Source organism: Netta rufina (assembly GCF_964035555.1).
Source record: "Netta rufina genome assembly, chromosome: 30".
NCBI lineage: Eukaryota > Metazoa > Chordata > Aves > Anseriformes > Anatidae > Netta > Netta rufina.
In genome coordinates, this window is record NC_140154.1 from 2737151 (window position 1) to 2880073 (window position 142923).

The following is a 142923-nucleotide window of genomic DNA, read 5'->3' on the forward strand; positions in this document are numbered from 1 at the left end:
CAGGGAGGCTTGAGACCGCAGGTCAGTGTCCATACTGCCCACAGGTGCCTGCAGTCCTGTATCCTGAGATCCATCTGGTCTCCTTCTGTACATAACATTTTTACTTTGTTTCTCACAGTTTGGGGGCTGCATTGGTGGACCTGGAACATGGCACTGAAAGGCTGTGTCTCCCACCGTGGTTTTTTTGGTGAGTTTTTCCCATTGCAGCAGCAGAGCAGCAGCTAATTGCTCCTGGAAGAAAACTGAAACAGCTTCTTCAGTGCATGTTTGAGCTCCTGGTTCCTCATGCTGTAGATGAGGGGGTTCACTGCTGGAGGTACCACCAAGTACAGAACTGCCACCGCAAAGTCCAAGTATAGGGAAGAGGTGGCGGGGGGCTTCACACCGGCAAACACAATAGTACTGACAAACAGGGAGACTACCACAAGGTGAGGGAGGCATGTGGAAAAGGCTTTGTGCAAGCCCTGCTCAGCAGGGATCCTAAGCACGGCCCTGAAGATCTGCACATAGGATAACACAATGAAAACAAAACAGCCAGCACCTAAACAAAAGCTAAATGCAATACACCCAACTTCCCTGAGGTAGGCATCTGAGCAGGAGAGCTTGAGGATCTGGGGGACTTCACAGAAGAACTGGTCCACAGCATTGCCTTGGCAGAGGGGCAGGGAAAATGTACTGGCTGTGTGCAGGACACCATGGAGAAAGCCACTGCCCCAGGCAGCTGCTGCCATCTGGGCACAAGCTCTGCTGCCCAAGAGGCTCCCATAGTGTAGGGGCTTGCTGATGGCAACATAGCGGTCATAGGCCATGGCGGTGAGAACATAAAATTCTGCTGTAATCAGGAAGACTAATAGAAAGACCTGGGCAGCACACCCTTGATAGGAGATGGTCCTGGTGTCCCACAGAGAATTGGTCATGGCTTTGGGCAGAGTGGTGGAGATGCAGCCCAGGTCAAGGAGGGCGAGGTTGAGGAGGAAGAAGTACATGGGGGTGTGCAGGTGGTGGTCACAGGCTATGGCGGTGAGGATGAGGCCGTTGCCCAGGAGTGCAGCCAGGTAGATGCCCAGGAAGAGCGCGAAGTGCAGGAGCTGCAGCTCCCGCGTGTCTGCGAATGCCAGCAGGAGGAACTCACTCACAGAGCTGATGTTGGGCATTTGCAGGTTCTGGACATGGACACTGCCAAATGAGAAAAATAAATAAATAAATAAATAAATAAATAAATAAATAAATAAGGAGTGTTAGGAGTAAAGTCTGTGAGAAAAATTCAGTTAATTCCCAGTTAAAGTTTTACATTTCCTGTTTCCAAGAGGACCTTTGTGTCTCTCCCTGTCTGGAGCCCTGCTGTGTGCTTCCTGAGTGTCCTGTACACTGCAGCCTCCTCTCCCCATCAGCTCCCAGTGAGCCTGCTCTGCTGCATTCGAGGTTCCAGGAAGGAAGGTTCCTGGGAAGTGGCTCCCTCTGTTGAGTGAGGGGCATTTGGCTGTGTGACTCTGTGTGCGTCTTCCCTGTTCAATACCCAGGAGACAAAATCAGCAGGTGGATCGTGCATGTCTGGCAGGGAGCATCTCCTCCTGCTTCACCCGTTGTGCACAGCACTCCTTGTCAGAATCAGACACCACCAGCTGCCACGCTGGGGAAGGGGGAGAAGCAGGCATGGGCAGGCAGGGCAGACCCAACCCAGTGCAGAAGCTGCAGTGTTGGTAAGGTAGAGCCTGTCCTCACAGACCTGTGCCATCTGGCTGGCACAGCCAGGAGAGAGACAAGAGCTCTGGAGTGGAAGAAACATTTGGAATATGCTCCTTGTCATATGGTAGGAATTTGGGGGTAGGACCTCTGGGGAGCCAGGAGTTGGACTCAATGATCCTTGTGGGTCCCTTTCAACTCGGGATATTCTATGATTCTGTGATTCTGTGCCTTCTTCCATGGAGGAAGGTGGAAGGGGCCTGCAGCAAATGTGTCTACTTACACAGAGATTTAGGGTTCAGACACCCCATATTTTCAGCCCATAGGTTATATATGCCATGATAGAAACTGTGAAGGAGTTTCTGGGGAAGAGATGAGACCAGGGGCTGCTGCAAGGAAGGTGCCTGCACTGCAGGGAATGGCAGGGAGGGAGCAGCTCCCTCTCACTGCCTGCCAATGTCCCTGCTGCCTGCAGCTGTCCTGTCAACAGCTCTTTGTCCCCATGTCTCCTCCTGTCCATGCTCACAGACCCCATCCCATCCTCTGTGTGCCCAACTCTGTCCTGCAGACACCTCCTGGGGATGGGGACAGCTCTGGGGACATCCCCCTCTCAGTAGGTCCTAAAGAACAGTTCTGAAAAGCCCTGGAGCAGTCTGTAAGGAGAGAGAAGGGAAGGGACACTCTCAGGTTTGTCACTAACTTGTTTATGTCTCATTCCAATGCAATAGGAAGCTCCGTTACCTGTGCAAACACAACCATTATCTTAACACAGAGCCTACCCCACAATCAGACTATGAAAGCGCAGGCAGAGAGTGCAGAAAGAGCCTTCTCTTTGCGGGCAACACCTCCCCTGCCCTTCCTCTGCTCAAGCCCCTGGGCAGCTCGTCAGGCAGGCTGAGTGCTGTGTCTGGCAGGCAGCAGAGGCCATGCCCTGGCACACAGCCCCTGGGGCACAGCAGGGACCCTGCTCTGCACCACAGCCCTGGGCACCCCTGCAGCTGCCCTGAAGCACCTTCTCCTCCACACCGCACAAGCCACATGAGACATCCTGGCAGCTCCTGGACAGGCATAGACATCCCGCATCCAGAAGCCTTTTCCAGGAACCTCCCCTGCACTGTCCTGCAACCAGATACTTACCGTGGGCAGAGATGTGAAGGTTTCTCCTGCACTGAGCTCTCCTCTGCGTGCACCCTCCAGGCTGCCTGGAATCCCTTTCTGCCTGGGTGCCTGTGGTCAGAGCCCCCAGCCCTGCTGCGCTGTGCAGAGGAGCTGCTCCTGGGCAGAGCTGTCTCTCTGCACCAGGGTCCTCTTGCCAGGAGCTCTCTCTGTCCCAGGAGACTGGCCCAGCTCAGCAGCACAGGCCCAGCCCAAGGCATTGGAATCACCCCTCTGGGGCTTTGGTGATGAGCCCACAAACCTCAGGCACTCAGAGACAATTGAAGACATCTCTCCAGAAGCCCAAGTCAGATGCAAGTTTCCTGCAGTGTCCCCCTGAGGGCCAGCACTGACACAGCCTCTCTTGGAGCTTGTTAGAGCAGAACACTGGAGGCAGTGAGGACAAGGAGACAAAGGCAATGTGAAGGTGACACTGAGGTGTAGACAAAGTGGATGCGTTTCACCAAGCACCAGGGCCAGGCCTTGACCTTCAGCCTCTGTGAAGGGAGATCCCTTCCCTTCACACACTGCTCAGGGCTCTTCCTGGGGCAGTAGGAGATGGGGATGTGCATTGTCAAATGCAGGAGAATGGTACGACCCCTTCCAGGTTCATGGGTGGGGACAAGGAGACAATGAGGCCCTGGTGCTTTAGCAATAAGCCGTCTCCTCATAGGCCTCAGTGACAGAGGCAACAGCCATAGCCATGTACACAAAGACTTTAGTTCTGTTCAGACTTTCAGCCTTCCATAGCCCTTGCTTCTCTCCAAACCAGGATATCACAGAATCACAGAATCACAGGATTTCTAGGTTGGAAGAGACCTCAAGATCATCGAGTCCAACCTCTGACCTAACACTAACAGTCCCCACTAAACCATATCCCTAAGCTCTACATCTAAACACCTTTTAAAGACTTCCAGGGATGGTGACTCCACCACTTCCCTGGGCAGCCTGTTCCAATGTCTAACAACCCTTTCGGTAAAGAAGTTCTTTCTAACATCCAACCTAAAACTCTCCTGGCGCAACTTAAGCCCGTTCCCCCTCATCCTGTCACCAGGCACGTGGGAGAACAGACCAACCCCCACCTCGCTACAGCATCCTTTGAGGTGTCTGTAGAGAGCAATAAGGTCGCCCCTGAGCCTCCTTTTCTCCAGGCTGAACAAGCCCAGCTCCCTCAGCAGCTCCTCGTAGGACTTGTTCTCCAGACCCCTCACCAGCTTCGTCGTCCTTCTCTGGACCCGCTCAAGCACCTCGATGTCCTTCTTGTAGCGAGAGACTGAACACAGTACTCGAGGTGCGGCCTCACCAGAGCCGAGTACAGGGGGATGATCACCTCCCTAGCTCTGCTGGCCACACTGTTTCTTATGTAAGCCAGGATGCTGTTGGCCTTCTTGGCCACCTGAGCACACTGCTGGCTCATATTCAGCCGACTATCAACCATCACTCCCAGGTTCTTCTCTGCCTGGCAGCTCTCCAACCACTCATCTCCCAGCCTGTAGCTCTGCTTGGGGTTTTTGTGCCCCAGGTGGAGGACCCGGCTCTTGGCCTTGTTAAACTTCATGCAGTTGGCCTCAGCCCATCGGTGCAGCCTGTTAGAAATGGCTCAGGATTCAAATTAAGATTAAATAAAAAAATAGGATTTATTAAAAGAATAGAGGTAAGCAAACAGCGCTGGGTGCACCAGGAGTCTCTGCTCTACCAGGACGCACACCAGTTACATCAAGTAGCTGATTTTTATTCTCCTAGACTAATACATATTCATTACTACTTCTAAAAAAAACAGGTTATTATAATTAGCTTCCGGGGTCCGGTCCCTCCTACTGGAGCATGCGCATCAGTCTCCGGTGGTCCCTCTGGGGGTCTCTAGGGGTCTTTCATGCTGAAGGCTCGTAGTCTTCCTCTCCAAGTTTTTTTCTCGTCCTTCCTCTTTGTACTCCCTTGGTACCGTATCAAGTTTATAGAACATCCCCTGCAGGTCTTGTCTCCTAGCCATCCTTCAGCTTCTTTTTTTTCTTCTTCTTAATCTCTTGGCCACCTAGCCAGATATCAGAGGCCTGCATAGTATCCCATAACAGTCACTAGTTGTTATCAGTTGTTCTGAAACCCCCAGACATCAAAGACTTCATACAAACACAAATAGCTTTCTTATTGACACTTCACGAGTAATTAAAACATTCTTCACCAGCCATTCACAGGGACAGTCACACCTATAGCCGTGTTAAATTAATCTCCAAGAAGACAAAAAAAAAGGCTGTAACTGTTAGAAATAGAAGTTCGGAATAACAAAAGCAAACAGGTTCATAAATTTGAGGAGTATTTTCTGAAGACTTGATAAATTGACTAGAATGAGGGGGAGACTGGGACACACTGCATCTGTGGTTCAAGAATTAAATTGCCAGTGCAGGGCCCAGAGGCAGACAAGACTGTTCTTTATGGACACGAATTGTTAAAACATTCCTAACAAGCCTATCCAGATCCTCCTGCAGAGCCTTCCTACCCTCAAGCAGATTGACACACGCACCTAGCTTGGTGTCATCTGCAAACTTACTGAGGGTGCACTCAATGCCCTCATCCAGATCATTGATGAAGATATTAAAGAGGACCGGCCCCAGCACCGAGCCCTGGGGAATGCCACTAGTGACTGGCCTCCAACTGGATTTGACTCCATTTACCACGACTCTTTGGGCCCGGCTATCCAGCCAGTTTCTAACCCAACGAAGTGTATGCCACGAGCAGCCAGTTTCTTGAGGAGAATGCTGTGGGAAACGGTGTCAAAAGCCTTGCTGAAGTCAAGGTAGACCACATCCACAGCCTTTCCCTCATCCACCAAGTGTGTCACTTTGTCATAGAAGGAGATCTGGTTCGTCAAGGAGGACCTGCCTTTCATAAACCCATGCTGACTGGGACTCCCAGTAGGGACTCCCAGACCTGTACCTCTTTACCGGATAGCTGTAAGCACTTTTCCATGTGGTGTCCGCTTGATTTGAGCTTAGTCTGATAACTCAAATCTTCTTGGTGGCCATGCTCTTTGTAAGGCAGCTCTGCAGGAAGTTGGCCTGGTACCTAGTGGGCAGGCACCACTGCTCCTATGGTATCCCTCGTGGTGCCCAAACCCTCCTCCTCCTGGACACTGCTCACTTAGCAAGGTCCCAGTCAGCCCTGATGTGTGGGGTTCCTCTTCCTCTGGTGCAGGACTGGGCTCTTCTTCTTCTTTAAATGTCAAGAGGTTTCCCTAGGCAAAATCCTGCAGTTTCTCAAGGTCCTCCCACACTGATGCTCCATTCTGTCAGCCATTCATGGCTGCAGGCAAACAGTTCAACCTTCGTGTGATTTAGCTATCCCTGACAAGACAGCAGCATCAGGAGTTACAGGAACATTTGGGTAATAGAGGAGTAACCAGTTGAATGGACTTGCAGCACAGATTCACAGATGGGCAGGGGATGGAAGGCTGCCAAGTTCCACTTCTTCTGTGTTTCCTTCTCATGCATGTTGTCAGTTTGTCTGGGGCTGTGTCCTGAATGTTATGGGGCTGTGCAGGTCAAAATTAAAAGGGCTAAAGCCCAGCTGGAATTCAATCTGTCTATTACTGTCGAAGACAATAAAACTGTTCATATAAACACTTTAAATAAGGGAGGATTAAGGAGAATCATCATCCTTTATTGGATGTGGTGGGAAACCTGGTGACAAGAGATGAGGTAAAGGCAGAGGTACTTAATGCCTTCTTTGTCTCAGGCTCTAGCCGCATGACCAGTTCTTCCCCCAAACATTTCTTCCTCCTCATGGCCTGTGCCAACCTTCTAGGGTGGTCTGTGTCATTTTTTTTTTTCTCTCTTGCTCCTTCCTACTATCAAATAAAGCTTCCTACTATCAAAGAAAGGGTGGAAACCACTCCTGAAGTAGGCATCCCAACCCACCAGGCTCCTTGCGGCCTGGCAGACAACCAGACACGTGTCACCTCAGCAGCATCTTCCAAGCCAAGGGCCTGCTGCTGGCCTTGCAGCTTCGTGGCTAGACACACCCAAGCCTTGTGGCTCCTGCTCTCCAGTCATGGACTCAAGCAGAATCACAGAATCACAGAATCACAGAATTTCTAGGTTGGAAGAGACCTCAAGATCATCGAGTCCAACCTCTGACCTAACGCTAAGGGACAGGACAACCCATCTTGGTGCCTTCTTTCTGTCTGGGTCCTCCTGGGTTTGTAGGCAGAGGGGATCCCACAGTCAGCATGCCAAGCAGGTGCCTTCTGTTGGCCTAGCAGGGCCACTGGCAGATGTCCGCACAAAAGTACAGATCCCAGGGAGAAGTCAAGCTACTTCAGACAGAAGTGACCTCACACTCCCTTTCTGTGACATGTTCCTGCTGCTGTCCTATCCACTGCAGAGACAGAAGTGACCTCACAGTCCCTGCCACAGTCACATTCCTCCTGCTGGAGCAGGAGATCCTGAGGCAGAGCTTACCTCCCTCTACTCTCCTAGGGACTAGATTTTACCTTTCTGTGTTTTATGGATTAAGCAAAATTTTAGATGGAGTAGATGCAGTGTTTGATGTTCTGCTTGTGGTGTCAGGTCTCTGATTAGGGTATGGGCAAGCATTATTGTTTAGGGTTATGTTTAGGTCTGGCAAGAAGTCTAGGCTTAAACAGAGCAATTTAATGTTAGTGTTAGGGTCAATGATTCAGGTGAGCAAGAGAGTAAATGTAAGGGAAAGGGGCTAAGGGGCTATGGGCTGAGTTTTTCTTCAGGTGATACTTTGATTTCTGCATTACAATAGTGGAGTCCTGTCAGGGTGTTTGTGTAATGTTTAGGTTGAGGGATTATTGTTACAGTTGAAAATAATGTAAGGACCATACAAGACTGTTTGAAGTCAGTTTTATAGCAGCATCAACATTACATGAACCCTCTTACCTCTCCAAAGGTAAGCTTCAAAGCTCCTCTTCCCTTCCTCTTCTCTCCCAAAAATCTCACATCTGTCCTGGCCAGGCTACTCCCGACCTCCCCATATCAGTCATCTAACTGGGATCAGCTTTCTGATGGCTTCACTGTATCAGAGTATCTGTCTTACCTTCGTTGGCTGCTCTATTCTGTAGTATTACAATACTCTATACACTATACTCTGTTGGCTATTCTAGTCTGTTACTATGAAAGTCTCCTTTTTTGTCTGCCCTTTTTTGTTTGGGCAGCTAATGGGAGGCCATGATTACAGACAGGTAAAGGCACTGTGCTGAGAAAAGTCTCGGTTTGTTTTGCTGAAGCAGAAGGCCAAGGCCTGACCACAGCCACTGGGAGGGGAGATCCTGCACCCCCAGCACCTCCATGTCTCACTCAGGGCTCTTCCTGGTGTCTGTGGGGTAGGGGACGATGCCCATAGTATCATGCAAAGGACAATGTTATGACATCTTCCGGTGTTTTCACAGGGTTGAAAGGAGAATACTTGGTCCCAATGCCGTGAGTATAACACGTTTCCTCATAAGCCATGGCCAAGGGGACAAAGGTGTCAGTGCTGCTGTGGCCTTCCATTCTTGTCAGAGCCCTCTGCCTACCCCTCTGCAGGCTTTCCTGTGCTGTCCCACACTTCTCTGAAGGTTGCAGACAGGCACTTCTCTTCCCCACCTTGCTCTCACTCCGGTATTCCCATGATTTCACGGATGCCTCTCCACTCTCACCAGCTGTTCCTTGTTCCACAAGGGTGTGGGCTGATCCAAACTCCCTCTGGGTGACCTCTAGACCACATGGCTGGCTCATGTTCAGCCGAGCATCCATCAACACTCCCAGGTCCTTTTCCTTTTCACAGTCTTCCAGCCACTCTGCCCCAAGCCTATAGCATTGCATGGAGTTATTGTGGCCAAAGTGCAGAACCCAGCACTTGGCCTTCTTAAACCTCACCCCATTCACCTCAACCCAGCAGTTCAGCCTATCCAGATCCCTCTGAAGGGCCACCTACAGATCCTCAGGCAGATCAACACTACCTCCCAACTTGGCGTCATCTGCAAAATTACTGAGGATACACTTAATCCCCTCATCTAGGTCATCAATAAAGGCATTAAAGAAGATAGGTCCCAGTACCAACCCCTGTGGGATGCCACTTGTAACAGGATGCCAGCTGGACTAACCAAAAATCTTGGTTAAAACCTTTGAGGAGAGCCTTTATGGGCTTTGTATGAACAATGATGGCAGTGTCACAGGTAATCATACAAACATGGGATCATAGGATCATAGAATCATAGAATGGTTTGGGTTGGAAGGAACCTTAAAGATCGTCTTATTCCAACCGCCCTGCCATGGGCAGGGACACCTCCTACTAGACCTGGTTGCTCAAAACTGTTAGGCCGCAGCAGAAGGAACAAATGCAGCCGACTCCATATCAGTGGTATAGCATAGTTCTCTTCTATTGTCCGGATAGCGCATATTTATACAGATTGTTATAATTATGCCTATTAGTCACTTACTGATTGGCTAAGCCTAAAAGGTTATTTTAGTTTATGTTCCCCCTACTTGCCGTTACATACGGACATAGCTTCCTCACATTTCTGGCAGTTGTTTTCCCCTTAGAAACCTCCTCTTCGAGATAAGGACATTCTTTCTTTGCCGCGTAGGCACCTTTGTCACTTCTCTCGGTACTTTTCCACTCCTCAGTTATGCTAACTGAGGCCTATTCTTAAAACAAACTCTGGTCAAACAATTGCTCTGTGGATACATGTCCATGTCCCACAGACCAATTCCCAACACAAAACTCGTTCCAACCTGTCCTTGAACACTTCCAAGGATGGGACATTCACAGCTTTTCCAGGCAACCTGTTCCAGTGCCTCACCATCCTCAGAGGAAAGAATTTCTTCCATATATCTAATTTAAACCTACCCTCTTCTAGTTTAAAGTCATTACTCCTTGTCCTATCACTACACTCCCAGACAAAGACTGTCTCCCCAGCTTTCCTGTAGGTCTTCTTTAAGTACTGCAAGGTTGCTCTAAGGTTTATCCGGTGCTAAGTAGTACCAGTTCTCTCAGCATGCCTTCATAGCAGACATGCTCCAGCCTCTTGATCATCTTTGTGGCCCTCCTCTGGACTCGTTCAAATAATTCCATGTATTCAAACTGCCACGTTAAACCACAGCAGTCTTTTTGGCACCCAGTGTGGGGCACGAAGGGTTGAGATAATGACAGATCTTACCAGAGAGTGCTAAAATCAAGTTGTTATAAGCATTAGACCAGTTTAATAGTTGCTGATCACAGTGTCGATGTTTTGGATCTCAGGTCTGTTGGGCTTGTTTTCAGAAATGTGTTGTATAGCACATTACTTGCTGCATGTGTTCCTGCTGTGCTGTTTATCATTTCTGGGGCTGGTTTAAAGGTAGTTTGCTATGTTGTGTAATGCTGGCTTATGAATCTGTAAAATCACTGGTCATGTGACAAATCTGTTATTTGTACTGAGCATTGCCATCACCTCCATACCTCAGGAACCATCACTCAGAAACTGTTAAGCATTACACTCTTGACTTTTTTGCTTTAGGCAGCCAGTCTAGGGGGAGAAAAGGGAGGGACACTTCTCTACTTATTCACTCTCCCTTTCTCCTTCACCTCCCCTTTCTCCTCCAGGCTAATTACACTAGCTCTGCAAGGCTTTGAATATCCTTGGGATGGTCCTCTTGTTAATTGTTTTTCAGCTTTTGTTTAAGGATAAACAACTCTTTAAGAATGCCCTCCAGAGACCTGCCCCAAGGCAGGAGAGTTAGGAGTGGCAGAGAGCATGGGAGGATATGGGCAGGCACCTAGAGCAGTGGGCACCTCCAATGCTTTGGAACTTCACCCCAGAGCAAGTGCAGAATCCTTAAAGCTGTAGAAATGCTTGAAAAGGAGGTGTTATCACCTTGGCAATTCCAAAGGAACACAAATCACTGGAATGTGCTGGGACTCAGTCTGTGCTCACTGAGCCTCAGTCAGTGCCACTCCAACCCCAGGGACAGGCCCCAGGTCTAGTCTGGAGACTAGACCAGACCCCCAGGTCTTATCTTGCTAGGTTAGAGCACCAACCTGTGCCAGGATCCGTTGCCTCTATATGCAGGAGAAAACAATGGATGTGAAAATCAGGCTCCTAAGAATGGAAAAGAACTACTACCCAGAAAAGAAAGGAGGGAGAAGAACGTTGATCTATGAAACCTTGACATAGACTTCCCCACGAGAGGGTACTTCAAAGATCCAAAAGGGTACAGGTGGGATTTTGGGATAGCTTCCTTGGGGACAGCGGATATTAAAGAGTTGTCTACCTTGCCTAGTCTCTGGGAGGAACCTTCCACCTGTGGAGTTGTTGAAGGTCAAAGAAGAGCAGGTGCAGATGCTTACCACAATGTTCTACCAGGGGACAGGCTGGACATCAGTCAGTACTGAGCAATTTCACTGTGCTTAACTTGCTTTGTACATAAACAAACAAACAACAAACAAACAAATAAAGAAACAAACAAACAAAACCAGAAATACTACTACTACTATTACTACTATTACTAAAACTGCCCTTACCTCAACACATCATCATTTGGGAGGGTTGGTGTGAGCTAACTGCTGTGTGGTGCTGAGCTGCCCACCAGGTTGAAGCACAGCATATTTGACAATCTCAGTCTAAAAGCACAAATCACCCTTGTAAAAGTCATCTCTCCTGTGTTCAGAGAAGGGCAGTTGGTGATGACTTCGGTCTGCTTCAAACACCACACCCCAGCAGAGACCCTGCTGCCCGCAGGAGATGTCAGCCCTGAGGCCTTGGGGACACCTCAAGGGAGCCCAAGGGCACAGAGCAAGCGATGCCATGGTCGGGTGCTGTGCTGCCGAGCTCGGCCGGGCTCCTGGGACAGAGAGAGCTCCTGGCAAGCGGGCAGCGCTGCAGAGAGACAGCTGTGCCCAGGAGCAGCTCCTCTGCACAGCGCAGAAGGGCTGGGGGCTCTGACTGCAGGTGGCACATGGAGAGGAGAGAAGGAGAGAGGGCTTGGAGGCAGTGAGGAGCGCAACAACAGAGGGCAGCGTGTGGCAGGACACAACTGCAGGCTCTTGACACCGTGAGTCTCTGGCAGCAGGGCCATGCAGGTGGGGTTGCCAGAGGAGTCTTCTACAGCTGGTACATCAGATGGCTGATAGCATCTGTCAGGATGGGTCTCTCTGTTTCTCCAGCGAGGAGTAGAAGATGCTTTAGAGAATGGCATTTCTGGTTGGATTGTTCAAGAGGAAGACCAAAGCAGGGTCTACCTGAAAGGCAAGACTTTGTCTGTAGCCTGTGCTTGAAGAATCCTGCAGTGGAGGGGAGGCAGGTTTCATGGTAATTTGTTGTCAGGATTGTACTGGAGACTGAGACTCCTAGAGCATGGTACTGAGATATCGGTATGGAAGCGATGAACTTCATAGAGTCCCTTCAGCTACCTCACCTTAAATACATCACCAAGATCATATTTGTGTTCCCCTCAGGTTTTAACTGATCTGACACTGACCTGGCTTCTGGAAGGAACATGGGCAGGCGGTGAGAGGGAGCTGCTGCCAGAAATGCTGTACAAGGGAGGGCTCAGGCACCTCCCTGCCATCTTCTGCAGGGCAGGCGCCTTCCCTGGGGCACCCCCTGCTCCTCTCTCCCACCAGCATGGCCTCTGCCCTCAAGCCCCCAGTGTCCCCAGCAGGAGCTGCCTCCTCTGCAGGCAGGGGTGCAGCACAGGAGGGTCTTCTGAGTGTCCGTCTGTCCCTCCCTGGCCTTGTCTCCCATGGCAGCAGCATGCTGACATTCCTGCTGACTTCTCCACCTAGCCATACTGCTGCTGATCTTGTTTCTAGACTGCTTGGTGATGGGGGTTTCACATACCCACAGAGTGAGCCCTTGGTGTGCTTGGGGGAAGAGGAGTATGGGGACAGGGTGGGGGGTGTGGAGATGTGCATTTTGTGTCTGGATTCTTCTGCTCTCAATAGTATGCCGGTTATTTTTAGGTTAAGTCTAATTGTCCTGTAGATCAAAGAGATAACAGCAGAAGAGACTAGCACTGACAGTCAGACTGGCTATCCCCTTTGAAGGAGTCTGCACTAAAAGAACTGTCCCTTTGTATATGAGAATCCACAAGGTTTCCTATGGAATGCAGCAAGAATATAAATATATTCAAAAAAGGAATCCTCACAGCCCTGCTCTGCAGTTGGGTGAATTGGGAGCAAAAATGTGAATAATCTTCTGATATCAGGAATGAATTGAATCTGGAATTACCGTATGTTCCCCTTTACCACTTGCTGTAGAGGAGGACTCCTGCATTGACTAGAGCAGAGCCTCCTGACCCCATGGACATCCTCAGACAGCATCAGTCAGAACTCATGAAAAGGACCTGCCAAATGTCTGCTTGACAGCCCAAAAAGGAATTAGATCTTGTCAGATAATTCTGTTTTATTTTCTTACTCCCTTCTTCCCCCCCATGCCCAGAACCAGACAAATGTCCAACAGCAGCACTGTGAGCGAGTTCCTCCTGCTGGCATTCACAGACATGCGGGAGCTGCAGCTCCTGCACTTCGCGCTCTTCCTGGGCATCTACCTGGCTGCCCTCCTGGGCAACGGCCTCATCCTCACTGCCATAGCCTGTGACCACCGCCTGCACACCCCCATGTACTTCTTCCTCCTCAACCTCGCCCTCCTTGACCTGGGATGCATCTCCACCACTCTGCCCAAAGCCATGGCCAATGCCCTCTGGGACAATAGGGCCATCTCCTATCAAGGGTGTGCTGCACAGGTCTTGTTTTTTGTTTTCTTGGTTGGAGCAGAGTATTTCCTCCTCACAGTCATAGCCTATGATTGCTACATTGCCATCTGCAAGCCCCTGCACTATGGGAGCCTCTTGGGCAGCAGAGCTTGTGCCCAGATGGCAGCAGCTGCCTGGGGCAGTGGCTTTCTCAATGCTGTCCTGCACACGGCCAACACATTTTCCCTGCCCCTCTGCCACGGCAATGCTGTGGACCAGTTCTTCTGTGAAATCCCCCAGATCCTCAAGCTCTCCTGCTCAGATGCCTACCTCAGGGAGGTTGCACTTCTTGTAGTTAGTCTCTGTTTAGCATTTGCATGCTTTGTTTTCATTGTGTTGTCCTATGCGCAGATCTTCAGGGCTGTACTGAGGATGCCCTCTGAGCAGGGCCAGCACAAAGCCTTTTCCACATGCCTCCCTCACCTAGCTGTGGTCTCTCTGACTCTCAGCACTGCCTTGGTTGCCTACCTGAAGCCCCCCTCCATCTCTTCCCCATCCCTGGACTTGGTGGTGTCATTTCTGTACTCGGTGGTGCCTCCAGCAGTGAACCCCCTCATCTACAGCATGAAGAACCAGGAGCTCAAGGACACCTTGAGGAAACTCATTGGATACATGCTTCTTTGGCATCAATAGTGTGCCTATAATATTAAATGGACACACAGGTTATCTGAACAATCTCTTAGTACATTAGCTTGCAATTCTTTTATTATTATTAATATTATCTCTTAAAATTGTGATTTTGATTGAATTCTATTCATGGCATCCTGTCTATTATTATTTTTTAAATGTATCACCCAATCGTTTTATATACCTACAGAACTAGGCTTTCAGTGTGGATAAAGAGAATAAAGAATCCATGAGAACTTCATTGGTCTCAGATGCTATCTCTTCCCATCTCCTCTGGAGCTGCTGACACGCAGAGGAGCAGCCCCAGTGGACCTTGAGACTGCCCTTCACTGCCCGCTGGGCTCTGCCTTTCTGCTGCCTTTGGGTCGGGGCTGCTGCTTCCCTGGAGCCATGGCCATGGCCAGCAGCAGGATGTTGCCTTTTCACTGCTGCTCTCTTTTGGCTTTCATGTTGTTCTCTTGAGCTCTTGTACTTGACTAAGCCCTTAGGTCTCATGTACCTTGGTGAAAGTCCTGTTGTCTCTGCAGTGGCATCTCTGCCACATCTCTGCTTCTTGCAAAGCTGGTGTCAGGAATATATGAATATACCCAAGAAGCTGCTTGCTTGTCCTGGTTTCAGCTAGGATAGAGTTCATTTTCCTCCTAGCAACTGGTAGGTGTACTGGGTCTGGCTGGAATGTTAACTTTCCCGGCAGCAGCCCATTCAGTGCCGTACTCTGTACTTGTAGCTGGAACAGCAGTGTTATCACACCAGTGTTGTGTCTACTGCTGAGCAGCAGTGGCACAGCATTGGGCCTTTCTCTAACCCTCCTAGGGGATGGGCAAAAAAGTGAGGAGAGAAACATCACTAGGGCAGCTGACCTAAACCAATCAAAGGGATATTCCATACCATGTGGTGTCACACTCAGCAATAAAAGGTGGAAACAGGAAGAAGAGGGGAGGGGTGGGCTCTCGTTGAGAAGACGTCGGTCCTCCTCTCGAACACCGGCTGCGTGCGTTGAGGCCTTGCTTCAAGGACGTGGTCAATCATCGCTCATTTGTGGGAAGTAGAGAGTAATTTCTTTCCTCTGCACTTCCATATCGCTTTCATTTATTTTGTTTGTTTGTTTTCCTCCCTTTTTCCCCTTTCCCTTTTATTTCCCCTTAGTTAAATTGTTTAGTTCATGGTAGTCTTTATTTAATTATTATAATTATTTCCCTTTAATTAAATTATCCTTATCTCAACCCGTGAGTTGTTCTTTGCTTTACTTCTCCCCCTCCTTATCTAAAGGAGGGGGAGTGAGAGAGCGGTTGTGGGGTTTAGCTGCCCAGCACGGTAAAACCACCACAGTAGGGTATTGTGTTTGGGATTTAAGATGAGAATAATGTTGATAACACACTGATGTTTTAATTGTTGCAGAGCAGTGCTTACACCAAGCCAAGAGCTTCTCGCTCTGTCCTGCCAGTGGGCAGGCTGGGGGTGCAGCAGGAGCTGGGAGGGGACAGACCCAGGACAGCTGACCCAAACTGCCCAAAGGGGTATTCCATACCTTCTGACATCATGCTAAACAATATATAGGGGTGTCTAGCCAGGGTCGGGGGGGTGGCCGCTCGGGGTTAGGCTGGGCATCGGTCAGCAGGTGGTGAGCAATTTCATTGCACATCACTTGTTTTGTACACATTATTATTAGTAGTACTATTATCATTTTTTTCTGTCCTGATAACTGTTTCTATCTCAACCCACAGGCTTCATTTTCCTGTTTCTCTCCCCCATCCCAGAGAGGGAGCAGGAGGGTGACTGAATGGCTGTGTGGTGTTTAGCTGCCAGCTGGATTAAACCACAACAGTGTGAGACACAGCCTTTCACTGCCAGGTACCAGGTCAACCAATGCTGGCCCCAAACTGCGAGGGAAAAAAAAAAGAAAAAAAAAAAAAAAAGTAAAAATGTTACATACAGAAGATGTATCTTGAGGATACAAAACTGCAGGCACTTGTGGGCAGTACAGACACTGACCTGTGGTCTCAAGGCTCCCTGGGTGGGGTGAGGGGAGAGCAGAGGATGTTGCCTACTTTGACTTCAGCAAGGCTTTCAACACTGTGTCCCATAACATCCTCACAGATAAGCTCAGGAAGTGTGGGATGGACAAGTATTCAGTGAGGTGGATTGTGAGTTGGCTAGATGGCAGAGTTCAGAGTGTTGTGCTTAGTGTAGTGGAGCTGAGTCTAGTTGGAGGCCTGTAGCCCGCAGTGTCCCCCAGGGACCTACACTGAGTCCAGTCCTGTTCAACTTATACACACAAAGCTGGGAGAAAGACCTGGACTGGCTGGAGAGATGGGCAGGAAGAAACCAAATGAGGTTTAACAAGAGCAAGTGTAGAGTCCTGCACCTGGGAAGGAACAACCCAAAGTAGCAGTACAGGCTGGGGGACGACCTGCTGGAGAGGAGCTCTGCGAGAAGGACCTGGGTGTCCCGGTTCATGACATGTTGACCATGAGCCAGCAGTGTGCCCTGGTGGCCAAGAGGACTAATGGGATACTGGCGTGCATTAAAAGGAGCATGGCCAGCAGGTCAAGGGAGGTGATCCTTCCCCTCTACCCTGACCTGGTCAGGCCTCACCTGGAGTACTGTGTCCAGTTCTGGGCTCCCCAGTACAAGAAAACCAGGGATCTCCTGGAAAGAGTCCAGCGGAGGGCCACAAAGGTGATACAGGACCTTCCCTGGGACACCCCCTGCTCTCCTCTCTCACCAGCACAGCCTCTGCCCTCAAGCCCCCAATGTCCCCAGCAGGAGCTGCCTCCTCTGCAGGCAGAGCTGCAGCACAGAAGGGTCTGCTGAGTGTCTGGCTGTCCCTCCCTGGCCTTGTCTCCCATGGCAGCAGCACGCTGACATTCCTGCTGACTTCTCCACCTGGCCATGCTGCTGTTGTTCTTGTTCCCAGGCTGGCTGGGGATGGGAGTTTCACATGCCCATGGAGTGAGCCCTCAGTGTGCTTGGGGGAAGGGGAGTATGGAGACAGGGTGGGGAGTGTGGAGATGGGCACTTTAAGCCTGGATTCCTTTGCTCCCAGCAGTGTCCAGGTTCTGTAGGCACTGGAACAAGCACCACAGGGAAGCGGTCACAGCACTGAGGCTGTCAGAATTCAAGAAACATTTGGACAACCCTCTCAAGTACATGGACCAATATTTGGGAGTTCATGTACAGATTTGGGGGTGGGATTTGAGGATCCTTGTGGAAACCTTCCAAGTCAGGATATTCTATGATTCTATGGCTCTATGAACCTGTTGGCTAACCTTCCAAGGTACACATTGTGGAAATTTTTTTATCTCCTGCTCTTTCCTAGTACTAAAGAAAGCTCCATCAGGGTGGAAACCACTGCTGAAGTAGGCATCCCAACCCATCAGCCTTCTTGTGGCCTATCAGCCAACCAGACACAAGTCACCTCAGCAGCATCTCCCAAGCCATGGGCCTGCTGCTGGCCTTGCAGCTTCTTGGCTAGACACACCCAAGCCTTGAGTCCATGACTGGCCTCCTGCTGTCCAGTCATGGACTCAAGCAGAAGGGACAGGACTACCCATATTGGGGCCTTCTTTCTGTCTGGGTCCTCCTGGGTCTGGAGGCAGAGGGGATCCCACAGTCAGCATGCCAAGCAGGTGCCTTCTGCTAGCCTAGCAGGGCCACTGGCACATGTCGGCCAAAATGTCCGACACCCATGTCGAAGCCAAGGGTGACCTGTCAGCTAGTCCAGATGGAAGTGACCTCATAGGCCCTTTCTGTGACATGTTGCTGCTGCTGCCCTATCAACTGCAGAGACAGAAGTGACCTCACAGTCACTGCCACGGTCACATTCCTCCTGCTGGGGCAGGAGATCCTGAGGCAGAGTTGAGGTCATCAGAGCATTTCCTCTCATCTCCTCCTTGTCGCCTACAAGCAGATCAAATCCACGGCCCCTCACATTCATCTTTGAATGCCATGTGACTGCATGGAGTGGGTTTACGTGGTAAGGTTTTGGTAGTGGGGGGCCATAGAGGTGGCTTTGGTGAGAAGGATCCAGAAGCTGCTCCATGTTAGATAAGGGCCCCACCGCTGGCCAGAACTGGGCCAATAAGCAACATTGTTTGCACCTCTGTGAGAGCATATTTAAAAAAAAAAAAAAAAACTGTTGCAGAACAGCAGCTGGGAGAGAGAGACGAGTGAGAAACAGCCTTGCAGGTGCTAAGGTCAGTGAAGAAGGAGGGGGAGACGTGCTCCATGTCCTGGAGCAGAAGTCCTCTGCAGCCTGTGATGAGGACCATGGTGAAGCAGGCTGACCCCTTCAACCTGTAGAGGAGACCATGGTGGACCTGCACCGACAGAGGTTGTAGTCTGTGGAGGACCCTTGCCAGAGCAGATTCCAGGCCGGACCTGTAGCCCATGGAGAGGAGCCCACGCAGGAGCAGGTGACCTGGCAGGAGCTGCTGCCCTGGCAGGAGCTGCTGCCCATGGGGGACCCAGGTTGAAGCAGTTTGCTCCTGAGAGATGGGCCACATGATATGGAGCAGTTCTTGATGTCTTGCCTCCTGACCTCCCCAAATGTGTCCTCATATTTGGGGCAGCTTTTCAAACATTTCTATGACCTGCAAGGACCTGTCTCCCTCCATGGGGATGGTCAGTTTCTGAGACAGAAGTGACATCTTAGTGGGATGGAAGGACACAGCATGCTGTAGGCAGGCCCTGCACAGCATGCTTAGCAGCCCTGCACAGACCCTGAGGGGCCTAGCCTCAGTTCATGCCTCCCAGCTTGTGCTCCAGAAGGGCTCCCCTAGGTCCTGTGTCACTTTTCCCACCTGGGTCCCTCGGCTACCCAAGGAAATCTTGGAGGCAGTGTCCACCTCTGACTGGAAAACTGAAACCAGACATTAAAATAGATTGAGGAAACAGTTCAAAGCTGTGCAGAAAAGGAATGCTTTCTTGAACAATAGTTTTATGCAAACATTTAGGAAAATACATTTTATATAAACACACATTTACCAAAACACATTTCCCAACAATGCTAATGCTTCTTTCTATTTTTCCTCTTTTTTTTTTTTTTTTCCCTCCATTTCTTCTGTCCTTGAAGAGCACTCTGAGGGAGAGTCATTGAATTAAAGAATAATGCATGTTTAAAAGACTGAGATTGAGAAATACAGAATCACAGAATCACAGAATTTCTAGGTTGGAAGAGACCTCAAGATCATCGAGTCCAACCTCTGACCTAACACTAACAGTCCCCACTAAACCATATCCCTAAGCTCTACATCTAAACACCTTTTAAAGACTTCCAGGGATGGTGACTCCACCACTTCCCTGGGCAGCCTGTTCCAATGTCTAACAACCCTTTCGGTAAAGAAATTCTTCCTAACATCCAACCTAAAACTCCCCTGGTGCAACTTAAGCCCATTCCCCCTCGTCCTGTCACCAGGCACGTGGGAGAATAGACCAACCCCCACCTCTCTACAGCCTCCTTTAAGGCATGTGTAAAGAGCAATAAGGTCGCCCCTGAGCCTCCTTTTCTCCAGGCTGAACAAGCCCAGCTCCTTCAGCCGCTCCTCATAGGACTTGTTCTCCAGACCCCTCACCAGCTTCGTCGCCCTTCTCTGGACCCGCTCAAGCACCTCCATGTCCTTCTTGTAGCGAGGGGCCCAAAACTGAACACAGTACTTGAGGTGCGGCCTCACCAGAGCCGAGTACAGGGGGATGATCACCTCCCTAGCCCTGCTGGTCACACTGTACGCTCCATGCCATCTTGAAGGGAGATAACAAAGAGTGTCAACAATGTTGGCCCATGTGCCCATCACTGAGGGATGCTGCTGGTAACTGGCTGGCAGGAGGACTTTGTACCACTGATGTCCAGACACCTTGTCCCCGAAAACATCATCCCCTTCTTCAGTCCAAATATCACCAGTGTGGCTAAAGGGAACCCCAGGAAACCATGGCAAAGGCCTTGCTAAAGTGCAGGTTCACCTCGTTCCCTTCTTTCCCCTCCCCTTCTGTTTCAGCAGTTCCTTTGGTTCCTCCAACTGCCTGAAGATGGCTGCGGCAGGACTTTCCCTATCACATTCCCAGGGTTAGAGGTGACAATTGCAGTTCTGCCAATCCTTTTTCTTGCCCTTCCTGAAGAAGCATTTGATGTCCACATTTTTCAAGTCCCCAGAAATTGCACTGGTCCAAATGCCTGACAGCCTGGTCCAGAAAGGCAGGGTAGTGTGACATAGCAGAGAAGGGCATCTGCAATGAACCTGGTCCAGCCCATCCAGGTCCTTCTGCAGAGCCTTCCTACCCTTGAGCAGGTCGACACACACACCTAACTTGTTGTCGCCTGCATACTTACTGAGGGTGCACTCTAACCCCTCATCCAGATCATTGGTAAAGATATTAAAGAGAACCGACCTTAGTTCTGAGCCCTGGGGGACTCCACTAGTGACTGGCCTCCAACTGGATTTAACTTCATTCACCACGACTCTTTGGGCCCAGCTATCCAGCCAATTTTTAACCCAATGAAGTGTACACCAGTTCAAGCTTTGAGCAGCCAGTTTCTTCAGAAGAATGTTGTGGGAAGAAGTGTCAGAAGTCTTACTGAAATCAAGGTAGACCACATCCACAGCCTTTCCTTAATTCACTTGGTCATAGAAGGAGATCAGGTTCGATCAGGTTCATCAAGCAGGACCTGCCTTTCATAAACCCATGCTGACTGGGCCTAATCACCTGGTTGCCCTGTAAGTGCTGCGTGATGACACCCAAGATAATCTGCTCCATGAGCTTCCCTGGCCCTGAGGTCAAACTAACAGGCCTATAGTTTCCCAGGTCTACCCTCTGGGCCTTCTTGTAGATGGGCATCACATTTGCTAGTCACTGGGACCTCCACTGACAGCCAGGAGTGCTGATAAATGATGGAAAGTGGCTTGGCCAGCTCTTCCTTTAGTTCTCTCAGTACCCTCAGGTGTATGAGTCCCCTCAGTACCCATCTGGCCCCATCAACTTGCATACATCTAAGTGCTGTAGTATGTTGCCAACCATTTCCTCATGGATTAGGAGGGCGATGTTCTGCTCCCCATCCCCTTCCACCAGCTCAGAGTATGGAGTATCCAGAGAACAACTGGTCTTGCCACTAAAGACTGAGGCAAAGAAGGCATTAAGCACCTCAACCTTTTCCTCATCTCTTGTCACTAAGTTTTCGCCTGCATCCAGTAAAGGATGGAGATTCTCCTTAGTCCTCCTTTTTGTTTTATGTATTTATAAAAATATTTTCTGTTACCTTTAACAGCAGTAGCCAGATTGAGCTCCAGATGAGCTTTGCCCTTTCTAATTTTGTCCCTGCACAGCCTTACAACATCCTTATTGTCCTCCTGAGTGGCCCGCCCTCTTTTCCAAATGTCATAGAGTCCCTGCCTTGCACACCCACAGGCAGTGCACTGCAGCACTTGCAGGGTCTCTCTGGCTCCTGTAGCCACTGCCAGAGGCTGGGAGGCACCTCAGTTGTGTGGTGCCTTTCCCTGCTCTGCCCTTCTCTGAGATGCCCCAGGACATGAGGAATGGGCATAGGGATGTTGGTTCAAGGAAGCACATCCCAGAGCTGCACTCAGGTGGCTTCCTAGGATATGTTACTTGGCCTCATGACACTATCTGCCTCACTGGCCTTCATGAGTCTTGTAGGAATAGCTGATGGCCTTTGTGCTCCTTCATGTTCATCTCTCCATGTGCATACGATATGGCGGCTGGCAGCAGCAACAAAGTGTTTCTCTTCCCATACCTCCCCTGCACACAGACAGGGAGTTGGCCTTCTCCTGAGACATACAGTCTCCCAGGCAGCAATTCACAGGTAAGTACCTCTGTGCTGGCCTGGACAGCCACAGCTGTACCCCTTCACCATGCAACTCCCATTTCTTACAGCCCCAAGATGGTGCTGCTCTGCAGAGTATTAAAAATGTCCAAAAAAAACCCCACCAGAATTCACCTTGTGCCTGAAATGCATTACATTATCAGTCATGTGCAGAGGACGAAGGGCAATTTCTTGATTCTGAAACACAACAATGCATCAGTTTCCTCAAGGCATCCTTGAGCTCCTGGTTCCTCATGCTGTAGATGACGGGGTTCACAGCTGGAGGCACCACCGAGTACAGAAATGACACCACCAAGTCCAGGGATGGGGAAGAGATGGAGGGGGGCTTCAAGTGGGCAAACATGACAGTGCTGAGAAACAGGGAGACCACAGCCAGGTGAGGGAGGCACATGGAAAAGGCTTTGTGCAAGCCCTGCTCAGAAGGCATCCTAAGCACTGCCTTGAAGATCTGCACATAGGACAGCACAATGAAAACAAAACATACAATGGTTAAAGAGGCACTAAACATGATAAGCTGACCTTCCCTGAGGTAGGCATCTGAGCAGGAGAGCTTGAGGATCTGGGGGATTTCACAGAAGAACTGGTCCACAACATTGCCTTGGCAGAGGGGCAGGGAAAATGTACTGGCTGTGTGCAGGACAGCATTGAAAAAGCCACTGCCACAGACAGCTGCTACCATGGTGGCACAAGCTCTGCTGCCCAGGAGGCTCCCATAGTACAGGGGCTGGCAGATGGCAACGTAGCGGTTGTAGGCCGTGGTGATGAGAAGAGAATACTCTGAACCAAAGAAGAAGACTAAAAAGAACACCTGTGCAACACAACCTTCGTAGGAGATAACTCTTGTGTCCCAGAGGGAATTAGCCATGGCTTTGGGCAGAGAGGTGGAGATGGATCCCAGGTCAAGGAGGGCGAGGTTGAGGAGGAAGAAGTACATGGTGGTGTGGAGGCGGTGGTCGCAGGCTACGGCGGTGAGGATGAGTCTGTTGCCCAGGAGGGCAGCCAGGTAGATGCCCAGGAAGAGCATGAAGTGCAGGAGCTGCAGCTCCCGCTTGTCTGTGAATGCCAGCAGGAGGAACTCACTCACAGAGCTGATGTTGGGCATTTGCTCTTTCTAGGCTTGGGGTCCTGCTCAAGGAACAGAAAGACGATGTTTATTAATAATAGAATTACATGAGAAATAGGTTTTTCATTTCTCATTTAAGACTCCAAACATGCTAACTCACTTCCAAGAAGACATTTGGCAGATCCCTTTCTTGCATTTGGATTGATGCTGCCTGAGGCTGTCCTTTGGAGCAGATGACTCTGCTCTGGGCAGTGCAGGCCAGACCCTTTCCTACACCAATAGGTAAAGAAGATAGGTGGACTTGTAACTTTTCTTCTAGCTTACCCACCACTTATGTGTAGAGTCTCTAAGGCAGAAATCCTGCACATTTCTCCTTCATTGCAAGTGAAATACTGTGGATCCTGTGGATCCTCTCCATGGTTTCAGTTGATCTGTTCTGCAGGCCAACTGCAAACGTAGACCCAAGAAGAACATGAACACTGCTGAGGGCAGAAGAAGCCAGGCTCAAAGCGCACATCTCCTGACCCCTCACCCTGTCCCTGTACTCACCTTCCCCCAAGCACACTGAGGGCTCATTCCACATGCATGTGAAACCCCCATCCCCAGCCAGCCTGCAAACAAGAATAGCAGCAGCACAGCCAAGTGGAGAAGCCAGGAGGAATGCCAGCGTGCTGCTGCAAGGGGAGGCAAGGCCAGACAGACGGACAGATGGACACTCAGCAGACCCTCCTGTGCTGCAGCTCTGCCTGCAGAGGAGGCAGCTCCTGCTCATTGCAATCGATCTGTGCTCACCTCAAGCTGGCAGACACCTCCCAAAGACAGTGCACTGGGCATTGGAGAGTTGCAGCTCCTAAAGATCGCCTAGGATAAAACCTGAGAGGACCGCTATGATGATGTTGGTGCAGTCCATGCGCTGAGGTGTGGGAAGGGACTTTATGAAGTTCGTTAATGACATATTGATCCATCACTGCAATGCTCTAGGAGTCTCAGTCTCCAGTACAATCCTGACAACCCATTACCATGAAACCTGCCTCCCCTCCACTGCAGGATTCTTCAAGCACAGGCTACAGACGAAGTCTTGCCTTTCAGGTAGACCCTGCCTTGGTCTTCCTTCCTGATCATCATTTATCAACAGTCCTGGCTATCAGGGGAGGTTCCAATCGACTGGCGGCTAGCAAACGTGACGCCCATCTACAAGAAGGGCCGGAGGACAGACCCGGGAAACTACAGGCCTGTCAGTTTGACCTCAGTGCCAGGAAAGCTCATGGAGCAGATCCTCCTGAGAGTCATCATGCAGCAATTGCAGGGGAAGCAGGCGATCAGGCCCAGTCAGCATGGCTTTATGAAAGGCAGGTCATGCCTGACGAACCTGATCTCCTTCTATGACAGAGTGACGCGCTGGGTAGATGAGGGAAAGGCTGTGGATGTGGTCTACCTTGACTTCAGCAAGGCTTTTGACACCGTCTCCCACAGCATTCTCCTCAAGAAACTGTCTGCTCTTGGCTTGGACTGGCGCACGCTTCGCTGGGTTAGAAACTGGCTGGATAGCCGGGCCCAAAGAGTCGTGGTGAATGGAGCCAAGTCCAGTTGGAGGCCAGTCACTAGTGGCGTCCCCCAGGGCTCGGTGCTGGGGCCAGTCCTCTTTAATATCTTCATTGATGATCTGGACGAGGGCATTGAGTGCACCCTCAGTAAGTTCGCAGATGACACCAAGTTAGGTGCGTGTGTCGATCTGCTCGAGGGTAGGAAAGCCCTGCAGGAGGATCTGGATAGGCTGCACCGATGGGCTGAGGTCAACTGCATGAAGTTCAACAAGGCCAAGTGCCGGGTCCTGCACCTGGGGCGCAATAACCCCAAGCAGAGCTACAGACTGGGAGAGGAATGGTTGGAGAGCTGCCAGGCAGAGAAGGACCTGGGAGTGATGGTGGATAGTCGGCTGAATATGAGCCAGCAGTGTGCTCAGGTGGCCAAGAAGGCCAACGGCATCCTGGCTTGTATCAGGAACAGCGTGACCAGCAGGGCGAGGGAGGTGATCGTCCCCCTGTACTCAGCTCTGGTGAGGCCGCACCTCGAGTACTGTGTTCAGTTTTGGGCCCCTCGCTACAAGAAGGACATGGAGGTGCTTGAGCGGGTCCAGAGAAGGGCGACGAAGCTGGTGAGGGGCCTGGAGAACAAGTCCTACGAGGAGCGGCTGAGGGAGCTGGGCTTGTTCAGCCTGGAGAAGAGGAGGCTCAGGGGTGACCTTATCGCTCTCTATAGGTACCTCAAGGGAGGCTGTAGCGAGGTGGGGGTTGGCCTGTTCTCCCACGTGCCTGGTGACAGGATGAGGGGGAATGGGCTTAAGTTGAGCCAGGGGAGTTTTAGGTTAGATGTTAGGAAGAATTTCTTCACTGAAAGGGTTGTTAGACATTGGAACAGGCTGCCCAGGGAAGTGGTGGAGTCACCATCCCTGGAAGTCTTCAAAAGACGTTTAGATGTAGAGCTTAGGGATATGGTTTAGTGGAGGGCTGTTAGCGTTAGGTTGGAGGTTGGACTCGATGACCTTGAGGTCTCTTCCAACCTAGAAATTCTGTGATTCTGTGATTCTGTGATTCCTCTTGAACAATCCAGGTGGAAGGGGATGGGGAGCAGGATGTGGCCCTCACTATCCATGAAGAACTGGTTGGTGACCTGCTACGGCACTTGGATGTGCACAAGTCGATGGGGCCGGATGGGATCCACCCAAGGGTACTGAGAGAACTGGCAGAGGAGCTGGCCAAGCCACTATCCATCATTTATCAGCAGTCCTGGCTATTGGGGGAGGTCCCAGTTGACTGGTGGCTAGCAAATGTGACGCTCATCTACAAGAAGGGCCGGAGGGCAGACCCGGGAAACTACAGGCCTGTCAGTTTGACCTCAGTGCCAGGGAAGCTCATGGAGAAGATTCTCTTGAGAGTCATCACGCAGCACTTGCAGGGCAAGCAGGCGATCAGGCCCAGTCAGCATGGGTTTATGAAAGGCAGGACCTGCTTGACGAACCAGATCTCCTTCTATGACAAAGTGACACGCTTGGTGGATGAGGGAAAGGCTGTGGATGTGGTCTACCTTGACTTCAGCAAGGCTTTTGACACCGTTTCCCACAGCATTCTCCTCAAGAAACTGGCTGCTCTTGACTTGGACTGGCACACGCTTCGTTGGGTTAGAAACTGGCTGGATAGCTGGGCCCAAAGAGTCGTGGTAAATGGAGTCAAATCCAGTTGGAGGCCAGTCACTAGTGGCATTCCCCAGGGCTCGGTGCTGGGGCCAGTCCTCTTTAATATCTTCATCGATGATCTGGACGAGGGCATTGAGTGCACCCTCAGTAAGTTTGCAGATGATACCAAGTTAGGTGCGTGTGTCGATCTGCTTGAGGGTAGGAAGGCTCTGCAGGAAGATCTGGATAAGTTGCACTGATGGGCTGAGGCCAACTGCATGAAGTTTAACAAGGCCAAGTGCCGGGTCCTCCACCTGGGATGTAATAACCCCAAGCAGAGCTACAGGCTGGGAGAGGAGTGGTTGGAGAGCTGCTAGGCAGAGAAGGACCTGGGAGTATTGGTGGATAGTTGGCTGAATATGAGCCAGCAGTGTGCTCAGGTGGCCAAGAAGGCCAACAGCATCCTGGCTTGTATCAGGAACAGTGTGACCAGCAGGGCTAGGGAGGTGATCGTCCCCCTGTACTCGGCTCTGGTGAGGCCGCACCTCGAGTACTGTGTTCAGTTTTGGGCCCCTCGCTACAAGAAGGACATGGAGGTGCTTGAGCAGGTCCAGAGAAGGGCGACGAAGCTGGTGAGGGGTCTGGAGAACAAGTCCTATGAGGAGCGGCTGAGGGAGCTGGGCTTGTTCAGCCTGGAGAAAAGGAGGCTCAGGGGCGACCTTATTGCTCTTTACACATGCCTTAAAGGAGGCTGTAGAGAGGTGGGGGTTGGTCTATTCTCCCACGTGCCTGGTGACAGGACGAGGGGGAATGGGCTTAAGTTGCACCAGGGGAGTTTTAGGTTGGATGTTAGGAAGAATTTCTTTACCGAAAGGGTTGTTAGACATTGGAACAGGCTGCCCAGGGAAGTGGTGGAGTCACCATCCCTGGAAGTCTTTAAAAGGTGTTTAGATGTAGAGCTTAGGGATATGGTTTAGTGGGGACTGTTAGTGTTAGGTCAGAGGTTGGACTCGATGATCTTGAGGTCTCTTCCAACCTAGAAATTCTGTGATTCTGTGATTCTGTGAAATGCCATTCTCTAAAGCATCTTCTACTCCTCGCTGGAGAAACAGAGAGACCCATCCTGACAGATGCTATCAGCCATCTGATGTGCCAGCTGTAGAAGACTCCTCTGGCAACCCCACCTGCATGGCCCTGCTGCCAGAGACTCACGGTGTCAAGAGCCTGCAGTTGTGTCCTGCCACACGCTGCCCTCTGTTGTTGCGCTCCTCACTGCCTCCAAGCCCTCTCTCCTTCTCTCCTCTCCCTGTGCCACCTGCGGTCAGAGCCCCCAGCCCTTCTGCACTGTGCAGAGGAGCTGCTCCTGGGCACAGCTGTCTCTCTGCAGCGCTGCCCGCTTACAAGGAGCTCCCCTTGGGCCCAGGAGCCCGGCCCAGCTCAGCGGCACAGTGTGCATGGTTTTCCCTATGGGCCTGCATAGGGAAGACCATAGCATCACTTGCTCTGTGCCATTGGGCTCCCTCCGCAAGGCCTCAGGGCTGACAGCTCCCAAAGGCAGCAGGGTCTCTCCTGGGGTGTGGTGTTTTAGGTAGACTGAAGTTATCACTGACTGCTCCTGTCTGAACAGGGGAGAGACTGATTTTAGAAATGTGATTTTTTCTACTAATGTTTGGTTGTCAAACTTGTTGTGCTTTAACCTGTCGGGCACCTAAGCAACACAGCGATGTTAGCTCACACCCACCACCACTTATTTGTTGAAATATAGACAATTTAGAAGGATAGAAAATGAAATATAAGATTAACTGAAACAATAACAATAAATAATAATACATTTTATTATGATGATTATGACATGCATAAAGCAAATGATGCACAATACAATTGCTCATCACCCACTGACCAATGCCCAGCCTGTCTCAATGCAGCAGTCCCCCAGAACCTGGCCAGCCTGGTCTAGGATCTCCTGTGCAGGTCCCTTGACCTTTCTTTGGTTTAGGGCAATACAAGCTTTCAGAATGCTCAGTCCCAAAATAGGATTATAATCAAAGTTTACAATTTATTAAAGGAATAGAGCTAAGCAAACAGCTCTGGGTGCGTCGGGAGTCTCCGCTCCACCTAGACGCACACCAGTTACATCAAGTAGCTGATTTTTATGCTCCTAGGCTAATACATATTCATTACTACTTCTAAAAAAATCCAGGTTATTATAATTAGCTTCCGGGTTCCAAACCCTCCTACTGGAGCATACGCATCAGTCTCCAGTGGTCCTCCTGGGGGTCTTTCATGCTGAAGGCTCATAGTCTTCCTCTCAGGTTTTTTTTCTTGTCCTTCCCCTTTGTACTCCTTGGCAGCATGTCAAAAGATTACACAGCGTCCCCTGCAAGTTTTGTCTTCTAGCCATCCTTCAGCTTCTTTCTTTCTTCTCCTTAATCTCCTGTTCACCTGGCCAGATATCAGGATCTTGCATAGTGTCCCATTCAGAAGTCATAACAGTTACTAGTTGTTAGCAGTTGTTCTGAAGCCCCCAGACATCAGAGACTTCAAAGAAAGAACATACAAATACAAATAGCTCTCTATTGACACTTCACGTGTTGTTAAAACATTCCTCACAGGCCATTCACAGGGACACTCCAGTCACATCTATAGCAATGCTAAATCAACCACAAAGAAGGCAAAAAGGCTGTAACTGTTAGGATTAAGAGTTCGGAATAATAAAAGCAAATAGGCTCATGGATTTGAGGAATATTTCTGAAGATTTGATAAAATGACTATAATGAGGGGGAGACTGGGACACTGGGAGGAAAAGGAAGAAACCACATCTGTGGAAGAATTAAATTGCCAGTGCAGGACCCAGAGACAGACAGAACTGCTCTCTATTGACACAAATTGTTAAAATATTCCTTTGCAAGGTACAAGAACTATATACATTAACCATTCTGTTTTTCTTAGACTTGTGGTTATACAAGGGTATGTAAGACAGAAGGTCACATTCATCATACCATACGGCCCTAGCACCATTCCATACTGACACAAATCAGACGAACATATATCACACAGAAGGATTTGGAACATTTGCTTCCCTTTCTCAAAAACTTCTGCTGTGTTGCCCCATGTGATGATGACATCAGTATGTTGGAGGTGTTCAGGAGCTTCCCCATGGTCCAGGGCAGTCTGGATCAGCCCATGGAAAAAGTAGGGCTGTGCTTCCAGCCCTGGGACACCAGATTCCAGGTGGACAGGACAACCCTCCATGTGAAAGCAAAGTGTTGCCTTCACACTGCTGCCAAAGGGATGGAGAAAAATGCATTAACAATATTAATTGTGGCATAGCACTTGGCTGCCTTTGACTGCAGTTCATACTGAATGAAGTTCTAGCATGCCTGGTACAGCAGCACTCAGTGGTGGTGGGACTTCATTCAGGCCACAGAAGTGCACCGTTATCTTCCACTCACCATTAGAATTTTGCAATGTCCATATTAGACTATCAAAATTTGAGTAAGTGTTGCTGATCACTCCTTGGCTCTCCAGTCAATGAACCAGCTCATAGATGGGAATCAGGGAGTCTCTGTTAATGCAATACTGCCTCAGGTGCACTGTTGTGGTAGCGATTGGCACCCGCTGTTCCTTGGCCACCAGCAACTCCACAGCAGAAGGGACCTGTGAGAGAGTGGGCAAGATAGACAACTGCTTGATGTCCTCTGTCTCCCAGGGAGTCATGCCCAAAGTCCATCCAGTAAACTTTTGGATGTTTGAAGTACACGCTCCTGAAGTAATCGATGCCAAGGATGCACAGAATCACAGAATCATCTAGGCTGGAAGAGACTTAACCAGAGCATCTGGACCAGTCTCAATGAGGTGCTTTTGCCACTCTTTTGGCACACAGTTTAACTCACTTCAGCCTCCAATACAGTTAACTGTTGGGAACCTCCTGTCATTCTGGAAATACAAATGGGTACTTCCCCTTTATAATTTGATTGCTTTAGGGTACACTGTGCGCCGCGGTCCACTACAGCCTGATTTTTCTGTGTGTTTGATGTGCCAGGCCAATAATCCTCAAAGTCCAATACACTCAATTGCCCCCTTCTTCCCTCTGGCTTGAGGCTGGACCCTTCTAGTCCTGCTCGTAGAAACTGGAGCAGCAGTTTTCTCAGAAGAACCCCTTTTTGCCAATATTCTTCCTTGCACTTCTTGTATCATTACCTCTAGGGCGGAGGCCGATTTTTGCATCCCATTTTCTCATGGCCTCTCCATGCTCACACTGTCAAAACCACAGAATCACAGAATCACAGAATTTCTAGGTTGGAAGAGACCTCAAGATCATCGAGTCCAACCTCTGACCTAACACTAACAGTCCCCACTAAACCATATCCCTAAGCTCTACATCTAAATGCCTTTTAAAGACTTCCAGGGATGGTGACTCCACCACTTCCCTGGGCAGCCTGTTCCAATGTCTAACAACCCTTTCGGTAAAGAAGTGATTTGTGTCTCTTTGGAATTGCTGAGGTGATGACACAAATTTCTAAGCATTTCACATTTTTTTTTAGGATTCTGCACTTACTCAGAGGTGAAGTTCCAAAGCACTAGATGTGCCCACTGCTCTAGGTGTCTGCCCAGATCCTCGAACTCTCCCTGCCACTCCTAACTTTCCTGCCTCTGGACAGATCTCTGGATGGCACGTTTAAGTAATTGTTTAAACTTAAACAAAAACTGAATTGCATTCAGGAGACCTAAAAATAGGAACATGCTGGTTTGACCATCCCAAGGATATTCAAAGCTTTGAAGAGCTATTGTAATTAGCCTGGAAGAGAAGCATGAGGTGAAGGAGAAAGGGAGAGTGAAGAAGTGGGGAAAAGCATCCCCCACCACCCTGCATAGATTTACTCCCTGAGGAGAAAAGGCAAAGACTGTAATTCTTAATAGTTTCCAAGAGATGAAGAGATGGTTCCTGAGGTATTGAGGGGGCAATAATTTGATCCTATCAGAAGTCAGTGTTATCCAGTACAGCAAAACAGTAACCTTAAACCAGCCCCCAGAACTGATAAACAGCATGACATGGAAGTTACTAATGTGCTATACAACACAGTTTTGAAAAGAAGCACAACAGACCCCAGATCAAAAAGATCAATATTGTGATCAGCAACTGTTAAACTGATCTAATGCTTATAACAATTTATTTTTAAAACGCTCTTGTAAGATCTGGCATCTCAACCTTTGTGCTCCACGCTAGGCACCAAGAAGACTTGCTGTGGTTTGACCCTGCAGGCAGCTCAGCACTACAAAGCTATTCATCCAATGGGACAGAGGAGAGAACTTAGAGGGAAAAAAAAAAAAAAAAAAAAAAGTAAAAGTTCATGCGTTGAGATAAAGGCAATTTAATAGAACGCAAAAGGAATTATTATTATTATTATTATTATTATTATTATTATTATTATTATTATTATTATTATTATTATTGTTATTATTATTATTATTATTATTGACACCAATCGACTAAGGTCATGATATTTTTGTGTGTGTATCAAAAGACAGGAAAGGTGGTGGTGATTAATCAGAAAGTGACAGAGCTGAGCATGACATAGATTGTATGGAATAAGTGCTGGATATTTTCTTAGTTTTGTCTGAGATGGAGTTAATTTTTCTTCCTAGTAGCTGGAATGGTGCTGTGTTTCATTACAGAATCACAGAATAGTTTGGGGATGAAAAGACCTTACAGATCACATAATTCCAACTCACCTCTCATGAGCAGGGAAACTTTCCACTAGATCAGGTTGCTGACAGCCCCATCCAAACTGGCCTTGAATGCATCAAGGGATGGGGCACAGATCTAATAGATCCTTGTCCTCCCTCCACCAATATCCCCAGGTCCTTTTCCCCTGGACAGCTGTCCAGCCACCCTTCCCACAGCATTGCATGGGGTTCTTGTGCCCCAAGTGCAGGACCCAGCACTTGGCCTTGTTGAACTTCATGCAGTTGGCCTCAGCCCATGGGTGCAGCAATCAACAAGACAGAAGTCACCTCACCAGCATTTTTAAAGCCATGGGCTGACTGCTGCTCTTGCAGCTTCTTGGCTACATGCAGTTGTGAGATATGTTCATCTGATTCGTGTCAGTATGGAACAATGCTAGGGCCGCATGGTATGATGAATGTGACCTTCTGTCTTACATACACTTGTATAACCACAAGTCTAAGAAAAACAGAGTGGTTAATGTATATAATTCTTGTATCTTGCAAAGGAATGTTTTAGCAATTCGTGTCAATAGAGAGTTTGAAGGGAAATGTATTTGTAGGCTTTTCCTTGGAGTCTCTGATGTCTGGGGGGTTCAGAATAACTGCTAACTATTATGACTATTGCATGGGACACTATGCAAGTCTCTGATATCTGGCCAGGAGATTAAGGAGACGGGGAGAGCTGAAGAACAACTAAAACACAAAGCTTGCAGGGGACGCTGCACAAGTCTCTGACATACAACCAAGTTGGACAAAGGAGAAGGACAAGAGGGAGGAAGACTATGAGCCTTCAGCATGAAAGACCCTCAGAGACCCCCAGAGGGACCACCAGAGACTGATACGCATGCTCCAGTAGGAGGGTTTGGATTCCGGAAACTAATTAAAATAACCCTGTTTTTTTTTAGAAGTAGTAATGAATTTGTATCAGCCTAGGAACATAAAAATCATCTGCTTGATGTAACTGGTGTGCATCTTGGTGGAGCAGAGACTCCCAGCGCACCCAGCGCTGTTTGCTTAGCTCTATTCCTTTAATAAATTGTAAACTTTGATTATAGTCCTATTTTGAAGACAGAGCCATTTCTTACACAGCCAAGCCTTGTGCCTCCTGCTGTCCAGTCGTGGACTCAAGCAGAAGGGCATATGTGGGCCTTCTTTCTGTCTGGGTCCTCCTGGGTATGGAGGCAGAGGGGATCCCACAGTCAGCATGCCAGCCAGGTGCCTTCTGCTGGCCTAGCAGGGCCACTGGCAGATGTCCGCACAAAAGTACAGATCCCAGGGAGAAGGCAAGGGTGACCTGCCAGCTACAGACAGAAGAGACCTCACAGTCCCTTTCTGTGACACGTTCCTGCTGCTGCCCTATCCACTGCAGAGACAGAAGTGACCTCACAGTCCCTGCCACAGTCACATTCCTCCTGCTGGGGCAGGAGATCCTGAGGCAGAGCTGACCTCTCTAGTCCCTTAGAGACTAGGGCTCACTTTTCTGGATTAGAAATTTAGCAAATGTGTCGTTCTGCTTGTGGTGTCAGGTCTGTGGTTAGGCTATGGGCAAGCTTTGTGGAATAGTTTTTTGTTTTACATCTGCCTAGAAGTTTGGGTTTAATAGAGCGTGTTAATGCTAGTATTGAAGGCAGGGATTAGGGTGAGCACAAGAGTAAAGGCAAGGGCGAAAGACTATGGGCTGAATTTTGCTTCATGGAACCCTTTGAGTTCAAACATTAGAATAGGGGATTCCTGTCAGGGTGTTGGAGTAGCATTTAGTTTTAGGGATTACTCTTTAAAACTCTTTAAAATTGGGTACTCTACAAATTGGTTACTCTTTAAAATTGGTTACTCTTTAAAATTGGCTAATGGCCTTACATCAATGTTTTAATTCAGTGTTAAAGCAGCATCAACATTACCTGCAGCCTCTTACCTCTACGAAATCATTGTAGAGGATCACTCACCCTCCTCCCTCCCTCTCTAGGGATGTCTGGATCAGGCCCTGGCTTTGTATTTCATGGATTACTGAGGGCAGATTGAGAGACATCAGTCAAGGCAGGGAGGTGCTCAGGTGAGAGCAATGTGGGGAAGCGAGGTGGATATCTATGTCCTGCAGGGAAACAGGTGCAGACATGTGACAGTATAGGACAGCCTATGGTGGTTATTGTCAAGGATCTTTTGCAAGATGAAAGCCCCCGACGGAGCCAACAGCTTTGTCTGATGGGCTCTGGCCCTTGTGTCTGTCAGTGGTGCCTATGATGAGACACCTCATCCTTACAGCAGTAGGACCTCAGTGCCTCCTCAACCCCCTCCAGGAGCCTAGGAGATGTCCTCCTGTAGCCTTGTACTTGGCACTGCCCTTACCCACCGTGCATTGACTGAGGAAGAGCCCTAAACCCCGCTGGAGGGACAGGATCTCCCTTCCCAGAGGCTGGGGTCAGGGCCCGACTGTTGGACTTCATGGGACACATCGAGGTTTCCTCAGCATCAGGGCCACCTTTCCTGGGCCTTGTGTAGTGGGTTTACGTGGCAAGGTTTTGGTAGCAGGGAGCCATAGGGGTGGTTTCTGTGAGAAAGATCTAGAAGCTGCCCCATGTTTGGGAAGGGCCCCATTGTTTTCCAGATCCGAGCCAATAAGCGATGTTGTTTTGCGCCTCTGTGAGAGCATATTTAAGACAGGGAAAAAACGCTGCGCCACACAGCAGCCGGGAGAGTCAGTGGAGCGAGAGAACAGCCTTGCACCAAGGTCAGTGTAGAAGGAGGGGGAGAGGTGCTCCAGGCGCCGGAGCAGAAGTCCCCTGTGGCCTGTGGTGAGGACCATGGTGAAGCAGGATGTCCCCCTGCAGCCCATGGAGTACCACGGTGGAGCAGGGTTCCATGCTGCAGCCCGTGGAGGAGACCACGGTGGAGCAGGTGGCCCTGCACCGACGGAGGCTGCCGCCTGTGGAAGACCCCTGCCGGAGCAGATTCTGGGCCGGACCTGTAGCCCGTGGAGAGGAGCCCACGCAGGAGCAGGTGATCTGGCAGGAGCTGCTGCCCGTAGGGGAGCCAGGTTGGAGCAGTTTTCTCCTGAGGGATGGACCCCGTGGTACGGACCCATATCTGGAGCAGTTCTTGAAGAGCTGCTGCCTGTGGGAAGCCCACGCCGGATCAGTTCATCAAGGACTGCATCCCGTGGGTGGGACCCCACAGCACAGGGGACGAGAGTGACCGAGAAGGAGCGGCAGAGAAGAAGTGCTGTAGACTGACCATAACCCCCATTCCCCGTTCCCCTGCGCCGCTTGGGGGGAGGAGGTGGAAGAGGGTGGATGGGGGGGGAAGGTGCTTTTGTTTTTTTTTTCCTTTGTTTTCTCACTTCTCTCGCTTGTTAGTTGTAGGCAATAAATCTTACTATCTCCTTATGCCGAGTCTGTTTTGCCCGTTACAATAATTATTGCGTGATTTTCTCGTCCTTATCTCAATCCTTGAGCCCTTTTCACATATTTTCTCCCCATTCCTCTTTGAGGAGGGGGAGTGAGAGAGCGGCTGTGGTGGAGCTCGGCTGCCCACTCGAGCGGGACCACGACACCTTGGTCTCCCCGTCATCACTGCCTGCCCTTTTCTGCTCTAACAAGTCCATGGGGAGGCCTTGACAGTAATGTCCCTCAGTGGGACCGTTAGCACTGTGAGAGGCTTTGGAGTTTGCATCAGACTTGGACTACTTGAGAAGCTGCTTCAGCCACCCAGATAAAACTCCTCTGCCAGGCACAGCATTGCTGGGGGCACTGCGTGCAGCTGGCATGGGGAGAGGAGAGAAGGGGGAAAGAGGTTCAGGGCAGCCTGGAATAGGAAGGCAGGGGAGAGCTGGCAGAGGGAGAAATCTTCCCAGCCACCTCCCCATGGTAAGTCTCTGGGTGCAGGGCAATGCTGCTGCACACCCTGCCAGGCTCTCCTGGAGCTGGCACAGCCCTCAGCTGATGGGAGGTGTCAGGAGGACGCTTGGTGTTGGAGCTGAAGGGCATGCAGGGCTTGTGTGCTGCAGGGTCAGCGTGCAGGGCCCGAGGGCTCCCTTCTCTTGAGGCCGTCTGCAGGCTGTGAAGCCGGGGATGCAGGCAGGGGTGGCCAGGGCTGTGGTGCAGAGCAGGGTCCCTGCTGTGCCCCAGAGGCTGTGTGCCGCGGCAGGGCCTCTGCTACCTTCCAGTCTCCACAATCAGCCTGCCTGGGGAGCTGCCCAGGGGCTGCGGGGAGAAGCTGCAGGTGGAAGGAGCCCCCCTGGTACCACAGGGCAGGGCAGGGTCCTGCTGCTGCCCAGAGCCTGCTGCCTGGGGCAGGCTGCTCACAGCCCCACACCTCCCTAGGGCACTGCACTGCAGAACTGCCCGGCAAGAGCTACCTGAAGGCAATGCACTTTTTAGAATCTGCTTCATTTTCCTGCCCATGTGCTGAGGCAGAAGGATGGTAATGGAGTAAGAACATCTTTAGTAGAGACAAAGGCTCCTTGAGCATTGCTGCTGCTCTGAGGCACCTCACTCACCTCAGCATACAGACACCACCTTTGTTGTTTCTTAAGGAGTTATTTGACCTTCTCCTGTCCTGCAGGCAGGGACATGTCCTTGCCCAGTGGACTTCTCAGATCACTCAGGGTTCCCTTTTACCTGTCTACACCAGGACTGACTGCTGCAGAGCCCACAGCACAGCCCCCTGCTTCTTTTGGCACCCTCAGAACACCAAGCAGAGGTAAGCCAAGCAGCTGCAGAAAGCTCTTCCTGTGAAAGGAGTGGGAAAGAATGTGTTCTGTGTGACTGCTCTATGAGATGTGCAAAGTATTTTGGTCAGAGAAGTCCTTAAATTTTACAATGTCACTTCTTCTTTTGGACAGACTACCTTGCTCAGGGGCAATAAATGTGTAACAACAGCTCCATCACCGAGTTCCTCCTGCTGGCATTCACAGAAACGCGGGAGCTGCAGCTCCTACACTTTGGGCTCTTCCTGGGCATCTACCTGGCTGCCCTCCTGGGCAACGGCCTCATCCTCACCGCCATAGCCTGCGACCACCGCCTGCACACCCCCATGTACTTCTTCCTCCTCAACCTCGCCCTCCTCGACCTGGGCTGCATCTCCATCACTCTGCCCAAAGCCATGGCCAATTTCCTCTGGGACACCAGGGCCATCTCATATCATGGATGTGCTGTACAGCTCTTTTTTTTATTCTTCTTGATGTCAGTAGAGTATTGCCTTCTCACCATCATGGCCTATGACCGCTACGTTGCCATATGCCAGCCCCTGCACTACGGGAGACTCCTGGGCAGCAGAGCCTGTGCCACCATGGCAGCAGCTGCCTGGGGCAGTGGCTTTCTTCACGCTGTGCTGCACATTGCCAATGCATTTTCATTGCCTCTCTGCTGTGGCAATTCCCTCAACCAGTTCTTCTGTGAAATGCCCAAGATCCTCAAGCTCTCCTGCTCAGACTCTTACCTAAGGGAAGTTCAACTTACTACAGTTACTGCTTTTCTATTGTTGGGGTGTTTTGTTTTCATTGCTCTGTCCTATGTGCAGATCTTCAGGGCTGTGCTGAGGATCCCCTCGCAGCAGGGACGGCAAAAAGCCTTTTCCACATGCCTCCCTCATCTGGCTGTGGTCTCCCTCTTTCTCAGCACAATTATTTTTGCGCACCTGAAGCCCCCATCTATTTCCTCCCCTTCCCTGGATTTTGTTCTGGCATTTCTGTACTTGGTGGTGCCTCCAGTAATGAACCCCTTCATCTACAGCATGAGGAACAAGGAGATCAAGGTTGCCATGTGGAAAGTGATGACTGGGTGTTTTTCTTGACCAATATATTGCCTGCCTTTTTCTGTAAACCACTTGTAATTTTATTCATGATAGGCGAAGCCAGTGGGTCTTATGTTCTTGTGTTGTCATGGTAGTTTTGTTTTATTCTCAATTTTATTTTATTGGATGTTTTCCACAGAGAAATATAATTCTTCATTTTGCTTGAGTATTTAAATGAATTAAAGTGCCTTTTTTGTCATATCCTTCCTCTGAGATGTTTCCTGTGGCTGCAGAGGCAGTGCCTGTGTGCAGAGGTGGAGGAGAAAAGAGTAATGGCCCAGCAGTCCAGTCCGAGAGCACTAGCACTGGGACAATGCAGAGCTGCTCTCCTGCCACTGCCACCCTCTCCTGCTGAGCCCTGTTGGCGGTTTAAGGCCTGGATGCTCCTGTAGCTTGGTGCCAGAGCTGCTGTGGGGCTGTGCTGGGACTGCAGGCAGGGACAGGCAGTGGGCACTAGAGTGACACAGCTGGCCTCCAGAACAGAATTTCCCTCCTAAAAGGGCCGTGCCTGAAGGCTCACGTCATCTTTCGGAGTTGCTGTCACATCAGAACGTTCTCAAAGAGAGTCCCAAAGGCTCCCTGGCACATAGGATGTGCTGGGAGAAGAGCAGGGCCTGTCCAGGTGCAGGAGAGACACAGGAACAGAAACCCTTTGCTCCTGCTGCTACCTGCAGGCACATCGTACGCACATGGAAGGAGGAACAAGAGCGAGCACAAAGGCCATCAGCTATCCCTAGGGGTGCCATGAAGGCCAGTGGGGCAGAGTGTCTTCAGGTCCCTTCTTCCTGAGAGTAACAACCATGGGGCATCTGCCTGAATAGCACAGAATAGTCCAAGGGGAAGGCACCTTCAGAGACCATCTAGTCCAAAGTGCAAGATGTGAATGCAGCTCTGCAATGTGTTTCCTTGAACTGCCAAGGTCCCTGTGCCCATTTCTCATGCTTTGGGGCATCTCAGAGGAGGACAGAGCCAGGTGATGCACCCACCACAGGGCTGAGGTGCCTCCCAGTCTCTGGCAGTGGCTGCAGGAGCCAGAGGGACCCTTCAAGTGCTGCAGTGCACTGCCTGTATTTGTGTAAGTGTACTGGGTCTGTCTGGAATGTTAACTTTCCCCTGGCATAGACTATCTCAAGAGAGGGTACTTCAAGGATCCAAAAGGATATCAGTGGGCTTTTGGCATAGCTGCTTTGAGCACAGAGAAGATTAGGCAGCTGTCTACCCTGCCTGGCCTTTCAGAAGACCCTTCTGTTGTAGGATTGCTGAAGGTTGAAGAACAACAGGTACCAATTGCTACTACAACGGTGCACCGACGGCAATATCGCACCAACCAAGACTCCCTGATTCCCATCCATGAGTTGGTTCACCGACTGGAGAGTCAGGGAGTAATCAGCAAGACTCACTCACCCTTTAATAGTCCTATATGGCCAGTACGAAAGTCTAATGGCGAGTGGAGGCTAACAGTGGACTATCGAGGCCTGAATGAAGTCACGCCACCACTGAGTGCTGCAGTGCCGGACATGCTAGAACTTCAGTACAAACTAGAGTCAAAGGCAGCCAAGTGGTACGCCACAATTGATATTGCTAATGCATTTTTCTCCATCCCTTTGGCAGCAGCATGCAGGCCACAGTTTGCTTTCACTTGGAGGGGAGTCCAATATACTCGGAATCGGCTGCTCCAGGGGTGGAAACACAGCCCTACCATTTGCCACGGACTGACCCAGTCTGCACTGGAGCAAGGGGGAGCTCCTGAGCACCTTCAGTACATTGACAACATCCTCGTGTGGGGCAACACAGCAGAAGTTTTTGAGAAAGGGAAGAAAGTAATCCAAATTCTCCTGAAAGCTGGTTTTGCCATTAAAAAGAGCAAGGTCAAGGGGCCTACACAGGAAATCCAGTTCTTGGGGGTAAAATGGCAGGATGGACATCGCCATATTCCAATGGATGTGATCAATAAAATAACAGCAATGTCTCTGCCAACTAGCAAAAAGGAAACACAAGCTTTCCTAGGCCTCGTGGGATTCTGGAGAATGCATGTGCCAGGCTATAGTAAGCTTGTCAGTCCTCTATATCGAGTGACTCGAAAGAGAGACTACTTTGAGTGGGGCCCTGAGCAACAACAGGCATTTGAACAAATCAAACAAGAAATAGCTCGTGCAGTAGCCCTTGGGCCTGTCCGTACTGGACCAGCTGTGCAAAATATACTGTACACTGCAGCTGGGGGGCATGGCCTCACCTGGAGCCTTTGGCAGAAAACCCCAGAAGAAACTCGAGGTCGACCTCTGGGCTTCTGGAGTTGGGGCTATTGAGGATCAGAAGCCAATTACACCCCAACTGAAAAAGAAATACTCACAGCATATGAGGGTGTTCGAGCTGCTTCAGAAGTTGTGGGTACAGAGGCACAGCTCCTCTTGGCACCGCGGCTACCTGTGTTACATTGGATGTTCAAAGAGAAAATTCCCACTACACACCATGCAACTGATGCTACATGGAGTAAGTGGATAGCGTTAATTACACAGCAGGCTCGAATGGGAAAACCCAATCGCCCAGGAATCCTGGAAGAGATTATGGACTGGCCGGAAGGCAGAGATTTCGGAGTGCCAACAGAAGAGGTAACCCGTGCTGAAGAGGCACCACCATACAATGAGTTGCCAGAAGACAGAAAGCAGTATGCATTGTTTACTGACGGATCCTGCCGTGTGATAGGGAGCCATCGGAAATGGAAAGCTGCTGTGTGGAATCCCATACGATGAGTTGTGGAAGCCATGGAAGGGGAAGGTGAGTCGAATCAGTATGCAGAAGTAAAAGCCATACAACTAGCCCTAGATATCGCCGAAAGAGAAAATTGGCCAGTATTGTATCTTTATACTGACTCATGGATGGTGGCAAATGCTCTGTGGGGGTGGCTGCAGCAATGGAAAGAGAGCAACTGGCAGCACAGAGGTAAACCTATCTGGGCTGCTAACCTGTTGCAAGATATTGCTGCCCGGGTAGAAAACCTGGATGTTAAAGTACGTCATGTAGATGCCCACATGCCCAAGAGTCGCGCTACTGAAGAACATCAGAACAACGAAGAAGTGGATAGAGCTTCAAAAATTGAAGTGGCTCAGGTGGACCTAGACTGGGAACGTAAGGGTGAGCTGTTTGTAGCTCGATGGGCCCATGAAACATCAGGACATCTGGGGAGGGATGCCACTTACAGATGGACTCGTGATCGAGGGGTGGACTTGACCATTGAGGCCATCACACAGGTTACCCATGAGTGTGAGACCTGTGCTGCAATCAAGAAAGCCATGAAGGTAAAATCTCCCTGGAACAGGGGGACATGGCTAGGGTTTCAATATGGTGAGGCCTGGCAAATTGACTATATTGGACCACTCCCAAAAACTTGCCAAGGCAAACGGTACATACTCACCATGGTAGAAGCAACTACTGGGTGGCTGGAAACATACCCTGTAAACCATGCCATGGCCCGAAACACTATCTTGGGCCTGGAAAGACAAGTATTGTGGCGTCATGGTACACCAGAGAGAATTGAGTCTGACAATGGGAGTCATTTCCAAAACAATCTTGTTACCTCCTGGGCAAAGAGGCATGGTATTGAGTGGGTGTACCACATCCCTTACCACCCACAAGCCTCTGGGAAGGTTGAGAGGTACAATGGACTGTTAAAGACTATGTTACGAGCATTAGGTGCTGGGACGTGGAAACAATGGGACACAAATCTACCAGAAGCCACTTGGCTAGTTAACAATAGGGGGTCTGACAGCCGTGCTGGTCCTGCCGAAACAAAACCCCTACACACTGTGAAAGGAGCTAAAGTTCCCGTAGTGCATATGGGAAGGTGGATGGGGAAGGCAGTGTGGGTTGTTCCTGCCTCGGGAAAAGGCAAACCCACTCGTGGGATTGTCTTCGCCCAAGGACCAGGGTATACCTGGTGGGTCATGCAAAAGAATGGGGATATCAAGTGTGTGCCTCAAGGAGATTTGACATTGAAAGAAAACTAATCTGTAATCTAAGTTATATGTTGTAGGAAGATGCTGTAGGATCAACGACAGGTCAACTTTGCAAGGAGCCGGGCAGTGCAACAAGGACTTGAGCTAAGCTGGTGCTGGTGTCCAGACATCCAACTCCACCTGCCTGGAGTGGCCACTTTGGCAGATGAAGACCTAATCATCAACAGTTCTTATGAACATTTTCCAAGAAAGACCTATGGAATGAAAAGATACATCTGCCTATTAATCCTGTCCTGTTAAATCCTTGTCCTGTTAAAGGACAAGGAATAATGATGAGAATGCTTGTATGCTAAAGTATGGGGATCTGAGTGTGACACAAATGTTATGGAATAAGGGGTGGAGGTTGTACTGGGTCTGGCTGGAATGTTAACTTTCCCAGCAGCAGCCCATACAGTGCCGTACTCTGCACTTGTAGCTGGAACAGCAGTGTTATCACACCAGTGTTGTGTCTACTGCTGAGCAGCAGTGGCACAGCATTGGGCCTTTCTCTAACCCTCCTAGGGGGTGGGCAAAAAGTGAGAAGAGAAACATCCCCAGGGCAGCTGACCTAAACCAATCAAAGGGATATTCCATACCATGTGATGTCACACTCAGCAATAAAAGGTGGAAACAGGAAGAGGAGGGGAGGGGTGGGCTCTCGTTGAGAAAATGTTGGTCCTCCTCTCGAACACCGGCTGCGTGCGTTGAGGCCTTGTTTCAAGGACGTGGTCAATCATCGCTCATTTGTGGGAAGTAGAGAGTAATTTCTTTCCTCTGCACTTCCATATAGCCTTCATTTATTTTCTTTGTTTTCCTCCCTTCTTTTTATTTTTCCTATTCCCCTCCCTTTTCCACTTTCCCTTTTTACTTCCCCTTAGTTAAATTGTTTAGTTCATGGTAGTCTTTATTTAATTATTATAATTATTTCCTTTTAATTAAATTATCCTTATCTCAACCCGTAAGTTGTTCTTTGCTTTACTTCTCCCCCTCCTCATCTAAAGGAGAGGGAGTGAGAGAGCGGTTGTGGGGTTTAGCTGCCCAGCACGGTAAAACCACCACAGTAAGGCAGGGACTGGTGTCTCTGAACAGCCCAGTGTGGATGAGCAGTGCACGAGGCCAGCTCAGATATGGGCACCTCACAGAGCCTTGACATTTCTCTGTGTAGAACTCCAGTAATTATCCCCAGTGTTCCCATGAGATTTTTGTCACCCTCCTTGCACAGGTTCATTGCAAATGCCTCTCTCTGACGTGTCATTCTACTCTGCCTTTTGGACTGGTGGTGATAGCAAACTGGTGGCTGTTGGTGAATGCCAACATGGCTTCACACAGGGCAGATTGTGCCTGACAAACCTGGTGGCCTTCTACGATGGGCTTACAGCATTGGTGGAGAGGGGAAGAGCACCTCACATCGTGAACTTTGACTTGTGCAAATTATTTGACTCTGTCCCACACAATAGCCTTTTCTCTCAATTGAAGAGACATGGGTGTGATGGATGGATCACCTGGTGGGTGAGGAATTATCTGGATGGTCACCCTCAAGGAGCTGGAGTCTACAGCTCAATGTCCAAGTGGAGGTCAGTAAAGAGTGGTGTTCCTCAGGAGTCAGTATTGGGGCCAGCACTGTTTAACACTTTGTCAGTGACATGGACAGTGTGACTGAGTGCAGTCTCAGTGAGTATGCTGATGACACCAATCTGGGTGGTGCAGTCGATACACTGAAGGGAAGGGATGATGTGCAGATGGACCTGGATAGGCTTGAGAGATTTTCCTGTGGGAACCTCATGAGGTTCACTAAGGCCAAGTGCAAGGTCCTGCAGCTGGATTGGGGCAATCCCAAGCACAAATACCGGCTGGGTGGAGAATGGATAGAGAGCAGCTCTGAGGAGAAGGACCTGGAGCGTTGGTGGATGAGAAGCTCAACCTGTGCCAGCAATGTGAGTTTGCAGCCCAGAAAGCCAACTGTATTCTGGGCTGCATCAAAGAAGTTTGGCCCAAAGGTTGAGAGAGGTCATTCTCTCACTCAACTCTGCTCTTGGGAGACCCCTCCTGGATTACTGCATTCAGCTCTGGGGCCCCAAACTCAAGAAGGACATGGAAGTATTAGAAGAAACCTAGAAGAGGCCAAAAGCAGGATAGAGAGGCTGGGGCACCTTTTCAATGAAGACTGGCCGAGAAAGGTGGTTCTCTTCAGCCTGGAGAGACCCTATTGCAGCCTTCCAGTACCTAAAGGGGGCCTTTAGGTAATGTTTTAAAACTAAAAGAGGGTGCTTTAAAATTAGGAATAAGGAAGACATTCTTTCCTTTGGGAGTGGTAGTCAATGGAACAGGTTGCCCAGAGAAGTTGTGTCAACCCATCCCTTGCCCCTTCAAGGGCAGAAGCCTCCCATGCCAAACCACGATGGGCACCCCCCCTGCAAAGTTGCTGTTTAACCTCATCTTTTCTGCATGGGGCCTCCTCTGCACCACAGAACCCAATCTCAGCTCCCACTTTGCCACAAGTGCTCTGCATGGGCGCTACAGGGCCTAACTCTACCATGTCCTGCCCTGGCTCTGCCATCCCGCTGGGCAGGGGAGAGGGTGACAACAGCAAAGGGATGTGTTTTGGTGTGGAACGTGGGGCCTGGCAGAGACAAGGAGTTGAGGGAGAGAACAGGGCGAGGCAGCAAAGGCAGCATGAGCAGTGGTGTTGGTGCAGGGCCACGTTTATACCAGGATCCTCAGTGGGCAGCAGCTGGCAGGAGGCGAAGGTGATACTGTAAAAGCCAGTCAAAGTAACTCTCTAAGACTCAGTTTGGAGTTTTAGAAAACAGGCGTTCTTTTACTGAGGTGCTGGACACACAGGGGATCACTCCAGTGCTTACAGAACTGTTTGAGCTATAGGGGTTATACACAAGCAAAACAAACATGTTAATCGGATTTCCCCAAAACATATTCATACTACTTCCTGTAACTCACAAAAATCAGTAAATGTCTCTGACACATGCACATTTGTTTCCCCTGTCTTTCAGGGGTCTCTGGTGGTCATCGGTAGTCTTCCTCACTATATTCGTCAGTTGAATCCAGTTCTTGTCCATGCTCAAGCCATCGAAATCTTTCTTCTCTTATTCTTTCATCTTAGGCATGCATACAAAGCTTAGGTGGTTACACATCCAAGGATATATGCATAGCATGAGTTTCTCACCTAATCTTCTGACACATGCTCTAGGCTTGGGTCACCTTGCCCTCATTCTGAGATACAAGTCTGTAGGCTCTTATAAATAAAGCTGACTAATTAGTGACTAAAGTAACATCAGGGATGAAAGTTTCTAAACTTCCTTCTCTAACAGAACCTAGAAAAAGTTTCACCTATCTGCTAATGAAGCTTTTCACATTTGATGCCACTGTTCTGTCAAGGAAGAGACCATTTTTCCTTTGATCTTGGTATCGAGGGAAGGCCAGGAAGTGCCTCCTAAGGCTGCTCCTGCCAGCAGAGACAAGGCCGGGGATGAGGGGAGGAGAGGGGAATGGAAGGGCTGTGGTGAGGTCCCAACCACTGTGCAGCCTGGTTGCCCCACAGGAGATGTGCTGGCCGGCAGGCCTTGTGAGGTCACCCAGCACCTCACAGAGCACCCCAAGGCAGCAGGGATGGCACTGGAGAGGTGGCTGGCAGAGCCCAGCCAGGGGCTGGCTGTGGGTCCCCTCTGCTGCAGCCGCCTGATGGAGCGTGGCAGGAGGAGGGCAGGCAGGGCTCGGGGCTACCATGCTCACAGTTCCCAGTTTCTTTACATGGTTCCTAACCTGAGACTTGTCCATTGACAGTAAGTGTTCCTTGCAGACGACCTTGTGAAACGCTGGGATTTGGTGGATAAATCTCATTCTGTTTTCCAAGGAGAAGAGAGCCTCTCTTTCCCATCTTGTGATGCTCTGCTCTGCATCAGGGGCAGCACAGCTCCATACATCACAGCAGGTTTAGACCGGACTTCAGGAAGAGCAACCAGGAGGAGAGAGCTTGGGCACAACCAGGGATGCCATATGAGCCGGCAGTGCTATATACGGATATGGTCACATCCACATTGGGATGATCTAGGAGGAGTGTGTCCACCCAGGCAAGGGACTTCTCATCTTCCATGACTCCACACTGGTGTGGCCATAACTGGAAGAGGCCTTCCCAGTGTGAGGCTCCTTTTCTGAAGGACTAGGGAGGAAAGGAAAGGGTTCAGAGGAGGTGTGCCAAGACAGGGCTAGGGGTCATGTGTGTGGAGGCTGAGAGCCCTGCACTTCGTAGGCCTGGTGAAGCACAGGCTCAGGGCACCCTTGTAGGAGCTCCTGACAGACAGAAATCTGCTTTCAGAGATGATGGCACATTTTGGGTAAGGGTAAAGAGGATGAGAAAGGAAATCCACCAAGAAGTGGCTGTTTTGGAGGTCCGGAGTGGTGATGAGGAGGAAGAAATGCCACTCCAAGGGCAGTGCTGTGGTGACTCAGAGGGAGTCTGCTTCAGCCCATGGCTTGTGTTTCAAGTCAGAGGCAATGAGCACAAGGAGTCCCTAGTATGGGTAGGGAGATGCTGTGGTGGGGAAGCAGGTTGGATGTCTCCAGGCTGCAGGGAAAATGGTTCATGCATGGGACAGGATAGGACAACCTGTGGGGAGATGTCCAAGGGCACTGACAGGGCTGGAAGGCCCTGACACAGCAGAAGTCTTTGTCCCCGTGGCTCTGGCTGTTGTCTCTGCCACTGGGGCCTATGAGACGACACATTGTGCTCCTGGCACTGGAACCATGTGGCCTCCTTGCAGCCCTGTGCACTGGAGTTGCACTGTTGTCCTTTAGTTGCCATCACACACCCCAGATCCCACTGCCCCTTGAAGAGCAGCATGAGGGACAGAAGCTCTCTTCCCAGAGCTGGGTGTCAGGCCTTGGTGCTTGCTTTGATAAAACACATCAAGGTTTCCTTGCCATCAGGGCCACCTTTACTTTGCCTTTGCCTGCCTATCATCACTGCCTCCCCTTTCCTTTGCTAACAAGTCCATGGGGGAGCTGTGGTGGTAATGGCCCCCAGTGGGACCAATTAACACTCCCAGAACCTTCAGCATTTCTTCTGGCCTTAACCTCTTGAACAGCCTGCGCTATCTCCTCTCAGCATCAGAGGTGCATGGACTCAGCGCCAAATACACCCTGGGGCTCGGCACAATGCAGAGAGCCCTCCTGTGTCCTCTTTCTGCCCAGCAGTTCCTTCAAGGCTTCAGAGCTTTTACGTCTAATTGGGGAGATTTCAGAAAGCTAGTGAATGAGGCACATTTCAATGAGCAGTTGATAATAAGGGAGTTTTCCCTTCAAGCTGGATTCTTTATTGATTTATTTCAATTCCCTGCCCTCTCCCTTTGCTATTGATCCAGAGGGTCTCCTAAGGAGGTCTGGTCAGCTTGGAAAGGCAGTCCCTTGAGGCCAGGCACTCCGTGGGCAACCTTGCTCCTCACCTTCCCAGCCCCACCATTTCTCTCAGGAGCCACCTGGGACTTGCAGCACTTCTCCTCCCATCAGACTTCTCCAGTCAAGGCTGCAGCTGCATGTTAGAGCTCCTTTGCACCAACTCCCAGCCCTTCTCTCCACAGAACTGCCTGTAGACAGGCACAGAAGGACTGCTCCCCATTGAAAACCAACCAAAGTTAAGTGTGGTGCAGTTCAGTAAACAGTAAAACACTCTCCTCAGCTGTGTGCCCAGTGCAAGCTGCAGCTAATGAGGTTCACCTTCCCCAAGGGATGGCCATACAAGGACTGTTCTAGGCAGAGTGTTTGAAGTGATGAACACGTGCTCTTTTATTTATATATTTATTTATTTATATTTTCTTTCCTATGTTGGAATAATTTGTTCACCTTTCCAGGCAGACCTTGCTAGGTTCAGGGGCCCCTCTGTACTGGAGGTGTTTGCCTGAGGCTGGCAGCTGTCAAGAGGAGCTGTGGGAGACCAGAGGCCCTCAGGAGCTCCAGGTGGAGGCTGGGCAGTGTGTCAAAACATCAATATTGGCCATTTTTAACTATGAAAAAAAAGGAAAGCAGAATCACCAAAGTTTGTAAAAGCTGTAAATGTGCATCCATAAATTATCAATGTTTTAGAAGTTTGACTTTATTTCTGTTTAGTTTTGTTTTCTTTTTTACTTTTATTGACATTTTCAAAGCATTTCTAGTATTGTTAGGCCAACACCATTAAGATCATTCTGCATCTTGTATAAAGCCCTGTGCCCAACCTCCCCCCCCCCCCCCCCCCGAAGAATCTTATCATATCCATGACCATTCACAGTCTTTGCAAAAAAGTACATAACACTGAGATGTGGACCTTGCTGCACAGATGGAAGAAAGCAGGGCCACGAACATGCATGCAATATTCAGTTTTCCAGGTGACAGATCCAGGAGATGTGGAAGTGTGGCAAAAGTAGGAAACATGCTCAGCTTTATGGCCAGGACAGAGTATGCATTTCCCTCCAGGTAGGAAAGAAAGTGAAAAATGAGACCGTCTCTGAGAGGAGCAGCGTGCAGAGGGAGAGAACTAACACCCCAGAAAAGCCTAGATCTCTTCCCACACCTCAGAGCACATCCAGGCAATGGACTTTCAGGTGCTTACAGCTGGAAGACAGGAGCTGGAGGTGTAACGCAGAGATGGCTGAGGCAGCGTCTCCCAGGCTACAGTTACAGCCAAGGGAGAAGAGGAGATGTTCACCTGCCTGGCTTTAGATGGTCCCCTACAGCACAGGAGGATTCAGGCCCCACAGCATCTCCTCTGGCACCACCAGAAACTGGGCCTGAGGTCAAAGGACCATAAGGCATGTTGGCAGGGTCCTCAGGAGGCCTACAGCCCAAGCTGTCATAAGCACGGTCAGAACAGGCTGTTCAGGGCTTGATCCTGCTGGATGGCTGTCTGTTGGCAGCTGGAGTGAGGCCTCGGCACCCCCGGCTAGGAGGGAAGAGCTGAGATTCTGATCAGGTATACCAGAAATGAGGTGAGGATTCTGTGCAGCCTCACTTTGACTGGGGCTTCTCTGCTCTCAGCTGTCTCCACTTTCATCTTGGGAAAACACAGAAGTGTGATCATCGTCCTAAGAATTATACGGCTAACTACTAGAAAATAAAGCAAAGAATTTACACCTTGCTCTACAGTGTTTTCGGATGAGTTGCTTGTAACAACACTGCAAAGCTCATTGATCTGATAAGTGGATTGCACTTGAGTTTCCCCCACGTTCCTGCTTTCCTTCTGCTGCACAGCAGGAAGGACTCCTCTGCAGCCCAAAGCAGCCCCTGCTCCCAGTGCCACTCTCAGTCAGCCCCAGCCACAGCTCAAGCAAGAGAGCTGCAGAAAGGTTTTCCTGCAAAGAGAGAGGCTCGAGCTGGAGGGTGCTCTTAGACTTGAAATAGGTTTTCCTCAGAGAGGTTTTCTAATTTTGCTCTACATACTCCTCCTTAACAGAAAACTGTGTTCAATGTCAGACAATGCCCAACATCAGCTCTGTGAGTGAGTTCCTTCTGCTGGCATTCGCAGACACATGGGAGCTGCAGCTCCTACACTTTGCGCTCTTCCTGGGCATCTACCAGGCTGCCCTCCTGGGCAACGGACTCATCCTCACCACCGTAGCCTGCGACCACCGCCTGCACACCCCCATGTACTTCTTCCTCCTCAACCTCGCCCTCCTTGACCTGGGCTGCATCTCCACCACTCTGCCCAAAGCCATGGCCAATTCCCTCTGAGACACCAGGACCATCTCCTATCAAGGGTGTGCTGCACAGGTCTTTATATTTGTCATCTTGATTACAGCAGAGTTTTGTATTCTCACCATCATGGCCTACGACCGCTACGTTGCCATCTGCAAGCCCCTGCACTATGGGAGCCTCCTGGGCAGCAGAGCTTGTGCCACCATGGTAGCAGCTGCCTATGGCAGTGGCTTTCTCCATGGTGTCCTGCACACAGCCAGTACATTTTCCCTGCCCCTCTGCCACGGCAATGCTGTGGACCAGTTCTTCTGTGAAATCCCCCAGATCCTCAAGCTTTCCTGCTCAAATGCCTACATAAGAGAATTTGAGCTACTTGTTTTCAGTTTTTCTTTACTCTTCAGTTCTTTTGTTTTCATTGTGTTATCCTATGTGCAGATTTTCAGGGCAGTGCTGAAGATGCCCTCTGAGCAGGGCAGGCACAAAGCCTTTTCCACGTGCCTCCCTCACCTGGCCGTGGTCTCCCTCTTTGTCAGCACTGTCCTGTTTGCCCACTTGAAGTCCCCCTCCATCTCTTTCCCATCCCTTGACCTTGTGGTGACAGTTCTGTACTCAGTGGTGTCTCCAGCAGTGAACCTCATCATCTACAGCATGAGGAACCAGGAACTCAAGGATGCCTTGAGGAAACTGATGACCTGATAAGACCTGATAATCTTTTAAAAAAAAAAAAGCCCATTGTCTTCTGCATATGACTCATAAAGCATTGCAGGAACAAGGTTATCTTTTGGTCATTTTTCATACTCTGGAGATTGCCATCACAAGCTCAGAGCTGTGGGGTGTACAGGCAGGGGGTTCAGCAATGACTGAGTAGGCCATTGCTCATTGCTCACTTGCTCTTCGGGGGATAGGATTTCCCAGAAGAGCAGGGCCTGATGTATGTGCATGGAAGACATGGAAAGAGAAACCCAATGCTGGTGACAGCAGGCACATCATATGTGTGTGGAGAGATGAACACGAAGGAGCACAAAGGCCATCAGCTATTCCTAGAAGTCTCATGAAGGCCAGCTGGACAGATAGTGTCACCAAACCAAGTAACGTCCCCTGGGAAGCCACCTGAAGGCAGCTCTGGGATGTGCTTCCTTGAACGTCTCTGTGCCCATTCCTCATGCCTTGGGGTATCTCGGAGGAGGGCAGAGCAGGGTGAGGCACCGCAGGGCTGAGGTGCCTCCCAGCCTCTGGCAGTGGCTGCAGGAGCCAAAGGGACACTGCAGGCACTGCAGTGCACTGCATGTGGATGTGCAAGGCAGGGACCTGTGTCTCCCAACAGCCCCATGTGTATGAGGAGCATGGGAGGCCAACTCAGACATAGGCACCTCACAGAGCCCTGACGCTGCCCTGTGTGACTCCAGAAACAACCCCTGTTGTCCCTGTGAGATTTCTGTCATGCCTCTTGCACAGATTCAATGCACATGCTCCTCTCCTCCATGTCACACTACCATGACTTTCTGGACTGGGCTGTCAGAGGTTTGGCTCAGAGATTTCTGGGGACTTGGAAAAGGCAGGCATCAAAAGCATCTTATGGAATGACAGTAAATAAATAATTAAATAAAAGGGCGAGGAGAATTGCAACTGTCACCTCTGCTCCTGCTGACATGATGGGGAAAGTCCTGCCACAGCCATCTTCAGGTATGTGGCATAAAAAATAAAGAAATTGCTGAAGCAGTAGGGAAGGAGAAAGAAGGCAATGTGGTGAACCTGGACTTTATCAAGGCCTTTGCCATGGTCTTCTGGAGTCTCCCTTTAGCCAGACTGGTGATATTTGGACTGAAGAAAGGGATGATGATGTGAGGGGGAGGGTGGCTGGACACTAGTGGTACAAAGTCCTCCTGCCACCCAGATACCAGCAGCACCCCTCAGTGATGGGCACTTGGGTCAACAACATTGACCCTCTTTTTTATCTCCCTTTATGATGACACGGAGTACATTTTCAGCTCAATTGTGGCTAATGCCAAGCTAGGAGGACTCCTTGAGCAACTTCACCTTGCACAGAGCACAATACTATGTGGGCTGCTGCAGGGCAAGATAACTCCATCCCTGTCAGACCCAGTACAAGCAGACACTCGATTGCCATGCCGACTGTGAGATCCCCTCTGCCTACATACCCAGTAGGACCCTTACAGGAAGAAGACCTGGCTATAGGTCGTCATGTTCCTTCTTGGTGGTAAGGAACTGGACAGGCTTGAGAGGTTGCTTGTGGGAATCTCATGAGGCTCCCACCTGCTCTCATGAGACACCACCTGGAGTACTGCGTTCAGCTCTGGGGCTCCCAGTACAAGAATGACTTGAAGCTATTAGAGTGAGTCCAGACAAGGACTAGAAGGATGATCAAGGGGCTGGAGCACCTCTCCTATTAAAACAGGCTGAGGGAGTTGGGGTTGTTCAGCCTGGAGAAGGCTCTGAGGAGACCTTATAGCATCCATCCAGTACTTAAAGTGGGCCAACAGAAAACCTGGGGAGAGACTTTTACTCAGGGTGTGCACTGATAGGACAAGGGGAATGGCTTTAAACTTAAAGAGGGTAGATTTAGAGTGGGTTGTCAGATGAAATTCTTGATTTGGAGGTGAGGCACTGGAACTGGTGCTGTGGGTCCAGAGGTCACCCAGAGGGAGTTTGGATCAGCCCACACCCTTGTGTTTGAAGGAACAGCTGGCAGGAGTGGAGAGGCGTCACGGAAATCATGGCAATACCGGAGTGAGAGCAAGGTGGGGAAGAGAAGTGCCTGTCTGCAGCCTTCAGAGAGGTGTGGGACAGCATAGGAAAGTCTGCAGAGGAGAAGGCAGAGGGCTTTGACAAGAATGGAAGGCTGTAGCAGCACTGACACCTTTGTCCCCTTGGCCATGGCTTATGAGGAGACATGTTATACTTGCAATAAATGACTGAGTCCCAAATAGGATTGCAATTAAAGTTTACAATTTATTAAAGGAATAGAGGCAAGGAAACAGCACTGGGTGTGCCAGGAGTCTCTGATCCACCAAGACACACACCTATTACATCAGGTGGCTGGTTTTTATGCTCCTAGGCTAATACATATTCTACACCACTTTTTGGAAAAGGCAGGGTTATTATAATTAGTTTCCTGGGATCCAAACCACCCCATGTGCGCATGCGTATCGGTCTCCAGTGGTTCCTCTGAGGGGTCGCTCGTATTGAATGCTCATAGTCTTCCTTCCAGGCTTTGTCCTTCGATTGTTCTTCATCTTCCCCCCTTCTTCTTATTTGGTCATATCTTAGCTGGATATCAGAGACCCGTGCTGCGCCACATGCAATAGTTAGCAGTTATTTTGAAACCCCTTTGTTCTCTTATCCCAGATATCAGAGACTTGTCCCATACAAAAGTCAGCAGTTTTTGGAAACTCCTTTGTTCTCTTATCCCCTAGACCCGAGTCTCACGATTTACCCTTCAAACCCTCTATTGACACAAACTTCTAGACTCTATTTCACTTAGACGTGTGGTTATCCAAGGGTATGTAAGACAGAAGGTCACATTCATCATACCATGCAGCCCTAGCATTGTTCCATATTGACACGAGTCAGATGAACATATTTCACATACTCGTGGCATTCGGACAATGTATTCTCCTTTCAACCATGTGAAAATGCTGGATGGTGTCATAATACTGTCCTTGACATGATATTATGGGCATCGTCCCCTACCCCACAGACGCCAGGAAGAGCCCTGAGTGAGACATGGAGGTGCTGGGGGTGCGGGATCTCCCCTCCCAGTGGCTGTGGTCAGGCCTTGGCCTTCTGCTTCAGCAAAACAAACCGAGACTTTTCTCAGCACAGTGTCTTTAACTATCTGTAATCAGGGCCTCTAGTTATCTGCTGTAACAGTTCCCATGCGAGGCTTTCATAGTAACAGACTAGAATGGCCAACAGAGTGTAGAGAATAGAGCAGTCTAATACTATGGAATAGAGTAGCCAGCAGAGGTGAGACAGGTACTTTGATATAATGAAAGCCATCAGAAAGCTGATCCCAGTTAGATGACTGATATGGGGAGGTCAAGAGTAACCTGGCCAGGACAGATGTGAGATTTGGGGGAAGGAAGAGAAAAGAGGAGGAGCTCAGAAGCTTACCTTTGCAGAGGTAAGAGGGTTCATGTAATATTGAGGCTGCTGTAACACTGACTTCAGTCTTGTAGGGCCTATAAACTATTTTCAACAGTAACAATAATCCCTCAACCTAAACATTACACAAACACCCTGACAGGATTCCACTATTGTAATGCAGAAATCAAAGTACCACCTGAAGAAAAACTCAGCCCATAGCCCCTTTCCCTTACATTTACTCTCTTGCTCACCCGAATCACTGCCCCTAACACTAACATTAAATTGCTCTATTTCATCCTAGACTTCTTGACAGATATAAACAAAACCCTTAAGCATAATGTGTGCCCATACCCTAATCACAGACCTGACACCACAAGCAGAACACAAAATGCTCTATCTAAAACTTTGCTTAATCTATAACCCAGAAAGGTCAAATCTAGTCCCTAGGAGACTAGAGAGAGGTCAGCTCTACCTCAGGATCTCCTACCCCAGCAGGAGGAATGTGACTGTGGCAGGGAATGTGAGGTCACTTCTGCCTCTGCAGTGGATAGGGCAGCAGCAGGAACGTGTCACAGAAAGGGAGTGTGAGGTCACTTCTGTCTGAAGCTGACAGGTCACCCTTGCCTTCTCCCTGGGATCTGTACTTTTGTGCGGACATCTGCCAGTGGCCCTGGAAGGCCAGCAGACGGCACCTGGTTGTCATACTGACTGTGGGATCCCCTCTTCCTCCATACCCAGGAGGATCCAGACAGAAAGAAGGCACTAAGATGGGTTGTCCTGTACCTTCTGCTTGAGTCCATGACTGGACAGCAGGAGGCACAAGGCTTGGCTGTGTGTAGCCAAGAAGCTGCAAGGCCAGCAGTAGGCCCATGGCTTGGAAGATGCTGCTGAGGTGACACGTGTCTGGTTGTCTGCCAGGCCGCAAGAGCCTGATGGGTTGGGATGCCTCTTCAGGAGTGGTTTCCACCCTGATGGAGCTTCCTTTGATATTAGCAAAGAAGAGGAGAGAATAAGCTGCCACAGAATGCAATGTGGAAGGTTGGCACTGGCCTCAACGAGGAAGAAATGCTGGGATGAGAGCAAGGTGGTAAACAGAGATGGGTTTCTGCAGACTTAAAGAAAATAGGGCAAAGTGTGGGACAGCATTGGAAAGCTTGCAGAGGAGAAGGCAGAGGGTGCTGGCAAGAATGGAAAGCCCCAACAGCCCTGAATTTTTTTCCCCTTGTCTAGAGCTTATGAGGTGATGAGATGTAGTCATTGCAGTGGGGCCTCCTTCCTTCCTTGCAATCCTTGCAGAGGCTGGAAGGTGTCATTCCAGTGTTCTTCTCATGGCATCACACTGCCCAGAACATCCCACAGATCGCCAGGAAGAGCCCTGAGCCAGACATGGGGTACAAGATCTCCCCTCCAGTAGCTGGTGGCAGGCCTTGAGTCTTCTGCTTCACTAAAAGAAGCCAAGACATTTCTCAGCATAGCGCTTTGTCTGTCTGTAATCATGGCCTCCAATTATCTGTCCTAGCAAGGCCCTGGGGAGGCTTCATTAGTAACAGCCCTCAGTGGAGCCCATTAATACTCCAAGTCACTTCAACTTTTGTGCCTCCTGACTTGACTTGCTCAAGCGGTTACATCACTCTCCTCTCAGTACCTGAGCTTCATAGACTGAGCACCAAAATACACCATGGACCTCATTAAAATGAAGAAACTCCTAACATTTCTACCACAATTTTCTTAAAGACTTCAGGATTTGTTCAGCTAATTGCAGAGCTTGCATGATGTAGTTAAAGAAGAAGATTTCAAAAAGCACCTAATAAAAACTTCTTGTTTCAAAGTCTGAATTTTGCTGCATTTCAGTTTTGAGCATTATTCTCCTATTGCTGTTCATCCAGGGTGACTTCTTTGGAGACCTCTATCAGGAGGAAAAGCAGAGTCTGGAGGTCTTACACCTCCACTGCCAGCAGTGGTCTTTGTCCCTGTAACTGCAGCCCAGCCCAGCACATGAAACCCTTTCTAAGACAAGTCAGTTGTACTTTGGGAACAAAATAAATAATAAAATAAAATAAAATAAAATAAAATAAAATAAAATAAAATAAAATAAAATAAAATAAAATAAAATAAAATAAAATAAAATAAAATAAAATAAATAAAATAATAATAAAATTGAAATAACCATTGGAATCTGAGAAATTCAGCTTGAATATTAGTAAACACCTGGACATCCATGGTCTCTCATGGGTCTTCTGTGGAAAACTCTGGAAGAAAAGTAAAGAAAATATTTCTTCAAGTGGCAGTAGTTGTACCTACAAGCTAGGCCTCTTTTGGGAAATTGTCCCCTTCCAGTCACAGAAACATAAACTGAGTAATGTGAAAAGACCTGCCCAGTCAACAGAGTAGGGCAAAGTCATGCTTCCTGTGCTATAGATGCAGAAGGCAAAAAGAATTGCATTGTGCCTCACACTACTCAAGGACGTGTAAACCAGGTCATGCATCTTTACCTTAGTACTGACAAGTCCATCACTAAACCACGCTACCAAGTTCTACAACTACACCTTGGCTCTCCAGTCAATGAACCAGCTAATGGATGGCAATCAGGGAGTCCCGGTTAGCATGATGCTGCCTCAGGTGCGCCACCATGGTAGCCATTGGCACCTGCTGTTCTTCAACCCTCAGCAAACCCACAACAGAAGGATTCTGTGGAAGGCCAAGCAAGGTAGACAACTGTTTAAGATCCTCCATCTCAAAGGCAGGTATGCCAAAGCCCCAGCGGTAGTGCCCTCTTGGAACTTTGAATTTCCCTCTCCTGAAACAGTCTATGCTGAGAATGCACAGGCCAGTCCCAATGGGGTGTTTTTGCCATTCCTTCCCAGTTAGACTCCCTTCAGCCTCCAGACAGTTAACTGCTGGGATCCCCTTGTCACTCCAGAAATACAGGTGGGTTCTACCTCTTTAAGTCTTGATGGCATTAGGGTACACTGTGCACCGGTGTCCAGTAGAGCCTGACACATTTGTGGGTGTGATGTGCCAGGCCATTAAACATACACAGTCCAGTAAACTCGATTGTTCAGAAACACCAGGAGAAGCATCCCAAGGGGTGGTGCTGCTGGTGAGGACACGTTTGTGCCAGCAGCATGAGTGGGCAGCAGCTGTGTGCAGGCAAGGGGAGGCCAGGAAGCGCATACCAAGAGCGCTCCTGCCAGCAGAGACAAGGCCAGGCCGAGGCCAAGGGGAGAGGCAGGCCCAGGGCAGGGGACTTCAAGGGCCATGCTGAGCTCCCTGCCCCAGCAGCAGCCACACTGGCCCTCAGCAGATGTGCTGGATGGCACGCACGGGGAGGTGCTGGCATGCATCAGAGAGCAGTAAGGAGGGCGCTGGAGAGGGCCGGGGCGAGGTGGGTGGCAGAGCCCCATGCAGGGGCTGGCTGGGGGTCCCCTCTGCTGCAGCCACCTCACGAAGTATGGCAGGAGGAGGGCAGGCAGGGCTCATGGCCACGGGGCAGATCCTGGCTCTGGACGCTCTGTGAGCACCTTGCAGCTCCTGACAGGCTGCAGTGAGGTGCCCCTCAGCCTTCCCTCCTGTGCTCCCAGGGCACATGGCTGCCTCCTGCCCAGCTCACTGCCCTCCAAGAACATCTGACAGTGCTGCTTCCCAAGCTGGGCCTTGCCCAGCGTTAGTCCCCTGCAGGGGCAGAAAATGGCCCTTGTCTTCATGGCTTTTCATGGTGTTCCTTTTGGTACATGCTCTTCTCATCCTTTATCTCTTTTACTGAATAAAGAGGCCTAGGAGAACTTTTTGGTACAGAGTACTACAGAAAAAAACATCGAGTCCCTCAGCCACATCTCTGCTTTTCCCCCACATTGCAGCTGGTTTCTTCATTCTACAACCTCTGCTGTACCTGAAGAGAAATTATGAGAAACAAGACTCACAGAAAATGACTACCTGCAGGTTATTTTATTTGGTTAATTACAAAGCTTACCAGCACCTGTAAATGAGGTCTTTGGGTTAAAAAACAAGAAAGACAACAACAACAAAAGGTTGAAGAAATGAGATGGAGAAAAATATTTTTATTGGACTAGTATTGCAAAGAATGAAAAGCAATTTTGAAATACATGAACAAAGCTGTTTCTGCCTTGTCCAGGTTTATGTGAGGAAGATGTGCAGGCACCTCACTGATGGGGAAATACTGTAGATTAGAATAACATCCTCAGTGCCTCCTTTAGCTCCTTGTTCCTCGTGCTGTAGGTGAGGGTTTCGCTGCTGGAGGCAACACCGAGTATAGAAGTGAAACCGCCAGGCCCAGGGATAGGGAGGTGGTGGAGGGAGGCTTCAGGTAGGCAACCGTGGCAGTGATGCTATGCAGGGAGACCACGGCCAGGTGAGGGAGGCATGTGGAAAAGGCTTTGTGCTGGCCCTGCTCAGAGGGCATCCTCAGCACAGCCCTGACAACCTGCACATAGGACAGAGCACAATGAAAACAAAACATCCAAATGCTAAAAAGACACTGAACGCAAGTACCCCAACTTCCCTGAGGTAGGGATCTGAGCTGGAGGGCTTGAGTTGAGCTTTGAGGAGAGCCTGAGGAGAGCTTTGACTCAAAACAGAGCACTTTGACATGAAACAGCACATCTTTACACTTGCTGAGCACTCTTCTCAGCACTCTTCTCATCCTAATCCAAAACATAGCACCCTTCCTGCACCTGGGGCGCAATAACCCCAAGCAGAGCTACAGGCTGGGAGAGGAATGGTTGGAGAGCTGCCAGGCAGAGAAGGACCTGGGAGTGATGGTGGATAGTCGGCTGAATATGAGCCAGAGGTGTGCTCAGGTGGCCAAGAAGGCCAACGGCATCCTGGCTTGTATCAGAAACAGTGTGACCAGCAGGGCTAGGGAGGTGATCGTCCCCCTGTACTCAGCTCTGGTGAGGCCGCACCTCGAGTACTGTGTTCAGTTTTGGGCCCCTCGCTACAAGAAGGACATCGAGGTGCTTGAGCGGGTGCAGAGAAGGGCGACGAAGCTGGTGAGGGGCCTGGAGAACAAGTCCTACGAGGAGCGGCTGAGGGAGCTGGGCTTGTTCAGCCTGGAGAAGAGGAGGCTCAGGGGCGACCTTATCGCTCTCTATAGGTACCTCAAAGGAGGCTGTAGCGAGGTGGGGGTTGGCCTGTTCTCCCACGTGCCTGGTGACAGGACGAGGAGGAATGGGCTTAAGTTGCGCCAGGGGAGTTTTAGGTTAGATGTTAGGAAGAACTTCTTTACCGAAAGGGTTGTTAGGCATTGGAACAGGCTGCCCAGGGAAGTGGTGGAGTCACCATCCCTGGAAGTCTTCAAAAGACGTTTAGATGTAGAGCTTAGGGATATGGTTTAGTGGGGACTGCTAGGGTTAGGTCAGAGGTTGGACTCGATGATCTTGAGGTCTCTACCAACCTAGAAATTCTGTGATTCTGTGATTCCACCTACTAGGAGGAAAATGAACTCTGTCTTAACTGAAACCAGGACAAGGGTGCACTCTATTCCATCATCCAGGCCACTGACAAATAACTTGAACAGGACTGGACTCAGTGTAGGTCCCTGGGAGACACTGCTGGCTACAGGCCTTCAACTAGACTCTGTTCCACTAAGCACGACCCTCTGAACTCTGCCATCCAGCCAGCTCACATCCCACCTCACCGACCACTCCTCCATCTCACACTTCCTGAGCTAGCCTGTGAGGATGTTATGGGAGACAGTGCTGAAAGCCTTGCTGAAGTCAAAGTAGACAACATCTGCTGCTCTCCCCTCACCCACTCAGCTAGTCATTCCATCATAGAAGCCTGTCAAGTTGGTGAAGCATGGTTTCCCTTGGTGAACCTATGCTGACTACTCCTGATCACCTTCTTCTCTTCCACATGCTGGAGATGACCTCCAGGATGAGCTGTTCCATTGCCTTTCCAGGGATGGAGGTGAGGCTGACCAGCCTGTAGTTGCCTGGGTACTCCTTCTTGCCCTTGTTGAAGACCAGTATGACATGAGCTTTCTTCCAGTCTTCAGGCAGCTCTCCTGTTTTCCATGACCTTTCAAAAATGATTGGCCAGCAGTAACATCTGCCAGCTCCCTCAGAACTCATGGATGTATCCCATCGGGGTCCATGGATCTGTGGCTGTCAGGTTTGCCTAAGAGATCTCTGACCTGATCCTCTTCAACCAAGGGAAAGTCCTCGTTTCTCCAGATTTCCTCCCTTGTCCTGAAGGTCAGAGATTCTGGAGGGCTGCTCTTAGCAGTGAAGACTGAAGCAAAGAAGGCATTCAGTAATTCTGCCTTCTCTGCATCCTTTGTCACCAGGTCACCCACCTCGTTAAGCAGTTGGCCCACATTTTCCTTCCTCTTCCTTCTGCTATTGATATATTTGAAAAAGACCTTTTCTCAGGCAATGTCCCTATATTCTTCCCAAGTGGCTCGTCCCTTTTTTCCACATTATGTATACATCCTTCTTCCATTTAAGTCACTCCAGGATCTCCTTGATCATTCAAGCAGGTCTCCTGCCCTCTTTGACATTTTGCTCACAGGAATACATAGTTTTTGAGCTTGCAGGACTTGGGGGTCAGTGCGCTATCACTGCTGGTGCACCATTGTGGCAGCCATCAGCACCTGCTCTTCAGCTCTTAGCAACCCCACAACAGAAGGGTCCTGTGTGAGACCAGGCAAGGTAGACAACTATTTGATGTTCTCTATATTCATGGCAGTTATGCCAACAGAACTATGGTACTCTTTTGTTTAGTTGTTTGCCCTTGGAAAAAGCCAGAAACGCAGTCTGGAGGCATATCATTAGGGTTACCCAATGATGTTCACATTACTCAAGAGCTATCATGACCAGCCCGAAAGAAAGAAGGGGAAGGTGCCATGCCTTGTTCCCTCCACCAAGTGGATTCATGAGCGTCGTACCAGTAACACCTCAAATAATATTTATTGGTGCAGATTTAGGGAAAGCATCACAAACCCATATTTGCTTTCCTAGTGGTAACTTAGTAGTTTCTTGCAATATGTAGTTGCTTTACAGGGAAGGGTTGTACTGGGTCTGGCTGGAATGTTAACTTTCCCGGCAGCAGCCCATACAGTGCTGTGCTCTGCACTTGTAGCTGGAACAGCAGTGTTATCACACCAGTGTTGTGTCTACTGCTGAGCAGTGCTGGCACAGCATCAGGCCTCTCTCTAACCCTCCTAGGGGATGGGCAAAAAAGTGAGGAGAGAAACATCACCAGGGCAGCCGACCTCAACCAACCAAAGGGATATTCCATACCATGTGATGTCAGACTCAGCAATAAAAGGTGGAAACAGGAAGAAGAGGGGAGGGGTGGGCTCTCATTGTGAAAATGTCAGTCCTCCTCCTGAACACCGGCTACATGCGTTGTGGCCCTGCTTCAAGGACGTGGTCAAGCACCGCTCATTTGTGGGAAGTAGAGAGTAATTTCTTTCCTCTGCACTTCCACATAGACTTCATCTGTTTTATTTGTTTGTCTTCCTCCCTTTTCCTTTCCCTTTTTATTTCCCTTTAGTTAAATTGTTTAGTTCATCATAATCTTTCTTTAATTATTATTTCCCTTTAATTAAATTATCCTTATCTCAACCCGTGAGTTGTTCTTTGCTTTACTTCTCCCCCTCCTCATCTAAAGAGGGGGAGAAGTAAAGCTTCCTCCTCAGCTCCCAGATCCCCTCCCTCTGCCCGATGGCTACAGGGCAGGGGGTCCACCCCCATTTGAGGAGTCTCACCTCGGTACCTCCCCTTGAGGCCCTGCAGGGAGTTACTCCACTAGTCTATCTCTCGCTCACACTCCCTGATGGCAGATTTAAAAAAAGAAACAAAAAACAAACAAACAAAAAAACATCACAGCTGCTGCTGTGCCTGCTCTCTTCCTACTTTCTTGTGCTTTGCCCCTCCCCTTTACCACTTGATTGGGTTTGGGTGCTGGGCGGGGCCAAAAGGTATATGAGCCCCAGGCATGGCATTAGAGAGCTCATTCTGCCTGGGCTGCTCCTTAGAGTAAGTGCTTTGTTTTTCCTTCAGTCAGTTGCAGGGTTGTTTAGGTAGGCTGGAGTCTATGGATTTCTGGATTTTAAGTGCTTGGAATTCACTTAATAGAGGAATATTAAGTAGAGGCTGCTGGCTCACTGTTTTTTTGGGGTGGGGGGATACTCTTCTGTTTTTGATCTATATGTTAATCTCTAGATGTATACACCCACATGTGTAACTCTCCAGAGGACTAAAACCAGCTTGATTGCATGGTACAAGAGGCTCAACCATGTAGGTGCAGTATTACCAAGAGACTGAGCAGGATCACCTTTTTCATCTGCAAAGGGTAATTCTGTGGCTACCTCTGTTGGAGCTGCTGTGCATTCATGGCCTTTTGGCATTTGTTGACTTTAGGGTGTTTATTTATTTATTTTTTCTTCTAGCTCTGGTCTCTGTGTTTGAGTTTTCTGTAAGGAGCTATACTGTTTGCATGTACATCGTGGATATGACCTTCTCTCTTTGTTCCTTGTAGCTCAGGGCATAGGCACGGAAACGTGAATGAGGCATGATGGTGAGTGGATGTCAGTGGGGGCTCTGAGTTTTTTGGTGGACTGTGTTAGTCTGCTTCTAGAAACACCCCAGTTCTCTTGTCTGCACTCTGCATTCTGTTGTGCTAAGTCATATAATTAAGTAAAGAAACCACAGCTACTACTCCCCCTCTTTCTGTTTTTTTTTTTTTTTTGTATTTTCCTAGGTGATTGGCTTCAGGTTCCAGGTGGGACCTAATGGTAACTGAGTTGCAGGTATGCCATCAGAGAGCTCCTTCTGCCTGGGCTGCTCTTTGGGGTAAGTGCTTTGTTTTTCCTTCAGTCAGTTGCAGGGTTCTTTAGGTGGGTCAGAGTCTATGGACTGATGCATTTTCAAGTAGAAAAGGGTACGCATGTCTTTTTTAGGTGGCAACTGGCAGGATCTGTCACAGTAAAGCAATCTAGTAGTAGGTGCTTCTATTGCATGCAGCTCTTCCTCAGGTGAGTAATTGTTATAGCAGTGTTACAGATAGTATGGTGATGTTACTTTGTGTGTTTGCTTTGTGGTTCTGGGTCCCTTATGATTTTGGCAGAATTACGGGGCTTTCTGTGAGTCTTTGCCTATATGTCAAATCTTACCAAAGCCACAACGTTGGTGGAAAAGTGATGGAGCATGGTTTAGGAGAAATGTATCATGGAGGCTCCCTGTGTGAGCATGTATATGAAAAAGGCAGCAGTGGGCATGTAAGGGGTAGTCTGTTTCAGGTCTAGGGACAGTTTGTTATATTTTTGGATCTTTTGCTTGTGGGTTTGCTTGTGGGTTGAGTCTTTAGATCTTGCAGCCTTTTAGGCTTTAAGTGCTTGGAATTCACATATTTGATGTTCTTTTATGAGGGGTTGTCAGGTACATTGTTTTTGGGAAACCGTGGGGTACAGTTTCTTGACCGCATAAGTGCAGTAGTGCCTAGAGAGTGAGCAGGGTCACCTTCTTAATCTCTAAAGAATAAGTCTGTTCGGGCATGTTGCGGCGTGGCGCCGCCCGGGCACGTTTCTCAGGTGGAGCTGTTGAGCAGGTGAGGTAAAGGAGCTGGGAACAGAGAGGTATTGCACAACTGTATGTTCCATCAGTAGTAGTCAGTGTTGTGGAGTAGGTGGGTATTAGGGCTGGCATGCTAGTGAATGCTGGTTCTCTGTGTTTACAGATGGGGATGAGCCTGTTGAAACTAATTCCAGTTGAGAAAGTTTCAGTTACTAGCTTGGTGATATTGTAAATCCATTATTAAAACCTGCAGAAAAAGCAAAGGGGATTTTTGCTTCTAGATTCACCAGAGATATCTTGTCTGCTCTCTGCATGCTTTTGAGATAAAGTTGATTTTAAAAATGAAAGAAAAAAACCCAGCTGCTTTTCTTGCTCTCTTCCTACTTTGTTGTGCTTTGCCCCTCCCCTTTCCCAGGTGATTTGGTTTGGGTGCTGGGCAGGGCCAAAAGGTATATGAGCCCCAGGCATGGCATCAGAGAGCTTCCTCTGCCTGGGCTGCTCTTTGGGGTCAGTGCTTTGTTTTTCCTTCAGTCAGTTGCAGGGTTCTTTAGGCAGGCTGGAGTCTATGAATTTCTGGATTTCTAAGTGGTTGGAATTCTAGATTTCTAAGTGCTTGAAATAGAGGGATATTTAGTAGAGGCTGCTGGCTCACTTTTTTTTTGGGATGGTGGCATATGCTCCTGTTTTTGAGCTATATTTTAATCTCTAGAGGTATAAAACCACTTGTTTTAGTCCTCTGGAGAGTTACACCCGCTTGATTACATGCTACATATGGCTTGACAGTGTAGATGCAGCATTACCAAGAGACTGAGCACGGTTGTATCAGTCACCTTTTTCATCCGCAAAGGGTAAGTCTGTGATTACCCCTGCCAGGGCTGCTGTGTGTGCATGTCTTTTTGGCATGTGTGTGTGCATGTCTTTTTGGTGTGTTGTGTGGCCCGGGCAGAGTTTGCAGTGGCGCTGTGAGCGAAGAATCTCAGTTAGAGCTGGTGAGCAGCTTAAGTAACAGAGCTGGGAAGAGAGGTATTGCAGCAGGTACGCTGTGGCTATGAGGTGTCTCAGAGTGTGCTTTTCTCTTGTCTTTGCAGGTGCTTTGTGCAGTCGTGGACAGGGAAGGGAAATCTTCATGTTACGAAGCTCTGAGGGAAGGTGAGTGTTGTCAGCCTGGTCATCCCTTATCCGAAGCAAAGGAAAGATTGTTTGCTGTTTGAGTGCTTTGGTGTATAATCTGTTCTGCACCTAGATGTTTCTTTCTACGTAAAAAAGTTTGAGCTATTTCCAGTTAAGCAAGTTCCATTTACTTGCTGGGGGCAGTATTGTCCTTTTAATATTCAAAGTTGCACCAAAAGCATGGGGATTGTTCCTTCTAGAAACACCCCAGTTCTCTTGTCTGCAGTCTGCATGCTGTTGAGCTAAAGCAGATTTCAAAAAAAAAAAAAAAGAAAAACACACAAACAACAACAAAAAAACACCATTGGGTGACTTCTTGTGAACGCAGCGATCATTTAATCCCTTTGTTTTCCCAGTTGGTGTGGATGATACTGGCTGCACTGTTGGAGTTTGGATTTGGAGAGGAACACATGAGCACAATCGTATGTAACATCAGAAGTAGTCAGCATTGTGGAGAAGGTGGGCATCATGGCTGGAGTGCTAGTGAATGCTGGTAGTCTGTTTTTGCAGCTGATGATGAGCCTGGCACTTGACTAAGATGACAATCGGTGCCTGTGCGTTTCTTGAGGCGGAGGAACTTTACCATCCAGCAACCTGAGAGCTAAGTTGGGGGGCACCTGGTATTTGCATATCTGGGGTGGCTAATGGGAGCTGGGAGTCAGAGCAGCATGGAGCCAGCTGGCTGAATAGACTTGGTGCCACTGTGAGGGTAGTTCAGGCTGGGTCATGTTCAGGCTGCTTGTGGCTGGGTCACCAGGCTAATAGAAGAAGCGGGATTATTTTGTAGCTTGAGTGCGTGTGCCAGGCATGACAGTTTCCTTCTGTTCGTCTGTCCTGTAGTGTTGCTTCTGCAATGTCTGTTCTGTGCTTCTTGGGTCTTGATATCCTCCTAGCTTTTTACACTGGACTGACTAGACATGCGACTTGATAGTGGTGCTGAAGGGCCTCAATGCTTGTTTTGTCATCATGACTCTGATCTGAGCACTTCTTGTCTTGCAGTCACTGCTTGAAGTACAGATCTGTTTCAGGTCTTGTGCATCGTATTCAGTTTGAGATCACATCTATTTCCATCCTCACTCTTGAAGAAGTCAACTGGGCTGCATCAGGAGCTCTTGCTTTGGAATTGATTTCCTAAGCGTCTTCTTCAGGGGTTTTCACTCCCCATCCTTCTGGTCTCTTGTCTTGAAGGCAGGCTTTTTAGGCCTCCATCATCCCAGTTCTGGCAGTTGCTTCCAGTCGCATGTTGTGACATTTGAGTCTCTGCTAGGGTCTGCTGCAGAGCACCTGTTCTGACTTGCTGTTGCCATAGGGCTTCCCTTGGGGGGGTTGCTTTTTCTTGTGCCTTGTGTTGTGTGTTTTGTTTGTAGTGTTTGTGGCGTGCCTGTGTGTATGTGTTTGGTCTGGAACTGTCCTGCCTGGCAGTTAGTGATGATAGCTAATGTCCATGGGTGTACTAATACATTGTCCGGACTGTTTTGGCAAAGACATCCGGTCTGCCTCTGGGCATGTACTGAAGGGCAGCTGGCACAGTCATCTCTGTGGTGTTTGGCAGATTTGGGGGGGAGGACAGTAGTGCTGCTTGCGAGCAGCTGCTTGCATAGCGCTTGAACGGTGTGCTTGAGGAGGTCTGTCAAATCTTGAAAGCTTACAGATACGGGGTTTTGAAATTCTTATTCTTATTTCTTTCCTGTCCCCAGTAGAGTGTAAAGCTTTGGAGGAACCTGTCACAGGAAAGAGCTCCTTCTGGAACTGTCCAGCACTTGGTAGGCAACTCAGTGACTGGCTTGATCCCCTTTCCAGGTGCTGAGGCAAGGGGGCTGCTGTTTTGAAATGATAATATTGTAAATGGGGTTCCTTTGTGTTGTTGAGGGATGGGTGCTAATGCTGGCAGCTGAATGATTATCTTGTGACTGTGTTTTCCTTTGTTCAGGCTGAAACTCAGTGTGTAGTCCAGGACGTCATGACCCGAGGTGCCTCTGGAGTGAGTGGTGTGTGATGAGCAGAGGTAGCTGTTATTTTTGGGGTGCGGTTGTCACTGCAGTTATTTTCTTACATCCAATCGAGTAAAATTCCAGTTTCTCTTTTAGAGGTGCTATAAGTGGGTAAAGAGAACAGATGGAAGCATGTGCCATGTAGGGCAGGCAAGCGGCAGAGGTACAGGAGGGGATGAGAGTAACTGTCTCGAGGGCGCTGTGGCTTTTGCTGCTGCGATTGCTTTCTCTCCTGTTTCTGAGGTGCCACAGACAAGGTGGGCTGAGATAGCCTTTAGAGTAGGAGGAAAGCAGGTCACTGGAATGCTGCGTGGTTCCTGAGAAAGGTGTTGTGTAGGAAAAAGGTTGTCTGGTGTGGCAGTTCCTGATGTCGGTCGTCTTTGGTAGGCAAAGAGGTGCCCGAAGCCCTGTCCTGTGTAGCCTGAGCACGCCTCGCTGAGGATGAAGCCTGCTTTCCAGCAGTTTGCAAAACTGTGTTGAGGCTGAAATGCTGCATCTGTGTTTGTGTTGGGGTTGCACCTTGGTGAGTGTAGGGATGGGTTTTAAGCTGGTGCAGTGGAGGGCCTGGCCCCAGTGTCCTGTAGCGTGTTTTGACCCATCAGCATAGCCTTTGGTTTTCAGATAGCCTACTGAAGTGATTTTTCCTGTGAATGGAATGGAATTGATTTTGTTGGTGTATAATCTGTTCTGCTCCTAGAGTTTTCTTTAAATGTAAATAAAAGTTTGAGCTAATTCCAGCTGAAAAAGCTTCAGTTACTTGCTTGGTGGTATTGTCCTTTTAATATTAAAAGCTGTAGCAAAAGCATGGGGATTGTTGCTTCTAGAAACACCCCAGTTGTCTTGTCTGCAGTCTGCATGCTGTTGAGCTAAGCCTTATAAATAAGTAAATAAACCACAGCTGCTGCTCATCCTCTTTCTACTTTCTTGTGCTTTGCCCCTCCCCTTTCCCAGGTGATTCCTTCAGTCAGTTGCAGGGTTCTTTAGGCAGGCTGGAGTCTATGGATTTCTGGATTTCTAAGTGCTTGGAATTCACTTAATAGAGGGATATTTAGTAGAGGCTGCTGGCTCACTGTTTTTTGGGATGGTGGCATATGCTCCTGTGTTTGAGCTATTTTTCAATCTCTAGATGAATCAACCCACTTGTGTAACTCTCCAAAAGACTAAAACCAGCTTGATTACATGCTACAAGGGGCTTGACCACATTGGTACAGTATTACCAAGAGACTGAGCAGGGTCACCTACTTCATCTGCAAAGTGTAAGTTTGTGATTACCCCTGTTGGAGCTGCTATGCATTCATGGCCATTTGGCATTTGTGGACTTCAGGGTGGTTTTTTTATTTGTCTCGCTCTGGTCTCTGTGTTTGAGTTCTTATCAAGGAGCTGTACTGTTTGTGTGTCCATCGTAGATGTGACCTTCTCTCTCTATTTTTTGTAGCCCAGGGCATAGGCATGGAAACTTGAACGAAGCATGAGAGTGAGTGGACAGCAGTGGGGTCCCCGAGTTGTTCGGAGGACTGTGTTAGTCTGCTTCACCTGTCGGGCCAGCTTTGCAAGCGCCTTGCGACAGCAGCGTACGTCTCCTGCCACATTTCTGAGACCTGCCAGACATTAGCAGTTCCAGTTCCTGAAATGCTGGAGCTGCTTGGGGTGCAAGAGGAGCAGGGAGCATGATGCATCTCCTTGAGATGTTAGGTGAGCGAAGCGGTCGTACTGGGTTGGGGTACGTGGCTCTGGGGCTTCTTGGCTGTTGCAGTAGGGGAGGAAGGAAGAGGAGTGGGTATAGACTGTTTTGTGGATTGTCACGTTTGTTCTTTCTCCTTGGTCTAAGCCCTATGACTTTGGCTCGGCACACTGAATGGAAGTGCTAAGCCTGGATCGGGAAGGTGAGTGGAGAAAAGGTGGAAAACAGGTATTGTTTTTGGTGTTGTAATCTATTGGTGCGCCTCTGGGTGACTCCTCTTTTGCAGGGACGAAGAAGGTACTGGGAACATCCTAGCTGGCCTTTGTGGTCCATGTTGATGGTGGATTCTGAGCCCTGAGAATTAAGTCCGGGGGCAAATATTGTATGTTGGGGAGTGGTTGGCAGAGGGAGGCGGGGAGTTTTCTAGAGGGTATCTGTCTGGTTTCAGAAGCGGAGCAGGTCAGTTGACTATGACTGTTTCTGAGGAGGTTGTTTTACTGGAAGAAATTTGGCTGGTGTGCTGGTGCCTGATGGCACTTTATTTCTGCAGGTGAAGAAGAGCCTGGTGCCTGAGGCAATGTCCTGGCTAGCGTTTGTGTTCCTTGGTGAAGATGGAACCTGCCTCCCAGCATTCCCAAGCTAAGTTGGGGGGCAAGTGCTATGTTTGAGTTGGGGTTGTGAATGCACCCATAGGGCGAGGGTCTGTGCTTCTAAGTCATTGCTTTGGATGGGGCCTTTCAGGATCGATCAGGTCAGGCAGAGAGATTATGTGTGGGGAGTTCTGTCACGTACAGCGTGAACACATGCCAGGCAGGGCAGTCCCAGTTTGTCATCTGTGTTCTGTGTTGTCTGTGCTGTACTGTGCTGTTGCTCTTGGTGCTTGGCAGGCCCTGGGGAAGCCATCCTGAGGGTACTGAACACTTGACATCATCAGAATAATGCTGATGTTCAATTGGGAGCTGAGCACCTCTCATCTTGCAGTGGGAGCTTAAAGGAATCACTTCTGTGTGTGTAATACTTTTTTGTATCAAACGTTTCTTGATATGATCAACATATGTTACATGCTCCTCAGGTCTTGATATCCGCATTTCCTTCTTCCACTGGACAGATTAGACGGGCAACTTGGTAGCCACACCAAAGTTCCTAAATGCTTGTTTCATCATCGTAGGGCTGATGCGAGCACTTGTCTTGCAGTTGCTGCTTGAAGTGCAGATCTGTTTCAGGTCTTGTGCATCGTATTCAGTTTGAGATCACATCTATTTCCATCCTCACTCTTGAAGAAGTCAACTGGGCTGCATCAGGAGCTCTTGCTTTGGAATTGATTTCCTAAGCGTCTTCTTCAGGGGTTTTCACTCCCCATCCTTCTGGTCTCTTGTCTTGAAGGCAGGCTTTTTAGGCCTCCATCATCCCAGTTCTGGTAGTTGCTTCCAGTCTCCTGTCATGATATTTGAGTCTCTGCTAGGGTCTGCTACAGAGCACCTGTTCTGACTTGCTGTTGCCGTAGGGCTTCCCTCTGGGGGTCACTTTTTCTTGTGCCTTGTGTTGTGTGTTTTGTTTGTAGTGTTTTTGGCGTGCCTGTGTGTATGTGTTTGGTCTGGAACTGTCCTGCCTGGCAGTTAGTGATTAACGTGGTAGTGCATGGGTGTACTAATACATTGTCCGGACTGTTCTGGCAAAGACATCCGGTCTGACTCTGGGCTACTGAAGGGCAGCTGACACAATATATCTGTTTGCGAGTAACTGCTCGCGTACCTCTCTTCGTTTAGTAAACTGTAAACTGTAATTGCAATCGAATTTGGGACCCAGTCGTGTATGACAACTGGGGGATCGTCCGGGAGGGCTTTGGTTCCTGAATTCTTATTTGATCTAGGAGAGGCGCCCCACCGTGTGGTGGCTGCTGTTCAAGTCGGGTCAGGACTAATGGCATCTTGAACCTGAATAAAGGTAAGCAAAGGTTTTGATTTTTCTTCAGCTCCCTTGCTGGTTGCAGCACTCTATTTTACCCGTAATTCTGCGTGTGAAGATCCAAATGAAGACAACACAGTCGTAAGTGTTTAAAGCATATACTGTTCTGTTGGGTGGGATTTGGTTGCCTGTGTAAGAGTGTGACTGAGATGGAATTTAGTTCCGAAGCGATTGTGGAGGTCTTCTAACCGCGGTTCCAATCTCCCGCGAGGGACTTGGCCGGTGAAGGACCGAAGCAATTCCTATAGGATTTGTGGGTGCGTGATAGATCTTAAACCCTCTGTAAGACACTCTTACTAATGTAACCAAGGGCTGTGGGAATTGCCACAGTAAAATTTCTAGATGGGTCAGACAAAATCGAAGACCAGGGACCAGAAGAAAGGGAGCAAATTACCAGACATACCACCAGAAAGTCCATTAGGAATAACGGTTAGAAATTGGAACGATAGAGGCCCCAGAAAAGGAAAAAGTAAATAAAAACCAGTCCAGTATTGTGTGATAGAATGGCCAAAGGAGCCTTTAAGATCACGTCTTTCGGTCTGTTTTTCGATCCTTTGAAGACTGGATTTGTCACGCCTGAAATACACATGTTAATTCGAAGGAACCTTTTTGCCTGGAAGAAAGTGATTATGCAGGATTATGGATCAGGAGGACTTCAGGTCCTTTTCCAGCCTCAATATTTACACTAAAAGCAGATAAGAAATTTGAAGAAGAAGAACAGGAAAAAGAAAAAGATAATAAACGGGAGCCGTTGGATAACCTACCATCTCCATATCCTAACAATCCACCTCCGGTGGCTGTGGTATCTCTAGCAGTACCACCTTTGCCCCTGCTTCCGCCACCATCAGCACCAGAATGAGACCGACCTCCGTCTGCATGCATGAGAAGTAGGACTGCCATATCTGAGAGAGCTTCTCTATATCCCTTAAGGGAGGTAACTGGTGTATAACTGGGTTGGAGTTTTAACAGTTAGGGTTTTAAGGGTTTCAGGGTTATCGTGTTAGGGTTTTAGAGTTTTTTGGGTTGTAGTGTTGATAGGCTTTTTAGTGTTAGTGTCCTAGGGTTTTATTTTTGGTCAGTTATTCAGGGTTTTAAGATCCTTTTTTTTTTTTTTTTTATTTTTTCAGGTTAGGTTCTCCAGGGTTAGGGTTTTGAGTGTCCTAATTTTTTGGGTTAGGGTTTTGAGCATCCTACTGATTTGGGTTGGCTTTGGGTTTTGAGCGTCTTAATTTTGGGGTTAGGGCTTCAAGCGTTCTAACTTTGTTGTTTAGGGCTTTGAGAATCCTAATGTTTTGGGTTTGGGTTTTGAGCGTCTTAAGTGTTTGCGTTAGGGCTTTTAGGTTAGGGCTTTTAGACATAGGACTTCAGGGGTTTAGTGTGGTAAATAGTTTGGGTTATGCCTGTAGGGGTTTCGAGGATTTTTAGTGTTAGGGCTTGAGGCTTTTTTGAAAGGCCGGTAAGTGCTTGGGTTACAGTGAGTGCTGGTAAAATGTATTTCTCGAACACTCGGCCTGTGATTGGTCAGGCCAGCTGCCTGGGGAATGCTGGTAGGCGTAGTTTTCCGGCACTGGGTATCCGGGAGGCCATGTTGGGTGCCCAGAGCATACTGGGAAATGTAGTTCTCGGGAACTGGGGTTAGGGTTGGGGTCAGATCCGGGTTGGGGTCAGGGGTGCAGGGCTCTGTGCAGCAGTTATTTTTCATTCTAAATCAGGGGAGTCGGTCAGGATGGCCTCATCCTTTAGCATCCTACTATCAGTTAACCATTTTTCAGCCTTCTGCTGGAGTACTCCCCTAACATTATGTGGAGTATATATCTTCAGAGGTGCCCTACAAGTGACTTTTCTAGCTTCCTCAATCAGTAAGGCAGTAGCTGCAATTGCCTGGAAGCACACTGGCCACCCCCTCCTCACAGGATCTAATAGTTTGGAACAATATCCCACAGGTTTCTTGATTCCTGCCCATTCTTGACTTAGCTGTAATTGACACTAACATATGCAGTTTGGTTAGAAACATTTACAAATAAATAAAAGGGTCTTTGTAAATCTGGGAGGCTCAGCACTGGAGCTTCTATTAACGTTTTCTTGATCAACCTCAACTTTTCCTCATCTTCCTCGTTCCGCTTAATTTTTTCTCCAGTCAATTTTTCATATAAAAACTTTGCCTTTTCACTAAACCCTTCAATCCAGGGTCTACAATATCCCAAGAGCCCGAGCAGTTGCCTCACTTCCTTCTTCGTTTTGGGTGGTGATAGGACTAAAATCCCAGATACCCTGTCAGCATCCGATTTTTTCTTTCCTTGGCTAAGCCCATGTCCTAAGTACCTTACTTCTTTTTCCACGAATTGTAATTTAGATTTTGAGACCTTCAACCCTTTTTCCCTAAGAAATTAAGTAATTCGATAGTGGTTCTCCGTGTCTCTTTTTCAGTCTCCCCAGCTATTAATAGGTCATCCACATATTGCAACAATTTCACTTCCCCCTTTACCTCAAAAAGTTGTAATAATTTTTCTAAGGTTTGGCCAAATAAATTTGGGGATTCAGTAAATCCCTGAGGAAGTACCGTCCATCTAAGCTGTTGTCGACTTTCCTGTTTTTTCCCATTCAAAGGCGAAGTAATTCCAAGACCCTTCACTTAATGGGCAGGCCCAGAAAGCATCCTTCAAATCTATTACACTATGCCATTTATGCAGAGGTGTTAGGTGGTTTAATAAAGTGTATGGGTTAGCTGCCACTGGAAATTTGGTTATGGTTCGCTGATTCACAGCCCTAAGATCCTGAACCAACCTGTATGATCCATCAGCCTTTTTTACTGGCAAAATGGGGGCATTATGTGGGGACATACATGGTTCCAGCATCCCCTTTTGGAGCAACCTGTCTATAACTGGTGTTATAAATGGCTAAATCCCAAAATAGGGTAATAATCAACGTTTACAATTTATTAAAGGAATAGAGGTAAGCAAACAGCGCTGGGTGTGCCAGGAGTCTCCGCTCCACCTAGACGCACACCCGTCACATCAAGATGATGATTTATTTTTGCTCCTAGACTAATACATATTCATTACTACTTCTAATTATAATAACCCTGCTTTTTTTAGTTCCAGAATCTGAACCCCCCTACTGGAGCATGCATATTAGTCTCTGGTGGTCCTTCTGGGGGTCTCTGGGGGTCTCCCATGCTGAAGGCTCATAGTCTTCCTCTCAGGCTTTTTTTCTTGTCCTTCTTCTTTGTACTTCTTGGGTGCATGTCAAAAGCTTGCACAGCGTTCCCTGCAAGCTTTGTCTTGTAGCTGTCCTTTAGCTTTTCCCTTCTCCTTCATCTCCTGGCCAGGTATCAGGGACTTGCATAGTGTCCCATGCAAAAGTCATAATGGTTAGCAGTTGTTCTGAAATCCCCGGATATCAGAGACTTCAAGGAAAAAACTTACGAATACATTTTCCTTCAAGCTCTCTATTGACAAGAATTGTTAAAACATTCCTCACAATCCCTTATCTTCTTTTTAATATCCTCAATTCGTGTCTCTTTTTCAACTTTTGCCATTAATAACTGGATTTCATCAGTCCGTTCTTGGAGGGTCCAGTTCTTAAGCATCATAACTGACATATCCCTTTCCTTTTTTAATGAAGTCATTACAAATGTACTATTTATTATCCGGCGTATCAATAATGTAAAGCAAGGTATCATACAAGGTGTGAATAATAACATCGTTACACCACATAAAAATAAAAATAACATCCTTTTAACCCATGGTCCACCAGGCAGCCATGAAAATAAATCCCAATCCATACCCTTCCAAGTTTGTGCTGGGACGTGGGCTCATTCCTAATTTCTTTTGTTATCTGTTTAACCACTTTCCCATTATCGTCAATTTGTAAGCAACAATTAGAATCATTTAGTTTCCCACGCACACCCCCCTCTTCTGCTAGTAAATAGTCTAAAACCATTCTATGTGGAAAGATAGCATTCCTCATCTGGGTGGACTGATCAGCTAAAAGATCCAAAGCCGTCGCTGTTTGATTGGTTATTATTTCGAGGACAGCTTGCAACCTAATTATTCGATTCAAATTATAAATAGGTTCTCGGGCTCCAGATATTATCTCATTTGGGTTCCAGGTAGCTGGTCCATAATACCGTATGATTCTTTCAGGGGGCCATTCATTTTCTCTCCGTTGTTGAGCACTACCTCCGGCTAAGGAAGCATCAATAGATCGTTTTTCTCTATTCAGATCATCATATAATTTTATTCCTAAATGATTTCCTTGTATTTGTGACAATAAAAAGAACAAGGGTCTTATGTAGCCCACGTAGCATATTCCTGACCAGTCCTTTGGTAGCCTTTTGTAGGCCTCTTTGCCACACACCCAATAATGTCCCTTTAGAGCCCACGTCCCATTTGGAAAAGGACCGTCCCATTCTCTTTTATTCCTTGGGGCGTGAAAATACAAAGGGTTTTCGTTACCAAGTGGTCCTGTTACAATGTTTGCCCCATTAGTACTCGTATATATACACCTCCAAGCTCCCGCACTAGATTCCCACTCACAATTACAACTAAGTTCTCCTTCACGACTTGTCATATCACGAGCTGACCAGAAATGTTTAAAGAACACTTGTGTCCCATTCTCATCTTGCCACCTCCAGCAGTAGACTCGTACCACATGCTGCTCCCTAGTGGTGTTATCACGCTGACAACTCGGGATTTGAACGTCAAATTGTCCCTTTGATTGTGCTCTTGCCATGGCTTCACATCCAGGTCCAAAAAATTTCTTATATGAGCATTTCAGCCAAGTCCCGTTTTTCAGCTGGACATGTGTAGCGTTCCATTTTCCTTTACTTGATGTACAGTTTATAGGTCCACATTCAGGATCAGTACAATCATATCCGGGAGATAGAGTCCATTTACAAAAGCTTTTTCCCACCTTTACTGTTCCTGTTCTGTTTAAACAGTATATACCCTGCTCTGACAAGTGCAATTGCCATGGGCCTTCTTCCTCTTTCCAGAATTGTGTACCATTATGAACTTCACTCAAATTACTAACCCACCACTTAGGTTCAACCGGGCCAGCTACCCAGGGCCAACTTTCAGTTCCCTGTGGTCCCCCACAAACCCAGCAATTGCTAAGGTTAAAAGCCTTGGCCACTTCTTCCCCCAGAATGAACAAGTTATTCCCATGGCTTAATTGCCCCTGTAAAAATAGTACCAGGAAGTATAACATCCTTCTGCGTCATCCAGGGGTTATCGTGGGGGTGTGAGAAATGCCTCCAATCAAGGGGTTGGGCCCACTTCAAAGATCTATTTGAGCTTGGGTTACTGTTCAGCCTTTGAGGGTGATCCAGCTCCTGGAAAACTAATTACAATAGGTTAAAAAAAAATAGTAATAATCGTATTTATTATATACATATATTTTTGTTTGCTTGTTTGTTTCTTTTTCCTGGGACAACCTGGCTTTAGTGTGGGCGAAGTCCGGTCGAGGCCCTCCCACTCGGCAGTCAATACCCGTAGGGGTTGCCTCCCTTGGTAGACTATACACACCGCAGTGGAGGGTCCTGCCCCGGTCTTGCCTTCTCCCTTTCTTCCCTTCAGGCTTGTCCCCTTCTTCTGGCATTCTTAATTTATGCAGAGCCTTATTGCCAGAACATTAGTTCTTTTTTAGCTTTAATTTCAGTTCCCCAGGAGCAGGCTCAACCCTCCAAGTTTGGGTATTTATTGGTCCTTTTACTCTAGATGCATGGGTCCAACCCCTTTCTGCTGTTCTCACAGCTGTTTCAGTGGTAAGTAAAACAAGGTATGGTCCCTTCCAACGGGCGTGTAATGATTCTTCCCTCCAAGTTTTTATTAAGACCTTGTCCCCTGGTTGTATTTGATGAATAGCAAACCCTAAAGGTGGTGTCTGAGCCATTCTTCCAATTTCTCTTAGCTCTTGCAATCTTTTCCCAATAGTAATTACATATTTCTGGATACTACGATCCTCAACTACATTGTTTCCCAGAGGCATTCCCTGTGAATAAGGCATACCATATAACATTTCATATGGTGATAATCCAGTCTCACTGTGTGGTTTAGTTCTTATGTTTAGAAGTGCCAATGGTAAGCATTTTGTCCAGGGCATTTGTGTCTCAATCATTAATTTAGCCAATTGTTGTTTCATTGTTTGATTCATTCTCTCTACTTTCCCTGAGCTTTGTGGGTGCCATGGAGTGTGATATTCCCACGGAATACCTAATGATTGACACAATAATCTTATTATTTTAGAAGTAAAGTGTGTGCCCTGATCAGAATCAATGTACTGGATTATCCCATATCTAGGTATCAGGTGTTCTAATACAATTTTTGCCACCATTTGTGCCGTAGCTCGTGCTACGGGATAAGCTTCTACCCATTGTATTAAATGATCTACTATTACCAATAAATACGTTGTCCTCCCTACCTTGGGCAATTCAGTGAAATCAACTTGTACTTTCTCGAAAGGCCTATAAGGTGTTTTTCTTCCTCCCGCGGCTGCTTGTCGAAACACTTTCTTATTTATCTTCTGACAAGTTAAACAACCTCGTGTGATTTGCTTTGCTACTTCAAAAACCCCTATGCAACCAAATTGTTGAAGTAAGTGATTACTTAATGCTTTTGTACCCCAATGTGTTTGTGTATGCAAACGTTCCAATCTTTGCCTTGCATAAGCTTGTGGTAATATCTCTCGCCCGTCTGGCAATGTCCATTTTCCTTGTTCTAATCTAGCACCTATTTTCTCCAGTTTTGTCTGTTCTTCAGGAGTAAACTTTTTTTCTTCTCCCTCTTGTCTTTCTTCCTCCTGTACTATATTAATTTTAGCAGCCTGAGTTCTCAAGGCTGCTTCCTGAGCTTCTTTATCTGCTAGATTGTTCCCTCTGGTGTGGTAATCTAATCCTTTTTGGTGTCCTTTTACATGTACCACTGCTATTTCTTTTGGTTCTCTTAATGCCCTTAAATTTTTTATTATTAATTCTTGATGTATAAGATTCCTCCCTTGAGTAGTAACGAAACCTCTTTCTTCACAAATTTTTCCGAAGGTATGAACCACCCCATATGCATATTTAGAATCTGTATATATAGTTCCACTTTTCCCCTTTAATAGTTCCACGGCCCTATATAGGACATACAGCTCACAAGCCTGAGCTGACCATGATAGACTCAAGGGTCCTGATTCCACAGGTTCCAGGTGCTTATTTATTATTGCATATCCTGATTTTCTTTTTCCCTCCACTACTCAGGAGGAGCCATCTATGAACAGTGCTTCTCCCTTCTCTAATTCAGTATCTCTTAAATCGGGTCTTCCTTTAGTCTGGGTCTCAATTACCTCTAAACAGTTATGTTGTAATTCCTCTGATGGTTTTCTAAACAAAAATTGTGCTGGACTCTGAGCAGAGCTTACCCTTAGTTCTAAGTTAGGGGATTCAATTAGTATAGCTTCATGCTTTAGGATCTGGCTGTCTGTTAACCATTTCTCTGCTTTCTGTTGTAAGACACTTCTGACATTGTGTGGAGTATACACTTTTAAGGGAGCATTACAAGTGATCTTTCTAACTTCCTCTATTAATAATGCCGTAGCGACCAAAGCTTGGAGACAAGCAGGCCACCCTCTACTTATTGGACCAAGTAACTTAGAACAATACCCCACGGGTTTCTTAATTCCTGCCCAGTCTTGAGTACGAACTCCATATGCCGTCTGGTTTGATGTGTTCACAAAGGGATAAAAAGGTTTTTCCAGATCCAGAAGGCTCAACATAGGTGCTTGTATTAATGCCTCTTTTATTTCTTCAAATTGTTGATTATCTTCTGCAGACCACTTAAGTTGGTTCTTAATTAATTTCTCATATCAGAATTTAACTTTTTCACTGTAGCTTTCAAGCCATGGTCTACAATATCCTAATAATCCCAATATTTGCCGGATTTCCTTTTTAGTTTGTGGGGGTCTTAAGGATAGGATCCCAGATACCCTGTCAGGATCTAACTTCTTTTTTCCCTTACTTAACCAATGTCCTAAGTATTTTACTTCCTGTTCCACAAATTGTAATTTTGATCGAGACACCTTGAATCCCTTTTCTCCCAGGAAACTGAACAATTTAATAGGAGCTTCTCGGGTTCCCTCTTCAGTTTCTCCTGCTACTAATAGATCATCCACATATTGCAATAATTTTACCTCCCTGGGTAATGCAAAATCTTGTAAAACTTTTTCTAAAGTTGGTCCAAATAGATTTGGTGACTCTGTAAACCTCTGTGGTAGCACGATCCACCTTAATTGTTGTTTCCGTCCCGTTTCAGGGTCCTCCCACTCAAAAGCAAAATAATCTCTCGATTTTTCATCCAGAGGGCAGGCCCAAAAGGCATCTTTCAGATCTATTACGCTATACCAAGTATGTTTGGGAGAGATATGACTTAGTGTGCTGGGTCTGGCTGGAATGTTAACTTTCCCGGCAGCAGCCCATACAGTGCCGTACTCTGTACTTGTAGCTGAAACAGCAGTGTTATCACACCAGTGTTGTGTCTACTGCTGAGCAGCAGTGGCACAGCATTGGGCCTTTCTCTAACCCTCCTAGGGGGTGGGCAAAAAAGTGAGGAGAGAAACATCACTAGGGCAGCTGACCTAAACCAATCAAAGGGATATTCCATACCATGTGGTGTCACACTCATCAATAAAAGGTGGAAACAGGAAGAAGAGGGGAGGGGTGGGCTCTCGTTGAGAAGACGTCGGTCCTCCTCTCGAACACCGGCTGCGTGCGTTGAGGCCTTGCTTCAAGGACGTGGTCAATCATCGCTCATTTGTGGGAAGTACAGAGTAATTTCTTTCCTCTGCACTTCCATATAGATTTCATTTATTTTGTTTGTTTGTTTTCCTCCCTTTTTCCCCTTTCCCTTTTATTTCCCCTTAGTTAAATTGTTTAGTTCATGGTAGTCTTTATTTAATTATTATAATTATTTCCCTTTAATTAAATTATCCTTATCTCAACCCGTGAGTTGTTCTTTGCTTTACTTCTCCCCCTCCTCATCTAAAGGAGGGGGAGTGAGAGAGCGGTTGTGGGGTTTAGCTGCCCAGCACGGTAAAACCACCACACTTAGTAAAGTATAAGGATTTGCCACCACAAGGAATTTAGTGACTGTTCGCTGATTTACAGCTCTCAGGTCCTGTATGACCCATCCGATTTCTTTACAGGGAGGATGGGTGTATTATGAGGTGACATACATGGTTCTAGAGTTCCTTTTTCCAGAAGTCTATGGGTTTTAATCCTTTTCGACCCTCCATTGGTATAGGGTATTGTTTAATTCTAATTGGACAATGTGGATCCATTATTTGAACATTTATGGGGTCCATTTCTATTTTTCCAATTTCCCCTTCCTTATAGCACACTGAAGGGTTAATGAATTCTTTGTCTTTTTGTGTCAAAGTGTAGAATTTAATCTGCAATTTATCCCCTTGGCTTTGAATGCTTAAGTTTAATTTTAAAATCAAATCCCTTCCTAGTAAATTGTACTCCGCTTCAGCGAGCAAAAGTAAATCATTAAGACGGATTTTTTTATCTGTTTCTGTCTCTACATCTTTCAAAACAGGTACCTTAAAGGGCTCTCCTTTTGCCCCTATTACAGACACGCAACTCTTCCCTTCTTCTATTCCTTTTGGAAGTTTTTGAATAGTGGATTTTTCAGCCCCTGTGTCTACTAAAAATAAGACTTCCTCTTTATGGGGACCAATTAATAGTTTTATCAACGGCTCTGTTGATGTTGAAGTCCCCAGAAGATATAGCCCCTGACACCCCTATTCTTCTTTGAATATTTTCTCATCTTGTTCCCGCTTATGATATTTCCTCTGAACGTGTCTCTTCTTGTTGCAATAGTAACAGACGGGAATTTTCGATTTCCCTCGACAAGGCTGACCCCTAGGGTTTTTTTCTATTATTTTTTTTCTCCTCTCCCCGGACAAGGTCTTGTGGAATGAGGTTAAGCCACGAAAGACCGTATGAACTTGGAAGTGATGGGAAAACTTACAGTTTTTAAGAAGAATGTTAGTTGTGATTAAGGCAGTAAATTAGATCATCCTCGTAGGAGCTTTCTAAACAGATCAGAAGAGGGCAAGACTGTACTTAAGGACCGAAAAGGGTGTTGCAGTAGATAGCTGATGAGTTAGATTATGTGATAGAGCTCAGCTGCACACCTGCAAAGGAGCTCGGAGAGACAGTGAGAGGAGGCTGAGCCCCAGAAAATACTTTGCTCCTCCCTTCAGAGGCCCAGAGGAGCAGAGAGATGCACGGTGGCAGGTGGGAACCCGAGGGAAGTTCTTCAGAGGAAGAATGGCTGGGCCATGGACTAGTAAGGGAGAAGCAGAGTTGACTCCTTTGGAGGTTTAGTTAGGAAAACATTAGCTCAAAGTCTTAATAAGAGTAGCTTGAATACAAGGCGGGGGCCAGTCTAGAGGGAGAAGCTTGGTTAAAGTGTGTGGGTTTCAGGGAGCTGTGCAGTAGAGACTTGTAGAGAGGAATTTTAAATAGCACGTTGAATGGGAAATGAGCCCGGGGCAATTAATTGATGATCAAAATGCAAACTACAATTTTAAATCAGGAAAGAGCTAGACTATACTTTTATAATGAAAAATATGCCAGAAAAGAGTGAGGAAAGTGTCAGTGTTGTTATAAAGGAAGTTATTGGAACAAAGGAAAGGGTTAGAGGAGCAATAAAGCAGAGAAATTCATGCTTTTGTGATAGAAGTGTTGGAACACCAGGGACTGGAGATGGTAGTGATCACAAACTCATTTACCGATCGCTCAGTTTTCCGTGTGCTGTCTGTATACCCCGTGGCACCTACCTCGCATTCAGAAAGCAATGCAACCTTTGGGGTTAAAAAATAAAAACCAGAGAGGGCAGTGCTTTCCAAGAAAAAAAGATAAGTCCTTGTGGCAAACAGGTAGGTGAACGGAGTATGTACGTTCCTTCCTTGGTGTCCTGCTGTTAACGTGAGAGGATATTCACCAGAGCCCAGTAGATAATTGCACTCTGGTTCTTGCGTTTTTTACCATCTTTCATGAAACAACTTCAGGTTACTTGACAGAAGCTAATGGCCTAAGCTTATGTGCATTTGGCATTGTTTTCTCATTGGTGAGCTTCAAGCCTGTGTCTGGCCCATTATTGCTCACAGAATTTGTGGCAGAGCTAGACTTGGACTTAGATTACTATGCTTAGTCTTAGCACTCTGGATTATTAAAACCCTTTCCATTAAATACTTTCTCAGACTAAGAAGTGACTTTCTGAAATAGCTGTTTTCAGAAGATCTGCATCTTAGCTAAGCAATATGACAGAATTTTGCCTGTTGTTAAACACTGAGGCTGACGACAAGTCCATCAGCAGTTTCAGAGAGCACAGAACAATGTCCAGATGCATGCTCATCTGCTAGGATTTGTGATTTCTGAAACGTGACTTGCATAAATTCATCTTAAGGTTTTGCAGGATCCACTGTGTCATTAAAATAATGCTAATAATAAAACTGACAGGCATCTGTGTAATGCATTTTGGATTTCATATAATTTGCAAAAGTACTTAACGATTCGGTGTCATTTTGTGGTACAGTACAAACATCAAGAGGAAGTGAGAACAAAGAAAATGGTGGTGAAGATGTCCCAAGGCGTTACAACCTTCGACAGAGTAAACCTGTTGACCGCTACCAAGCTCCTATGGAAAGTAGGTTGAACGCACAGTTTCTCTTAAAACCTGATTTCTTGCACATAAGTGAGATAAAATTTTTGAATGCAAAGATGTATTTGCGCACACAGTTCTATTTCAGTTCTGTACCTGCATTCTGCACATGAACTTCCCTGTTTTTATCAGACACGTGTGTCCTGTGCACATTGTATTTCTTTGCTGTTTGGCGTACTTAGTGCTATGTATCCTTGCTATAACAGTAATTAATCACACTTAATAGTCTTGCTCTTGTGATTTTCAGTTCACCTTTAAACAGGGCGTAGTTTTCCACTTGTACCATGCACTGATGAAAAGCAAAAACAGTTAAAAATTCTTCTGGAATTAGGGATGAGTGAAACACGTGGCATTTTCTTTATCTTTTGATATCCTCCTCTCTTAAATGTATCTGTATCATTATTCTAAATTCTTTCCTTTCAGTAAGACAAAGAGATCGAGAGAGGACTAACTCAGGCCAGCTGCGTTCTGTCAGACAGAAAGAGTCACTTGAAAATGCTGGGTCACAAAAATATAGAAGATGTGCCAGGTTGGTGTATGGCTAGTGATAGCTCTTACTTATCCATAGAGCTGTCAGTCTCCTTACTGCATAATGCTTCAAAGGGTTTTCAGTTTAGTGGTAATTACAGAGTAAGTTTATGATCGGTACTTTGGTAGTCTGAGGATAGAGAGGAAAGAACTATTTGGAGAGGAGGAGGTGGATACTTTTAAGTTGGTTTCTTCTTTAAATCCAGTATTTGTGGGTCGCTGATAAGATGATTATGGAGGTAGTGTCTGAGTTTCTGTAACTGAAATTCTTTGGTTCTGGAACTGAAGCCGGAATCCCCCCTTAAAAATCTTAGTCAGACTATTTAATCTTGAAGGATACAAAGGATTTTCTTAAAACCTAAAATAATTTTATTCGATTTAGAGGGAGAGGCTTTATGGAAGTTTTGTTAGATTTAAAAAAAAAAAAAGTTATCACTCAAATACTGACTCTAGTTTCTGTTTGGAATCAACTAATGTTTATATATGCAGTTAACCTTAAACAATAAAAGATCTAAATGAAATCATAAATTGCCTTAGTAATGATAAAGGCTTTTTGGATTCTGTAAGCAGTTAGTGCGTAGAGAATGCTGTTGATTGCCAATATTTTGTTGAGCATTCTTGAAAGCAGACAGTTGTCACGAGGAAAATCATGTCATGGCCTTTGAAATCAGATTCCTAAGGAGTACAGTGGACTGGAAAATAGATCTCAGAGGCAATTTGGAGATAGAATTCCCTTAATTTTTGGTGTTACTTAGTATCTGCTCTATTTTCTTTTTAACTTTCTGGTTTATATGCTTGCTCGCAGACGGAGACGTGCAGATGACATCAGTGATTCTACACCCTCTTGCTCATCTCCCTTGCTTAGCACGTGTGATACGGAGGAGGGTGGTGAGAGCAGTGAGGACGGCGAGAGCACATCTCCAAGAAGGTTGCTGTCGTTAGAGAATAGGGGAGGGATGAATCTCCTTCAAATGAATATTTAGCCATGTTTAAGTTTATCTAAATGTAACTGTGTAAGTTTATGTCAATTAATTAGGTCTTCTAATATATTAATTAATGTCTTCTACATTTGCTTGGCATTATTATGAAAAACAAAAATCTTCGAGCTGCATCTTAAAGAAAAAGAAGCCCTATAACTTCTCCTTAATTCAAATCAGGACTTTTTGAGTGAAACATCAGAAACGGGACCTAAAGAGAGTTCAGAGGGATCAAAAGAAAGTTGGAGGAAGTCAGGGAGATGCAATGCAAATAGATAGTGCGGTAAGTCGTAAAGTAATCATCGTGTCAGCGAGTGTTTCCAGTGATTATGAAAGATCTTCATTGGAACAGGCTGCCCAGGGAAGTGGTGGAGTCACCATCCCTGGAAGTCTTCAAAAGACGTTTAGATGTAGAGCTTAGGGATATGGTTTAGTGGAGGGCTGTTAGCGTTAGGTTGGAGGTTGGACTCGATGACCTTGAGGTCTCTTCCAACCTAGAAATTCTGTGTGATTCTGTGTGTGATCTCAGTGTGCCATCTACAACTACCTTTGTTGATGGTTTTCTCTAAAGCAACTTCAAAAATTGCCCAGAATGTTTGCGTTGTGCTGAGATAATTTCTGATGAAACCTTGATCTAGGTTGCTGCTTTCTTTAACATACAAACTCTGTGGTGTTGAATTTCTCTTTAGATTGGATTTGAGAACGTGGGTGGTCTTTCGGAACACATCGCAGCTTTGAAAGAGATAGTGATTTTTCCCGTCCTGTATCCAGAAGTTTTTCAGCGGTTCAATATTCAGCCCCCAAGGTAACTCATGACAGTGATAAATCGTAAGTCAGCTGTTTTCAGGAGAAAGTTCAATTAAGGTATCAATATGCTTCCATGCTTCAACATTTTTGGCAGCAGTGAACATTTGTTTTAGTAGTAGCAAAAAGTGGTTTCTTAAAAATGGATAGAATCCAGAATATTTGTAGGTTAAAAATATAAGCAATGTCTGAAACTTGTAAGTTTTACCATCTGGTGTTTTTAAAAAGTTGGGTTAGTTGGGTTGGAGTGGTTTTGTTCTCAGTTTTATGTACAAGTCAGCTTGATTAGTCAGCTTTTCCTTCCGGCTTTAGGCTTCCTCACTTGCCATCAGCAATAGATGGTCTGAGAGACCAAACCCAGTAACTTAATGCTTTTGAAAGGAGCATTAAATGCTTTACTACCAGATTCTGCATATTGTGAAAGCAAGAATATGCAGTTTATTGCTGCAGAATGAACTGGTGATTCACCATTCAGCCCATTCTCAGATTCTGTGCTGAAGTTTGCCCGTTTGGCTCCGGTTTGCTGTAATCACCCTGTTTGTCAGCAGTTTTGGAAGTGTCCTTCTGGGACAGTATGCTCTCTTTTGAAGTTTTTATACGTTTGAGTTACCTCCTTATTCATTTCTTTGGGTGAAAAAAATGAATTTTCTTGTGAAACGTTGTAAAAACACGGAACTTCTATCTGTTCTGCCTCTACCCACACTTCAGCTATTACTGCTGTCTTGTACATGATGTGTTTTGGTTAGGAAAGACAAGTTTGTTCTAGAGACGATGGTTGTAGGAGGTACTCATCATGATGTTTTTTTTCCTATCTGGATCTTTTTTATTGCAGAGGTGGTCTATTTTATGGCCCCCCAGGAACAGGGAAAACACTAGTTGCTCGTGCACTTGCCAGTGAATATAGTCAAAGTGACAGGAAAATATCATTTTTTCTGAGAAATGCTTCGGACGGCATGAGAAAATACGTGGGGGAATCAGAACACCAACTTCGTGTGTTATTTGAACAGGTAAGGTTGAAATGACAGTGTATTCTGTCAGAGTTGAAACCATTATTTTCTGTGGTCAACGTTTTTAAGTAGCACTTGCTCTTTTTTTGTATTTTGTTAGTTTTTTTTTCCCACTGAAATGGAAATGCCAGTGTTTCTGCTGTGAATGTCAGCTGTAAGAACTACTGGAACAATTTGCTTCCTGTCACCCGGATACAGTGGGTTGACACAGACTGCTGTCTTCTGTTAGTCATGCCAGATACTCCAGTAGCTCTATCAGTAGAGGTCCCAGAGGCTAAAGTGAAAAATCTAGTTTAGATGAAATTCCAACCATGATGTTTTTGTGCATTTTTCCTTTAAATAATGCTGTTTTACTCGGTGTTTTCCTGCTAGGCCTATCAGATGCGACCTTCAATTATTTTCTTTGATGAGATAGATGGTCTCGCTCCTGTGCGCTCCAGTAAACAAGACCACATTCATAGGTATTACAGTTTTGCACCTACATAAAATCTGCTTGACCTTTGGGAAAAAAAAAAAAAAAAAAAAAAAAAAAAAACAAGGACGACGACCTGTTTAATTTACTGTGAACATGTTAATTTATCCTGAAAACTTGTAACTCAATGCCAAAACAGGTGATTCTAAACGATAGTAGAAACCAATTTACTAAGCCTGATATCAACATGTGGTCTGTGTTAACTTACCTATTTTTTATGTCTTAAAATGACTCTTGTCCTTAAAAAGCTTGTCCTTTATGACTACTCATGGAAGAAAGTCATGTGGAATGTAACAAAATTTACTGAACCAGTAAGTAAAACTTATATTTTTCTATTTATTCCATTGTTTCAACTCTTCTGACCCTTATGGATGGCATAGATAACAGAGGGGAGATCGTGGTAATCGGAGCTGCCAACAGGCTGGATTCTATAGGTCCTGCTTTACAAAGACCAGGACGCTTTGACAGAGAGTTCCTCTTCAACTTGCCAGATAAAGAGGTGAGAACTTAAATTCAACGTTAGTGCTACCATGGCAAAGTCCAACTTTATAGGAAAAAAAAATAATTGACAACATGAACAAAAGAGTGATACGTGGAGACACTGCGTTGTTCCATGGAGGGCAAATCTGGTACTGGATATATATGGTCAGGATGATACCACCAAGTAGTTAGTTCTATAATCAAACCTTTCATTCCCAAAGTTGTACCTGTTTGCTTAATTATTTAGTCTACTTGGGTGTTTTCATCATGAAGTTGTGTTTTTGGTCTCAATCCTTCACTTATGAATGAATAGGGGACGTGTTTGCATTTGATTGTGCCCCTGCTCAGTGGTAGTAGTTTGAGTCATAATTCTTTTCTTCTTTATAGTAATTGTAGCAATTGGAAGCATTGTGCCAGAAGTGCTTTCTGTGAATTTACTGGCTGGAAAGCAAATGTGATGAAGTAATGAGACTGTCCCAATGAAAGCTTGCTAAGCTTTAGAGAAGTTTTTTGGACAGCAAAGAAATGTTTCTGGATAAATTTTTCATTACAGTATTTTCCTCTGGGTCCTTAGGTCTCGTAGTTTGGAACCTTGTTATTGAAGCTATAAATGCCTTTTCTTTCATTGTAGGTTCCTAGAAAAAGTTCAGTATAACAAATAAGAAATATTCAATTTCCTGGTTGACAATGCAGAGTGTATATTAAATAACTGTAAAATACTTGAAAGTTGAGCAAGTAAGAAAAGTGTATTAGTAGATGAGGGGTTTTGAGGGAGGACTGTTTTGTTTTTTTGTTGTTTGTTTGTTTGCCTTTTGGTTTGTTTGTTTCTTGCTGGTATTTTTAAGGAAAACTTGGGACAAGCTAAAATGCAATGATTTTGCCTCCAGGCTAGAAAAGAAATTTTCAGGATTCATACTCGTGACTGGACCCCTCAGCCACCGGACATGTTGCTTGATGAACTAGCTGAGAAATGCATTGGTAAGACTGAAACAGAAACGGATTCTTGCTTGTGACCAAGTTGTAAAGAACCTTAGCTTGTACCAGGCAGTACCCATGCTCTTGTGCCTTGTTGCACAACTAGTCAACGAGGCAGCTGGCACGCCTTCATAGCAATCTGAGTGAGATGCTTTCATCTATTTACTCTTTGTTGTCGTTCCTCTTGTTGTCTGAGAACATTAAATGGTTCTGGGGCATCTTCCTCAAGAGTATAGTTTTTGATGAGGAGTCTGCTTCAGCTGCATAAGTGCAGGATATCAGGCAGTGAGCAACATGAAACATCCTTGCAGAGCGGTAGCACTTTGAATTCCCTGTTAAGCTGTTTGGTTTTGGCATTACAAATTCCTTAAATGTTGCATGTTGTAAACCTGGGCCTTGACTGATGTAACGTTTGATTTTTGTTTGTTAGGATACTGTGGTGCAGATATCAAATCCCTCTGTACTGAAGCTGCGCTGTGCTCTCTACGTCGATGCTATCCTCAGATTTATGCAAGTAGGGAGAAGTTGCTACTAGACGTTAATTCTATTAAAATAAAAGCAAAGGACTTTTTCATGGCTATGAAGAAGGTTGTTCCAGCTTCAAACCGGATCAAGGCTTCACCCGTACAAGCACTATCACCCATTTTCAAGCCACTTTTTCAAAGATCAGTAGAGAATATTTTACAAGTTGTGCAGAAGATCTTCCCGCATGCACAGCTTGCACTAAAGGAGGACCGACAGCAAGGTATAACCACAGCATCCACTTCTTTATAATTCTGCTAAAGCAAAAACTTGTGGTTTGTGCAATCAACTTAAACCTTTCAGACGTAATGGTGGTAGAATTTTATTATTTGCATGTGCATGTCTTTTTTTTGGGCAAGTCTGGAATACAACACATAGGTTTTATTGTGGATTCGAAACTGAAATGCCAAATGGAAGCTCTGAATGACTCAATACACAGTAAAGGACGATGCGTTCTCTACTGAAGCATCCTGCTTCTGACGGCAGCTAAGATAATTAGCATTTGTAGAGGTTGACTTGAGGTTTGAAGTACAAGGCACCTATTTTTCTTTAAAAAATCAAAACTCAGATCTTTGGAGGGGAAGCATTTCTAGGTCAATGTTTCTAATTCCTTTCTGAAGAATGTCAGGACCAGGATACAAGTATACCTGGTCTAAGCTAAATATTGTTTTAGCTATCGTCATTTTTAACCAGTCTCCTAATTTAAATGTTTGTGGATCGTGCTATACACGTGCACGTGAGATTAATTAGCATTGATACTTACTAGATGAATGGAATTCTGTGGCCATCACATCCTTAATCCCCATGCTTTCATTGTGGGAACCTCCTCCAGAAAGAAATGGTCTTTTGTTTTTTTTTTTTATCTATTTAGCAACTGCAGAAATTGTTCGTAATCTCCTTTATTCTAAGGGGGAGAAAAAAATCACCAAGAGTAGCGTACCTTATACGTACACATCAGTGGGACTTAGTACAGCTTTGTAGGGCCTTGTGCCATCTCCTTAGATCTGTGGTGGGCTGAACTCTAGGAAATAGCTTTCAGTGTGTGCTCTCAAATGAAGAAAGGGTTTTGGCACTGATTTAGGAGCTGTATTAATGGAAGAGAAAGAGACAAAGGCTATTCAGGAAAGTTAACAAACCTCTTTTGCCTTTCAGAGCATTTCAATCCTATTTTGCAAGATGATATGTTTGACAGTGATGACGATGCATCCTTGGTTTCTGGAGATGAATTAAAAGATGGAATGCCTGATGGACCAGAGAAAAAACGCCTCTGTTTCAGCAGGTAAAGAAAGATAGATCCCTGTTACGTTTAAATTCTCAGGTCTGCTGAGTCTTTGTAAACAGTTCCAGCTGTTGAAAGTGCGAGGGGTGGTAGACGAAGGGGCAACATCAAGTTTGTGTGTTGAAGGGGTGCTTGGTATTCACAAGAAGAAAGGGTGGAGGGACTAAAGTTGTAATGAAGTTGCTCTGAATGACCAAATTGAAAAGCCCAGGCTTCTCTTCGTAAGCCAAAGTGATCCGTAGACTACCAGAACACGTTGACTTAATCCATGGCATTCTTTGAAAGACTCAAGACCACATAAATGTGCTGTCTGTCCTTTTAGCTAAAAATACCCCAACTTTATGGGTTTGTGTTGCCACCTTTTGCCCTTCTGTTTTCCACGATTGTTAAACCAGTAGTGAATTATGTAGCAGAAAGAAAACTGAGAAATGGCTTGTTAAAACACCTTGAGAAAAATGTGAATGGTGTCTTTATTTGTTAAGCCACCAAGTTGTGTTAATCTTGTGATATTTTAGTATGGAAGTCATGCAAGCCCACAGTTGGAAAGTTAGATCATGTTGCCACAGCTGGATCAGTTATTTTTCTCAGTTTCTATTGCTGTGCTGTCCAGAAGATTTTCTGTCCTCTAGAGCAAGGCTAAGTCTCTAGCATCTTTGATTTAAGCCAGCAGAGGTACAGCCTGATTGTAGTGGGGAAACAAATGCTCCTCACCAATTTATTTTTAAATAAAAATAAATTTAAAATAAAGTAAATAATAAATATATAATAAATAATAAATTTATAATAAAGTAAAGCAAGATTGCAGGGATATTTATTTGCAGTCTTGGTTTAGTAAAGAATAGGAAACACAAGGGAAGAAGATGAAACAATTGGAATGAGTGAATAACTTAACTGGAAATCTTACATGTATTTAATGTACCGCTGCCATTTGGATTATTTGGGGAGGGAAAAGAAAGTCTATAGGAAAATTACTTGGAACATCTGTGTGTCTATTCAGCACCTCATTTATAAACTTGTTTTCTTAACTCTTGTTCTAGGAGTGCTTTCTGCGAACCAACATCATGCCAGCCCCGTCTGCTAATAGCAGGAAAAGAAGGGTACGGCCAGGTTTCTTACGTGGCACCCGTGGTGTTGCACGCTTTGGAGAAGTTTCCTGTTCACACCCTGGACCTTTCTGTTCTGCTTACAAACGTTGCACCGCCAGAAGAAATCTGCGGACAGGTATTTTTTTTCTTTTTCTTCTCATCGGATTCACTGACTGTATGTAAAGGATCAATCGAGTTGCAAGTAAGGTGAGCAAAATTAATTGGTAATGGAGGTGGCCTTGTTTTAATGTGCCCGGATGTTTGCTTCTGTCTGAAAATCCCCTTTTCTTTTAGACAGCACCACAAACAATCTGGATGTTGTACATGTCGACATTTTCCATACCCAGTTTTACAGTGAGGCTGTTGCTAGCAGCTCAGGAAGCTGGGCGGTGTTGCTAATAAACATCTCTTTGTGGAAAGAAATGCTGCTCATGTCACTGGGATCCAGAAAGTAGTTCTCATTGCCTCCTAAGACTGTGTGCTCCCAGTAGATGGCTCTGTATCAGACTGCATGTCAGCTACTTTTTGTAGTTTTCTTTTAAACTATATTAGTAAGGCAACCAAGGTTTGGGGCTTCTGTTTGTTTTGTTTTCACACGGACATACACAACTTGTGCTGTTGCAGCATGTGCAATAAAAGCATTAACATTCAGAAAACACTTCATTTGCACGGTGATGTGGTTTTAACTAGAAAAAATGAACAGATTTGGTGTTTTTACTTTTAGGCAGGAAATCCATTTTCTTGTTTGGCATCACTACCTTAAAATATTTTTACCTTTAGTGGAAACGTTTGAGAGCCATACAAGTAAGGACAGACATGTTACACGACTGAATACTGATGTGTCCCTTAAGAGGGACATTTCCTTTCTTTGTTATGCGATGATTGTGGCTGTGGCCATATAGCTACGGTGTCTAGCCACTGCCTGAATATATCCTTCCCATCTTCTGACTAGAGTTCTCCGAATACTGATAATCTGAAAGGGTGCACAGAGAACTTCCTTATGTGAAAGGATGCTTGCCACTCTGTTCACGTAGTTTCATTTCATGGGGCAGTCAGATGGCTATGTAGCTATGTATTAAGAGGTTATTGTACGTGTTTTAGTTTTCTTACCCAAGCTTTCCTTTTCACTAGCTGATCCGAAATGCTCAGAAGACAGCACCAAGCACAATTTATGTCCCAGATATCCATTTGTGGTGGGACAACGCTGGACCTGCCTTGAAACTTACTTTTCTAACTCTACTACGTAACATTCCAGCATTTTTGCCAGTTTTGCTGCTTGCTCCATCTGATGTACGTCACTCAGATCTCCCAGAAGAGGTATTTGTCAATACTTTCCTTACTATTTCTTCAGTGTCTTGTAATTTATGAATGCTTTCAGCATCAAAATGCTGTGCTTTCTTAAATGCATGCTGTTATTACTCAGGCACCCTAACAAATCACTTAAAATTTGCTTAGAGAAAAAGAATACTGTGAAAGCATCTGCTTAAGGTTTTTTCTGAGTCAAGCAAGTGACTTTCACCCCCCTTCTCACACATGTAAATAATAAATTAATACAATAATTCTGGTGGCTACAAAGTGGTTCAGTCAAGAATATGCAGTGCTTGAAATGACAAGAGGATGTTTTTACTGAAGAGATTTCTTCTGACAGTCTGCCATTCCATGCTATGTTGGGTAAACTGCTAATAATGCAATTTAGTAGAGAATTGAAACACTTTGATTAAAAATAAATAAATAAATCAGTTTCTTTCTTCATATAGGCCAAAGCTTTCCAAGCTGGAAATCTGAGTTCCAATTTCTGCTAAAGTAACTTTGGAATCGGATTCTAGTTGTATTCCTAAATAAACTGTAGTAAAAGTAGGTGCAGAACTTCATTGACTCCTGAGAGTTTACATTAAGGGAAGGTGCCCAAAACAGGTCCACGCTGTTGTCATTCTGATGATTTGGTCTCAGTCATTGGGGGAAGAGAACGGGTCTTACCTAGACGTGTTTATTATCAACTGCTTTGAAAGTGCTTGAGTTCCCACAGAAGTTTTTGTACAGGCTGTAAATTCCTTCTAAAATAAGTAGTGAAATTCCTCACCTACCTTTTAATACTAGAACTTGAAAATGGAGGAAGACGTAGAGGTACTAGCTACTTCAGACACCTTTTGGTAGAGAAATAAAAACTCAGCAAAAAGCCCTCACTTGTATGCTGAAGCCTTTCTCTTCCCTCGATAGCCATAAAGGTTCTAAGTAAAGGCTGCAGCAAGGCAAGTAAATACAAAGGAGGCGCTGTTGGATGTGGTGAAAGCCATTACTTTATCAGTGTAGCGTACAATCCCTTCAGCGAGCTTTAATTCTACAGGTGATTCTTAAAGGTGATATTTGAATTTGCCGTGCCAGCCTGTGAAAATGTAGCCTTTTAAGGCCAGGAAGATAACTTTTTTCAGTTTGTGTTCTTCAGGTTATTCTTAATTTTAAAAGGTACTCGTCTTTTTGGAATAGAAGATGAGTTTTTTGTGGCCTTAAATCTGAAATGTCTCTCCTCCTTCTGCTTTAGATGCAAAAATTATTTAATACGGAATTTGGAGAAGTGTGCAATATTGAGTTGCCTGGTAGGGCAGAGAGAGCAGCCTTTTTTTGAGGACCTAATTCTAAATGAAGTGGCTAAGCCTCCTGTAAAGAAAAGAGGTGAGGAGGATATGAGAAGTACATCTAAAACTTTCCTATCGAAGTTACTAGCTCTTTGGGCTTTGCTTTGGTGGTCATTTTCTGTCAGTAATTTGTCGTATGCTTGTATTTGAGTACTGTAAATTGGCTAATTTTTCCTGATGAATTGAAGTTGATTGGACATTGGAAGTCGTGCCTGTAGCACCACCAGCTGAGCCTCAGAAGCCACAAGAGTGATCCCCACAAAAGTAGGGATGCTGGAGGAGGAAGAGGAGGATACCTTGCGTGACCTTAGAATTTTCTTGAGGGACGTTACTCACAGACTTGCCACTGACAGACGTTTCAGGGAATTTGCAAAGCCCGTTGACCCACAGAAGGTAAAGTAGTGCTGATCTGTGTGTGTCTGTAACTTCTCAGTGTTCGTATTTCTCAGCGTTTTGGGGAAGGTTCAACTTTGTTTTTAGGGCTGCACTGTAAGGATTTTGCAAGAAGCAGAGGCAGTGCTTTTACTTCTGCTGAATCTCAAATGTCTCTTATGGGATTATTCGCTGAAAGCCCTGGTTTCATTCTAAAAAGCCAGTCCAAATGCCAACACAGTTTGCTCGTGAAAAGGCTTTTATATGTAGGCGTGTCACAGCACTGAAAAGCACAGAGATCTTTCCTTATAATTACAAACAGTATTTACAGGACTACTTGAGTGAAGTCTGAAGCCCTTTCTTGGACTGTCAGTTCCTGTGGGAACAGGAATAGGAGCAGCAGTTTGTAAAAATAAGTTTTGAGATCCTGTTCTCTGTTTCATCTGGAACTCCTCAATAGGAATCAACCATAAGTGCAGTGTGTTTTCTTTTTCCTCCAATTGGCTGCTTAGATGCCTTTCTCTCCTTAATTTATGAGATAAGCCTAAACTAGGGGCGTATATTTCAAAGACAGATGTAACTTGAATATACCTGGGGATCAGCAAAGTCCTCTTCTTGTGGGCATCCACTGGCTTTTCTTCCCCTTTTCTCCTAGGTTCTTGAGCTGTGAAAAATCTAGACAGATACATATGTCCTCATCTGAACTGGTCATTAGTCTCCTCTTCTGGTCTGAGGGAAGAAATGAGCACCTCAGGGCCCAGTTATCTCATTCTAAAGTAGATGCCTGCAATAGGTACTTCACAGGTGCAATTCATGCACCTTTTCCTCAATGTCGACAACAAAGAGAATGCCGGATGGCTTGCTCAGCTTTCACTGTTGTGATTTTCTGAAGCAAAGTGAAATGAATCTCCCACCCTCGGTGTTTCTTCTCTACCATGCACGTGCTTCTGACCTCCCTACTTCTTGTTGTCCTCTCCTAGCCGCTCTAATGAAAAATGAAAGAGCCTTTCCATTTTTGAGAAGCAAACTGGTAAATTTCAGTATCTTCTGATGCATCGCAAATGTTCAGGGTTTTTAGGAAGTCGTTTATTTAAAGTTTTCAGAATAATTTTGGTAGACAGTGTGCAAGGTTAAGAAAACCTCTGAATGCTTGTATTTGATCTGCAGGTACCTGACTATGCCACAAGGATTAAAGAGCCGATGGATCTTTCAACAGTTCTGACTCAAATTGACTCGCGCCAGTACCTCGCTGCAGGAGACTAGCTGAAGGACATCGATCTAATCTGTAACAATGCCTTAGAGTACTACCCGGGTCAAAGATCTACAGGTGAGGATGTGCTTTTTAGCCCTAGTTTAAAAAATCCGTCAAACATATAGATGGATAAATGCTGTGTGCAGACAATAGACTATGGATGGATTAGATGATTTTGGACATCCACAGAGAACATCTCTTACCACATTGTAAATATTTTATCATTTTGCTACTTGGGCATGGAATTGTGATATAAGTGTTCCCCAGGAACTAATGCTTTTGTTTTAATTAACTTCGATGTTGTTATGCTGAAAATATTCACTGAGAGAACCTTTCGGAACCAAGCTATGAAGAAAGCAATTTTCTTCTGTGATCAAAACAGTTTCATTGGTTGGTAGACAACATTCAGTTAAAGTGTGTAAAATTTCAGATCGTCACAGCGCCTATGTTTTGCAAGACACTGCATATTCAATGGTGAGGAACGAAAGGGATACAGAGTTTGGACGACTTTGTGAACAAATTAAAGAATCTCGTGAGAAAAGAGGTACGTGCTTTAACGTTAAGGATTTGAAGACTTGTCTCTGCATTTGTAACTGAAAATGCACGACGAAGATCTTTGGTATCTATTCTTTCTTGCAAGGTTGCACCTCTGCAGCGTGTGCTCCATGCGACAACTCCAAGTCACCACAGCAGAACCCTGCTACTGAAGACGAGAAACCAGATGAAAAGAGTAATGAAAATGAGGAGATGCCAGCGGCACCTGTAGATGCCAGTACATCCATTTCTAATGGCAAGTTGCATTTTATTCAGCTGCTCTTGTCATTCATACCTTCTCCGTTCTTGAGGCGCAACAGGTGTCTCTGATGCCTGGCTCTTTATGGCAGAGGTATTTTGTTTTCAAATTGACTTCCAAATGGGAGAGAGAAATCCAGAGGTCATTCATTCAATATAGTGATGAATTAAAGTTCAAAGAAAGTTGGTTCATTTGATGTACTCTTACTGGAACTTCATTTTGTAAACAGAACGACCCCCCACTCAAGGATATCACAGCTTCCCTCCCGTACTAAAAATGATAGTACTCACCCTTGTAGGAGCAGCAATGTGAAGAAGGTCAAGGGCAGTAAGAAGGGTTCGAAGCTTTGATATAACAAGCCTTACACTTTTGTTGACAGAGCTCCTAATAAGCATCTTTAGCAAGGTCTGGAGATGGGAGAAAAACTCAAACTAGATTTTAATTCTAGGATGTATAATGTCAAGCTTGACTGTTCCTCTGAACAGTCAATTGAATTTAAATTTTTTTAATTTAAATTAATTAGTTTAGTTTTTTTAATTTAAATTCAGTTGAATTTAAAGTTTTTTTTGTTGTTGTTGTTTTTCACGAAACACTAGTTTTATGTGAAAGGTTTTGCTGCAATATCTTTTTGCCAAGGATATTAAGCTTAAGTTATCCACAAGAAAACGGTGGGGAGAGGGAAGCTTTAGTTTTGAAAGCTTTTTTTTTTTTTTTTTTTCTCTCCAGGTTTTTCTTGAGCACAGCAGCATTTCAGTGTCTGCCTGCCATTAGTTGCCCCACTACCAAGTCAGGAGGGTCAATTAAACTTGCGTGAGGCAGAATTTCTTTATCTGAATCTACGTGGTTCACATAAATATATTCTTGTTTCCTTCTTTCCCTAGGATTATTCTTCTCCCAGTATCGAATGTTTCAACGGACACTGTTTAAGATCAATGAGCAAAAGCATCCTGCGGTGTTCAGTCTCCAGCTTTGAAGAAAGTATGGCGATACTGAGGGGAAATGTCAAGAGAAGACGCTTTTCAAGGTACTGTATTTCTATATGTTCAATCTCTGTTCGATTTGTAGATTGAAAAGCAAGAGAGAAAGCATGTGCAGTGAGTTGTGGCCTGATAAACCTCCGGCTAAAATCAGCAGAGGCCTAAGAGCATGCTGATGGCGTACGAGTACCTTAAAACTAGAATCCCTCTTCTCAGTGAAAGTCTTCCGCTTTTCTAAAAAAAACTGTTTTTTTTCCCAACCCCTTTGAGGTGTTGTTGTGGTTTAACCCGGCCGGCAGCTAAACACCACACAGCCCTTCTCCAACCCTCCCACCTCCCTCTCTGGGATGGAGGAGAGAAACGGGACAGTGAAGCCCGCGAGTTGAGATAAAGACAGTTTATTAAGACAGGAAAATAATAATGATGATGATGATGATGATAGTACTGCTACTAGTAATGTGTACAAAACAAGTGATGTACAATGCAGTTGCTCACTACCCGCTGACCAGTGCCCAGCGTAACCCCTAGCAGCCCGGCTGCCCCGCCCTATCCATGGTGCAGCGTGTTGCCATAAGGCATAGAATTCTTTGGCCAGTTGGGGTCGGCCATCCTGAGTCTGTCCCCTCGCAGCTGTTGCTGTGCGCCGATTCTGATCACTAGTAGGACAGTGAGACACCGAAAGGTCCTTGGCTTGTTGTAAGTACTGCTCTGCAGCAATTGAAACATCGGGGTGGTATCAGCACTCTTCTAAACATCCTTTCACACATCCTCAGCCAAAACATAGCAACCTACCCGCTACTAGGAGGAGAACTAACTCTGTCCTAACTGAAACCAGGACATGTATCTTTTCCACTTGGGTGCTATTGCTCATAATTTTGAGAATTCAACATGAGCAAGCTAGGAAATGTGGGTACATACAGAACCGCGTGTATATGGTACGCAACAGACTTGGGATGTGGATTCTGCGTGAGGCCTACAGGCTTCTCTTTGTATACCATGGAGCACTGGCTTGTAAACATGGTGAAATTTCCCATCCTTGATGGGTCTAATACAACAAGTCTTTTCTCCCTTCTCTGCCCTGTCCTCTTTCTTAATGTAGGCAGTTGAGAAAGCCAAAATTGGAACGAAAAAAAGAATATAACACAGGTAAGTGGCTGTAAGTCCCCGGGATACCTATTTGCGCTGGTTACTGAAGAGGATGGCACTTGGTCACTCCATGGCTTTCATTTGGCCCCAAAGCCTTCTGTAGTCAGCTGAATTCACTCCTCAGTGACTTTTCTGTGAAGAGAGGTAGGTGCAAATAGGAGATTTTATGAATTCCTTGGGGAGGGAGCAGTGTGAATTGCAGCTTGGTAGGCACAAAGCAAACTGTTCTAATTGTGCAAAGGAAATCGATACTTGATAAGTTCAAACTTAGTTTTATAGCTGGCAAGCACAAAAGTAAACCTTAGCTGTGATCCTACCAGCACAGTGGTGTAGCTCTTCCCTTCCCCTTGTCCTCTTGGCTCTTTTAATGACAGTGCAAGCAACAAACCTGTGCCAAAGGGTGCTGTATGGCAAACAATGGGCAGGCTTTTTTCTAAAAAGCACGAGTTTGAGTTATCTGGTGTTTGGGTGTTTCTCTTGAAACGATTCTTCCCTCCTTGAGCTGTTAGATCCTAATGCAGGAAATGGAAGTGCTGCATGCATAAACAGAGTAATCAAACATACACCTCTTAGGAAGAGGCTTGCAATGTCATAGTGTTTGTTTTGAGCACTGTTAGATACAGTTTGACATGACTGGAGTGAAAACACCTTAGAGAAAGGTGTTGATTGTTCTCACTTTTCCAAGACAGAAATAACTGGAGTAGATTTCCCTCCTGCATGGAACAAAAGTTGCACGTTTGTTTTTGTCTGGCTAGCTTTCAGTCTCTTTAAAAATTTCCCTACAGGTCCCAGTTTTAAGTAGACAGTTTAAACGTGCAGAGCGATAAAGAAGTGGAATGCAGTGGTTGTGACACCAACTTCTGATCTGAAATGTAAAGAAAACTCAATCCACTTCAGGGTGCCTTTTTTGTTTGTCTTTTTCCATTTTACAAGAGCAACGGTGAAATAAGGAGAATCCCATCTTCACTGTTTCAAAATCCTTTGTTTCTGCGTTTCAGTCACCAGAACATTGAGGAGTAGAGCTGGTGCAAAAACTGTGAGACGAGTCCACGGAGAAAACAGGGACTTGGAGCTGCGCCGCAGCTGTAGAGTCGGACACAGTCGGTACTCGACTACTAACTCGTCCATTCTATTTGACAAACTTATGACAAAGTAAGTCATCTTTTCTTGCAGACCTCTTAGAATGATCTTTCTTAGCAAGCCTTTGCACTATGGCATGATGTTGGCCTCGACTTGCTCTTTATTTTGACAGCAAAGAGGTATGGCTGCTCCTGGCATTTCCTTCATGTTTACAGGGAGACACCGTTACCTGGCTAGATAAACAGATTTTCTTGAAGGTGCTATTTCAGCATATAAGAATTGATTTAAAAAACAACAACAAAAGTGCTTCATGGCTTGCTAGTTTTGTAATCTCACATTTCTTCAGGAATACTTGATTTGCTGCATTTCACCATTACACTCGTCAGCGCCGCTGATTCTGGTTTATCACTATTTGCATTGCAAATCTCCTTGTCCAAAGCTTAAACTGATGTATGCACTGCTTGAAAACAAAACCTGAAGTTGCAGAGCAGTAGACTCAAGTCATTATGCTAGCCGCTGTGTAACCATACTGCTTTCCAAACATAACATGTCCAGCTTATTTTGTTTCTATGAAGAGTTTAAACGGCTCCCGTTAAGCAAAGATGTCCCCACACTGATACTATTAAGCAAGGATTCCACCTCCTTTGGCTGAGGTCTGCTCCCTTACTCACATTCGAACATTCATCCAAGTAGCCTGCAATTCCACACTCTCGGGGGAAAGTCCATAGAATAGAAAAGGTTCCTCCAGTCTCTTCCTCAGCCTTTTTTTGAAGCATGCAATAAAGCAAAACATTCACAGGCTGCCCTTCCATGCAAAACAAGGCAAATTAGTAAGACAGGAGCCACAAAACTGATTGTCCTTTAAAGTTAAAATGAGATTTGAAATAGATCGAGTTAGCAAGTGTTGTAAGTCTGTAGCTAAGTCTGGTTTTGCCAATGCAGCACAATTCCCTATCACGTCGCCAGAGCTGCTTCTGTAGCTCCAAGAAGCAAAACTGCTTTGACAAAATACTGTGTCATCAAAGCATTCGTTGGCTCAGTAGGCACGGCTCAGGTTCAACAAGTTTGTGAAAAAATGAGTACTAACAGAAGCGGCAGGGTCCAAAGAAACACTTTATGTCCCCACTGCGAAATGAGGGGCTTTACCTTGAGTGTTATGCACCCTGTCAATAGAAAAGCACTGTAACAGAATCTGCCACGGCAGTTTGCATGTTACTGAAAGACCATCAGAGTGGGACTGCAGCAAGATCATTGCGAAGTTACAAAAAAAACATGTGGGGGTGGGAGTTTAGTTGCGTTAGATAACACAATCTTAGATAAAGATTTTGGTCTTAACGTAAAAGTAAGGATGTCTACTGATCTCTTCAACTCCAACAACTGAAGCCCAAGTCTGAAAAATCGCCTTTAAGAATGCAAAGAAAATATTTAACTCTTCTATATGTTCATACTTTGCTATCAAGCAAAGGAATGAATGCTGATGCCTTAACTATGTAGGGCTGTAGCTTACAGAGAGACTACACCTTCCTGTTTTTTTCCCTTTAAAAACGTTAAATGCACGTGAAATTATTTGGGGGTGTTTTCACATGCAAAGCCTAATGCAGTGCATGCAAGCCCTGTCATCTTCTTCCTCTAGTAGTGTCGCGTTAAGGGGTGTAGCCGATTGACCGTCATGGGTCCCGTCGGATTCAGGGTGCTGAACTATCACGGTCACGGATTCACCAACAACGCAGTACGGCCTCGCTCTAGTCGCATTCAAGGAGAACTCTCACAGCTAGGAAGAATGCAATTAAGTGCAATTTCTTACGGCGACAGGTACACAGGTTCTTTGGATTGTCAGTGATAAATTCACTGTCTGCAAAAGCAAGCTAGCATGCATGAAATGCACAGGTACACAGCCTAGGTATTAAGACATTAAAAAGCATCAAAACTCTAGAGATTTCTAAGATTCCACAGAGACGCCTGGTATAAGCAAGCGTTCAGATCTTACCCCACGGCGTCCCAATGGAGTGGGGGTGGGGGAGTGAGAGGCTCAGCCTGTCGAGTGATGTCAGAAGGAATCCTTCCTGATAGTATCTTCCCCAACATCCCCTTTCTCTTAAAGCAAGTGATATTATTTTCTATCTTTAAGGTGGAGCTTGAGTGACTCTAGTCATGCATATCTTGGTTGTGCTTGGTAGAAATGATCTCACTTGCGTTTAAAGGTACAGGCTCTGAGAAATTCCGAGGGCGTGCTCAGTGAGGGGTGGTTGCACCTTGGAGGCGGGTAGCTTTTGGGATGGAGGTGTGCTTATGATGCCTAGTCGCTTAAGGCAATTACTCCACAAGTAGTAACTTAGTGTTGATTTAACTACAGCATATCTAAAACACAAGAAGGATGTTAGTATGGAAGAAGCCGATGAAACCAGTCCTTAAATCTTACTACTTATTGTGCGTGAGCAGACTGGCGTGAGTTTTAGCTATACTGGCAAATATCAAACCACACCTGTGTCGTCCCAGAGCTGGGAAAAAAAAAAACAAACAAAAACAAGGAAATGTTGAAGCAAATAGGGAGGCCTGTAGCTTGTGCAGTCTTTTAGCTGAGAAAATAAAGAAGGAGAGAGACAGGTAGCCTTGAGCTAGCAGAAGCAAGGAAGAGAAGGGCTAAAAGGGAAAAAACAGGAAGGAGAACACCAGCTCCAGACTGACCTATAGTAACCTTTTTCTCATTAAGGGTCATTAGCACATTAAAAATCACACCTGTCAAAATGCTAATCTATGCTAATGTGGGATTCGGTGTGTGTCCCCCCTCTCCTGTTCCCCCTCCCCCCCGGTATTCCTCTGTAATGCACAAGCTCAGTGGAGATAAGTTAGGTGAGCTGTAATAACCAATCCAAAGGAGCCAAAGAGAGAGTTTTCACAAGTTTCCTGTGTATAAATGACGGTGATTCGAGTCAGAGGTGTGCTTGCTTTGCGAAAGATGGCCAAGTGCCTGACTCTGCAGCGTTCTATAAGTAATTATATAATTAAAAGACCTTCGTGTGCATTCCGACTCTGGGTGCTTATTGGCGCGGTGCACTCTGCACGAACCTGCGGACAACATCTGTACTCAGTGTCATGCCTACAGACAACCCTTTACTGTTGGGACCTGCATATTTTTCTGTGCATTCAACACAAACCCTTCGGCACAACTAGTTAACCACGTAGCTGCCAGTCCACCACTCAGTTGCACTTGTGAAGAGGAAAAGCTATTTCCATCTACTGTAGGAGCACATCCTCTAAATGCAGGCTTCACTCAGCTGGTCATTTACTGCAGGACAAGATTTGAAAACTGTTGTTGAGTTCTGGGTTTCCTGCTTACAGGAAAAATTAAGTGCTAGATCGCCCTCTACTCCGCTTTGTCTGCTGCATTTAATGGAGATTAAACTGATTTCATTTGCTCCTCCGTTTATGGACAATGAGCTGAAGGAACAGGTACAGCACATTAGCCTGGAATGCCTTCCCTCCCAACCAAAGTAAACTGGAGCTGTAACTAAAACAAGCAGAAGCAAGGCTTCCGTGTTTTCAGCTGAATAAAGTTCCAACAAAATCATCCTCTGGGATTTGAAGCTTACTTCACATGACATGCCAACGACTCTTTTCCCTCCATTGTAAAGCGGATCCCTGCTGTTAGTTGCTCTAGAAGCAAAGGAATCATCGGTTTGGTTAACAAATAGCCGCTTCTGCAAACGAGAAGTGTTGTGCTCTCTCTTCCCTTTGAATGACTCCACACTTCTCATCAGCTACTGGATTGCTGACCTAGAATCAGAGAACATCCCAAGGTGGAAAGGACTCCCAATAATCACCAAGTCCAACTCGTGGCTCCACACAGGACCACCCCAAAGTGAGACCCGATGTCTGAGAGCATTGTTCAACACTTGTTGACCTCCGTCAGGCTCGGTGCCATGAGCAGTGCCCTGGGCAGCTGTCTCAGTAGCCAGCCACCCCCTCAGCGCAGCACCTGAGGCGCACGGGGCTCGGCGGGGCGGCCCGGGAGGGGAGGACGGCGGGGCGAAGTGGCAGCTCCCTCAGAGCTGTCTCCCCGCCGCCTCGGCCGCATGTCGTGGCTTTTTCGTGTCGGGGCTTTTTCATGTCGTGCCCTCGGTCTCTCGCCGTGGGTGAGATGCTGCTCCCCAGCGCGGAGCCCTTGCGCGCGGGGCCTGCCCGCGGCAGCGGCGGGAGGGAAACCCCAACCCCAAAGCCCTCCCGGCAGGGAGAGCTCGGGGTGAGGGCCGATCCGGCACCGACAGTAAACACACGCCGGAGGAAACGCTCTGGTTTTAGCCATGAGCAGCGCGGCCAGGTTCAAAAGGCGTCACGCTGGAGCTCCGAGTTCGGCGGCGTTCCGAGGCCGTTGTGGCGGTTGTGGAGACGGCCCCGGCTGAGGTGGCTGCTGCTGTCGCTGCTGTCCCCTCTGTCCCTGCTGTTGCCGCTGTTCCCGGACCTTGGAGACCCCCGGCGGCTCCCTGTGCCAGGCCCTGTGGCCCCGGAGAGCTGCCCGCCGCCTCGTCGGCCAGCCCGGCAGCAATCCTGCCAGCACAGAATAGCCCACTGCGTTTCAGGGTAAAGTGACAATTAATTTCTATTTCCTGGCCTGGGTGCTGCTTTCTTCTTTAAGGAAGCTTCAAGGTTAAAGGTTCAACTCAGTTATGTCAGGGTTCAACTCCGTTTTGTGAAGGGGCTCTTGTACGAAAGCTTAAGCTGGGATTGACTCTCTGCTAAGCGGAGGCCAAACGTGGACCTACTGAGAAGCAGGTCCTAAGTGATAACATTTTCTAAAGAGACTGCTAAACACATCTGAACAGTGCTGCTGCAGAACTCTGAATGGGGGGGATAGCAACTGTCTTAACTGATCTGGAATCTTGAATTTACTTTTCAATGGACAAGAGGTGTGTCTCTCAAGGCAAACAAAGAGAGGAGTAACACCCTCTCTTGTCACTCATGTCAACATAAATTTATGCTCAGAGCGTAGGTGTAGGAACAGCATCGGTATGTATATGGAACATCGGGAGAGGAAGCTCTATCAGTATTTACAGTTTTTCTACTACCTTGCCAGAGAGACGTCATCTCCAAATGAGAAATGGATGTATTTTGAAACAGTGGTGGTGGATCAGATTTCTTCTTTCTAGTGTTAATATTTGCTCTTGAATCGTACTTAATACCTGGTAACACCTCAATCAGTTGTCAAAAATAAACTTAAAAATGTGTAAGGCTTATCTCATTGGTCAGTATAAAGACCAAGGTCTTCCCTTCCCTTCCCTTCCCTTCCCTTCCCTTCCCTTCCCTTCCCTTCCCTTCCCTTCCCTTCCCTTCCCTTCCCTTCCTTCCCTTCCCTTCCCTTCCCTTCCCTTCCCTTCCCTTCCCTTCCCTTTCCCTTCCCTTCCCTTCCCTTCCCTTCCCTTCCTTCCCTTCCCTTCCCTTCCCTTCCCTTCCCTTCCCTTCCCTTTTTTTCTTTTTTTTTCCTTTCCTTTCCTTTCCTTTCCTTTCCTTTCCTTTCCTTTCCTTTCCTTTCCTTTCCTTTCCTTTCCTTTCCTTTCCTTTCCTTTCCTTTCCTTTCCTTTCCTTTCCTTTCCTTTCCTTTCCTTTCCTTTCCTTTCCTTTCCTTTCCTTTCCTTTCCTTTCCTTTCCTTTCCTTTCCCCCCAGTATTGTTTTTCTGTTCTCCTTCTCACTGCAGTCTTGATTTTGTTTCTTGTCCCTTAAGTATGTTTCCAATGTGTTGCTGAAACATTTTCCCTTTCAATCCTAAAAAAGGAGCTGTCACTGGTGAAGATCGGAGCTTATCCCTGAGCCCAGGAGCTGTCACCTTAGTCTTCCAATCGGACAAGGACGACTTCATTTCTCATGTAAATGCATTTGTCAGGTTTGCGTATTGTTTTTTCAGGAATGGAAAGTGTGTATAGAATGGATTTAAAATCAATTTTAAATGTAAAATGTCAAGGCAAAAAAGTTCTAATTACAACCTCTGCACACAATTTGCCAGCTGTGGGACTAGGAGTTTTCTTATTTACTGTGTTTTGTTTAACGTGTCTGAAGTTTAATGGACAGCAATCAAGGCGTGCTAGAAATCTGAAAGCACTTTATGCTTTGTTCTCTCCGTCATTTTGGTATAACAAACTAGCTTATGTTTTAAACCCTCCATGAGGTTAGTGGTTTCCCTAAAGGTAACAAGTCCCTGTGTGCTACAGTAAGACAGTAACAAAACATGAAGTATAGAAGTTCATCCTGTCATTATTCAGCTTCTGCCTATGGACACACAACTACGCTTATTTAAAGCGGTATCACCTTGAAACCTAATCAGCATTTTAAAAAGGACTTTGTAGCAGTTATTGGCTTTGTCCTGGAGGGCTGAGGTTTGTTTTGTTTTGTTTTACATTCAGCATTTCCATTTCTAGCTTACATTCCCCTTACATTGTTGTTTTGCATGAGGAAAACGTGCAACTTTAGAAAGGAGAACGGAAAGAGCTGCTTTTTAGTCTAACTTTTCAGTTTTTCGTAGGAGTTTTAAATGTGGTAGGAGTAAAACACCAGAAGTACTGCTGCCAAAGTTATATTCAAACTCGTCTTTCTTGGAGAAGCAGAAGAAGCCCAGGGAGAAATAAATTTGCAAACATGCTCTTCATGCTCTCCTTTCCCAAGATTTCTCTGAGATATAGCCCATCCTCTGTGGGTTTTGAGGTATATGGTTCCCAGGAGTGAAAAGGAGGGCCAAACATCTCTCCTCTTGGATCTCAACATGCCAGGGCTTTAGTGTACTGCCACTTACGGCTCCGCTTTTTCACCTGGAAAAAGCAACCGCATGATGTAGACTGAGGAGCCCTCACAAATTAACTTGCCATCACCAAGTGACGCCCAGAAAAGGTGTATTTAAAAGCTAGGCTCATTATAGAATCACAACAAACCCCTCATGACTGGTGCAGTAGACAGTGAGGTAGAGGGCGAGCCCTGGAAAGACAGAAGAAAAGTAGCAGTGAGTTCTGGGTACCTTTGTGCAGACGAAACAGAAAAACGCAGGCAGTGAAGTAATAGTGTTCCGTTACTAATGCCAGCAATAGATAATTGCAACAATTATCTATTAGATCATAGGTACTAATTAACAGATAATTGCGCAACTCCGGAAATCAATAAATAACTGATTCCCCTCAGAGAATGTCTTCTACATTTTTATATTAAAAAGACTCCAGAGTTGTAGTGGATTAAAATCCTACGGAAGGGAAAGAAATGGCATCAGCCACTAGTTCTGCAGAAGCGAAAAGTAATACTGATAGAGTTTAGATGGAAATTTTCACTTTGTGTGTTTAGTTTGGGGATTCTTTTTAAATCATTCATACCAGCGATTTAGTTCTTAAGGCTGTTTCTTTGAGATTAAGTGACAGGACTTCTGTTACTCTTTTCTTCTTGGAATGCTTCTTGATATTCTTACGTCAACCAGAACTTCTGTCTCTGTTGCAGATGTGAACAATGACCGTAGCTAAGAAGCCCAAATCTTCAAAGCCTAAAAAGCCCTCTTCAAGGCGGTCTGGCAAATCCAAGAAACCAAGTACTAAAATAGTGATGTCACGCACCGCCAACTGGGGCCGGATAGTGCCTGCAGAAGATTCAAGCCAAGTCTCTGTGGCCCAAGGACGTGGAGGTGCTATTTACTGTAGATCATCTGAAAAATCTAAGGCTTTTGCCCCAAGAGATCTAAGTAAGTGTGCGTTTTATCCTGCCTCCATTGTCTTCAAAGCAAAAGTAGAAAATGCAGTTCTTACTTGTTGCACTGATAGAGAAGGGGACTACTGTGAACAAAGACTTCAAAAGTGAATCCCCTAAGGCAACTGAAGTGACTGATGTTACAGAAATTAATTTTGATATATTTACAGTCAACAGAGAAATATGGGGAGCTTTTTGTAATGCACAGATTCCTCCATGTCTTTTCTGTTTTGCAAAGAAAAGTGTTTGATTGTTGCTATTCACAGCTTCCATTTTTCACAGGTTTTTTGAATGATAACATTGCTCAGGAAAAGATCTGGTATCTGTAGGGGTACCGTCATTCCTAGTTCCTAGTTTTTACGTTTTTACCGTATAATTTCAAGTCTAAGTTTGTGGTTTAAGTTATAATAAGGAAAAAAACAGTAGTTGAGTTAATCAGGTTAAAGATTATAGATGGAGAGGAACTTGGCATTAGGTGCTACAAACAGAATGACAGTTAGCCTTGCCTTAGAAAAATTAAAATGGTTGACTAAAGTTGTTTGTTTTTTTTTTTTTTTTTTTCCCCAAAACATTGTGTTGACCAGCCAATTTGAATTTGGTGGTATTAAAGCTGTCTGCAATAAGTCTTTCTGGTTTGGATTGTAGCTAGCCCCTCTAGGTGCTCCTGCAGAATAGTATTTTTTTAAATACCTTTCTTAGAAACAAACAAACAAGATCTCTTTTTAAATTTAACTTTCTTGCAGTCGTTAATGATGGAATTGCTCCGCCACAGAGCCTTCTTTTTCCACCTGAGAAGATTTGTATGGATTGGCGAGAAACACAAAGTGTTGGAGTTGGCCTGTACAATCTTGGCAACACATGTTTTCTTAATGCTACTCTACAGTGTTTGACCTACACACCCCCACTTGCCAATTACATGCTTTCTCTTGAGCACAGCCAGTCATGTGAGTACTTTCTAACAGTATTTTGAATCTGTTGGATAGCTCTGAAGGTGAAAGAACAGCAGTGATTCTGTGAGATAAGCTTATTTGCCTGATTTTACCTGTAGAAGCTGGCTTTGAGCACTGTATTAGCAGTGGGCTCCGAATAGCATATGGAGTGCAATTAATGCACCATGGTTTATTTATTTAGTTATTTGTTTGTTTGTTTGTTTATTAAAGGATCATTTATTGCTTCATGGGAATAACGAAGTGCATTGGACAGTAATGCATTTAGTAGTAATTTTAGAGAGTAATACATTTTGCAGGCTGTGGAGTTCACATTCCTGTCAGCCTTTACAACTGCGACTTTGCAGTAGTCTTTTAGATTTCTCATCACAACATGCATTTGAATACAGGCTTAGTGGATATTTTTATTCTGTAAAGTTGTGTGAAATGAAATGTTACAAGACTGTTGGGACATTGGCATCTTGGGAGAATAGAATGTAGCAAGGAGAGTGGATATTGTATCTATAGTTTAAATTGTACTTAGATGTTTGTAGTTCTGGATATTTCGCTGGACTGGGATGCTTTGTTCTTTCACTCTTCAGGTCGTGAACAAGATTTTTGCATGATGTGCACGATGGAGACTCACATTAACCAGGCCCTGCGTTGCACTGTTGATGCCATCGAGCCCACGCATGTTATCAGTAATCTCAGTCGTAAGTGGCTTCAGATGTGTTTCTTTTCGATAGCTTGTAATCTTCAAATAATTATTTGATGTGTCTAAGTGGTTTTAACACTCAAATGAAGAGAGATTTTAGAAATACAAGAATGATTTCATTTTTAAATGAGGTCAATACTATCATCTTCTTATTTAGGAATAGGACAACATTTCCATTTTGGCAGTCAAGAAGACGCACACGAGTTCTTGCGCTATACTGTTGATGCTATGCAGGAAGCGTGCTTGAACGGAAGCACCGAGTAAGCATAAACAAGTTCACTTTCATACATTCTCTAGCACCTTCTAGTCCTTTATTTACTCTCAAAAATGATCTCTAGCACCTTTTAGTGCCTTATTTACTATCAGCAACGAAAGTCTACATCATCCTTGGTTTTCATCAAACTCTTTGAAGAGTTAACTCTGTGCCTTAAATCTTCTGAGGTCTGATTATAATTTATTTCCAGATTGGACAGATCTTCTCAAGCTACCACCATCATTCATCAAATATTTGGAGGATTTCTAAGATCGAGAGGTACTTGAAAAAATACTCCTGTCCTTAGAACTGATCTGTGTCTTTTGTCGGTAGTAAAGCAGTCTGTAGTTTGTCTAAAGTAGTATCTGTCAACAACTTGAATTTGGACAGTTAGTCTCCTTCACATAATGTTAAGCATTTATATTTTGCTTCCAGTGAAGTGCTTGAATTGCAAAGCCGTTTCAGATACGTATGAGGCATTTCTTGATATCACTTTGGATATAAAGGTAAGATGTTTTCTAAATATAATTCATGATATTTAAGTACATGCATAACTTTCTAAATTAAACTTGTTTAACTTAAAAAACCAAACCACATATAATGTTAAAACGTAAGAGCTTGGTGGTGCTAAGGAAGTGGATTGGACTCTGTCCTTCCGTGGAACCCATGTAAATAGTCTCCACATTTGCATTGGGTTTAAGGGGAAAGAATTCTCTTTCTGCAAAAATTATAATGCTGTCATACTTCTTTGTTGTTCTACCTCAATATACATCTAATTGTTAGACTGATGAATTTGTCCCCAGTATTGATGACAAAGCACACTATAGATGCTGTCTAGGCAACTGGAAAAGTATTTGTTCCAAAGTCAAATGCCTTCCAGGTGAGGTCAATGCTGAGCATGCTCTTTCTGCCTCCTTCTTCACAGTGCTCCTAGTAGATCGCTTGAGTATGTTAGTAAGATTCTCTTATAAACTACTAGTATGTCTGTGGAATTCTGAATTACGGTGACTTTACGCTCTTCTTTCTCACTGCTCTAGGCGGTTTCATCTGTTAGCAGAGCTCTGGAACTCTTTGTGAAACCTGAAGAGCTGGATGGAGAGAATTGCTATAAATGTAGCGAGTAAGATTTTGACGTCAGTTTTCTATGTTGCATGACTCTGTTGGACTACCTCTAAACTTTGGATCTACTTACAAGTTTTGTGGAAGTTTATAAAAGACTTGGATTTTTGTTTCTTTGGAGGGGGGAAGTCTTGTTCATAGGCATTCCCTATGGGTTTGCAATTCTCTGGCTTGTATTTTGCCATCAGAATTCAAAAAGAGCTACTTTTGTTCTTTCTATTTATTAGCTCTCGACAGTACTTTTCTTGATGTAAACTGCCCAGTTTCCGTTGTTCTCTGGGCTAGTGGCTGATTTTCACTGCTTACACCGTAGGTCCTACCTTGGAGCGGGCAATGTGTCAAACTGAACTATTTTGTTTCAAAGGATGGCAGATGGTTTCAGTGTCTTTCCAGACAAGCTCAGTACATGAAGACTTCCTACTGTTAAATGTCTCCCTCCTGTAGAATGACCATGTGCTTCTGTTGTATTTTTGATGTTGATAGTCGACCTATGTTGGAGATTATTTGCAATTTCTAGTCCTGGGGACCAAGGCTCTCTCGTTCCGCTTTCAGTATTTGTATTTCCCTTGAAAGCTGAAAGAATGTATCCAGGATTGGAGTTCAAATAGCCACTTTTGTAGACCAAGAAATGGTACCTTGCCATCCAACCTGGTAATACCCTTTCGTGAGAGATTCCTGTTCCCGCTATGCTCTGAGTTGTTGGGAAAATTTACCTTCTTCTCTGTATTAACAAACCTGACACGCAGTGCATGGGTTTATGAAAAGAAAAAAGACCAACCTATTATGCAAGTAAATATCATTCAAATAGCATAGGCATGCGTGAGACATTAAAACGAGTTTGTTTTGGGGGCGAAAAAAGAAGATGCCTTCAAACACTTATCTCTGCTTGTTTTTAAGGTGTAAAAAGATGGTTCCTGCGTCCAAGAGATTTACCATACACCGTTCTTCCAAGGTTCTCACAATATCACTGAAAAGATTTGCAGATTTCACAGGTGGAAAGATCAACAAGGTATATTTACCACTGTAATGCAACTATATCATTGTGTAATGGGACATCCCCCAAAGCTGAAAGTTGTTAATATTTTCAGACAATAATTGTAGACTAACGACTATGGCTTATTCTTTCTCTTAATATCAATAAAGTTCCCGCTTGACAAGAAGCATATGCTTTCCTCTGAGAAGGCTGATTCATCAGGAAACAGTTCTCTGCAACTTCTTGTCTTAACCATTGTTTATGGGAAGACTTATTTGTAGTGAATCAAGAAATATATTCTAGAAATATATTCTAGAAATAAATTCTAGTCTGTGTTTTTTGGAAGTGTTTTTCTCTGGCTAGTCCACGAAGTACTCTGGGATAATTTTTCTATCTTCTTGATGTCTCTTTAGGAGGTGAAATATCCGGAGTATTTGGACCTGAGAGCCTACATGTCGCAGTCAATGGGAGAACCACTGCTCTATGCCTTATATGCGGTGCTGGTACATCACGGTGTCAGCTGTCACTCAGGACACTATATATGCTATGTAAAGGTAGAAGTCAACAGCATTTCTAACAGGGTAAAGGTTGTGCTGGCAAACCAATTAAAGCATGACTAGCAGCTACTGTTTCTAGGGAAAAAGATTTCATTATATTTTTATTTGACATGTGTGTATTTTGTTCCTATCCGTGATTTCATTTGGAAAACGTGCAATTCACCTAAAGAAATCGTTGTCTTTATTTGCAGGCTGGTAATGGACTTTGGTATCAGATGAATGATGCTAAAGTAGTGCGTACTGACATTAAAAGAGTTCTTGGTCAGCAAGCTTACATACTTTTTTATATCAGGTAATAACAAATCTTAAAATGTGTTCAGAAGAGATTTACTTTCCTGTTATTGATATTTTTCTGTTTTGCAAGTGTTTTTCTTGCTATCCCAGGAGAAGATTATTATTTGTCTAATTCAGTTCTGTCTAACCTGAAATTCTCTGTGTCGTTTATTATCTTTTGTTGCTTGGCCTTAAACTGCAGCACTTGTGTAAATTGCTATCTATGTGTTATCTGTAGCTGGCTAATTTAGAGAAGGAGAGAAATGAAGGTCATCTGTGGTGTAAGAATGAATTCTTGCTCTGCAAGTGATAGTCTTAGTAGGAAGACTGTTCTCTACCTTTCAGTCTGTAGTCTTGGCGAAGCCTTCTGTAGAGAAGGCTTCCATATCGTATGAGCTGTTCCTCTAAAATGATAGGATGGGATTTAATCCAAGAGTAGGCTGAAAGAAAAACTAAACTACGATCACTGCTCTTTTCTGAAGGCGCTATGATTTGACACTTGGAGAACGTGCGTTTTACTTGCCAGCACCATCTTATCCCTGTTCATTCCCTCCTGGTCAGCAGGGGGCTAATAGTAAGCAGGCTGGATTTATGGGACCACGACTTCTTCCTCATATGATTAAGGTAATTCAGGGAAGCGGGAGGGCAGATAATGGCACCAAACTGCTAGTGGGTTTGGGGTTTGGTGTGGGGTTTTTTGTTTGGTTTTTGGCATCTTAGTTTTGTTTTCCTTCCCACGCTGCAGCTTTCTTCACAGCCCTCATGCTACAGCCAGAGTCATTCAAACAGTGGTTACTGCTAAATTGTGCAGCCATGCGACTCCATTACTTTATAGCTCCAAGACAGCTTTCTAAAGCACAGAGAGCTACGCTCTTTGACTATTTAAGCAGAGTGTACTAATCCTCAAATCATTTAAAAGAGGACTTGTTTTTCCTATCCTCGTCACTTTAGCTAAGACAGGGAAAACTAAATGTCTTATTCCTGAGCACCAGAACAATTACTTCAGGCTTTTCAGGGTATGTTTAAAGGGGAAAATAAATATATTTGGGAATAGCAGCAGGTAATGTTAAGTTGCTTGGCTGGTTTTCAAAGATGATGTTAATTTGATACCAATCTGCAGTAAACCAAAAGCAGGAATTGAATACGCTTATTGGACTTGCATTTATCCTTAAAGGGCAGTGTGTTTTTCTTTTTAGGTGTTAAGACCATTTGTAGAAACACTCAGTAGGAGAGTTTTGTGTTTGAAAATGTTACATGCAGTGTTTGCGTTAATCCATCTTGCAATTTCTTCTTTTTAAATACAGAATTCAAGCCGTTTAAATGGAAATGGATCCATAAAAGAGGACGCAAAGACCACTGGTGTCACCCTAAAAAGGCCATCTTCAGCACCACCAATGGCCTGTGTTCAAAACCAGGCAATTACCAGGCCTTCAATGACTGATACGTCAAGAAAACAGAAGATCACCATCAGTATTCACAATAAATTGCCTGCTCGTCAGACTGTGTCACAGCCTGACTTTCTTAGCAGTGCTGTGGAGGATGAAGATCTCTACCAGGCTATTCCTTCATCCACAATTACAAATTTGGTAATGCAAATGAAGCAAATGCAAACAAACAAAAAAGTTTCTGATGAAATTTTTGTGGAGCCAACAGGGAATGAAAATCCTAAACTCAGCTCTGATAACACAGTCCCTTATGGTGCAGAATCTTCAGGAAAATCTGAGGAGGAGTCAAAGGGCTTATTTCAAAGGAATTTGAAATGCAATGCGATGTCCTCTAATGGAATTTTGGTTGGAAAGGTAGTCCGTACATTGCAGCATTCCAATTCTTCCTGTCAGAATGCTGACAAAGGAAGATCCCAGCATGAGCTGCCAAAAAGAGATTCACTAAATGGTGCTATTAGGTTAGTTAATGAATCTAAAGAAAACGGACTGAAACTTGATGATTCCACTTGCCGAGTTGAACCTGTTAAACCTTCTGAGATGTTCTTTTCTAAAACAAATGGATTGCTTGAAACATAGATTTGCTCCATCGAGAATTTCTCACCTACAATGTATTCGGGAGTGTTTATTGTGTTCCTAATTCAGGTGAAATACTGAGAAAACACAGCACACATGTGATCATAAGACTTTGTGGTATTATCCCCTTAGAATTTGCAGACCTGAGCTTACATTAGAACTTGTCAACTTAAGCTCAGCTGAGATAAAAATTCCTAAGTTTCATAAAGTAGATTTTGGGGGGTGAGTCGGGGTTATCTTTGAAGTGTAGATAATGCATACAACTCACAGCGGTCTTGCTTACCATTTAATGGAGAAATTCTGACAAGACTAGTCCTCAGTACTACTACAAATAGTATTTTTTTGTCTGCTGACTTGTGCGTTTTAATTGCAGATGCCTGGAGCTATGCCTTCAGTCAATCGAGAAGTCATCACGGAGTCCTTCACAGCCAGCCAGCTGAACAGCTTGTCAGAGGAAATGAGGTAAAATGAGCACAGTCTGATTAAGACAAGACTTTATGGAAGTTCGTTACAGTTTTATCTGTCTACTAATAGTATTTAATGGAAGGATTTAAATTAGTACAATTCCATACTGTGTGTCCAGTGTCACGAACAGAACTAATGATCAGCACAGAGCATATCACTCTGATGCAGGTTGGTGCCTCAAGGAGAACTTGTGTTCCTTTATAGAATGTTTTTCCATTTTTCTCCACTGTCTGGAGAAACACTGGCTGTTCCCCGCTCGCCCCTATGCCTTTTTTCTCAGAGCATCAGGTGGAAGGAGACAGATGCGTTTGCTTTTTTAGTGCAATGGCTTCAGAAGCAAGAGGGGAAAAAGCACTTTCTCTGGGAGCTGAAGAAGGTGTCCTAATCACAGGAGAGGTTTCTAAATGGCATATCTTTGTGAGCGTTCCTGTAGTCCGGAGGTTTTTGTTTGTTTGTTTGCCTTTGGAAGGTTTTACTCTTAATATTCACGTCCTTCAGCAGAAGTGAGAAATGGGTTTTTATTTTATGCAGTGTTGCGGAACCTCCGAAATCTCCTGGGAATGATGAATACCTCACCCAGTACCAATGTGATGACCGTGGAGACAAGGAGAAAGCAAGAAGATCAAAAGAACGTGACCTCATTTCAAAAGAAAATGTTTTGTACGGCAAAGAGTCTTGTGAGCCTGGTGAGAAATTGCGGCAAACTTCCTCTCTCAAGTCTGACACTGAATGTAGCTCTAACAATCTTTCTTCCTTAGCTATTGCAGATAGACGCCAAGATACAAAGGACAAGACTAAAACCACTGACAAAGAGCATTACCGAAGAAAGAGGGAACATGCTCCTAGTGAAGAGAAGGAGAGTCAAAAAGCAGGTCCTTCCAGCAAGAGGAGGTGTTCTCAGAGTGTGGAATTTGTTGAGCAAAAGAGTCACAAGCAGGAGTACTGGGAGGGAAGCAGGTACAGATCTTTCCCTCGTGAAAGAAACAGCCCTGAGAATGGCAGAAGAGCAGTCAAATATTCAAAGTACGGATCTGGCAGCGGAGGAAGATCAGAACAAGGTAGCAATAGGTACTACCGATCCAAAGGGGAAAGAAGTTGGAGCAGAGAAAGATACTATCGAGACGAAGCACGGAGATGGGAAAGATGTAGCTATTACAAGGATTACTATTCACCTCATGCGACAGGAGACAGTAGAGAGAGAAAGTTCTCTCACGGCGATTCAGCCTTTGACAGATTGACTGCAACTTACTACAGCAGGTCACATAAGCATTATCATTACAAAAGCGGATGGCCTCACAGTTCCCTCTTGAGAGAGGAAGATGTACGTCGCTTTAGCACACCCCGAGCAGACTTGCATCGTTGCTCGGTACCTCAGCAACATTCCAGAAGACATTCTCGTGAAAGACATGCGCTTCCACCTGTGTCAGCTCATTTGGAGAACTGTCGCCAGAAAAATGAAACAGAAGGAAACAGAAAAAGAAAATATACCCGTGCAGAAGGTAGTGGAAGTGAAGTAGAAAGGAAAGACAGAAAGATAGAAAAGGAGCTTTTAGGTGGTGAAAAAAATGCAAAAATATCACAAGTTCTGGAAGAAAAAGAAGTCTAAGGATAAACATGGAGAGAAGGATTCCAAGTAAGCAAGGATTCCAGCATACTCCGCATTTTTTATCCTAAGTCTTTTCTGGGTGCTTCTCATGTCTTCCTTTTTTTTTTTTTTTTTTTTTTTTTTTTTTTTTTTCTGGTAGTTTCTAAGTTATTTAGATAGCATCAGCTGGCTGGGGATCACGTTGTTAGGTTGATCAGTGAAGACAGGAAAGCTCTTGCTGAATTGTGTCAGAGCACTAGCTTTGGACCACATAGTTTGAATCACATCCGTACACCATTCCAGATTAGGTTAAAAGATTTTTTCTGCTTGCACATATTCCAGAGCTAGCCGTTGTTAATGATCTGTGTACAAACCAGGACCTATGGTCCTTCAATCTGACGGCTTAAGTTTGCTGCATCTAAAGTAAGTTGCGTGTGCACAAAGCACCACAAAATAGCTGACATGCTGCAAATCATCACCTGTGGTAAAATAAATCAAGTTTCATATAGGCAACAAGTGCCACATCTTTTTTTCCCTTTTTAACTTGCATGTTTCTTTCAGGCTTCATGATTTGTGTTTCTGTGCGCTCCACTTCGACAATGCCAATCGCAAGCGTAAGAAAAAGAAGAAAAAGGAGAAGAAAAAGAAGAAAAAGGAGAAACACCAGGAAAGCGAAAGGCTCCTTGGAACACTTAGATCCCCGTTTCCAGAAGATAACGCGGGAGAAGAAGGAAGAATCCCATCCTCCAGATGGCTCTTCATGTCAGTAATGTAGAAGTGAGAGCAGTAAACAACCTTACAAGGAAGGGAAGACTTCCAGTGCAGGCGAAAGCAAGAAATACTGCTCCATCGCATCCAACGACTATACTAAAGGTAAGCGGCCGCAGCGTGTGTGAGGAATTCCTTTTATATTAATCTCGAGATTATTTCAAACAGTCTTGAAGTGCTTGATGACTTAACAGTCTGCAGATTTATTATCAAATCAAAAAAAAACCCCACTTGGTAGACTATTTTTTTCCCAGTTTTGAATGACCACTAGGAAAGAAGGCCTGAAATAAAGAGGTTAAAGGCAAATGGATTTCATTTGGTTTGATGATGAAGTGGCAAACAAGATGAAGAGTTGCAAGCTCCCTTCTTAAATTCAGTCCAGCCAAGTAGGAAAAGTAAATGTGGACAGCTGTATCTTGGCAAAGAAGATAGTAGGGAGCAAGGAGGTTTAGCAGTCAAGATGGAAGGTGATGCCATGAGGCTTAGAGGCTTGTAATGTTCTAATGAACATGGCCAAGTCTTGCGCTGGGCAGCCTGCTTGGGTCCAAAGCCTGCAGTCCTCCCCAAGATGTCGGCGAGGGGCTGGTGAGCCGTTGGGATGGAACCCCCGTTGCCCGGGTTCCCCAAGCAACCGCCCCACTCTCCAGCCACCATGGCAGGTCCAGGAGCCAGCTCCCGCTCCTCCCGGGGCTGCGGCCCTGCTGGCGAGCCCAGCGCCCCAGAGCTCAGCCCAGCGGCCTTTTTCCCACAGAGGGTTTCCCCAGACGGCTTCCGCAGCTTGCGCAGACGCAAAACTCCCCCTTCGTCGTCCCAGCCGTGCCGCCAACGGTGGCTGCCTGGCTGCTGCCCTCCCTCCCCGGAGCGACGGCACTGCCCTTGCAGCCCCCGCAGGTACCCACCCTCCCCTCCGCGCTGCCCCAGGCCACCGTCTGGCACGTGGTGCCAGGGGTCCAAGGGCAGGTGCTGCAGCTCCCCGCCGGGGTGCAGCTCCCTGCTGTGGGGCAGCTCCCCGCCGTGGGGCACCAGCTGCAGCTTGGGCAGCTCCCCGCTGTGGGGCAAAACCTGCAGCTGGTGCAGCTCCCCGCTGTGGGGCAAAACCTGCAGCTGGTGCAGCTCCCAACCATGGGGCACCAGCTGCAGCTGGTGCAGCTCCCCGCCAGGGGGCAGCTCCCCCACACCGCTCCTCCCTGTGCCCCCGTCCATCAGTGGGGACGGCCCATGGTGACGGGGACACTGGTACCCTACCATGCGCTGGGGCTGGGGCCCAGGGCCGTGCTCCATGGGGAGCTCCTGCACCCCGCAGGCACCTGCCTGTTGCAGGCCCCCGCCCAGCGCAACCCCCCGCCACCCCTCGTCCCGGGGCCTCCGCTGCGGGGGCAGGCGTTCCCCACGCCCCGCACCCTGAGCAGCAGCCGGGGGCAGCTGCCGGAGCCCTGCTTGCACGCCGTGGGGCTCAGCAAGGACCAGGGGACCCCGCTGCCCGGCCCCACTGCCCCCAAGCCTGCCCAGGCTCCAAGGACCGCCAGCACCCAGACGGCGACGCCTGACGGTGAGTTTGGGGCTGGCACAGCCGGCCACTGGGCGCCCCACACCCAGGGGCCATGGGAAAGCTGACATCGCCCGTCTTGGGGGATTTTCTTGCTTCGTCCTCAGCGGTGACAGCCCTGCAGGTGCCTGAGGAGCCCCCGCAGCTGCCCAAGCTGGGCCCTGATGCCTTTGCCGAGGCCTTTCCAGAGCTGGCAGGGGACAGCCAGCAGCTGCAGCACATGCAGGACGAGCTCCTGGCTGACCTGGACATCCCCATCCCCGGCATGGAGGAGCTGCTCAGCTGGCTCGATGCCGTGGAGCCCCAGGACGCCTTCCCCGATTTGCCCAGCAGTCCTGCCCTCAGCCGCTTCCTCTCGCAGCTGCCCGACCTCTGCGAGGACATCGAGGAGCCGAGCACGCAGGGACTGGAAGCCACAGGAGCCCTCGGTGAGGTCCCCTCAACCCCTGGGCTGTGCCCCGAGAAGCTTGAGGGTGGGCTGTCTCTGCAGTCCCCCGTCATGCCAGCAGTGAGCCCCCCGCTCAGCCCTGCAGCCAGTCCCCTGCCCAGTGCGCTTAGGAGCCCCCTACCCAGTCCACCCCTGAGTCCCCCCAGGAGCCTCCCTGACACCCAGCTCCTCAGTGCCCTTAGTAGACCCCTGCCCCAAACCCCCAGCGTTCCCTCAAGACCCGCTCCAACCCCAAGGTCCCCAGTGCCCTTAGTAGACCCCAGCCCCAACCCCCCCAGCGTTCCCTCAAGACCCGCCCCAACCCCAAGGTCCCCAGTGCCCTTAGTAGACCCCAGCCCAAATCCCCCCCGAGTTCTCCCAAGAAACGCCCCAACCCCAAGGGCCGCAGTGACCATGGGAGACCCCTGCCCAAACGCCCCCTGGGTCCCCTCAAGAGCCCCCCGCCTGCCCCTGCGTCCACCGGCACCAAGCGGGGGGCCAAGCGCCCTGCGCCCAGCAGCACCCCCGGGACAGCGCAGAGCTGCCAGCACAGGAGGCAGACAACAGAGAACCCCCCCGGCAAGGAGAGGAAGACGCTGCTGGGCCAGGCTGGCCAAGGCCGCAAGAGACCGTGCCAGGGGAAGACGGGTGGCAGCAGCACGGTGGCTGGCAGCAGCAGGGAAGCAGGCAGCAGCGGGCAGCAGCTGGCGATCAACAGCACCACGGCACCCAGCAAGAGAGCGCGAAGCCCGGGGGCTGCAGGGGGGCAAGGAGCAGCGGCACCACCTCCCCGCAGAGCGCGGCTGCTGCCGGAGACTCCGAGTGGGGAGCCCCGTGCCGTGCAGCCCCAGGACAGGCTCTGTCCCCAGGCCAGCGGGGCCAAGACGCTGCAGCGCCAGCACGCGGGGACAAAGACCCCCAGCGAGACTTTGCAGCCGCTGGGGGCCAGGGCCAAGGCGCTGGGGCCAGCGTGCCAGCTGGCCTGTGTGCAGCCGCAGCCCACCTCCAGCAGCCCCAGCAGCATGCCCAGCGCCCCGCCGACAGTGCCAGGCTCCAGCGCAGTGCCCGCTGCCCCCCGGCCCCCAGCTGGCGGCAAGGAAAAGGAGGTGCCAGCACCACCAGGCAGCACAGCATGAACAGGGGACGCTGCCATAGAGCCGGCGCCCAGAGAGCTGGGCCTGCCAGCCGCGGGGGGCCAAGCGCAGCGTCCAGCTCTGCCCATGCAGCCGCGCACGCTGCAGCGTCCGGCGCAGCCCCGCGTGGACTACGTGCCCTGCGTGGGGCCTTGGGCGGGCCGCGACGCAGCGCCCACGCCGCTGGAGGAGCAGGAGGAGTCGGTGCCCATCACGCCGCAGCAGCGTCCCGAGCGGGAGCGCCTGAAGAAGCTGGCCCAGGAGGAGCGGCAGCGGGCGGCCCACCAGACCAAGATCGGCCCCGTGCAATTCTTTGTGCAGCGGCAGAAGGACCACGCCATAGCCTACTATTACGGCTACCCGTGACCGACCTCGGGCTTCTCCTCGACGGCCCCCGCAGCACCCAGGCAGGCATAGAGACCTCTGCAGGCACCTGCTCCAGCTTCAGCCATGCTCCTCAGCCCTTGCCCCTCTCGCTTGCCCTCTCCCCTCTCTCGTGCTGGACCTACGCACTGCTTGCCACTCTCAGGGATGGGCAACAGCGCCAATGGCAAATGCACGCGCGCCTCACCCAGGAAGGTGGCAATGGCAAGCTGGGGAGATGCTGGCAGCAGCTGGGCTGGGAAAGCTTGGCCATGGCAACTGCTGCTTGGGACACCAAAGGGCTGAGAGACAAGACTTGGTTCTTCTTTCGGGGCATTGCTCTTCTTTCCTGCCTTCTGGATTAAATTCCTCTCCTTAGGTGGTCACTCAGCAAGGCCTCTGCCTGCAGCTCTTCTTGCACTGGCATGCCAAGGGGATAAGAACTGGGAGGTCTTTGGGACAGCAAATGATCAGTGGGATGGGAAGTGATGATGGGGATAGCAATTCACTGGAATGGGACAAATGGGTTTTATTTGTATTAAATTTAAATTTTTTAATTTTCATTTAATTTATTGGTTTTCTTATTTATTTAATTAAATCCACTTTATTGACTGTGTTGTACAGTATGGCATTGTTTTATTATTATAAAATTATAAGTATTTAATAGTATTAAATATTTTTATATATTAATATAAATTATAAATATCTTTATTTATTATTTTGTTGGTTTTTATTCCTTTTCTACCCTATTAAACTCTCTTTATCACAACGCACTGGTTTGGACTTTATTTTTCCTTCCGAGTCATTCTGGATTCACTCCGGATGGGGGGACACTAGCGAACGCCTGTGTGCTTCAGATCCAAGGTCACCTTTGCCCTCAACTCAAGATACATATTTGCATCTGTTGTTGTGAAACAAAATTAACAACAGGAACAATAAAGTTACCTACTTGCTAGCAGCAGCTCTACATTTGCTGGGGTCTGCTCTGTGCATTTTGAAGACCATTCCATGCTCTTCAGCCCCTCCAGGAGGAAATGTATGGTTCTAGGAAAATGCGTCTTGACCTAATGCAAAGCTGTGACGCAGCCTGCAGCCCCTGCAAGCCCTGGCATTTTACCTGCAGCCCCTCCAACAACTCTGATGTTCCCTGCATCGACTTCAACCACTGCGGCAGGACCTGAGGCCCCTCAAAGCATTGTCACTCACCCTGCAGCCCCTCGAGCCCCTGGCATGTTCCCTGCAGCCCCTCCAGCCCCTGGCATGTTCCCTGCAGCCACTCCAAGCCTGGCACAGGCCCTGAGAGCTGGCTCCGGGGACGACCCTGTTGCTGTCTCAGGCGCCAATACACACAAGGGGAAGGAATGCATGCAGAAGTCATCTCGTTTCGGCAGGGCAGAAAGTCCTCCCAAGAAGGGGAAGGAGCAAGAGGAAGGCGAGGCAGCCTACCCCAAGGTAGGGCCATCCCAGGGCACAGGAGGCTGTTGGAAAGGAGAGCAGAGAGAAAAGCAGCAGGAAGCAGGTGATCCTCATCCCTGGGCGACCTGCGAGCCATGGGACAAGATTGCAGCTGTCCTCCGGGCGAGCACATTGTCAGCTGGCTGCTGCGCTGCTGGGATAGCAGCTGCAGGAGCCTGGCAGCAGAGGGCAGGGAAGCCAAGCAGCTGGGATCCTTCTCTGGGGAAGGGGGCACTGAGAAAGCGCTTGAAAACGGGGCACAAGCCCTCAGCCTCTGGAGGCGGCGCCTGTCAGGCGTGAAGGAAAGGGATCCCTTCTGGGAAGATGCTGTGGGCTTGCTGAGGCTCGAAGAACAGACGGTGCTGGCTGCTACCAGCGTGCTGCAGCAGCGGCAAGACAGAGCCGTGGTGGTTTTCCTCAGCTGGGCAGCTGAGCTCCAGCACAAGCGCTCTCCCTGCCCCTCCTCCAACGCCAAGGGGAGAAAAGAGGCTGGCAAGGGCTCAAGGGCTGCCAGAAGGACAGGGAGATCACTCCACAAGGAGCGTCACGGGCAAAGCAGGCTCAGCACAGCCTGTTCCAGTCCAGCCCGGGGCCTGCTCCTGCGGGGGCTCTCCACAGGCCGTGGCCTCCTCCAGGCCACAGCCACCTGCTCCACCGGGGGCTCCTCCACCCACATGGGGGCTGCAGCGTGGAGATCTGCTCCACGGGGGATCCATGGGCTGCAGGGGGACAGCCTGCTCCACCAGGGGCACAGCCTGCTCCACCAGGGGCCTCTCCCTGCACAGGCCGCAGGGGAACTGCTGCTGTGAGCCTGGAGCACCTCCTGCCTCCTGCTGCACGGACCTTGGGGGCTGCACAGAGCTTTCTCACTCCTCCCTGAGCCAGACGCTGCTGGGCAGCAGCTTTTGTTCCCTTTCTTAGATGGGCTCTCCCCCAGGCGCAAACATCATCCTTTTGCTCTGCGTTCTGGGCAGCAGCGGGTGGGTCCCTCCTGGAAGGAGCCTCCTGGCAGCGGCCCTGAGCTCCCATGGGGCAGCTGCTGCATTCTCCTCACAGAGGACACCCCTGCAGCCCCCCGCTCCCACAGCCTGGCCATGCAAACCCAAGCCAAGACACCGAGCGAGCCTCCCTGATTGCCAGCCAGCAGCTGGCTCAGCCTGGGACCCCAGGCCAGTGCCCACAAGACTCTCCTGGGCCTTGAAAAGCAAGCCTTGTGGGGACGGAGCACCCGCAAAGAACAGACTCACACAACAGGACTCCTTGCCAAGACCGCCTCACAGACACCTGGGCCTTGAGCGGGTAGCTCACCTTGAGCGAGCTCATTTCCTTCCCAGTAGCTGAAATGTGCCCTTTCGGGGGCATTTGGGGGCTACAGCGTGCTGCTGAGAGGGATGTTGGAGCTCCTGCAGGGCAGTGCTTCCACTAAGGCAAGGCCTTTTCTGCATCTTCTACTGCCCTGCAAGCGAGGATGCTTGGGGCACACAAGAAGCTGGCAGGGGACACAGCTGCAGGGATTGCAGGGATTCCTAAAGTCATAGCCAAATACAAGAAAGACAGGAGGACGTGATGCTTTTGATAGAAAGGAGCTGGGTTTTGGGTCAAAATCCATCCCTTTTTCTATCCTGGAGACCCCCAAGGGCGTAGGACAGCAGCACTGCAGGGCAGCAAGAGATGCTGTGCATTTCTCTCATCCCCCTGAGACAGCCACTGGGTGACGATGGTGCCAAGTGTCTTGAAAGAGACCTTGCTTTCTCAGGCCCAGGTGTCCAGCTGCACACCAAGGCCGTCCCTGGCTTCCAGGCGCAGTTGCCAGGCCCAAGGCTGAGCTCCCCTGCGAACCCCCAGCCCAGCAGACCTTGCTCCTGGCATTGTGGAGCAGCCATTTCACGGCAGCCTTTTCTCCTGGCAGTCAGCTTAGCGCCGAAAGCTCTGTCACTGGGACAGCCGAGAGCCGTGGTAGCTCAGCAGACAGTCACTGTCAGCCTTGGAGCTCACAAAGGTGGGTGGCCACAAGTGCCCTGAGCGTCCAGCTCGCAATGAGGACTGCTGTGGCACTCAAATTGTCACCTGTTTGCTGCGATGCTGGGATACCTGCTCTGGTAGCCTGGCATCAGAGGCCAGGGAAGCCAAGCAGCTGGGATCCTTCTCTGAGGCAGGGGACACTGAGAGTGGAAATGGAAATGGGGCACAAGCCCTCCGCCTCTCAAAGGAACCCCTCAGATGTTTAGGTATAGTAAACTTATGTATATCTGTGTGACTCTAGACCACAACATGTTAGTGTTCTGGTTTGTCCACTGCTTTGTTGTGGGAGCTTTGAGTTGGCCTCTACTCTTTAGGTGAATGCTGACTTCATATCTATGGTGCACTTTATTCTTAAAATGGGAAGTTTCTACCAATTTCCTGTCCAAAGTTCCTCATAAGCCAACTGCAATCATCATTTCAGATGTATCTCCCAACTTACACATTTCCTAATTCTCCTTGATATTTACTCAAGAAATGCATTTTCACAGAGACATCATATTTTTCTCTCAGCTGGCATCTGGCTGAGCAGAATGATGTCCTTTAATTCCCTTCCACACAATAGACAACTTGTTCCTTCTGTCTTGTGAACACTTCCTCCTAAGTTCAATATGAATACAAGTGGCAGAATTTTGCCTCATGTCTTAAATGTGTGGCAGGGCTGCCCTGTCAGGTATATTTATACTGGAGAAAAAAAAAAAAAAAAAAAAAGAATAGCCATACATACCATATAACCACTTAACTTTTTCAGTTCTTCTGTTAACAGTGCATGAACATGGGGTTTTGTTGTTTTATTGTTTGTTTTAACCTCCTGACTTCCATATAGCAAACATGACAAAAAAAAACAAAAAGAAAAACAAACAAAAAAAAAAACCACCCTTTGTTGAGAATCTCTGAGCCTGGCTCTGCTTTGTATTATCAAATGTCACTTCACCTGAACCATTTCAATCACAAGGGATATCCTTCTGTCAGGCTCGGTAGTACTTCCCAACTTTATGTCACCTGGAAATCTCAAAGCTCATATGTAATTTTTAGTCTTCGGCCACCATGTCCATACTGAACATACCTAAATTTGAAGTCATCTCTGCTCTGAATAGGAGGTTGGGTTTTCAGAGGTCCCTTCCAGCCTACATTTCTCCATGAGTCTTTGCCTCCTTAGCAGCTGCAGTTTCAGAACTGTCTCTGAGAATCACTACAGGGAACCTCTCCTTTGCTGCTAATTCCCCCTTTGAACAGTGTGAACAATTGCAAACTCCCTTGATTCACTTGCAGCCCCAAAGCCCAAATCCATAGATAAGGTATCAGAAGCTCACAGAAAGTGAAATAGATGTAGTTCATCCCCTGTGTAGGGGAGCACTGGTCCTAGAAAGGCAAGCTACTAAATTCTCTGGAAACAAATTAGCTTTAATAAATTATCTTGTAAATTCCACATTACCCGCTACTTCCCTAGTCTTATCTCTTCTTGCTACAAAACTTTGCCCAGCGTTGATGTCAAACTAACAGGCCTGTACTTGTCTGGATCACTCTTTACATTCTCCTGGACAGAAGTATATTTGTTACTCTCCCATTCTGGGGACTAGCCCTGATTTGCACAATTGTGATGTATTTTTCCTACTTGAGTTGTTGTTCTGTGTGCCAATGCTGTTAATAGGCTAGGTAGATATCAGCTTGTCATTTTTCACTTGAATCACTGTAGATTTTTATTTCACCTCAGATGACGTTGTGCCTAGTGCCCTACCCTCATTTGCAATGGGAATCCTGTCACTGCCCTTAATATCACATTGTTGTTGCTGTTAGATGCAGGAAATAAGATTTGCAGCATTTGAGACATCATTAACTTTTGATCTATTTTTGCCTCGAGTATGCAACTGTCCTAATTTGTTCTCTTTGTTCCCCCTGGTTTCTGTGGCTTAAGTATCATTTACTATTATTGTTTAATTTCCTATGTGAAGGAGGTTTTGGGTCATTCGTACTTTATTTTTGCAGTTTTTAACCTCTGAAATGTACCTTTTCTCATTGCTTTTTTCCCATCTGAATTTTGAATTTTAACTCTGCCTTCTCTGCACTCCAGTCCCAGAGATGCTTAGTCAGACTCAATTATTCATTTCCTTAGATTTCAAAGCTTGCATTTGTAAGCCTCAAAAATTTCATTCTAAGCCTGGTTTTGTTTTATGTTTTGTTTTATCAGTTTTATGGTATGATAAGCTTTTGCTTCCACTGAAGGGTAGAAGTCATTATGAATAGTGCCAACAAAACAGAAACATAACAATGAAAATGATATTTGAATTCAGAATAGGTATTCAAAAAGTTCACCTTCTCCAGCACAAATGGGGAAAGTAAAATAAATAAATAAATAAATAGAGCAGTCCTAAATCATCAAAACTGGCCAAAGAATTAGAAGAAGCACTATTTTTCCAAGGCTGCAATGTTTTCCATTCATCTCACTGGGCCAGCAGAGCACTAGAGAGCTGGATGCACTGAACTCCTGGCTGATACCCTAAATGACCTGCAGGAAGATCTTCTTATCTCTGTCCCCCCGTTTCTCCTTTCAATCTCTGTTCTGTCTGTTTGTATCACTAGCTATCAAAGCGCTACTGAGATATGCACGTGCAGCACCCAGCACAACCTTGTTTCAGGCTCCAGTGGGACCTTTAGGCATTACCATCCTATAAACAAGTCACAGTGATAGTGAGTGTAATTACAGTCGTCAAACTATTCCAGCTCCACATCATTAGCCATGCCCTGAGCTAAATAACATTTTAATCAGTTTGATATGTCATCTGTGGCTTTCTTCACTGTCACTTGCAATCCAGCAAACTCCTTCCTTCATGTTTCTAGATTAGACAGAGGGGTCTTAACTGCAGACATCCACTTCCCTGTTCAGGAAGCAGTGAGACCTTTCATCTTCACCCAGAATTAAGATGATATCCAAGCATCATGAGACACAGCGCGTATGTCTCCCAGGCCCATCCCATAAGAGCAGGACATTTACCTCACATGAGAAGAAGACTTAATGCAGAGGCAAAGCAAGATACTCGGTGTCAAAGCCATGTCTGGATGATCATTAAAGACAGATCAAAATTACCCAGTACAGGAGGAAAATCCATCATTCGAAGAAGATTATGGTCTCTGATTATTAGTTTCAAAATTAGTTTTTTCTTTGGATTTCCTCTGAACTTAAACTTAGTTTGGAATGCCTTTGGTTTTGAATAGTTCTGAAATTGTATTACTTCTCCTAAGTAAGTTGATAGTCTGTTCTATTTACGTGAAATTCAAATAATATTGTGAAGGATCTGCCATCACTTTTACTGTGTGCCAGGCTGAGAGCTTTCCTGTACTTAAAGGCAACCTATAGGAAAGCTGGGGAGGGGGTCTTTATGAGGGCCTGGAGTGACAGGACATGGAGTAATAGCTTTACACTGAAAAGTTAGATTTCTGATATATGTTAGGAAGAAATTCTTTACTGATAGTACTTCACATCCAGGCACTCCAGCCCCTGGCATGTTCCCTGCAGCCACTCCAAGCCTGGCACAGGCCCTACAGCTGGCTCCGGTGACGACCCCGTTGCTGTCTCAGGCACCAATACACACAAGGGGAAGGAATGCATGCAGAAGTCATCTCGTTTCGGCAGGGCAGAAAGTCCTCCCAAGAAGGGGAAGGAGCAAGAGGAAGGCGAGGCAGCCAACCTCAAGGTAGGGCCATCCCAGGGCACAGGAGGCTGTTGGAAAGGAGAGCAGAGAGAAAAGCAGCTAGAAGCATGTGATCCCCATCCCTGGGCGACCTGCGAGCCATGGGACAAGATTGCAGCTGTCCTCCAGGCGAGCACATTGTCAGCTGGCTGCTGCGCTGCTGGGATAGCAGCTGCGGGAGCCTGGCAGCAGAGGGCAGGGAAGCCAAGCAGCTGGGATCCTTCTCTGGGGAAGGGGGCACTGAGAAAGCGCTTGCAAACGGGGCACAAGCCCTCAGCCTCTGGAGGCGGCGCCTGTCAGGCGTGAAGGAAAGGGATCCCTTCTGGGAAGATGCTGTGGGCTTGCTGAGGCTCGAAGAACAGACGGTGCTGGCTGCTACCAGCGTGCTGCAGCAGCGGCAAGACAGAGCCGTGGTGGTTTTCCTCAGCTGGGCAGCTGAGCTCCAGCACAAGCGCTCTCTCCCTGCCCCTCCTCCAACGCCAAGGGGAGAAAAGAGGCTGGCAAGGGCTCAAGGGCTGCCAGAAGGACAGGGAGATCACTCCACAAGGAGCGTCACGGGCAAAGCAGGCTCAGCACAGCCTGTTCCAGTCCAGCCCGGGGCCTGCTCCTGCGGGGGCTCTCCACAGGCCGTGGCCTCCTCCAGGCCACAGCCACCTGCTCCACCGGGGGCTCCTCCACCCACATGGGGGCTGCAGCGTGGAGATCTGCTCCACGGGGGATCCATGGGCTGCAGGGGGACAGCCTGCTCCACCAGGGGCACAGCCTGCTCCACCAGGGGCCTCTCCCTGCACAGGCCGCAGGGGAACTGCTGCTGTGAGCCTGGAGCACCTCCTGCCTCCTGCTGCACGGACCTTGGGGGCTGCACAGAGCTTTCTCACTCCTCCCTGAGCCAGACGCTGCTGGGCAGCAGCTTTTGTTCCCTTTCTTAGATGCAAGACACCTTCTTAAATTCAGTCCAGCCAAGTAGGAAAAGTAAATGTGGACAGCTGTATCTTGGCAAAGAAGATAGTAGGGAGCAAGGAGGTTCAGCAGTCAAGATGGAAGGTGATGCCATGAGGCTTACAGGCTAGTAATGTTCTAGTGAAACCCAGCCTGAAGAAGAAGAAACCTGCCTGCTACTTGATGTGAATAACAGACTCTGTTCAGCTCTTTCCTAACATAGAAATGGTGCTGACTGCTTCTTCAGAGTAACAGAAGTTCGTGATACTACTGAAATAGTTGTGGTTCAGATGTAGATCTGATTTCTCCTATGCACACTGAATTCACAACTGTTGATCCTCCAGAGGAGGCTTTGCAATTGAACACCTGGAGAATAGGTAAATTTTCCGCTGTTGTTCTCCTCTCCTCTTGTTTTGTTTTGTTTTGTTTTGTTCCTAGTAGCATAGGCTTAAGACTCTGAAGAAACAGGCTGCTTTTTTTCATTTCCAGCACTGGCTGTTCCTCCTGAGCCCCGCCTTCTATTTTTGCAGTCATAGGATATGTGAATGTAAATTCGTGGAGAGAGGTAGAAAACTCTTTCAACTGGTGTTTTTTCGGCTATGTGGGGAGAACAAATAGAGTGGCTTTGAATATTCTGGCTCTTATTCAGAGCAGCAGGTGGAGGGAGACAGATGCGTTTGCTTTTTTAGTGCAATGGCTTCAGAAGCAAGAGGGGAAAAAGCACTTTCTCTGGGAGCTGAAGAAGGTGTCCTAATCACAGGAGAGGTTTCTAAATGGCATATCTTTGCGAGGGTTCCTGTAGTCCGGAGGTTTTTGTTTGTTTGTTTGACATTGGAAGGTTTTACTCTTAATATTCATGTCCTTCAGCAGAAGTGAGAAATGTGATTTTATTTTGTGCAGTGTCGTGGACCCTCCGAAATCTCCTGGGAATGATGAATACCTCGCATAGTACCAATGTGATGACGGTGGAGACAAGGAGAAAGCAAGAAGATCAAAAGAACGTGACCTCATTTCAAAAGAAACCGTTTTGTACGGCAAAGAGTCTTGTGAGCCTGGTGAGAAATTGCAGCATACTTCCTCTCTCGAGTCTGACACTGAATGTAGCTCTAAAAACCTTTCCTCCTCAGCTGTTACAGAGAGATGCCAAGATACAAAGGACAAGACTAAAACCACTGAGAAAGAGCATTACCAAAGCAAGAGGGAACATGCTCCTAGTGAAGAGAAGGAGACTCAAAAAGCAGGTCCTTCCAGCAAGAGAAGGATAAAGTTGAATACAAAGAATACAAACTTGAGCTCCTGATTGGCTTCATGCTGAACTCTGTGCTGTTCTTGTCCTAATCTTGGTCTCTCCATAGATAATATGGTTTAAATCCAAATAGAATCGTGCGATGAGGAAGATCTCACTGCAACAAATTCAACATCTAAAATCAAAGTTGACGTTTTCCGTGATTTTCTTCCTGAGCAGAAGATTGCAGTACTCCTTTTATATTAACGTAGAGATTATTTCAAACTGTCTTGAAGTGCTTGATGACTTAACAGTCTGCAGATTTATTATCAAATCAAAAAAACCCCGACTTGGTAGACTATTTTTTTCCCAGTTTTGAATGACCACTAGGAAGAAGGTTATTCCGGCATCAAGAAAGTCATGTGGAATGTAACAAAATTTACTGACCCAGTAAGTAAAACTTATATTTTTCTATTAGTTCCATTGTTTCAACTCTTCAGACACTTATGGATGGCATAGATAACAGAGGGGAGATCGTGGTAATCGGAGCTACCAACAGACTGGATTCTATAGATCCTGCTTTACGAAGACCAGGACGCTTTGGCAGAGAGTTCCTCTTCAACTTGCCAAATAAAGAGGTGAGAACTTAAATTCAACGTTAGTGCTACCATGGCAAAGTCCAACTTTATAGGAAAAAAAAATAATTGACAACTTGAACAAAAGAGTGATACGTGGAGACACTGCGTTGTTCCATGGAGGGCAAATCTGGTACTGGATATATATGGTCAGGATGATACCACCAAGTAGTTAGTTCTATAATCAAACCTTTCATTCCCAAAGTTGTACCTGTTTGCTTAATTATTTAGTCCACTTGGGTGTTTTCATCATGAAGTTGTGTTTTTGGTCTCAATCCTTCACTTACGAATGAATAGGGGACGTGTTTGCATTTGATTGTGCCCCTGCTCAGTGGTAGTAGTTTGAGTCATAATTCTTTTCTTCTTTATAGTAATTGTAGCAATTGGAAGCATTGTGCCAGAAGTGCTTTCTGTGAATTTACTGACTGGAAAGCAAATGTGATGAAGTAATGAGACTGTCCCAATGAAAGCTTGCTAAGCTTTAGAGAAGTTTTTTGGACAGCAAAGAAATGTTTCTGGATAAATTTTTCATTACAGTATTTTCCTCTGGGTCCTTAGGTCTCGTAGTTTGGAACCTTGTTATTGAAGCTATAAATGCCTTTTCTTTCATTGTAGGTTCCTAGAAAAAGTTCAGTATAACAAATAAGAAATATTCAATTTCCTGGTTGACAATGCAGAGTGTATATTAAATAACTGTAAAATACTTGAAAGTTGAGCAAGTAAGAAAAGTGTATTAGTAGATGAGGGGTTTTGAGGGAGGACTGTTTTGTTTTTTTGTTGTTTGTTTGTTTGCCTTTTGGTTTGTTTGTTTCTTGCTGGTATTTTTAAGGAAAACTTGGGACAAGCTAAAATGCAATGATTTTGCCTCCAGGCTAGAAAAGAAATTGTCAGGATTCATACTCGTGACTGGACCCCTCAGCCACCGGACATGTTGCTTGATGAACTAGCTGAGAAATGCATTGGTAAGACTGAAACAGAAACGGATTCTTGCTTGTGACCAAGTTGTAAAGAACCTTAGCTTGTACCAGGCAGTACCCATGCTCTTGTGCCTTGTTGCACAACTAGTCAACGAGGCAGCTGGCACGCCTTCATAGCAATCTGAGTGAGATGCTTTCATCTATTTACTCTTTGTTGTCGTTCCTCTTGTTGTCTGAGAACATTAAATGGTTCTGGGGCATCTTCCTCAAGAGTATAGTTTTTGATGAGGAGTCTGCTTCAGCTGCATAAGTGCAGGATATCAGGCAGTGAGCAACATGAAACATCCTTGCAGAGCGGTAGCACTTTGAATTCCCTGTTAAGCTGTTTGGTTTTGGCATTACAAATTCCTTAAATGTTGCATGTTGTAAACCTGGGCCTTGACTGATGTAACGTTTGATTTTTGTTTGTTAGGATACTGTGGTGCAGATATCAAATCCCTCTGTACTGAAGCTGCGCTGTGCTCTCTACGTCGATGCTATCCTCAGATTTATGCAAGTAGGGAGAAGTTGCTACTAGACGTTAATTCTATTAAAATAAAAGCAAAGGACTTTTTCATGGCTATGAAGAAGGTTGTTCCAGCTTCAAACCGGATCAAGGCTTCACCCGTACAAGCACTATCACCCATTTTCAAGCCACTTTTTCAAAGATCAGTAGAGAATATTTTACAAGTTGTGCAGAAGATCTTCCCGCATGCACAGCTTGCACTAAAGGAGGACCGACAGCAAGGTATAACCACAGCATCCACTTCTTTATAATTCTGCTAAAGCAAAAACTTGTGGTTTGTGCAATCAACTTAAACCTTTCAGACGTAATGGTGGTAGAATTTTATTATTTGCATGTGCATGTCTTTTTTTTGGGCAAGTCTGGAATACAACACATAGGTTTTATTGTGGATTCGAAACTGAAATGCCAAATGGAAGCTCTGAATGACTCAATACACAGTAAAGGACGATGCGTTCTCTACTGAAGCATCCTGCTTCTGACGGCAGCTAAGATAATTAGCATTTGTAGAGGTTGACTTGAGGTTTGAAGTACAAGGCACCTATTTTTCTTTAAAAAATCAAAACTGAGATCTTTGGAGGGGAAGCATTTCTAGGTCAATGTTTCTAATTCCTTTCTGAAGAATGTCAGGACCAGGATACAAGTATACCTGGTCTAAGCTAAATATTGTTTTAGCTATCGTCATTTTTAACCAGTCTCCTAATTTAAATGTTTGTGGATCGTGCTATACACGTGCACGTGAGATTAATTAGCATTGATACTTACTAGATGAATGGAATTCTGTGGCCATCACATCCTTAATCCCCATGCTTTCATTGTGGGAACCTCCTCCAGAAAGAAATGGTCTTTTGTTTTTTTTTTTTTATCTATTTAGCAACTGCAGAAATTGTTCGTAATCTCCTTTATTCTAAGGGGGAGAAAAAAATCACCAAGAGTAGCGTACCTTATACGTACACATCAGTGGGACTTAGTACAGCTTTGTAGGGCCTTGTGCCATCTCCTTAGATCTGTGGTGGGCTGAACTCTAGGAAATAGCTTTCAGTGTGTGCTCTCAAATGAAGAAAGGGTTTTGGCACTGATTTAGAAGCTGTATTAATGGAAGAGAAAGAGACAAAGGCTATTCAGGAAAGTTAACAAACCTCTTTTGCCTTTCAGAGCATTTCAATCCTATTTTGCAAGATGATATGTTTGACAGTGATGACGATGCATCCTTGGTTTCTGGAGATGAATTAAAAGATGGAATGCCTGATGGACCAGAGAAAAAACGCCTCTGTTTCAGCAGGTAAAGAAAGATAGATCCCTGTTACGTTTAAATTCTCAGGTCTGCTGAGTCTTTGTAAACAGTTCCAGCTGTTAAAAGTGCGAGGGGTGGTAGACGAAGGGGCAACATCAAGTTTGTGTGTTGAAGGGGTGCTTGGTATTCACAAGAAGAAAGGGTGGAGGGACTAAAGTTGTAATGAAGTTGCTCTGAATGACCAAATTGAAAAGCCCAGGCTTCTCTTCGTAAGCCAAAGTGATCCGTAGACTACCAGAACACGTTGACTTAATCCATGGCATTCTTTGAAAGACTCAAGACCACATAAATGTGCTGTCTGTCCTTTTAGCTAAAAATACCCCAACTTTATGGGTTTGTGTTGCCACCTTTTGCCCTTCTGTTTTCCAGGATTGTTAAACCAGTAGTGAATTATGTAGCAGAAAGAAAACTGAGAAAGGGCTTGTTAAAACACCTTGAGAAAAAATTGAATGGTGTCTTTATTTGTTAAGCCACCAAGTTGTGTTAATCTTGTGATATTTTAGTATGGAAGTCATGCAAGCCCACAGTTGGAAAGTTAGATCATGTTGCCACAGCTGGATCAGTTATTTTTCTCAGTTTCTATTGCTGTGCTGTCCAGAAGATTTTCTGTCCTCTAGAGCAAGGCTAAGTCTCTAGCATCTTTGATTTAAGCCAGCAGAGGTACAGCCTGATTGTAGTGGGGAAACAAATGCTCCTCACCAATTTATTTTTAAATAAAAATAAATTTAAAATAAAGTAAATAATAAATATATAATAAATAATAAATTTATAATAAAGTAAAGCAAGATTGCAGGGATATTTATTTGCAGTCTTGGTTTAGTAAAGAATAGGAAACACAAGGGAAGAAGATGAAACAATTGGAATGAGTGAATAACTTAACTGGAAATCTTACATGTATTTAATGTACCGCTGCCATTTGGATTATTTGGGGAGGGAAAAGAAAGTCTATAGGAAAATTACTTGGAACATCTGTGTGTCTATTCAGCACCTCATTTATAAACTTGTTTTCTTAACTCTTGTTCTAGGAGTGCTTTCTGCGAACCAACATCATGCCAGCCCCGTCTGCTAATAGCAGGAAAAGAAGGGTACGGCCAGGTTTCTTACGTGGCACCCGTGGTGTTGCACGCTTTGGAGAAGTTTCCTGTTCACACCCTGGACCTTTCTGTTCTGCTTACAAACGTTGCACCGCCAGAAGAAATCTGCGGACAGGTATTTTTTTTCTTTTTCTTCTCATCGGATTCACTGACTGTATGTAAAGGATCAATCGAGTTGCAAGTAAGGTGAGCAAAATTCATTGGTAATGGAGGTGGCCTTGTTTTAATGTGCCCGGATGTTTGCTTCTGTCTGAAAATCCCCTTTTCTTTTAGACAGCACCACAAACAATCTGGATGTTGTACATGTCGACATTTTCCATACCCAGTTTTACAGTGAGGCTGTTGCTAGCAGCTCAGGAAGCTGGGCGGTGTTGCTAATAAACATCTCTTTGTGGAAAGAAATGCTGCTCATGTCACTGGGATCCAGAAAGTAGTTCTCATTGCCTCCTAAGACTGTGTGCTCCCAGTAGATGGCTCTGTATCAGACTGCATGTCAGCTACTTTTTGTAGTTTTCTTTTAAATTATATTAGTAAGGCAACCAAGGTTTGGGGCTTCTGTTTGTTTTGTTTTCACACGGACATACACAACTTGTGCTGTTGCAGCATGTGCAATAAAAGCATTAACATTCAGAAAACACTTCATTTGCACGGTGATGTGGTTTTAACTAGAAAAAATGAACAGATTTGGTGTTTTTACTTTTAGGCAGGAAATCCATTTTCTTGTTTGGCATCACTACCTTAAAATATTTTTACCTTTAGTGGAAACGTTTGAGAGCCATACAAGTAAGGACAGACATGTTACACGACTGAATACTGATGTGTCCCTTAAGAGGGACATTTCCTTTCTTTGTTATGCGATGATTGTGGCTGTGGCCATATAGCTACGGTGTCTAGCCACTGCCTGAATATATCCTTCCCATCTTCTGACTAGAGTTCTCCGAATACTGATAATCTGAAAGGGTGCACAGAGAACTTCCTTATGTGAAAGGATGCTTGCCACTCTGTTCACGTAGTTTCATTTCATGGGGCAGTCAGATGGCTATGTAGCTATGTATTAAGAGGTTATTGTACGTGTTTTAGTTTTCTTACCCAAGCTTTCCTTTTCACTAGCTGATCCGAAATGCTCAGAAGACAGCACCAAGCACAATTTATGTCCCAGATATCCATTTATGGTGGGACAACGCTGGACCTGCCTTGAAACTTACTTTTCTAACTCTACTACGTAACATTCCAGCATTTTTGCCAGTTTTGCTGCTTGCTCCATCTGATGTACGTCACTCAGATCTCCCAGAAGAGGTATTTGTCAATACTTTCCTTACTATTTCTTCAGTGTCTTGTAATTTATGAATGCTTTCAGCATCAAAATGCTGTGCTTTCTTAAATGCATGCTGTTATTACTCAGGCACCCTAACAAATCACTTAAAATTTGCTTAGAGAAAAAGAATACTGTGAAAGCATCTGCTTAAGGTTTTTTCTGAGTCAAGCAAGTGACTTTCACCCCCCTTCTCACACATGCAAATAATAAATTAATACAATAATTCTGGTGGCTACAAAGTGGTTCAGTCAAGAATATGCAGTGCTTGAAATGACAAGAGGATGTTTTTACTGAAGAGATTTCTTCTGACAGTCTGCCATTCCATGCTATGTTGGGTAAACTGCTAATAATGCAATTTAGTAGAGAATTGAAACACTTTGATTAAAAATAAATAAATAAATCAGTTTCTTTCTTCATATAGGCCAAAGCTTTCCAAGCTGGAAATCTGAGTTCCAATTTCTGCTAAAGTAACTTTGGAATCGGATTCTAGTTGTATTCCTAAATAAACTGTAGTAAAAGTAGGTGCAGAACTTCATTGACTTCTGAGAGTTTACATTAAGGGAAGGTGCCCAAAACAGGTCCACGCTGTTGTCATTCTGATGATTTGGTCTCAGTCATTGGGGGAAGAGAACGGGTCTTACCTAGACGTGTTTATTATCAACTGCTTTGAAAGTGCTTGAGTTCCCACAGAAGTTTTTGTACAGGCTGTAAATTCCTTCTAAAATAAGTAGTGAAATTCCTCACCTACCTTTTAATACTAGAACTTGAAAATGGAGGAAGACGTAGAGGTACTAGCTACTTCAGACACCTTTTGGTAGAGAAATAAAAACTCAGCAAAAAGCCCTCACTTGTCTGCTGAAGCCTTTCTCTTCCCTCGATAGCCATAAAGGTTCTAAGTAAAGGCTGCAGCAAGGCAAGTAAATACAAAGGAGGCGCTGTTGGATGTGGTGAAAGCCATTACTTTATCAGTGTAGCGTACAATCCCTTCAGCGAGCTTTAATTCTACAGGTGATTCTTAAAGGTGATATTTGAATTTGCCGTGCCAGCCTGTGAAAATGTAGCCTTTTAAGGCCAGGAAGATAACTTTTTTCAGTTTGTGTTCTTCAGGTTATTCTTAATTTTAAAAGGTACTCGTCTTTTTGGAATAGAAGATGAGTTTTTTGTGGCCTTAAATCTGAAATGTCTCTCCTCCTTCTGCTTTAGATGCAAAAATTATTTAATACGGAATTTGGAGAAGTGTGCAATATTGAGTTGCCTGGTAGGGCAGAGAGAGCAGCCTTTTTTTGAGGACCTAATTCTAAATGAAGTGGCTAAGCCTCCTGTAAAGAAAAGAGGTGAGGAGGATATGAGAAGTACATCTAAAACTTTCCTATCGAAGTTACTAGCTCTTTGGGCTTTGCTTTGGTGGTCATTTTCTGTCAGTAATTTGTCGTATGCTTGTATTTGAGTACTGTAAATTGGCTAATTTTTCCTGATGAATTGAAGTTGATTGGACATTGGAAGTCGTGCCTGTAGCACCACCAGCTGAGCCTCAGAAGCCACAAGAGTGATCCCCACAAAAGTAGGGATGCTGGAGGAGGAAGAGGAGGATACCTTGCGTGACCTTAGAATTTTCTTGAGGGACGTTACTCACAGACTTGCCACTGACAGACGTTTCAGGGAATTTGCAAAGCCCGTTGACCCACAGAAGGTAAAGTAGTGCTGATCTGTGTGTGTCTGTAACTTCTCAGTGTTCGTATTTCTCAGCGTTTTGGGGAAGGTTCAACTTTGTTTTTAGGGCTGCACTGTAAGGATTTTGCAAGAAGCAGAGGCAGTGCTTTTACTTCTGCTGAATCTCAAATGTCTCTTATGGGATTATTCGCTGAAAGCCCTGGTTTCATTCTAAAAAGCCAGTCCAAATGCCAACACAGTTTGCTCGTGAAAAGGCTTTTATATGTAGGCGTGTCACAGCACTGAAAAGCACAGAGATCTTTCCTTATAATTACAAACAGTATTTACAGGACTACTTGAGTGAAGTCTGAAGCCCTTTCTTGGACTGTCAGTTCCTGTGGGAACAGGAATAGGAGCAGCAGTTTGTAAAAATAAGTTTTGAGATCCTGTTCTCTGTTTCATCTGGAACTCCTCAATAGGAATCAACCATAAGTGCAGTGTGTTTTCTTTTTCCTCCAATTGGCTGCTTAGATGCCTTTCTCTCCTTAATTTATGAGATAAGCCTAAACTAGGGGCGTATATTTCAAAGACAGATGTAACTTGAATATACCTGGGGATCAGCAAAGTCCTCTTCTTGTGGGCATCCACTGGCTTTTCTTCCCCTTTTCTCCTAGGTTCTTGAGCTGTGAAAAATCTAGACAGATACATATGTCCTCATCTGAACTGGTCATTAGTCTCCTCTTCTGGTCTGAGGGAAGAAATGAGCACCTCAGGGCCCAGTTATCTCATTCTAAAGTAGATGCCTGCAATAGGTACTTCACAGGTGCAATTCATGCACCTTTTCCTCAATGTCGACAACAAAGAGAATGCCGGATGGCTTGCTCAGCTTGCACTGTTGTGATTTTCTGTAGCAAAGTGAAATGAATCTCCCACCCTCGGTGTTTCTTCTCTACCATGCACGTGCTTCTGACCTCCCTACTTCTTGTTGTCCTCTCCTAGCCGCTCTAATGAAAAATGAAAGAGCCTTTCCATTTTTGAGAAGCAAACTGGTAAATTTCAGTATCTTCTGATGCATCGCAAATGTTCAGGGTTTTTAGGAAGTCGTTTATTTAAAGTTTTCAGAATAATTTTGGTAGACAGTGTGCAAGGTTAAGAAAACCTCTGAATGCTTGTATTTGATCTGCAGGTACCTGACTATGCCACAAGGATTAAAGAGCCGATGGATCTTTCAACAGTTCTGACTCAAATTGACTCGCGCCAGTACCTCGCTGCAGGAGACTAGCTGAAGGACATCGATCTAATCTGTAACAATGCCTTAGAGTACTACCCGGGTCAAAGATCTACAGGTGAGGATGTGCTTTTTAGCCCTAGTTTAAAAAATCCGTCAAACATATAGATGGATAAATGCTGTGTGCAGACAATAGACTATGGATGGATTAGATGATTTTGGACATCCACAGAGAACATCTCTTACCACATTGTAAATATTTTATCATTTTGCTACTTGGGCATGGAATTGTGATATAAGTGTTCCCCAGGAACTAATGCTTTTGTTTTAATTAACTTCGATGTTGTTATGCTGAAAATATTCACTGAGAGAACCTTTCGGAACCAAGCTATGAAGAAAGCAATTTTCTTCTGTGATCAAAACAGTTTCATTGGTTGGTAGACAACATTCAGTTAAAGTGTGTAAAATTTCAGATCGTCACAGCGCCTATGTTTTGCAAGACACTGCATATTCAATGGTGAGGAACGAAAGGGATACAGAGTTTAGACGACTTTGTGAACAAATTAAAGAATCTCGTGAGAAAAGAGGTACGTGCTTTAACGCTAAGGATTTGAAGACTTGTCTCTGCATTTGTAACTGAAAATGCACGACGAAGATCTTTGGTATCTATTCTTTCTTGCAAGGTTGCACCTCTGCAGCGTGTGCTCCATGCGACAACTCCAAGTCACCACAGCAGAACCCTGCTACTGAAGACGAGAAACCAGATGAAGAGAGTAATGAAAATGAGGAGATGCCAGCGGCACCTGTAGATGCCAGTACACCCATTTCTAATGGCAAGTTGCATTTTATTCAGCTGCTCTTGTCATTCATACCTTCTCCGTTCTTGAGGCGCAACAGGTGTCTCTGATGCCTGGCTCTTTATGGCAGAGGTATTTTGTTTTCAAATTGACTTCCAAATGGGAGAGAGAAATCCAGAGGTCATTCATTCAATATAGTGATGAATTAAAGTTCAAAGAAAGTTGGTTCATTTGATGTACTCTTACTGGAACTTCATTTTGTAAACAGAACGACCCCCCACTCAAGGATATCACAGCTTCCCTCCCGTACTAAAAATGATAGTACTCACCCTTGTAGGAGCAGCAATGTGAAGAAGGTCAAGGGCAGTAAGAAGGGTTCGAAGCTTTGATATAACAAGCCTTACACTTTTGTTGACAGAGCTCCTAATAAGCATCTTTAGCAAGGTCTGGAGATGGGAGAAAAACTCAAACTAGATTTTAATTCTAGGATGTATAATGTCAAGCTTGACTGTTCCTCTGAACAGTCAATTGAATTTAAATTTTTTTAATTTAAATTAATTAGTTTAGTTTTTTAAATTTAAATTCAGTTGAATTTAAAGTTTTTTTTGTTGTTGTTGTTTTTCACGAAACACTAAGTTTATGTGAAAGGTTTTGCTGCAATATCTTTTTGCCAAGGATATTAAGCTTAAGTTATCCACAAGAAAACGGTGGGGAGAGGGAAGCTTTAGTTTTGAAAGCTTTTTTTTTTTTTTTTTTTTCTCTCCAGGTTTTTCTTGAGCACAGCAGCATTTCAGTGTCTGCCTGCCATTAGTTGCCCCACTACCAAGTCAGGAGGGTCAATTAAACTTGCATGAGGCAGAATTTCTTTATCTGAATCTACGTGGTTCACATAAATATATTCTTGTTTCCTTCTTTCCCTAGGATTATTCTTCTCCCAGTATCGAATGTTTCAACGGACACCGTTTAAGATCAATGAGCAAAAGCATCCTGCGGTGTTCAGTCTCCAGCTTTGAAGAAAGTATGGCGATACTGAGGGGAAATGTCAAGAGAAGACGCTTTTCAAGGTACTGTATTTCTATATGTTCAATCTCTGTTCGATTTGTAGATTGAAAAGCAAGAGAGAAAGCATGTGCAGTGAGTTGTGGCCTGATAAACCTCCGGCTAAAATCAGCAGAGGCCTAAGAGCATGCTGATGGTGTACCAGTACCTTAAAACTAGAATCCCTCTTCTCAGTGAAAGTCTTCTGCTTTTCTAAAAAAAAACTGTTTTTTTCCCCAACCCCTTTGAGGTGTTGTTGTGGTTTAACCCGGCCGGCAGCTAAACACCACACAGCCCTTCTCCAACCCTCCCACCTCCCTCTCTGGGATGGAGGAGAGAAACGGGACAGTGAAGCCCGCGAGTTGAGATAAAGACAGTTCATTAAGACAGGAAAATAATGATGATGATGATGATGATAGTACTGCTACTAGTAATGTGTACAAAACAAGTGATGTACAATGCAGTTGCTCACTACCCGCTGACCAGTGCCCAGCGTAACCCCTAGCAGCCCGGCTGCCCCGCCCTATCCATGGTGCAGCGTGTTGCCATAAGGCATAGAATTCTTTGGCCAGTTGGGGTCGGCCATCCTGAGTCTGTCCCCTCGCAGCTGTTGCTGTGCGCCGATTCTGATCGCTAGTAGGACAGTGAGACACCGAAAGGTCCTTGGCTTGTTGTAAGTACTGCTCTGCAGCAATTGAAACATCGGGGTGGTATCAGCACTCTTCTAAACATCCTTTCACACATCCTCAGCCAAAACATAGCAACCTACCTGCTACTAGGAGGAGAACTAACTCTGTCCTAACTGAAACCAGGACATGTATCTTTTCCACTTGGGTGCTATTGCTCATAATTTTGAGAATTCAACATGAGCAAGCTAGGAAATGTGGGTACATACAGAACCGCGTGTATATGGTACGCAACAGACTTGGGATGTGGATTCTGCGTGAGGCCTACAGGCTTCTCTTTGTGTACCATGGAGCACTGGCTTGTAAACATGGTGAAATTTCCCATCCTTGATGGGTCTAATACAACAAGTCTTTTCTCCCTTCTCTGCCCTGTCCTCTTTCTTAATGTAGGCAGTTGAGAAAGCCAAAATTGGAACGAAAAAAAGAATATAACACAGGTAAGTGGCTGTAAGTCCCCGGGATACCTATTTGCGCTGGTTACTGAAGAGGATGGCACTTGGTCACTCCATGGCTTTCATTTGGCCCCAAAGCCTTCTGTAGTCAGCTGAATTCACTCCTCAGTGACTTTTCTGTGAAGAGAGGTAGGTGCAAATAGGAGATTTTATGAATTCCTTGGGGAGGGAGCAGTGTGAATTGCAGCTTGGTAGGCGCAAAGCAAACTGTTCTAATTGTGCAAAGGAAATCGATACTTGATAAGTTCAAACTTAGTTTTATAGCTGGCAAGCACAAAAGTAAACCTTAGCTGTGATCCTACCAGCACAGTGGTGTAGCTCTTCCCTTCCCCTTGTCCTCTTGGCTCTTTTAATGACAGTGCAAGCAACAAACCTGTGCCAAAGGGTGCTGTATGGCAAACAATGGGCAGGCTTTTTTCTAAAAAGCACGAGTTTGAGTTATCTGGTGTTTGGGTGTTTCTCTTGAAACGATTCTTCCCTCCTTGAGCTGTTAGATCCTAATGCAGGAAATGGAAGTGCTGCATGCATAAACAGAGTAATCAAACATACACCTCTTAGGAAGAGGCTTGCAATGTCATAGTGTTTGTTTTGAGCACTGTTAGATACAGTTTGACATGACTGGAGTGAAAACACCTTAGAGAAAGGTGTTGATTGTTCTCACTTTTCCAAGACAGAAATAACTGGAGTAGATTTCCCTCCTGCATGGAACAAAAGTTGCACGTTTGTTTTTGTCTGGCTAGCTTTCAGTCTCTTTAAAAATTTCCCTACAGGTCCCAGTTTTAAGTAGACAGTTTAAACGTGCAGAGCGATAAAGAGGTGGAATGCAGTGGTTGTGACACCAACTTCTGATCTGAAATGTAAAGAAAACTCAATCCACTTCAGGGTGCCTTTTTTGTTTGTCTGTTTCCATTTTACAAGAGCAACGGTGAAATAAGGAGAATCCCATCTTCACTGTTTCAAAATCCTTTGTTTCTGCGTTTCAGTCACCAGAACATTGAGGAGTAGAGCTGGTGCAAAAACTGTGAGACGAGTCCACGGAGAAAACAGGGACTTGGAGCTGCGCCGCAGCTGTAGAGTCGGACACAGTCGGTACTCGACTACTAACTCGTCCATTCTATTTGACAAACTTATGACAAAGTAAGTCATCTTTTCTTGCAGACCTCTTAGAATGATCTTTCTTAGCAAGCCTTTGCACTATGGCATGATGTTGGCCTCGACTTGCTCTTTATTTTGACAGCAAAGAGGTATGGCTGCTCCTGGCATTTCCTTCATGTTTACAGGGAGACACTGTTACCTGGCTAGATAAACAGATTTTCTTGAAGGTGCTATTTCAGCATATAAGAATTGATTTAAAAAACAACAACAAAAGTGCTTCATGGCTTGCTAGTTTTGTAATCTCACATTTCTCCAGGAATACTTGATTTGCTGCATTTCACCATTACACTCGTCAGCGCCGCTGATTCTGGTTTATCACTATTTGCATTGCAAATCTCCTTGTCCAAAGCTTAAACTGATGTATGCACTGCTTGAAAACAAAACCTGAAGTTGCAGAGCAGTAGACTCAAGTCATTATGCTAGCCGCTGTGTAACCATACTGCTTTCCAAACATAACATGTCCAGCTTATTTTGTTTCTATGAAGAGTTTAAACGGCTCCCGTTAAGCAAAGATGTCCCCACACTGATACTATTAAGCAAGGATTCCACCTCCTTTGGCTGAGGTCTGCTCCCTTACTCACATTCGAACATTCATCCAAGTAGCCTGCAATTCCACACTCTCGGGGGAAAGTCCATAGAATAGAAAAGGTTCCTCCAGTCTCTTCCTCAGCCTTTTTTTGAAGCATGCAATAAAGCAAAACATTCACAGGCTGCCCTTCCATGCAAAACAAGGCAAATTAGTAAGACAGGAGCCACAAAACTGATTGTCCTTTAAAGTTAAAATGAGATTTGAAATAGATCGAGTTAGCAAGTGTTGTAAGTCTGTAGCTAAGTCTGGTTTTGCCAATGCAGCACAATTCCCTATCACGTCGCCAGAGCTGCTTCTGTAGCTCCAAGAAGCAAAACTGCTTTGACAAAATACTGTGTCATCAAAGCATTCGTTGGCTCAGTAGGCACGGCTCAGGTTCAACAAGTTTGTGAAAAAATGAGTACTAACAGAAGCAGCAGGGTCCAAAGAAACACTTTATGTCCCCACTGCGAAATGAGGGGCTTTACCTTGAGTGTTATGCACCCTGTCAATAGAAAAGCACTGTAACAGAATCTGCCACGGCAGTTTACATGTTACTGAAAGACCATCAGAGTGGGACTGCAGCAAGATCATTGCGAAGTTACAAAAAAAACATGTGGGGGTGGGAGTTTAGTTGCGTTAGATAACACAATCTTAGATAAAGATTTTGGTCTTAACGTAAAAGTAAGGATGTCTACTGATCTCTTCAACTCCAACAACTGAAGCCCAAGTCTGAAAAATCGCCTTTAAGAATGCAAAGAAAATATTTAACTCTTCTGTATGTTCATACTTCGCTATCAAGCAAAGGAATGAATGCTGATGCCTTAACTATGTAGGGCTGTAGCTTACAGAGAGACTACACCTTCCTGTTTTTTTCCCTTTAAAAACGTTAAATGCATGTGAAATTATTTGGGGGTGTTTTCACATGCAAAGCCTAATGCAGTGCATGCAAGCCCTGTCATCTTCTTCCTCTAGTAGTGTCGCGTTAAGGGGTGTAGCCGATTGACCGTCATGGGTCCCGTCGGATTCAGGGTGCTGAACTATCACGGTCACGGATTCACCAACAACGCAGTACGGCCTCGCTCTAGTCGCATTCAAGGAGAACTCTCACAGCTAGGAAGAATGCAATTAAGTGCAACTTCTTACGGCGACAGGTACACAGGTTCTTTGGATTGTCAGTGATAAATTCACCGTCTGCAAAAGCAAGCTAGCATGCATGAAATGCACAGGTACACAGCCTAGGTATTAAGACATTAAAAAGCATCAAAACTCTAGAGATTTCTAAGATTCCACAGAGACGCCTGGTATAAGCAAGCGTTCAGATCTTACCCCACGGCGTCCCAATGGAGTGGGGGTGGGGGAGTGAGAGGCTCAGCC

The 142923-nt window shown here is 46.2% G+C and overlaps 3 protein-coding genes and 1 pseudogene across 4 annotated transcripts; 3 read left to right on the forward strand and 1 right to left on the reverse strand.

Annotated features, from left to right (window-relative positions):
- Nucleotides 1–221: 221 nt before the first annotated feature.
- On the reverse strand, nt 222–1154 carry LOC311220212 (olfactory receptor 14C36-like; the record flags this gene model as incomplete). Its single annotated transcript, XM_084303676.1, has 1 exon — nt 222–1154. The coding sequence occupies one exon, from the start codon at nt 1152–1154 to the stop codon at nt 222–224; it is 933 nt and encodes a 310-aa protein (XP_084159802.1).
- Nucleotides 1155–13271: 12117 nt separating this feature from the next.
- On the forward strand, nt 13272–14207 carry LOC311220213 (olfactory receptor 14A16-like; the record flags this gene model as incomplete). The annotated part of the gene is made up of 1 exon (XM_084303677.1): nt 13272–14207. One exon carries the CDS (start codon nt 13272–13274, stop codon nt 14205–14207), a length of 936 nt encoding a protein of 311 aa, XP_084159803.1.
- Nucleotides 14208–17864: 3657 nt separating this feature from the next.
- Nucleotides 17865–102561, forward strand: LOC311220214 (ATPase family AAA domain-containing protein 2-like; the record flags this gene model as incomplete). Its single annotated transcript, XM_084303678.1, has 13 exons — nt 17865–17931; nt 81492–81602; nt 82951–83033; nt 83812–83927; nt 84759–84933; nt 85306–85394; nt 85745–85904; nt 86773–86863; nt 87291–87605; nt 88535–88661; nt 99689–99728; nt 101339–101449; nt 102466–102561. The coding sequence occupies 13 exons, from the start codon at nt 17865–17867 to the stop codon at nt 102559–102561; spliced, it is 1581 nt and encodes a 526-aa protein (XP_084159804.1).
- Nucleotides 102562–105473: 2912 nt separating this feature from the next.
- On the forward strand, nt 105474–114733 carry LOC311220215 (ubiquitin carboxyl-terminal hydrolase 42-like; annotated as a pseudogene). The gene is made up of 14 exons: nt 105474–105702; nt 106451–106651; nt 107236–107346; nt 107506–107608; nt 107813–107880; nt 108037–108107; nt 108639–108721; nt 109618–109729; nt 110107–110247; nt 110442–110542; nt 111006–111147; nt 111828–112535; nt 112915–113003; nt 114009–114733. The product of its transcript is annotated as a ubiquitin carboxyl-terminal hydrolase 42-like (transcript).
- The last annotated feature ends 28190 nt before the right edge of the window (nt 114734–142923 follow it).